This window comes from Sipha flava, unplaced genomic scaffold, assembly GCF_003268045.1.
Source record: "Sipha flava isolate LNK unplaced genomic scaffold, YSA_version1 67_pilon_pilon, whole genome shotgun sequence".
In the NCBI taxonomy this organism is placed as follows: domain Eukaryota; kingdom Metazoa; phylum Arthropoda; class Insecta; order Hemiptera; family Aphididae; genus Sipha; species Sipha flava.
The window spans coordinates 917,136-1,052,685 of NW_020273607.1; the positions used below are offsets into that span (position 1 = coordinate 917,136).

Consider the following 135,550-nt stretch of genomic DNA (forward strand, 5'->3'; position numbering starts at 1 on the left):
CACGTCCGAGCGCCGATCCGGTTCGCGGTGCGACTTGTGCGGCAAACGGTGCCGCGGCAGGCGGTGGTGCATGCACGGCGTACGAGAGGTCATCCACCGCGAACAAGTGCTATCCGACATACCGTCCGTCGGTCTCCGGTGGACGCGGATTGATTTTTATTATTTCCGGTTTTTTTTTTTTCTAAATATTTTTCGTTATTTTTTTTCGCTTTGTTTTCCAATTCTCTCTCCGTTTTTTTCTCATATTTTTTTCATATTTTTTTTCCAATTATTTTTTCAAAATTTCACTTAATTCTGACATTACGTTCATATGTGTGTTTGTGTGCATACAGTAGAATTATGTATTTTGACGTTTTCGTGTTACATACGGTGTATAGTTTCAATTTTACGTTTTTCACTAAACACTTGCGGTGATTATCATTGTCGTTGAAATCGTTTTTGAATTACACGTTTGAAACTTAAAACTGCATTTGCAACGTTCAAACTAAAATGCTGACTCAGATTTAACTACGAATGCGATTCGTAAGCTGTCACATCAGTACCGTGGAGTGAAAACTGTCTAAGGAGTATCGTTTTCGGTTTAAAATAATGTAAAACGTTTGTGTTTTATTCGAAAAATAAACGACCAGTGTTCCTACTTTTATCTCTTTATGTTTTATGTTTATGTGTGCAATTTCAATAAGACTGAAATTATGTTACAAAATAAGCATGTGAACTACTTTTCAAATGATAAACAGTTATCATTGCCAACGAATCGATGAAAATAACTGACGTCTTTGGTAAAAAATATAAAACAACATTTGGACATTTCATTTGATAACGGTTTCACGCTTTGTAGAAATTGAAATTTTCAGTGCAAAATATTGTGTAAGTATTTAAGAAGAATATTAATGAAAACCCAGATATCGTGATATAATATATCATATCAATCTAAATAATTGAGTTTTAATTTATTTTATCTACGATTTTTAATTTTCTTTTACATTTATAAAAGCTAAAATAAGAATCTCTTAATGTATCAAAATCAGTAATTAAGTAAATGTACTTAACTTGGAAGCATATATGATTATTCTAAGTAGTAGAAATATAAAACTTAAAAACACCATGACTCAAGAACTAAAAAAACTAACTAGGTCAATTCTGATAACATTTTTGAAATGTTTGACATTTTTAAAATAAATGTTTACTTAAGAATAAATTGAGGTATATATATTTTAATATCATAAATAATATATAATTATAAAATATAATAATTTTTAATAGTATTTAACAAAATAAAATAAAAAAAAAAAATGAATAAAAATAGAACCTAATTAATTTTGTTCAAAATACATATTCGAATATTTTTGATTAATAATACTCATATTAGGATTAAAAAGTAGTTCTATATTTTACGTTTACTAAACGCAATAAAATAATAATTTTATATTACTAACTTAATAATTGTTCAAAAAACGTTTATAGTAGTTTTGTACGTATAATGAGTCTTTCACAGCTATCATTATTCTTGTAAATGTAAAACTTAAATTAATAAATCAAGTATCTTTTTGTTACAATGATTTGTTTTACAATTTTACTTTCTCAATACGATAAAATAACTACCTCAAAGTTAGTCAAGATTAGTACACTATAAGATTAGTATTTACAAATATAAAAATAATTGTTTTCAGAATAAGATAACTTTTATTTTTAAATCTAAGTATAGGTAAGTAAGGTTCATCATGCATCAACATAATCTAATAAATAGTGCGGTAGGTATCTTGTTAAATATATCATGTATTATGACTTACCTATGTATACAACAAAAAAGTAAATAAATTACGTTTATATATATAACTAAGTAGGTACTTAACATAATTTATTATACAAACATTTATGTATTTAGTTATTTCATAACCAAATTATGTTCAAAGAATACATTTTCTTGATATTTTGTAAACCATTAATATTTAACCAAAATAGATAAAAGATAAATAGTTTATTTTAAATTAATTTATTATAAATAATTCAAAAAATTTAGGTCCGTTTGAAGAAATAATAGACTAATAAATATGAACTATTGTGAATGAATTAAATGTAGTATAAAACAATATAAATTCGTACAAATACGTATAAGACCACCAAATCAATGGTTTTAAATAAACCATTCCAATGAACATTTAATATTCATAAAATTCTCTTTCATTCCGTTGCGTACCATGTAACGGGGTGTACTCATGATTTTACCCAATCACATTTAAAATTTAAAAAACTGAACTCGAATTGAATAAAAACATTTTTGATGAATTTATCACGCAACCATGGACGTTAACGTTTAACGACCGTTTTACAATATTTCCCGTTGAATACGGCTATTACAGTCGCGTCTGTTTTCGAATAACAACTGATTGTTTTGAGTATTTATTACATTTAGAATGTTTGAACTACAGCAAATTCTTTTGTTCTCTACGTCGATTTGCGTAATTAGCTGTGGAAGTTACAATGACCGCAGTACTAGTTTTTTAGATGGCATAACGAACTCATTTAAGGATATGAGAGTACAAACCGTTTGGGCTGCTACGTGTTGGGACAAAAGTAAGAGTGCTTAAAATATTAAAATAAAAATCCATCCTTTTTCCGAATTCAAATCGTTCACGCTGCTGAAACTATTAATGCACAGTTGTTTACTGCTTATTACTATTTAACTCCTAAAAATTCTATAAAATACATAATATTGCTTCTCCGGAGAAAAAATTTCAATTGCGCATGAACACGATAAATCAAAAAACTACGAAGCAAAATGTTTTTGAAAATATTATTTTTATGCACTAACATACATTATTACGGGGCATCAAAATTACTATTATGTAATAAAAATAGAAATCACCGAGTTGTCTTGATTTATCTCATGATCCGTACTCTGACAAACGGTTTTATTTCATAATATGCGTAATTATTTTTGACTAGGTATCTTTTTGTAAAATCATACGTTGGTTATTCAATAAACTAGTCATTTTGCCTCTTAAAAGGGTTTTATCCATGTCAAACTACTTCCGGAGGACACAATTTATTTAATATTTATTATGGTACTAGTAAAAGATATTTAACTAAAATGCATCTGTTTTTACTAGTTAAGATGAGCGTAATTCTTAAATTATCATAAACAAATACATAAACGTATTAATCAATTATTGAATTTTTCTGATTAAATATCTATTTATTTTTTTTTCATCAATTTCATTAAAATGAAATCGTGATTATTTAGAATGTTATTTTTTACCCCAATTATATATAGGTACTAACAATGAATTGCTCGCTAGACTGTCAAGCAAAGATATATCGATCACTTTTGATGAACAAAACTTGGCGATTGCCCACCAGACGCATAAAACGTGGTATATATCTGGGATGCTGGTTGATTTGGCATGTGACGATGCTTCAAGTTTACTCAAACAGGTTTTTATTAAATATATAACATTTATTTAATAACCATTTAGTGACCAATTTTTTCATGATATATCATTAGTAATTAAAATTATTAGACATTTAATAAAATAATAACATTGAAATTTATAGTTGGATTTTTCTTTTTTACTTAACTTAAATGTTATTTTCAACGTTTCGATAGCAAAAATTATTTTCAAAAAAGATTTAGGTATTTATTACAAGTTCTGATAGTCTTAAAACTTTTTTTTACAACTCTATATATTTTATTATTTTAAGATTTTTGAATTATTGATCCCATATTTTACTTTTTTCAACTAGATTCGTTTCTCGATAAAAATATTTGAACATTAAAATCCACAAAGTCTATCAGACCTACTCAATTCAGTTCAATAACTTTGGAATCCATAGATAAGGAAATTCATTTCACGAAAAAAAAAATAGAAAATCGATAGGAATGACATGTTTTTACTCTAAAATACATTTTTCGCTTAGATTACTATCAGCTAAAATATCAATGGTAGCTTCAAGGGAAAATACTAGATGATACTTATTTCATACGCACTTTCAATTCATGTAGAATAATATTATCTTCGCGGATTCATATTGAAAAATAAAATGCTTAGATTTTCGATACACACTATAGTGTATAATAATTTCAAATGTGTGAGATATAACTAATAATCACTTGGAGCTCGATTGTTTTCATGGTACAGTGACGCGGGTGTGTAAAATATCACGTGTTGTGGGCATAGGCATACGCTGACCTATATTTCAGGGGATGCCTACTATACTTTTGGACCCTATCTTAACAAAATGTTTAGGTGTACTTGACAAATTATAATGTACACATAATTAAGTAAACATAACTTTAATTTTTATTTGATATTGTGGTATATTGGTCCCAATGAATGTGTTTTCCTTGAATCTCGTATATTTTTCTCAGACAGCATCAATTATTTATGAAATTAAGTCAATTGTAACTGTTATATTATCATAATGAATTTTTTCACACACATTTAGAAAATTTAGTTTTATTTTTTCTATTTAAAAACATAATTTATTTTTTACCAAATATTTTAAAATAAATGACGTTTAATTTAAGCAACATCAGTAAAAATATGGGCCCTTTACTCTTAGACATAAATTTTAGGGCTTCATCTACAACATTTTGTCTTACGCACGCCTATGATTGTGAAATCTTCACGATACCACTGTTAACAGTAATTACTATATTGTTCAATAAATTTAGGCATCACGCGAACGTTTGTTTAACCTTCAGAATGTCTGGTTTCTGTACAACCGCTACGGCAGTCCGAGCAATATTACAAGCACTTCGGAAGTTGCTCTGCAAGTGTTCAGAACGTACCTAGGTGAAGCGTACGTGTTGCCAGACTCCAGAGTTTATCTACTAGTAAAGGTTGACGGTGACTTCTGGGAAGTATGGGATGGTTTTCGGGTGAGTGTTTCCGAAGATATTCGAGTGTCGAGGGTTGGCATGATGACACCGAATCGAGTTGAAATCAAACACTCCGACAGGACAAATTTTCAGCGCGCAGTCCTTAAAGCGTCTACAGTGGTGAGTTTCTCGTAATGTTTTCTCGACAAAATTACCATTAAATTAAACAACCGATTATTGCGACACTGTTCACGTGGGTATGTACTCGTAACATTCACAATAACAATGCAAGCGGTTTTCTCTATTCTTCCATACGGCATCTACTATGGAACTTAATAAATAATACGCCTACCTATACGTATTTTATGTTCCCGGTTTAATTTATTGCTATATTTTCATAAAAATTAAAGATGAAAAAATGATATGAATTTAAATTTAAATTACAATAATTACACTGTGATTACACTTTAAATATATATAAATACGAGTAGAAGTGTAGTTATGGCATACCTTAAACCGCATCTCGCGTATTCGGATCGCTATAGAGACCAGTACGGTAAAGTCTTACCAAATCTTATATTAGTCGAGCTTAAAAAATGTATTGTTCATCTGCAGATTCTCGAACCGAAAGATTTTTTCGGGTTTGACAAACCTCCAAGAACTTTAAATCTAGACGTGTTCGCTTATATGCACTACACCGTCTCCGTAATACTAGCGGAACAGTTAAATTTCACGTTAGTATTAATTGCTACTAATTACGCTGCTCTTCATAAAAACGATGTTTTTTTATGCTTTAAGATTGAATTTGACTTTTTCTCCTGACTACGGATGGAATCACGGGAACGGAACGTACAGTGGCATGATAGGATTACTGCAACGCGAAGAAATTGATTTCACGGCTGCCGGTAGTCTCATGAGAGCGGATAGGATGGACGTAGGTGATATAACTGTTGGAACATTTGTAGCCAGGTATATATAAAGGTAGTATGTAACACTTACACCATTAAGGGTGGACCGAAATTTTGACATTTTTGATTGAGTACCCTCACGTTTCGTTCTCCGTAAACAATAAAAGAAATGTAGGTTAAATGTAATCATATCATGACTCCCGTGCTGCAAATACGTTGAAAAAAGTAAGTCAAGTTTTTTAGTAGAATTTCAAAACTAGCTTACAATTATATATAATATGTGTACAGGCGTATTACAATTTACGCTTGTTCCATTGCGTAACATTACGAACGTCTTAGTGACGCGTCGTTGTTTGACCAGTACAACAACGAATGATGATGAATATAATCATAACAATAATATAATATAATATAATATAATCATAACTGTGAATAATGCGCTTTTAGATTTATTTATTTATGAGAACAAAAAATATATTTTAAGACTACGTTTTTACCATTAAAAATATAGATGTATACTATCACGTATCGTATAAGTATGTATTAAGAGGGTAGGCAACAGAGTGCTGTAGTCCCGGACGACTAATTATGAGAGGACAGCTGATTTTTTAATATTTTCTACACTTCGTTTTTTCTTATACTTGTACAGTGAAAACTGAATAAAACGGAAAACTATCCAATACGGAATTTTTCTATGGTCTCGGCACGTTTCTATAATTTTATATAGACGCTGAACCTCAATAAAAAGGAACATTCTTAACACGGAAACTGAACCATTTTATAAGTCCCATGCAAGTAAAAACCTTGCATAAACTTAAAAAATGATTCACGCATGTGTACTATAAACCAAAAATAAGGAATAAAATATAGATTGGCGTATGTACAATGTACATCGTTTACAATAGTGATAAATAAAGAAGATAAAATTGTTCTATACATATTCGTGCAATATACTTACATACAATGCATATTATCGCATAAACGATACGAACTTTCTTCTTTGTAACTGTGAAACAGTCTTACACCAACAGTCGTACTGTTTACCTTTAATTTTATCTTCTGTTCATCATATTATATATTAAAATGCCAAAATATAACAGAAGAAAAAATAGCGGCAACCGTAACAAAACAAAAAAACTCTTCTTCATTTTTGGAAATTCTAAATATTTATATGTCATATTGAATTGCCTTAGTATGTAATATGTAATAAAAACCCTATATTCCAGTTTAAATTTAATGAATTTTAAAACCTATATTTTAGTTAAATTTTAATGAATTATATTATTTAAAACAATAATTTGAAAAAATATTCTTTGGTATTTATTTGAATTGAATAATCCGGAATTTTTCCGTTTTATTGAATAAAGCAGAAAACTTCTTAAAGCGGAATTTTTTGTTGGTCCCATGGGATTTCGCTTTAGACAGTTTTTACTGTATTTGATATAATGAGGCATTTTTTTTTTTTATTGTTGCTCCAAGGCGAAAAATTCCTTAATACGACTTTGCACATAGAAATAAAAACAGCCATGGCGTGATTATTATTTTCAAACATTATTATTTTTGCAGTACAATCGCAATTTATAGACAACCTCCTCTGTCTACCGTTAATAATATTTTTACACTGCCTTTCGCGCTCAACGTCTGGATAGTGATGGTGATCATGATGATTGCGTTCATCGTAGCCCTGTTATTTCTCATATGGACGTCGAACAGATTGCGAGGTGAAAAAACGACACTTTCTACTACATTGGATACAGTAACCCTGGTCCTTGGCGCTATTTGTCAACAAGGTACGTAACCATCAGAAATGAGTAACATATTTCAGTACAAGGAGTGCTGGTTTTTGAGTTTCAAATTTTTTTTTAGGGTTTTTATTTCTCAATTTATTCTTTAAACAAATCTTTTTTTAATGTTTTACTTTTACAATCTGTTGCGCATCGGAACAATACATGTCATAGATGATAGCATTAAAAAATGAAAGAAATGACAGATTGTGCCATTATTAGTTGAACTGCGATACGAGTATATAAATTAAATGAGAAAATTACTGTCATTTAAATTTTTTTGTAGGATTTCCAAGAATAGTGAAAGAAGAAAGTCAAACATTAATGGATTTTATTAATGAGTAAGATAATTATTAAAATGCTTGTAGTGAAGTTTACCTATTTCGATTATTAATAATATTTTAAGATCCGAGTGGAGGGTATGGTTGGAAATATAAAAAAAGAGCTTAGGAGATTAACCAGAATATTTTTGATTGGAACCTTTGAATTGGATTAGTATTGGAAATATCGGCAGCACCCCAGGTGGTATCCAGACTGGAGACCTTAGGTCCATATGGGTCTTAAAATTTATTTAGTACTACACGAAGTTTAATATGGTTTAATGTAATTATAGAATGGAGAAATCAGAGTCGGGCGTTGAATATTCGGGTTTTGTTAATTATTTGTGGCAGCCAAGTAAACCAACAGCCAATGAGTATACGAAGATTGCACACTTGTTGGACAAAAGGGAGAAGTTGATTGTTGTGATAGTGATGAACTATAAAGGACATTCTATACAAACAGAAAAGTTGAAATGGATAGATTTAAATTCGTTCATTTTTACACCACATATGTCATATGTCACATTTTCAAGTGATCGAGATAGTCTTGTAGATGAGATTGATGTTCATTATTAGTTAAAATAGCTTGTCATTGGAAAACACCATTGTGTGATTTGTGGTAGATTGGTCCATTGTAAGAGATTCAAAAATAGAGGAGCAATAGCGACACCTTTTGGTATGCCAGCGTTTAATTCGGTAAGAGAGATTAGATATTAGATTAAATAGGTGGAGTCTATATTTACAAAGACAAAGCGGTCTCCAAGATGTGACTTAAGGAGCAAGTAGTAATGGCTAGGAGAGAGCTGTTTTAATTTGAATAACTGACCTGTATGTCATACTTTATCGAACGCTTGGGAAACGTCAAAGAAGACACCGGCATAGTATTGTTTATCTTCTAAGGCGAATGAGATTTGGTCAACCAAAGGATGAACCAATTAAAGTTAACTGAAATTTACCCATTAGTAATTTATTAAAGGTAAAATAAAATACATTTAATACATTTTAAACAAAGAATCGTTTAATATATTTCCTAAGAATTTATCATTATTATATGCAAGCAGCGACGATACGACGTGTCCTTAACTGCATCCACCCGTTTGCTTACGTTATTTTAAAAACTGATATATACGATTTTTTGCAGGTCAATCGACCAATATTCGATCTTTGGCTGAGCGAGTAACTATATTCGTTCTGTTCCTGGCCACGGTATTCTTGTTCACGTCTTACGCGGCCAACATTGTCGTTTTGCTACAATCCACCAGCAAAACAATCAAGAGCATCAGCGACTTGGCAAATAAACCAATAACGTTTAGCGTGCAGGACACTAAACACATTTATGTATATTTCAATGTACATAAAAAATAATTATTACAATAATGATACTATAGAAATGAAACGTAGAGTGGTATTTCAAGTTTCATTATACCTTGAATAATGACAACAACATAATAATTACATAAATTATTTATGTCTAGTTTCCGCTAAAACATACTCGTACTTATATATGCCACCAAAAGATATTTTACATAATATTTAATAATTTGCTTTTATTTTCAATTAAATTCATTTTTCGTAGTATGTAATTTTTTTTATACATTCCAGTTTTATAATAAACATTTTGACGTTAAAAATATAAAATATCATTCAAAATGATTAATCAAGATCAAATTAATTAAGAATTATTATCGTGGCGTATAGATAGAGTACAGTATTCTACACATATATTATGAAAACCATGCAAGGTATTCTATTAAGCATCAATACTATACTATTTTTGCTTATGAATATGGTTACTAAAAATTTTAATACCGTATATTTGAAAATATTAAGAGTATAATAAATTTAAATATTCAATAATTACCTTAAGTGAAAAAAAATAAAAAAAATTATTATTTCAATACTTAATATAACATACTTTTTTGATCATACTATAGGTTTTCTTTTATTATTACTTTTGTTGCTTTTATCCAAAATATATTATAGCTTGACAATTATGTGTTTTTCTGAAAATACAGTTATTAAAAGTTATTTATGTTGCAAAACATAATAAATTAGGGAGCATGATTAATGACGCTTCGGTGAAAATTCCGATGGGTGGAGGTTGGAAGAAAACGATAAGTTAATGGAAAGTATGAAAAATTAAATCCCGAAGAGCAGAAAAATGATATCCCTCAATGAAAAGAAGGAGCTAATTTTGTCAATTGGAAGAAATCTAGTCCGAAAAAAGGGAGTTAACAAAGATATTTGGGAATGAAGCTAAGATTTTGGGTGAGTGACTGAGGAAATTAAGAAGATAGTAGGTAGACTGAAAACTAGAGAAGAAAAGGGCATGTCATAGATTTGGGAACTATATTGGGAATTGTGGAATATAGTTGAAAAATCAGAGAGAGATGCAATGACTGAGTCTAAAATAGGAAGAGATTTTGAGACATATTTCAAGGAATTTTTGATTCTTGAAAAATCTGAAAACAGTGGGATTCATCAGAGAGATTAGGAGTATATAGTTATATATAGTTATTAATCGCAAGTTTCACGTTTACATTCATTTTTTTTTTTTTTTGTAAAACACATTATTATTCCATGTATTCATATTGATTGTAAAAAAAAAAAAAACTTGTAATATTTTCAGTGTAATTATATTTATAGGAAACAATGGATGAAAATATTAAAAAAATATACACTGAAAAGATGAAACCGCAAATGAAAAAAGCATTTACGAATCCAGAGATAGGAATCGAACGAGTTCGTAATGAATTTCACTCATTTTTGGTAAATCATTGATTAAAACTATAAATACATTGAGTATAAAATAAAACTAAGAGTTATTAATTTTTTTTTAGGGAGAAATTACATTGGCATATCAGATAATAGCTAGAAAATGGAAAGAAAATGAAAAATGTAGTTTATCTGAATTAGAATTATTTAAAATACCACTACTAACTTTATACATAGTGAAAAAGTCAGGATATAAGGACGTATTCAAACAAAAGTATGTATTTAAATTTTAATTTATTTGGTTATATTGTTTATGAAAAACTTGTATGTTGAAACAGAAACAAACAGTTCCGAAAGATTAAATATTCTAACTAAATTTCAACCCACCATATGTATTTTCTATTAAATTATTTACAAAAATATGATTATAACATTAGAGGAGAGTCATTACTTAAAACATTTTGTAAAAAGATAAAATAAATAATTGTTTAGTTTTTCTTAATAACGTTTTAAAGACACTTACGACGTTCACAACATAAGTTTAAAAAAATGCCTTGTACACTATTTATAAATTTTATGATTTTACAATTTATTGTCATTTTATTACTCCTCTAGAATCATTCAACAACATGAAATTGGCTTAAAACATCGAATATCCAAGAATACACTGCCGCAGAAACAAAAGTGTGATTCGGCCAACTCGGTCGTACTACATTTTGACAGCGTATCTATGAAAGAAATCTATCCGGCATTATTATTTCTCAGTTACGGCATAAGCATTTCTATGTTATTATTTTTAGTAGAGCACATTTGTAAATTTCACGCGAATAAGCAGAAAAGGAACGCGAATGAAAACATTCAACAACGAGTATTTCGACATTACTTCTGACCATCGCAATAGGCATTACTCTACTTACTTTGTATTATTTTTTATATTTTTATAAGTTAATCATAACTAACTTCAATAATTAAAGATTTATAATTTAACTTTGGAAAAACTCTTCACATTAAAAGTTCCATAAAATAGAAATACCTACGTTACAAATGTACACGTAATAACGCGAGGCTTAAGTATTCATACATTGTAATATTAACTATTTCGTTAAAATATTTTTTCTAAAGTAAAAAACCCTGTAGTATTTGATTGTAATAAGAAATAAAATATAAGACCAAGTTGAAAAGCTAATAAGAACATGACGATTATACAATATAATTTATTAGACATATAATCTTATACTATAATTAATAATATATAATAAGTAGTATTGAATATAAGTAATGTATCGATTGACAAATTAAAAAATGTAAAATTAAATTAATTCGTTAAATTCAACTAACTTAAATATTTTATACTCGACGTATAATTAGAATAAAATATTTTCACGCTCTACACAAAACGTATGAGTAAACAAAATTCGTGTCATAATAATATTGTCACGTCACGGAATATCAGGCTTTTGTTCAATAATAAATGTCAAGCACCGTCGATCATCCATCCCTTTTTTATTACGATTGTACTGTTATCACGGTTATACCCAAAAAAAACAAAAAAAAAAAAAATGGAATATATTGTAACAATAACCTAAGCTAACAAGTAACGATTGAAAAATCATGGGAAACAAACCTAAAAAATACCTAGTATCATTGATTATAGAATAGTCTATTCTATTACCAACGCTTTTATTTAAATCAAAATATATAAAGGATTTGGATAATTTTGTTAATTTTAAAATGTGTTATATTTTTACCTTGTACCACCCACCCCCAAAAAAAAAATCCTGTGTGCGCTACTGCCAAGCATTGATCCTTGAGACACGCTGGCTATTATGGGTTCAAGAGTAGAAGAGTTGTCATTAAGTATAACAAAGAAACGTAAGAAAGAAACGCTCAAATTTATATCATAAATTATTTATTTATTATTATTATTTTTTATTTATTTACATTATAATATATTATCAAATATATAATTTGGTGTGTTAATAATTTTGAGTTTTTACAGCAATCCTTGATGCCTTCCTTGGTCTAATACAATCAATTTAAATATAAAATTTTGTTTTTATTTTATTTTATTATTTTTTTTTTCGTGTTGTAAAGACAACGGTTTAAATTTGAACGTGTCATTTTTTGATGTTCGGTTAAAATAATTCAAAATTGCGCGGAACGCCCGTCGTTATCACCGACAGATATAATGCTCAGCTGCATTCGACGCTAACATCATATCGAACTCCAGAAAAATGTAAGCAAATCGATATTGGTTCATGTACCTACTCTGAATTCATAAACGTTATCAGTAAACACTGATGTTAGGGACGACTTGACAAAAATATTTTTATCTGATAATTATGTTGTTTACAGTTTTCAATTTAATTTTAATAATTCACGAAATTCAATTAAATAATTGAAAAATGATTATTTACATTACACAATTAGCAGTTCCAGTTTAATTACTTGCCTGTCGTAATTGCGCTTCAACTGAAAATTTCGAAGAACGATACCTTATAGCTTACAACTAAAGTAATTCAGTTTCTATGCAGTATAGTACTATATTTTTTCTGATGACATATTATTTTTATTTAGAACATGGCTACGGACAAAGTAACGCTAACGGATGCATTGTCAAATGTAGATGTACTTGATGAGCTTACTCTGCCTGATGAACAACCATGTATAGAAGCACAGCCATGTTCAATTCTTTATCAGGCAGACTTCGATACAAATTTTGAAGATCGAAACGGATTCGTTACAGGAATAGCAAAATATATTGAAGAAGCTACTGTTCATGCTAGTCTTGTGAGATATTTAATATATATTTATATATATATTACTTACAGTTAACTTATTTTTATGTTTCCTTCAGAATGAATTGTTGGAGGAAGGTCAAGTGCATGCAGTTATGCTTTATACATGGCGTTGTTGTTCTAGAGCAATTCCACAGCCAAAATCAAATGAGCAACCTAATCGAGCAGAGATTTATGAAAAAACCGTTGAGGTCTTAGGACCAGAAGTTAATAAATTATTACAGTTTATGCATTTTCAGGTAATCAAATGATATAATAGATAAATATTATAAAAGCAATATAAATACATATCATTAAGTATTCAGTAACATAATCTAACTTAATCTTGAATTATCTGATAAAAATGTTATTCGCTTATTTTTTGAGTAAAAAATTTAAGTATTTTTTTTTAATATATAAACTTTTAATTGTAACGTAAAGCAGTCAAAACTCAAAGTTGTACATGGTAAATTTAAATTTCTCAATCATTTTAAATACTTAAAACCAACAAATTATTTTATTTTATGAAAAGATTGTAAAACTGCATGTAGGGATTAACTTTTTTAAAAAAAGGTTTTTTAATTTTTAAGTCATGAAAGTATTGTAATTTAATTAATTTAATTGTTTAGAGGAAAGCTATTGAACGATTTTGTGGAGAGGTTAAACGCTTGTGTCATGCTGAAAAACGAAAGGATTTTGTATCTGAAGCATACTTATTAACCCTTGGAAAATTTATCAATATGTTTGCTGTTCTTGATGAATTAAAAAATATGAAATCTAGTGTGAAAAATGATTATTCAAGCTACCGCCGAGCTGCACAATTTTTAAAAGTGATGGCTGATTCTCATACATTACAAGAATCCCAAAATTTATCCATGTTTTTAGCTACACAAAATAAAATTAGAGATACCGTTAAAGAAAACTTAGAAAAAATTCCTGCTTATGAAGATCTTTTGTCTGATGTTGTCAATTTATGTGTCCAAATGTTTGAATCTAAAATGTACCTTACTCCATCGGAAAAACATATGCTTGTTAAGGTAAATGTTACTAATTTCTGATGATTTTTTTACTGTGCATTTTTGAAAACTGATTTAATTAAATTATTAAGTTTAGTTTATATTTATTAAATTAACATCATTATCTATTTTGTTAGTTAAAATATTTTTTTTTAGGTCATGGGTTTTGGATTGTTTCTTATGGACAATGAATTGTGTAATATTAACAAATTAGATCAGAAGAAAAAACTTAATTTGGGAAAAATTGACAGAATTTTTAAGGTTTAAAATTATTTTATTTGTGTAATTATTTATTCTTAAATTTTTGTTTATTTTATATTTTAGAATCTGGAAGTTGTACCCTTATTTGGAGATATGCAAATAGCACCGTTTAATTATATAAAACGATCTAAACATTTTGAGCCTGGGCGTTGGCCGTTATCCAGTTCTCCACAAATTAGTCCACAAGCTGACCTCATGGTTCATTTACCTCAAATCAGAGAAGATCATGTGAAGTATATTAGTGAATTGGCTCGATACAGTAACGAAGTAACAACAACTTATAAAGAAACTAGAACTGATACCGAAAACAAAGATACAGCTGAATTAGCATTACGAGGCTTACAATTATTATCTGAATGGACTAGTGTTGTCACTGAACTTTATTCTTGGAAATTACTTCACCCTACTGATCACCATCAAAACAAAGAATGTCCTGTTGAAGCTGAAGAATATGAAAGAGCTACGCGATATAATTATACAGATGAAGAAAAATTTGCTCTCATTGAAGTGATAGCAATGATAAAAGGATTACAAGTTCTCATGGCTCGAATGGAAACTGTTTTTACTGACACTATTCGTCGTAATATCTATGCTGAGTTACAAGATTTTGTTCAATTAACATTAAGAGAACCGTTGAGAAAGGCTATTAAAAACAAAAAAGATCTCATCAGAAGTATACTCGTTTCAGTTCGAGAAACATGCGCTGATTGGCAGAGAGGTGTAGAACCTTCAGCAGATCCAGCTTTAAAAGGGAAAAAGGATCCAGATGTTGGGTTTGGAATTAAAGTACCTCGAAGGAATGTTGGTAAGTTACTATATTATCTAACAATAAACTCATTTTTCAATTTGTTAATTTTTGTCTTTAGGACCATCATCTACTCAACTTTACATGGTTAGAACAATGTTAGAATCATTAATTGCAGATAAATCTGGTGGTAAACGTACTTTAAGAAAAGATATTGATGGACAATACTTAATGCAAATTGATCAATTTCATAAGACTTCATTTTTCTGGAGTTATCTTCTTGGATTCAGTCGTATGTATACATAATTTATTTAATATTATATATTTAGTTATTTATTTGTAAAATAACAACAATTTTGAGATTTGTTAAAAGTTATTGGCTATAAATATTCAATGTTAAACCAATTGCTTTCAACCACTTAAACCACCATAATTTTCTTTCGACAATGACCGAATCATTTCATTGCTAGATAAGAAATGAAGAACCCCTTAAAATTTTACATTGTTAAAACAACCAATATTAGTACATTGTAACAATTAATTGGTTACCAAATTTTTTTGAAAGAACTTATATATATATAATTAACCTAAATTTTAGATTAATTGTATTAGTCATATAATTTGCCCAAACCTCCCACTTGTAAAATTTTAATTGTGTTTGTATGATACATATATTTTGGAATATACCTAATTTGATTCCTATGCAAGTAATATGAAGAAATATTAGCCAGCGATCTAAATCTGAAAAAATTAATTAAGGCAAGTAAAATTATGGGTCTAGCAATAAATGCAGAAAAGACAAAATACATGGTAGTCACAAGAGGACCAGAAGATAGCTCCAATCTTAAAGCAGGAAATAATGAATTCAAACAAGTTAAAGAATTTAAGTACCTAGGAGTAACTCTTAACAACAAAAAAATTATGCATGAAGAAGTAAATGTGAGACAATGCAGTAAATCGATGTTATTTCGCAATGGAGACCCTCTTTAAATCAAAAACACTATCAAAAAAAATCAAAGAAAAACTTCATATAAGCTACATAAGACCAGTACTGACTTATGCATGTGCCACATGGTCCACAACCAAAGGTGACGAAGAGAAACTAAAAAAATTCAAAAGGAAAATCCTAAGAAGAATATATGGTCCAGTATTTAATACCGAAACACAACAATGGGAATTGAGATTGAATGCCCAATTAGAATATTTATACAAAAAGGAAAATATTGTGCAATTTATTAAAAGTATAAGAATGCAATGGGCCGGTTAACCGGACAAGTGTAGCGAGCAGACGAATGCTTAAAAAAAGGAGTAATGACTTGAACTTAGCGAGGAGGAAACCAAGGGGAAGACTACGAAGAAGATGGAAAGACAGTATAAATGAGATATGGAATACGGTAACCCATGATGGGGCGGATTGGTGAGTAATAGTGTATGATAGAGAGAAATGGGAGGAGGTAGTTTTGGCGGTAAAGATCCTCGATGGATCGTAAAGCCGGAAAAAAAAAAAATTAGCCAACGATCAAATTTTGATCTAAAAATTTAATGGTTACATTAATATTACCTTAATCTGCTTAGCCATTTAGTCTCATTCCAGATTAATAAACCTTGTAAATCCATCTGTAATCCATTTGTGTTTATTTTTAATCCTACTGAATTTATGAAACAAATAAATTATTTAAATCATTATCATATTTATTGAAGTAGTAAGCACAATATTTATACTCTTATATTTAATAATTATGCATTGAATTATTTTTAGAATCCTTACAACAGTGTTGTGATCTTTCACAATTATGGTACCGAGAGTTTTATTTGGAAATGACAATGGCAAGACGTATTCAAAAATGTACTGTCAAACATCAGCACAATGAAGAATGCAGTGATTTAATTACAATGGAAAAAAGAATTCAGTTTCCTATAGAAATGTCAATGCCTTGGATCTTGACTGATCATATTTTGAAAACAAAAGAACCGTCTATGATGGAATATGTACTGTATCCATTAGATTTATACAATGATAGTGCTCATTATGCTTTAACTGTATTCCGCAAACAGTTTCTTTATGATGAAGTTGAGGCTGAAGTTAATTTGTGTTTTGATCAATTTGTCTACAAATTAAGTGAACAAATTTTTGCCCACTATAAACAATTAGCTTCAAGTATATTATTAGACAAGAGATTCCGCGTTGAATGTGTGGCAATGGGAACATACCTTATTTTATATCCAAGAGCAAATAGATATGAAACTTTGTTGAAACAACGGCATGTGCAATTATTAGGACGTAGTGTAGATTTAAATAAACTTATCACTCAACGAGTTAATGCAGATATGTTAAAGTCTCTGGAATTAGCTATTGCCAAATTTGAGGGTGGTGATATTACTGGTATTGTGGTATGTATTTATTTTTTTTGTTTTTCTTATATTATGGCATATTATTTTTGTTATATTAATATATTAAATTGTTTAGGAGTTGGAAGGTATTATGCAAGTGAATAGATTATGCCATAAATTATTAAATAAACTTTTAGCTTTGGATGAATTTGATGCTATGTTCCGTGAAGCTAACCACAATGTACTAGCTCCATATGGTCGTATCACTCTTCATGTGTTTTGGGAATTGAATTATGATTTCTTACCTAACTATTGTTATAATGCTGCTACTAATCGTTTTGTCAAATGTCGAGGTATTAGCTTTACACAACCTGTACAAAGAGATAAACCCCCTCAAATGGGACACCAATATTTGTGGGGTAGCAAACAATTGAATCTTGCATATACTACAATTTATGGACAGTACACTGGTAACATGCGAATATTTCTATTTCTGTCGTATACTTTGAAATTAATGCTATTTTAATTTAGGATTTGTTGGGGCTCCGCATTTTCGTACCATGTGCAAAATGTTAGGCTATCAAGGAATTGCTGTTGTTATGGAAGAGTTGTTAAAAATAGTCAAGTCATTGATTCAAGGGAATCTTTTACAATTTGCAAAAACATTGATGGAAGCAATGCCCAGACAGTGCAAATTGCCGCGATATGATTATGGATCGCCTGGTGTCTTAGGCTACTACCATGCTCAACTCAATGATATAGTACAATATCCTGATGCAAAAACTGAATTGTTTCATAATTTCCGAGAATTAGGCAATACAATTCTGTTTTGCTTATTAATGGAACAAGCATTGTCTCAAGAAGAAGTGTGTGATCTTCTACATGCTGCACCATTCCAAAACATATTACCGAGACCTTTCACTAAGGAAGGGGAAAAGACCGAAAGTAAACAAAAAAGATTAGAAGCAAAGTATGCAGCATTGCAAATTGTTCCTAATATTGAGCGTTTTGGAACAGCTAAAGTTAGTAGTATAAAATAAATCAAACAATTATTTTATTTACATATCAATTTTAATTTTAGCAAGTTGCAATAGCTCGTGATGGAGACCTATTAACACGTGAACGTTTATGTTGTGGTTTATCAATATTTGAAGTAGTGCTATCAAGACTTCGTGGTATGTTAGATGATCCTGTATGGGTTGGTCCACCGCCGCAGAATGGTGTAATGAACATAGATGAGTGTACAGAATTTCATAGATTATGGTCAGCTCTGCAATTCGTATACTGTATACCGGTTGGTGATACAGAATTTACTGTTGAGTAAGTGAATGCAAAAGTTTGACCTCATATGCTTCCATATACTTTCATCAAATAATAATGTTTCAGAGAACTTTTTGGTGAAGGTCTTCATTGGGCTGGCTGCACTATGATTGTTCTTCTTGGCCAGCAAAGAAGATTTGAAGCGCTTGATTTTTGTTATCATATACTTCGGGTCCAGAGAGTAGACAGCAAAGATGATAATGTCAAAGGAATTGTATGTATTATGTATACCAATGATTATACTATATTTTATTTATATTTTATTTTGCAGCACTTAAAGCGCATGGTTGATAGAATACGTCGTTTTCAAGTACTAAATTCACAGATATTTGCCACGCTGAACAAATATTTAAAAGCTAACGATACTGATGCCAGTGCAGTAGAACATGTAAGGTGCTTTCCTCCACCTGTACATCCATCTCACCCTTCATCTCACTATTATCGACCTGATCAAACTGGGTCACGATAAACTCTTGACTCCTGTTTAACACATTTTAAATTCATATATTATATGCCAATACTAATGGTCTACCTAAAAATGATGTTAATTTATTTTATATTTATAATTATTGAATTTTAACTAAGAATTTTAATTTAATTTTTAATATTAGAATAACATTACAATGTAGTAATACCCACATTTTGTTTATGATCAATTAGAAATATACTTTAGCAATAATTTTATGTACAATAATTAATTCAATATAATTTTAGTTATTATATTTATTTAATCATCAAGTAATCCACAAAGTTTTTTACATGCATTCCGTTTTATAATTGAAATAAAAATAAAAGTTTACCAAATGAAAAGAAAATATGTTTTGAATTAAAAAAGGTAATGGAGTTACAAAAAATATTTATTTTTTTTGTTGATTCACTTGTAATTTATTAACCCATTCTTAATTTATATTATTATTTATAATAACTTATAATTATTGGTTTTAATTTTTGTAGCATTCAAAAATATATACAGAGAAGAAAATATATATTTTACTGCAAAAAAAAAAAAGAAAAATCATTAAACCAATACATCAATAAATAAAAAGTATAATTGATTGTCTATATATATTTATATTACATGTTGACCTAAATAATAAAATTAAAGAAAATAATTTTTTTATCAGTTTAGATTATGTATGATAATATCATAAAATTCAAGAAATCACATTCAATTTTAACTTATGAGTTATGGATTTTTGCCTTACCCTGTTAGTATATTTCTCTTTGAATAATTTTTTATATTTTATTATCGATAACAGAATACCCATTTTCTTAAAATTTGACATAGTCAACTTTATTATATAGTAACATTTTATTGTTCATATAATTCAGTTTATCAAGCTGTAACATTTTTTTTTTTTATAAATTACAAATTCATTTTTTTATAATTAAGTAAATTCAACAATATATAATTCACAGTTGTTGCTTATAGCAGTGCTTCTCGAACTAGGGGACCATGAAATATTTGTTTTGTTCAAACTATTTTTTTTAGGTTTCAATTTATTAGCATTTATGTAAACTTAAAATTTTTCAAAAGTTAAGCATTAATTTACAAAATATATTTTAATAACTTTTATTATTAAAAAAATATTTAATGATTTTAATTAAGGGAGCATTGACAGTTTTACATTAATTTTAGAGCCGTATAGCAAAAAAGTTTGAGAATCACTATCTTACAGTACAAGTACTAAAATACATTGATAAGTATCAATACAGTTATTTTAACACTATATCAAATATTCACTTTCTTTAACAAAAACTATGATAAAGGAAACATATAAATAAAAAAATTATGTAAATCATTTTTTTTTTAAATCAATCTAATAATATAAATTGCATTAGTCTTTACAATATTTAAATATTATTATATACAATACACCACAAGAACATTTTTACACATTTATTCTAAACCTGAAAAGAAGTCTGTAGCATTAACGACATTTGAAGATGGTAAATTAAATTCTTTTGGATTGATTTTCTTAAAATGTTTTTTTACATCAAAATCTTCAAAAAATGCAATATTCCAAAATTTAACAATATTACTGAAATAAGATGTTGAAGCTATATAATGGCCATTATCTGATATATCCAAAAGGTCAACAGACATTTCCTGATGGTGACCAACAATACCAAGATGACAGTTGGGGAATAAATTTGTAGCCCTAAATATAATAATAATTTTTTCATAATTTCAATTAATAAAAAAATGTTACAAATGCAATATACCTGATTTTTCCGTTGTCTAAAGCACTTATTATTATGTTTTCTGTAACTGGAACTAATCGGTTGACTGCTGCACCCTTATCAACACATGGAAATTCATCATTGAACGCACTATAGTCTCCTGTATTGAATGTTATTAGTGATCCTTCACCAGTACCACATACTACTTTGGTTTTTCTTTTCATTGTTACACAACTGGTTAGTAATGATTTATAAGGTTCGGACTGAAATAAAATTATATTAATAGCTTTGTTTTCAATTTATAAAAAAAAAAATTAGATCACTATTTTATTATTTAAAAATCACAATACCTGGATAACCATTTTTTTTGATGATATATCAATAATGGTCAATGTCCCATCACCTGATGCACAAGCTAATGTTGGTTGATTGCTTCTATTGTCAATAGTTATCATAGAATTAATTGCCTCATCGGTTTTTTTCAATGAAAAACTACATCCGTTTGCGCGTATATCCCAAACTAAAAACCAAGAAAAATATTTGGTAGTTATTGATTAATGCTTAATAAATTGTACTATTACCATTAACAACACCATCTTCATCACTAGTGGCAAATGTATTTACATTAATAAAAGAAAGTGCAGTTACAAAACTCCTATTAAAAAAAAATGATTTATACTAATAATTTATAGAAAATAATCATGTTTAAAAATTACTTACCCAGCTCTATGAGCTTTTTCAAAGTATACTTTCATTTTTCCGGTTTCTGTATCAGACACAGAAACGTTATTATCCCTACAAGCTGAATATATGCTGTCACCAGATTCATCAAATTCTAATACCATTACTTTTTTTAAATGAACATTGTCATTTGTTCTAAGATGTTCATTTTTTTCATTTGAATATTTATGCCTATAAATTGGACAACAAATATTTTAAAATACATAGAGATAATTTATATTTTATAAGAAAGTGCATACATAGCGATATCACCATTTGAAAGACCAAGAGCAATGACATTTACGTTTGGGTGGAAAGAGATTCCACCAATTAAAGCATTACCAACGGACAAATTAGGTGGATGGTTTCTATTTTTTTCCGAACGAGCAGAAATAAAAGCAGCAACCACATCGTCATCTTCTTCTTCTTCATCGTCATCATTATTATCATCATCATTCTCATCATCTCTTTCAACCTCTTCTTCTTCGTCACCACCAACATCATCATCATCATCATCATTATCATCATCGTCATTCATATCTTCATCACCTTCCAAGAGTTCATCAGGAAAGTCATCATCAGATGAATCGTCATGACCATTTAGTACTTCATCTACATCATCACTGTCGTCTGACATAGATATGTCGTCGTAACTATGTGCATTTGTCCAACTGTTCAAACTGTTCAAACTACAATTATCTATAAAAAAAAGTGTAAATGAAACAAAGAAAATTTGCCTAAAAATAGTTTGGTTTTTAATAAATCAAATTCATTTTTAAGAAAATAGAAGATAAAATAAGGAACGAATATGTGAGAGGTAGTATTGGTGTAATGTCAATAGTGGACAAGATAAGAAAAATAGACTGAGATGGTTTGCGCATTTGATGAAGCGAGAGGAATTAAAAGCAGTAAGAATGATTATGAAAATAAAAGTTGAAGTGACAAGAGGAAGACCAAAAAGAGATGGTTGGATATGATTAAGAATAAATGAGGGCTATTGGTGTGTACGTAGGGGATGTAGAAAATTGAGACAAGTGGAGGTTTAGAACAAGTGTGGCGATCCCAAATAGTTAGAACAAAAGTGAAGGAAAAGAAAAAGAAGAATAAATTAAATTGATGTAAAAATATTTGTATTAAATGTATGTATACAATAATTCATTAAACTATATAGAGCAATTGATAAACTTTCCAAATAAATTCATTCATTACCTATACTGGTATCTGATGATGATTCATTATCGGAAACAGACTGATTATCTTCATCACTTTGTTCCTCAACTACTACATCGACATCCGATACTGATGATTCTTCAGAAGGTTTTTGCAACTCGGGTAAACACATTTCACCTAAAACGCAATATTGGATAAAGGAAAAAAAAATGAAAATGAAAAAGTAGTGATTCATATTTTTAATTTTCAATAGTTTTAATGGCCATGCGTTAAAAATCTATAAAACTCACCCTGTTGCAATTCAACAACAATAATCTACGATTTCGGTATGAGAAAATAATGCGTAAAATACGTGTTCGTATTACCGTCGATAACGTCTCGATACACTTAAATATACTATATAATCGATACAGTGGATGTTGTGGTACAACAATAATAGTAATAATAATAGAATAACATAAGAATAAGTAATATTATTAAAAAAATAAAAATACAGACAATCGCTACAGCCCAGATAGAAAACTGCGGCGAATGATTAACATGAACATAGAACTTGTTTGGAATCTAACATTTAGTTTTTATCAAAAATATGAAGTTCAGAACGATAATAACAATATAGCATATAAGTGATTACCGACCCGACTATGATCACGTCTCTTATATTACGTCATGTACGCGAGACGACCTGTTATTGTAGCCAGTTTTTTTTCTACACCTGTTCTCGTCAAATTTTTTGAATTCAACGTTATCATTACCAAATATTCTAGGCTTTAGACACGGAACAAAATCGGTTCTGTGTATAATATGTTTTGTATAGGGACGTGATATCGAAAGGAAAATATTTTATTAGATTTTTAAAAAATTTTAAGTAAATTACAAAATTATTATATTTATACCATTAAAAATTAAAAGTTAATAATGAAAAAAACAAAAGAAAAATGGTTACTTGGCTCCTGAAAGAGTTTTGATTTAGGTAGATGATGAAAAAATCCAAGTTCTAAAAAGAAACAGAAATAATTTTAGGATAATGAGAGTAATTATATAAAGATTTATTATTCATTTAAATATTTAAACATGATTTATAAATAGTAGGATATAAAGCTTTAATTTAAATATTTTATTAGATTTTTATAATATTTTAAGTGAGTTACAAAATTACAAATTTATACCATTAAAAATTAAAATGTGTTCCCTAGATCCTGATGGATATTTCATTTAAGTAAATTAATAAAAAAAAAATCCAGTTCTAAAAAGAAACATAAATATATATCTAATAGTTTATTATTATTCATTAATTTGAATCGTATGATTCAAATGTTTTAAGAAATTTTATGTAAATTAATTGAATTTGATTTTTATACCATTAAATATTTAAAGTGTATAATTTAAAAAAAAAATTAAAATGGTTACTTAGCTTCCGAATGTATCCTTATGAAGGTTGAAACGCAAAAAAATCCATGTTCTGAAATAAAACATAAAAATAAATTAATTAAAATTGGAATATTATGAAATAAAATTAGATTAATTAATTTAAATTGATATATATATATATTTGATAATTATGAACGCTATTTATTATAGTTTATTATTATTCGTTAATTTGAATCATATGATTCAAATGTTTTAAGATATTTATGTAAATTATTTTATTCCATTATATATTCAAGGTATGAAATTCAAAAAAAATTAAATGTGGTTACCCTGCTCCCGAAGAATCCTTGGTTTAAGTTGGACCAAAAAAAAAAAAAATCCAAGATCTGAAAATAAATATAAAAAACAATTCAATTGAACACAACCTAAAAAACCAATAAATACCTGTCATAAAATTAGACAACAAATATATCCAATACCACATAAAGAACAATCCATTAAACAAATACCTAAAACAAATGACAAAAAGAAAGCTGAAGAACAAAACAAACCTGTAACTAACAGTAAAAATCATATTCTTATTTAGAAGCAAAAAATCAATACTATTTAACACATTATAATAAACAACCCGAAAAAAGAAACGATGAAATACCACTGATAAAAATAAACAACAAATTTATTCAACACCACAAATTGGACAATTCATTAAATGAATACTTAGCACATACCACATAAACCGAAGAACAAATACAGACCTATAACACAACTTAAAAAACCAAAAAATATCTTTCATAAAAATAGACAACAAATATATGCAATACCACATGAAAAACAATCCATCGAACAAATACCTAAAACAAATCACAAAAAAAAAGGTGAAGAACAAAACAAATCTATAACAAACAGTAAAAACAATTCCCTAATTCGAAACCAAAACAGTTGAACAGCTGATCATCACTACCTTAAAACAACCAAACAAGAGCTTGGGACCCCAGGATCGCTAGGACCCGTAAACACGTACGAATGTGTTCCTCTGGGGGACAATAAATACTTAAACAAATCATAAAAGGCGAAGAACAAAAACAGAACTGTAACAAAGAGTATAAACGATTTCCTAATTAAACGCCAAAAGATTTTAATACTAACTAAAAACAACAAAAAAAAAAAAAAAAAAAAATCTAGAATTATTACGCATAAAAATAGACAACCAATATATCCAAGACCACAACATGAACAATCCATTATACAAATACCTAACACAAACTACAAAAGCCGAAGAACAAAAGCAGACCAACAACAAACAGTAAAAACAATTCCCTAATTCGAAGCCAAAACAGTTGAACAGCTGATCATCACTACCTACAAATAACCAAACAAGAGCTCAAGACCCCGGGTTCGCTAAGATCCGTAAACACGTAAACTACATAATATAATATATCACAGTGCCAGTCAAAATAATATAATATGCATTATTTTCAATTTACAATGAGTAAATATAATGAGTAATGATGAAAAATACATATTTTTATTTATAAAGGATGTCACCCTAAAATTCCAAAAAAATTTGCCGCCCTATGCGGTTGCACAGGTCGCATGTGTCTTCCGCTGACCCTGAATATAACTACGTATAAATATAACAATGTATTAATATTTGAATTATTTCAAATATCAAAAAAAATATTGATTATAATAAAAAAAAATAAACACTAATGTAATTCAATTTATAAATTTAGAGTATCAACAATTTAAATAAATATTGAATGGAAAAATATATTTAAGTAATAGAAATATATTATTTACACAACCGAGAATACTTAATTATTATAAGTTTTAAAAAGGTAATGGATTAAATATAAAAAAATAAAATAGTAGCTATAAAAACATGAATATAATTTATTTAAATATAATTACAATTGTTATTTAAAAAAAAAAAAACGACGTACCTGTATTTGTGGAAGAAAGTAAGTTCTTATATATTTATCTCTCGTAAGTTCTTTTCACTCTGGATCGGCTCCTAGACTTTGGCTATTTACTGTAATAAAATAAACAACAACAATACTTAAATAATCAAGTATGATTTAAGATTTAAAAAAAAATTTATTAAAATTAAATATCAAAATTAAAATATTTAACAAACCCACATAGAATATAACAATTAAAATTAGATATAGATTATCTGCCTCATTATTGCTAATCGTTGTGGTTTACCGCCAAAAAAAATTATTTAAATGTAAATAATTTTTATATACGAGTACAACAATTTATTTTATTTATAAAATACATTAACCAATGAAATACCAAGATCTGTTAAATTTGCAATATTTTGTAGACATTCTCATTTATGTTTCTGTTTCAAAACAATTTTTACTGAAACTATTAGGCTATAGCGCTTGTTAGAATATTACTATGTACAAATATAACAACGTATTGTAATTTGAAACACGGATAAAATATTTAAAATTTACAATATCTTATAACAATTAATAATATTTATAAATATTTCTTAATCCCGACAAAAAAAGTATGCCAAAAAAGGATTTGTGTCCTGGTTTCAATCCAAGTTATGGAAAGAAACATAAAAAGAAATAAATTTAAATTTGAATATTTTGAAATAAAATTTGGTTGATTATTTTAAATTTATTTATATTTTATAATGATGAACGCGATTTAATAAGAATATATTATTATTAGTTAATTTGAAGTCTATGATTTAAATGTTTTAAGTATTCTATGTAAATTAAATGAATTTGATTTTTATTTCATTATATATTAAAGGTATAAAATGCAAAAAAAAAAATTAAAAGTACTTACCCGACTTCTAAATTAATCTTGGCTTAGACTGATAGAAAAAAAAAAAAATCCAAGTTATGAAAAGAATAATAAAAATAAATTTATTCAAATTTGAATATTTGAAATAAAATTGGATTGATTAATTTAAATTTAAATATATTTTATAAATATGAATGCGATTGATTAAGAGTTTATTATTATTAGACTAATAATATTAGTTAAGTTGAATCATATGATTTAAATGTTTTAAGATATTTTATGTAAATTAAATGAATTTGATTTTTATAACATTATATATAAAAAAGTATAAAATGCAAAAAAAATTAAGTGTTTACCCGGCTCCTAAAACGTATTTTTTTTTTTAAATATGGATTAAATATTGAAAATATAGTATATTTTATAACGTAAAAGTCATATTTATAAATATTTTTTATTCGCGATAAAAGAAATATGCCAAAAAAAGTTTCCTTGTACCTGGAGGACGGGGAATATATAAATGATGTCATAATTTTAAACATTATTTATGTACTAAAAAAACATAAATAAATGTTATTAAAAACATTATACTTTAAATTGTTAATAAAAATGAATACTTTAATAACAAAAGAAAAAATGAAAAGGGGTCTAAAGATTACTCATGCAGACGAAACACAAAAATATATTTAATAATAAAAAAAAAAACAAATACCAATTTAAATAAATTGAAATTTAATTTATAAATTTAGAGTGTCAATAATTAAAATAAATATAGAAAGGAGAAAAATTGATTTAAGTAATGGAAAAATATTATTTAAATAACAGAGAATACTTAATTATTTTAAGTTTAATAAGTTAATGGATTAAGTATAAAAAAATTAATTCGAAGCTTAAAAAGATAAATTTAATCAATTTTGTTATAATTGCAGTTATATTCAAACTAAAAACGATGTACCGTTATTCCTGGGATTAAGTAAATAAGTGATTATCACTCATAAGTTTGTTGTACTCTGAATCGGATTCTAGATTTCAGCTGTTTACTATAATATAGAAAATAAATACAATATTTTAATAATTAATTACACTTTAATAATTAAAGAAAAATAAATAATAATTTATTTTTTTATTTTATTAGTATTAATATATACAATGGGCAGGAATTTTAAAAAATATAATTTGTAAGAATGATAATATTTAATAAACGTGAATAGAATAAGACAAGTAATATTAGACATGGATTATCAACCTCATCGTTGTTTCCGTCGCGGTGTGGTTAATCCGTGTGTCACGGAATATTATTTGAATGTAGAAGTTTTTATTTAGATACAACAATTTATTTTAATAATAAAAAAAATATTAACCGACCTAATACTAAGGTCTATTGTAGGTTTAATAGTTCCTATTCACCCTTACTTGAATGTCGTTTCTATTTATTTATTTTTAAATATTTCTAACTATTTTTCTTTAGCGTGTGCGAGAATAGAAGGATCAATATAGCGATTTATTTTTTATTCATAACATGAATGCACTGTTTCTCATTCAAATTTTTTTGAAAATCCTGATGCTTCACGTTAATATATCTAAGCAAGTTGTTACGCTTTGTGTTGCCAACGTCTTAATTTGAAACAATTCGGCGGTTAGTAAATGATTCGATACTATTCATTCGATACCAGTATTTTATTATCTATACGAGTAAAGTATCAAAACCATAGTATCGATACAAAAAGTACTTGTATCGAAAGAAAAGTATCGATACTTTATCGGTATCGGCAGTATCGCAACGTCTCTAGTTCTGTAGTATCAAGAATATTATAGTCTACCCAGGTAGAATCAATATTACATTCAAATTTAAATAATGTGGTGGTAAATAATATAAACCTAATAAAACATTACTTTGGAGATTAGTAAACTTGAATGAACAATATTTTATATTTAAAAATAGGTAATAGGTACATTAGTGTACCCTATTATTGTAAATTAAACATTCTATAAAAAACCACGTAATGAATGTTCATATATTTTATTGTTATTAGTATTGAAAATTCTTGTCTCTTTTGTCTTTACCGTTGTTTTTTTATTAAAATAGTAAAATATTTTAAAGACTTATTTTCAAAAATGGTTGTGAACAGCCTCCTGCCGTCCTTTTCGAAAAAAAATAACAATAGTATATTCATTTTGTGCGACCGTTTTGTCTGTATTAACATTTCTTGATATAGATATTTTATTCCACCATATTTAGGGTTCTGTATTTGGCTAGGGTTTTGTTGGGACGTTCTAAGAATTCTAAGATGGAGTGTATAAAAATACTTAATTTGGTAATAACAATTGTAATTCTTTGTTGTAAATCAAATATTTGTTTATTTATTAGGTTACATAAAAAAAAAAATATTTTTAATTTATTGCAGAGTACTTGAATGGCCATAATTTTCAGAAGATTTTGCTTTTTTCAACAGTTATTTGTTCCCTTAAACATATTTGTATAACTTTGCTCAAGTCATGTTATAATTAATTTGAACACTGTAAATTCGACCCCATAGTCTCTGGGAGCAGGCGATTTCGTTCATTAGTCCACTGGATAGACATTAACTAAGAACTCTTACCCATATGTTTAGACGTACAAGGTCAAAAAATAAATTTTTAATTTCGATATACTGTATTATTGGATTAAAAAACTGATTGCACTCTATTCCCCTATAGATAATACATGAGGCATAGGGTAAGAAAAGTACATATCGATAAATATATATACTAATCAATTCTATAAAATCATTGATTTTAGTATATACTATTCTCAAGTCAATGATGTATAATATCTCATATTATAAGTTCCTAGTTTGTAATTAATATTAGATACTTATCAACTATGGTGATAAAAATACATTACTAAGTTACATTTTAATATTTGTGATTTAAAATAAATTTTTATTATATTTTTGATAATATTTTATTGATTGAAAGTTTTTCCATTGATTCCCATGTTGTGTGATTCAACTGCATTAAATGCTATTGAAATTCTAAAATAAAAAAAATAAAAATTACTTATGAAATATATAGATAAATATATATAAGTAGATACATATTGTAAAAGAATATGACATTTAATATTTATTTTTATTATTTAATTTTTTTTTCATAAAATATAGCAATGGTCCTATTTTCACAATTATTATACACATATAATTTTACATAATACATGATGCTGAAACCCATGTTTATGTGCTATGTTTATAACGCTTCTAACAACTTCAGAATAACTTGGGCATTACTGTATACTAGCATAATTGCAGTGGCGGAACTAGGGGGAAGAAGACAGGGATTCACTTCTAAGCGTTCAATTGATTAATACCTAGTTTAATATTTTTAACTGTGTTATTGATAATATGTTTAAAAATCAATAGGTATGACTGTATGCTAATTATTAAAAAAAAAATGGTAGGGAAGGGTATTTGATTTTTGGTCTATGATAGAGCATAATTTTACATTTTTCCTAGGCATAAAAATTCCTAGTTCGCCTTACTCGTAATAATGCTCATTATTCTAGGTACATAATCCACATAAAAGTAATAGCATATTATAGAGACAAACTGAATCTAAACTTATAAAGTATGATGGAACAATTAAAATTGTTAGTTAAATCATAAATATTTTTTGCTTAAATTTTCAGTTTTTTGTTGATCAGGCTTACAATATTATTATTTTAATTGAAGAACCGCAACTTAATGTATTTATCTTTGGATTTGTAATCATGACTATATTTCTAACAACCTTCTATAGATATATTACATATATCATTTGGACAAAGTAAGAAGTCAAAACCTAATAAAATAGACAATATTAAGACTCTTATACTATTTTAGAATTTTTCTATAAGTGCTTACAGGATGTGTTTATGTAGATATGTTCATATTTTATACTACAGCTATACATTATTTACAAAGTTTTATTAACTTTAGAAAAAACGTTAATATCTTCTAGAAGGATTACTAGGTAGTATTTAAATTGATCAAACTTATTTTTGTAGGTTAGATAATTTGCTTACCTGTCTTCATTGACTTTTAAATATTTTTCTAGCAATGGAAATAATGTAGCCGAGTGAAGTTTATTATCAACATCATTTATTCCATCTACACTCCATATTGTTACAAGTGCTGCTGGTTCTTCCGAATCAGCAAAGATAATAGGCTGATCTCCATTAACAAACACCAAAATATTCTAAAAATAATAATTTTCTTTAATATTTTATCTTGAGAAAAAAATTTAATTATTTAGAAAGTATATGCTGTTTTATTACTTTAAAATTAATAAATAATAATATACTTACAGATTTTGGTTTTTTAAAAGTTTTAGCTAGAGATTCTACGCTTTGTTCTAATAATTTTTCATCAATATCAGAAGAAGGAACATTTGTATTAATTTTTACAATGGTCATTTTTAAAATTATTTGTACCAAAGGACTAAAATATTATTTCTCTGTTGGGTAACAAATTAAACTGAAACTAAACAAATTAAATATCAATAGTATATAAATTGATAGCTAGAGTTAAATTTATATGTATATTTTAATTTTATATAATTGATCATATAATTAATCTCATATAATCTTATATTAAGAATATTTACACAAAAAAAGGTTTTTTTTTTTTTGTTTAATCGTTGCTCAATATATATTATCATGTTTTTAAAGGTCAATAATTTAAACCACTCGAGAAAATTTTTTTGTAAATTAACATTTAATATATTATAAAATATAAACTATTACACAACATAAATCCACTAAATGTGTAATTTTTTTATGTACCTATAAAAAAATTAATTTATACATAATTTTTATACAGTATAATGTCTAAATTAATAAATTAGATATAGTAAAAATATTTCAATACTTAAAACATTCACGATAATAAACTAACAATTTTTTAAGCAAAATAAAAATAAAATATTTATTATATCAAAATATATAATATACAAACTACAAAGTGAATTCACAATTTATATATCCACAATTTCAACAAGTCATAAAATCTAGTATCAAATACTATAATTTTTAACATTGTATTGTAAACAAGAATGTAAAATATATTTAATATATAATTATTAAAACTTGAATCTTAACTACAAAATTAATAAAAATCAGAAAAATAAGAATAATAGTTTATATAACTTAATATGAATATGCATACATAATAATACTTTATGGTAAAATTATAATTTTAACAATAAATAATGAAATGTATACGAAACTATGAAAACTGTATTATATTGAGTATACATCTTGCACATAATGGTACAAGATAATGCTTGAATAGGTTACTAGTTAATAACTTACTGAAACAATTATTTTAATGAAAAATAAATTCTCTAATCCTAATATAACCCTTTCACGACGAACACACACATTTGTGTAGGTTAGCGTGTGTCTAATTAAAAACGAATATAAAATCATACAATTTTAAAAAACCAACCACACATTTGTGTAGGTTCGTTAATACCAATTACTAAAATCAATTAATCAGGCAGGACTAAAGATAGTATAGATTTATATACACAATTGTGTGTGCTAGTTGTAAAACATATTAAAACATATTAAAACAAAAATTAAGGCTTGTCGTGAAAGGACTAAAGAGTAATAAAGAACTTTTTTAAATTATTAATTTTACTCTGATACAAAAAGTTTTCATAATTTTTTTAGTCTCTATAATCAATGTACTGAAACATGACTTATACATTAAACTTTAATCTTTTTTAAACTAATTGTTGATCACAAAATATAAATATATATATTAAATATAAAGTACCGTGTTATTGCTTGTAACCCAAAATTCAGTGCATAATACTTTATTAATAACAAATAATAAGATAAATACCTAATAACCACCAAATATTTTTAATTACTCTATAACATAGTAGAGCATATTTGAGTATTAATTAAATAGTTATAACTGATTATCAGTAATAATCAGGAATCGGTGCACAAGCAATTTTTACAAATTCATCATAGTTCACTTTACCATTTGGATAAACATTGGCTTCCCGAAAAATTTGTTCAACTAAAGAATATTAAAATTTTAGTAAACAAAAAGTTTTTTATTTTATAAATAATATATATACCCACCTTCTTTGCTATTTAAATTTTCTCCCCATCCTTGCAGCAAATGTTTCAGATGTTTACTATGTATAGTTCCACTATGCTGGCGATCATTAGCTTTAAATGCTGCTAAAATTTCATCAGGTAGTTTTTCTACACGACAGTGGTTATGCATTACTTTCAAAAACTCTGGAAAATGTAATTTTCCATCTAAAAATAAAAGTAAAGTAATTAATATACATATGTAATTTAAATAAAATAATTAATGTAATTATATCACAATAAATTATAAAATATGATGGTCAATAAATATAAAATACAGTTTACTTCATAGCTCCAATTCGACAGAAAGAATAAAATTGATTTAAATAATAAAAATTATACAATATTTTAAGTAACACGAAACATAATTTAAATTATCAATGATTTCAAAGTATAAAGATAAAATCATAATTTTTAAATATTTCTTCTTTAATTTTAAATATTTTCTGCAGTAAACTCATAAATAATATATTATCTGATTTTAAATCCATCCAATTAATTTGCACTTACTATTTTCTGAGAAATATTTCTTTAACTCAGTTATTGTTGGGCTCATCCCTAAAGATCGCATAATTATGCTAAGCTCTTCTAATTTATTGATTGTACCTTCTCGGGCGAACAAATAAAAACATTCTCTGAACTCTAAAAAAGAAAAATATATAGGTGAACACATACATTAATACAATTATTATGAATAAGGGTGTTTCAGTCAACTATAATATGTATATTTTAAATACCATACCATCAATATCATCTTCTTTAAAATGATGAGCCATTATTAAGATTTCAATGTATTAAAATAATTTCAGTTGAAAGTTATAATTATATTTGTTGGGCTGTATGATACAGTTTTTATACTATATGGTACTAATATTATTACTATAAGAGCTAATGTCTACTGCTGTAGAATTTTTTAGTATAATATTACTTATGAATTATTATTTTAACATAACTGTAAATAGTTACCTATATAAGAAAATGTTGATAGTAAATTTTAATCACAAAACCTGTAGAGATAAGGCAGCTACCAAGGTGTACAATTGCCATTTTCTATCATACAAAATCAAAAGCAGAAACTACTTATTAGCTTTATTAAGTTAGGATCAAGGTACTTGGTATTTGTAGTGATTTCAATAATATGTAATCATCATTTTTAACACCATCAATATTCAATAACCTGATAATCATAATTTTTGCGTTAACTAGGCACAATTTTTTTTATTTATTTTTTATCAAAATCTTTGTTTATTAAACATTACAGTGTTTTACTTATTTTACTTATAATTAGTTCTTTGGATTCGCATGAAGTTAAAGGAGGAGGACAATAATAAATTATTGGTTAGATTAGAAAGCTTTAACTTAAGATGAAGGAATTGCACAAATAAAATGTTTATAATAGGTAATTATTGAATTATTGATTTGTTCTACTACATAATATATTATAATAAGTGTTCTCATGATTATACGATACCTATATGCCTTATAGTATAAGGCATATACTATAAGGCTTATACTATGCACGTAAATTAAGAGGAGTGATCTCACCCTCCCCCCACCAAAAAAAAAGATCGATTCTAGTAACCATGAATTAAGATATACAATAATTGATTAAATATATAGTGTGATCACGATTCAAGGTAACACTAAATATATTAGGTGGATGATCTTGTATTGAAGTGAATATTTTATAGGGCATAGGGGGTACTTAAATACACATTTATTCATGATTTTCAAATTTTTAACACTTATGATGTGCGCATGTGCAATACAACTTACATTTTTTTAAACGGAAACACTTCTTCTTTTTTACATATTCGGATAGATTACTTTTTTAAACATTTTTTTTTCTTATAAGTTTCTTTCTATTTACAAAATTGAGTTCAAGCTATCAAGTTAGAGTAAGTCAAAATTTGAATTTAGGCATAATTCTTGAATATCCATTTATAACCACTGTAAATAATAAAATAAGAATGAAATAACTATAAATATAATTTTTAGTTTACGATATATTTTTGAATTTTGTCAACTGTATTAATTAAATGTAAGGTAAAAAAATAGTTATAATGATGATAGTAATATTTATATTAAATACAAAATGAAATGTATTACTGTAATTTATCTTATGACTTGATCAAAATGTTTGCCATAATGTTCTAAACACGATTCAAGTCACCTCAAAAATTCAGTCGAAGTTGCCACCTTGATTTGGTCCTCACTTAAAATATCACAAACTACCTTTATTTTGTTTTTTAAGTCCTGAAGGTTGACAGATGGATCTGCATAAACCACAGTCTTCAAATATCCCCATAAAAAAAAATCTAATGGCGTTAAATTTGGGGATCGTGCAGGCCAAGGAACGACGCCATAAGTACCAATCCAGGGATTCGGAAACATTTGACCTAATTTTCGTGTAACAATAACTGCATTGTGAGCTGGTGCTCCATTTTGCTGGAAAAACATACGTCCTCGTGTTTCTAATGAAACATCTTACAACAGTCTTGATAGCTCGTCGATTAAAAAATTAAGATATCGTCTACCATTAAGCGTTCCATCATAAAAGAACGGCCCTACTAGCTTTCCACCAACTAACCCGCACCATACATTAATTCACCAAACCGTTTAAAAATTGGTTTCACGTGACCAGTGTGGATTTGTGTCATCCCAGTATCGATAATTTTGTTTATTCATAACGCCATTGTTAGTAAATTTTGATCCATCACTCCAAAGAATATGATTGATTATTAAAGGGTTATTATAAAATTTAATAATGAACCATGCTATAAATTCTAACCAATGAATTGAATCTCCTACACGCAAGTGTTGAACAAAATCGACTTTATATGGGTGCATTTTATGTTTTTTTTTTAGGAATTTTTTGGACATAACCATTTGAAACTCCAATTTTGCAAGCAACATATCTAATTGACGAACATGGATTAGCTCTTATGTATGTTAGTACCTGTAACTCTGTATTGTCATCAAACATATTTGATCTACGCCTTTGTTGGTTGATTTTCCTGCCAGGAAATCTTCTTTCCTGAATTAACCTTTGTAAAAGTTGTACAACATAACTATAAGGTGGATGGTATCTTTATGGGTATCATTCGGCATATATCCAAGCAGCTAGGCGTGCATTACGCTGACATTCGCCATAAATTTAAATTAACTCAACTTTTTCAGTGTTATTCATATTTAAACAATTATAATTTATAGAAGCACTTTATGACCAGACATACATGAATAACGCACACACTTTGGTTCGGGTCTAGTTAAAGAATAAAATTTAAATTATATTTTTCATCAAACTATCTTCATACCTTCAAAATCACATTAACTGATTATGTTATCGTAATTTGGGGTATTGTAAAATAAAATAAAATTCCACTGTAAAATAGTTAAAATTTTAATCGTATTATAGCAGTTTACTAATCAAAAATTATTGCATAATCTAGATATTCATTCTGGTGACCTACAGTATTATTAAATTATTATTTGTAAACAGATAAAATAAGTCAAACATTTATCTGACACTTATTTTATTATTTACAGTGGTAATAAATGGATATACACGAATTATGCCCGTATTCAAATTTTGACTCTTACTCTAACTCGGTCAATTTTGTAAATAGAAAGAAACTTATAAGACAAAAAATGTTTAAAAAGGTAATCTATCCGAATATGTAAAAAAAAAGAAGTGTTTCCGTTTAAAAAAATGTAAGTTGTATTGCGCATGCGCACATCATAAGCGTTAAAAATTTTGAAAATCACGAATGAATGTGTATTTAAGTACCCCCTATGGCCTCTAAAATATTCACTTCAATACAAGATCATCCACCTAATATATTTAGTGTTACCTTGAATCGTGATCACACTATATATTTAATCAATGGCTGTATATAAAATTTTATTTCACATTATTTAGGTCCTAATCATTTTAAAGAAAACTTATCGTCCTCCAAAAAAAAATAAGCACCTATTACATTACAGCCTTATAAAGATATTCCGGGGTACCCGGAAATTACCCAATAGCAGAATACTCAATGTAATAATTGAGACTTAAAGACAAATATTCGAGGGGAGTTTTAAATTTTTAATTCTTTCGGACGTATAAGTACCAACATTTAAATTTGTATAAGTCGATTAAACATAAGTTAATGTATAAAATATGATATTATTTAGTTTATCGAAGCTGTGAAAATTATTATATAACATTATACCCATGTCTTAAAACGCCCTGCATGTTTATATAACCATCATATTTAACATAAAATAAATTCATATTCATTACGTCACTAATTTTTTAATTTGCTGATTATTATTTTTTTTTATATTCTATTACACAATAAAACGATATGAAATTATAAAATATGAATATCATATTAATAAGTTACAATATTTTCCAACTTATATCGCGTAACGTTCACATTTTATTCAGTTTCAAATATTAATATTGATTATACTCATTCAGCAACATGCCAACTTTTAACGTTATAACTAATTTACCAAAACATAAAATCCCATCAACTTTTCTCTCTGATGCATCGAAATTAGTTAGCAAAATATTAAATGTACCTGAACTAGTAAGTATTATACCTACTTACATACTTTTATTTATGGATAGGTTAAACAAAATAGTTTAAAACACATTAAGAAACATTAAACATTACCCATTAAAAAAAATAAAAATAAAAATTCTTAGAAGGTAAATAATGAAAGCATAATTTAGTTTAAACTATTTTATATTAATTATTATAAACTTGTAGTACACTGATTATTTAACTACCAGTATGAAAGTGTTCAATTAGTTATTTACATTTATATTTGTATTTAATAAAAGTTTCTATATGTATTAATAATATATGAATAGTAGTAATTAATACTAATGCTTATAGGTAGATACTTATTCTTTATACATTTTCTCAAATATTAAGTTATGATTTGTTTCATATTTTTATTACAAATAGAAATTTATTACCAACTAATTATAAGGTTTTATATGTGATTATTCCAATACCTACTCATATTTATGAAATAAAAGTCCCTAGTGATATGATTAATTTGTTAATAATAAACAATTTTACTTTTTACAATTATTATAAATGTGAAAAATATTTAGTAGGTATACTATTATGGAAATTAGGCAATTATCTGCAATAAGTAGTGGCGCTGAATGAAATTGAAATTGATTGTTTAATTAATTATATTTACCCACCCCTTCCAATTTACCACCCATTCAAATACCAAAATATTTTTTTCAAGCATCTTTAATAATTAAAGATGTTAGGTATATAATATTTAATTATTAATATACTATTTTTAATATAAAATACTTGTCAAGTAATATATAAAAAAATGAATAATGATCATTTTCATTTTTTTTTACATTCCAATTTTATAGGCACTTCAGTTCAACTACCTGGAATACGTGTTCGTTGCCACTGTCAATAAGCTCTAACAATGATCTTTTTTTAATGTTTTCTTGTTTTACATGTTTTAATGATAGTAATTTGTAACTATGAATTGTAACTATCAGTGGCTTTTCGCAAAATAAAATGTTTTACTTCATTATTTTTAATCTTCGCAATCTTTGAATTAATAATTAAAACTAAACTCAATTTTTATTTAAACAGTATATTGCCGTTAACATCAAGGCTGGACAACAGATGTTTTGGCATGATAATGAATCATTATGTGGGCTTGGAAGTCTAGCAGGAACTGGAATCTATGGAACTGAAGAAAATAAGTACTATTCTTCAGTGTTATATGATTTTCTTGAAAAAGAACTTGGCATACCACAGGACAGGTAAAATCAGTTCCAAACTAATAAAATCATTACCTATTTTATTTTACTAATGGTATATAATTAAAATTATACTTATAAAAATATATGAATTAAAATTAATATTACTAGGATTGGAAATAATAATAATATACTTATTACTTGTAAAGTTTATAAGATACTACCCTTCATATAACTGTCGACTAGCTAATCGTAGGTATTCATTGATTATAATTAATTTTCGATTACTATAGTTTTTTTTTTTTTTAAAATAACTTTGATTTTCACGAAGACAAGTAGCATATTTTCGATAATTTGGGGTGAAATTAAGTTCAAGAAGCTAATATTATTTCTTGATAATGAGCAACGTAATTTTATAATATTAAATTGATATACTTTTAAAAGTTTCTCTCTTAATGTTTTACCATACATTAATTCAATTTTAAATAATGATAATTTGACTTAACTTATTTTTTACAAATATTTGTATTTAAAGTTAGTTTTTTACAATATTTTGTCACCAAATATTATTTAACATTAAATTTTTTTTAATCATATCTGTTGATCAATGTGCTTCAGTAAATTGTTCAAGCTCTATAGTTCTCAAAATGAACAGAATAGTTTTTGGTTTTAATTATCTTTTCAAAAAATAAAATAGAGCATTTAAATATGATTTAACAATTTAATAATTATAACTTATTTTTGTTACATTTGTACTTGATATTTTTATAAATGTTCTTTTGTGATTGTAGATTATACATATCATTTGTGGAACAAAACCCAAGCAACGTGGGAATACGTGGAACAACATTACAAGATATAATTCAATAAATATATATTTTTATAATTATATACTTTAATTAATAATTTTAGTGGAAAAATAAAAAATTTGATATTCCATGTAATTTTTATTTTTATTATACCTACTTATAATAGTTTATAAATTACTTATATTATTAATACTTATTGACTAGGTACCTAACATATAAGTTAAAACCTTTATTCTGTATACTATTTATCTTTGCACATAATTAATAAAAAAGGTCTTTTATTTTAAAACTATAATATTCTATTTTCGAAAATCAATTACACTGTCAGTGGGAGTAGAAATACTGAGAAACTACTGTCTATGTGTCAAATTCGTTCTTTGTTCTTCGTTTTTGTCTTTGTCTCGCACAACGGACGACATAGATAGGTATAAGTGTTGAGGGTGTATACACGAAGTGAATTGATAAATATAGATACATATTTTAAATTTATTTAAATAGATTACAATGAAAATAACGGTAAGTCAATGCGTGTCAGTGGTAATTGACGGACTGACGTTGACGTGTATTCGGCACATTTCGAAAATGGTCACAACAGACCCGTCGTTATTATTTGATATATTATATCGTTATTATTTCTGATCTAAAGCGAAAATCGTATTACTGCTCTTTAATAAAGAAATTATAAATTGGGTTTGTAATATGCAGTAATCATTCGCAGTCACAGCGAGCTGTTGGAGCTAGTTACACGATAATAGTAAGGATGCATAACAGTAATTATCGTCTATTGTCAATATTCAATATCTAACTTTGCCGCTTCAATATGCCGGTTCGGTAATCAAGGGAAACATATCGAATAGACCCGGACCAAATTCCACAATTTTTTTCAATACTGTTCCAGAGATATATCTTTTTTTTTATAATCATTGAATCAAAGGCGTATTTTAGAGGGGAGGGACGAAGGGGGCGATCGCCCCCCTTGAATCTGTATTTGAGGAATCGAATTATGTTATACGAATATGTGAGATACACATTATACATTTTTTTATTTTATAACGAAATCAAATTACGCGTGCCTGTGAATACTGAATTGGGCTTTTTGTTGGGTCCATACTTAGTGAAAAATCAAATAAAACACAAGCAGTTCCGGGTTAAAGGGAGGGAGGCAAAGGGGGCAGCTGCCCCAGGCGGCAATTTTTTGACGGCGTCAACAAAAGTTTAAAAATTTTCTAATGTATAAACTAGTTTTAGGAAGAATTATTAATTTATTATTGAAAAATATTAATAACAATTATATAATATTATAATAATTATTTTATATTATATTAAACCGTTGAGTTATTTCGTTATTCGGCGTTTAGCATATTAAGGGAAACCCATATTATTATTATTTAGCGCTCGGACCTATGCATTTTTATTTTCGTTACACTGACATAACATTTTGTTCATTGTACTTCTTATATAACTCTATGTGTGTAATATAATTTATAACCATCAGATAATTAAATTTGATAATAATAGTTTTAAATAATTTATTTACACACTACCAAACAATTGTTTTTCTTATATCTCTTTCTCTCTCTCTCTCTCGTCTCGTGGTCATAGTTGTCGTCATTGTCGAGTTCGATTCATGAATCACGATTGACTGGAAAACAAACGTGCCTAATATTTTATTTTCAATCAATATGAGTGGAAAGCGCATACAAATGTATATATTGAAATAAACGAGTTATTTGGGTTTTTTTTTTCTTAATGTGGAAGGAATTGACGATGATATTTTACGAGAAAAATCAAAGCAAATAGCAAATATTTATAGTGCTTATAACCGGAACTTCAGAATGAGATTATATAATTTGAAACAATAATGAAGTATTTATCAGAAGATGAAAAATTATCTATGCACAATTTTCTTTAATTATTTACAGTATTAAAGTTAAACGATTCATTTCCTATTGTGGAAATTGCTTTAAAACTTTTTATATTTAAACCATGTTCAAATGCTAGCGGAGAAAGATCCTTCTCAGTTTTAAAAAGAGTCAAGAACTACCAGAAAACATAATTATCTAATGAAAATATGTCATAGTTGTCTCTAATATCTATTGTAAATATTTCCCTAAAAAGTATAGGTTGGAATGATATTATTAAAGAGTTTGCTGCACAGAAAGCTAAAAAATAGTTGTAAATGTTTTATATTGAATCAGGGACACCCGGATGGGGACCAGTGAGGGCCATTGCTCCCCTGAGATTTTCGCGTCACTTACAAAATTGGAAGTCATTTTACATAAAGCTGATCTTGGGTATTCAGTGACTATTCTACAATCCTTGTATCTAATAAGTATCTAACATTTTTTTAATCAACAAATGATGATTCAATTAATTTATTTGATTCAAACAAAAGGAGATTGTCATTACTTTTTGAATAAAATAATAAAATATGATGCGAATTCAATCAAATAAAGTTGTTATTTGTTTAAACTTTATTATATTTTTTCTTATAAATATTAAAACTAATAACTAATAATGTAATTTTATATAAACTTAAATGAGTTCTGATTTTTAAAAAATTATTAATGATAGTAATACAAAATATGAGTAGATGAAATATGTAGCAGTAAATCTTCCTATAAGTATTTAGGTACTTACAATTTTTTTGCCCCTCCTGAGCTACATTTCTGTGGGCGTCCCTATATTGAATACATTTGTATTAAAATGTTTATATTTAATACCTACTAAGGTCTATAAATTTAAAAACTACTGGTGTTACAATATGTTTATAAATATAAATTAATTAAACAATCTTAACTATGTAGTTACTTTTTGTATATATACAATGTATATTATACATGTACTATACGTACATATACATATTTTGGCTTGTGGAAGGAGTTGAAGGGTGGAATTTTAAAATCTGACCCATGCGTCAAATGTGTTAATTCGGCACTGAACAAAAGTGTAACTTTCAAAACACAGACATGTGTTAAAATATGTCTTTTGTCATTTTAGACAGGTGTCATTAGTGTAGAAGAAATGTCAAGGAAATTTTTGATTTTTATTTTTTAGTTCATAGATGAGTAATAATAAAATGGTATTAATAAAATTAAATATTTGGGCACAGCTATATTAAAAAAAAAAATATAATTTATAGAGCTAAAATGCATTTTGTTTTCTTCATAACTAAGTACATTATCTACAATATTTAATATTTATACATATGTCATATACTTATAGTGTATTCAATAATTATACTTTTGAATAAAAAACTATAAATGGTTTCAATCAATATCCATAATTGCAAGATATAAATGAAAAAATTATGATTATCTTATCTCTATTTAAGTCGCTGAGGTTAATTTTAGTTTTTGCATTGACATTTGTTGTGTAACTATAATTATGTTAAAATATTGTACAAGCAGAATCAGTTTTTTTTTTCAATAAAAGAGCTTTTAAGCAGAATAAGTTCTTTGTAATTTTATTTAAACTAACAGTTCTAAAATTGTCAATTATTTTTATAAATTATACACATAAAAATTTCATTTATACGATATCAAAATGCCAATCTTACAAATCGATTCTAATTTATCAAAATCTAATGTTCCAAAAGATTTTAGAGTTAAGACTTGTGAACTTATGGCAGATATATTTAAGTCACCAATTAATGTAAGCTATTCAAATTCAACTTATGATGTAATTTTATGTATAATAACTATATTGTAGTTACTTTAACAAATATTAAAAATTAATTACATATTAAAAATTAAAATTTAGTAGTTGTATAATTTATACAAGGCACATTTTGTCAATAAATATTTGACATTAGTAAATAGTGATAGTTGAGTAATAAAATATATCATTAAAAAAATATATTAGATATTTAAAATATAATTTTAATCCAAAAATAGTTTTTATTCATAGTTTTGTGTTGTTCATATGAATATGGAGCAAGATATGTATTGGTATGGTTTAGTCAGTCCATGTATTCTAGGAACACTAAAAATAATTGATAGTTCTGGAATAATAAGTCCCAAACAAAACATTGGACATGCTGAAATACTTGTAAAACACATCAGTGATAATTTAAAAATACCAAATAATAAGTATAAAACAGTTAAGTTGTTAATTATAAAAATAATATTAAACAAATTTATTTTATTTCAGCATATCAATATCATTTGTTGAACAAGATGCAGAAAATGTTACAATATTTAATACCACTGTATCAAACTTTTTACAAAATAAAAATTCTATTTTACAATAATAATACATAAATATTTTATTAAAATTATTTAAAAAAAGTCTATAGCTCTAGAGCGTTTTGTAACATTAATATTTAACAAGTTATCAGTAAGATTTTTAGGTACTTCATACGATTTTTTCTGATGGGTTGGTGTAGATCTTTTAATATCACCTTTTAATCCTGAAATGGAAGGTGATCTAGATGGAGTTGTACGGGGTGATGGACTATAGGATGCTCTTAAAGCAGCATCTCTGCTTCTATCACTACTCAAACGATTACATACTAATTTTTGAGCAGCTGGTGACATAGAATTTAATCGATCCAATGGACTATTTATCAAATGAGATGGGGAAGGTCTAAAATATAAAAATTAATTCAATTAAATATTGGATCATAAATTAATCAAAAAGAAACACTTACGTTGATAGTTGTTTTCTGGCTGTCTCTAAGGCTTTAATTTTTTTGTTCCTATGACCTTCGCTAGCTTTTTCTGCAAGTGCATGAGCTAATCTTTCACGTTTGGGCTGTTCAGGTATTTTGAAAATCGGACCAGAATTGTGAGGAGTTAATGGAGTTTCACTACCATCTAAACGAAATGGTGTACCTTCAATTTCTCCCCAAGTCATCAAAGGACTTTGATTAACACCAGGTGCAGGGGATGGAGTCTTAACAAAACCATATCCATTTATTTTAGGAGTAGAAGATGTTAATTCTTTGCCATCAACTCCAATTTTGCCATCTAACTGTTTAGTTTGCATGTGTGCTAAACTACATAATTGTTGTTTATTGTGTTGTTCATCAAATGGGTTTAATCGAAGTCTAGTGTTAGAGTGATCAATTTTTTGTCGTTTAGACGCCATATTTATAAGTTCTTTGTTAGTCAACTTAACTCCATCAGGAACATACATTATATAATTTTTATTTTTAAATGTCCATGAATCTAAATGAAATGGTCGATCAGTATTAGCAGCTTGATTTTCAATTGAAGGTACTTCAAGTTTATCAACCATTTCTAAAGCTTTTACTTCACCATCAAATAACCATGAATTCTAAAAAATTAAATATAATATTTAAATTTGTTTTCATTACAAGCATTTATTAACCAACCTTTTTTTGGAACTGAATTTCTGCTTCTTTAATGATTTCATTAAAACTATGATTATCTTCACTTGTAGTATTGCTTAAAAATGTGTCTAACCCAATATTATCTAAAATATCATTAAAAATAATAATTATAGACAAATTAACAGTACATATTTTTCCACATTCTAAATATACTTATTATTTAAAGTTACTGATTATTATAATTGTATTATATCTACTAACCAGTATTTTTAGAATTAGAATCATCATGTTTCCCACTTTCTAAATCTGATGGATCAACAGTTCTACTACTCAATGGTCCTTTAATTGGTTGTGGTGTTTCAAATGTATCTGGGCTAGCATCTGTTGATAAAACATGTCTTGATTAAAAAATTATTATTCATTTTATATTATTTGTTACCAATATTATCAAACTTGGAATTTTCAAGTAACCGTATAAGATGAATAATATACATCAAATATTTAAATGACATAAATAAAAGGTATACTAAACAATTAAAAAAAACAATATTTAATGTTTTAATTCTGAATAAAACTCAGAAAGTTTGGTTTTACTATGATTTTTTTTTTATCTCTGTACACAATTTCCATGATGATTTCTGATGATGATTACTATAATGAATGAATATGACATACTAGTTTTCAAAAACTTCTAATTTTTGTTTTCATCAGAACTCAAGGAAAAAAGTTTTAAAAGAAAAAATAAATAATAATCATAAGAACATAAAATGTTTACTGAACACTTATATCTCATACTATATGGTATGATTTTCAAAAGATTTTTTAAGATATTTATAGAAAATTACAATTTCTTTTTTAAGCTTTCTTTTGGAAATTAAAATGTCAATAATATAATTTTGTTAATTTAATTCAAAATAGTAAAGTTAAAAAATTATTTATAAGCAACAAAATCAAATACTGGCAAAATCGGATAACTATTAAAGGTATTATATATTTTTTCTAATTATTTTAATAAAGTTAAAAGCACTTGACATTTTCAGCTAACCCAAATTTTAGATACTTTTTTTTTTTCAAATATAATATACTTTTTTAAGAAATTTAGTTATTTTATAAGATCAACCATGATGAAAAATATAAAATGATCAACCCAACTTTTTTTCACTCAGAATTAATTTTCAAGAGCACTGATATATTGGTTTCAAGTTTAAAAAATCAATACAGCAATACCATTCACCCATCCATATAACTTAGTCAAACTAGAAGCTTCCTTATTTTTTATATTGACTTAATAAATAAAATGTATAAAATAACAGAATCAAATTCATAAATTACCAGGTCGTTCAGTAAGCATTCGTTTACTCAAACTATACTTTTCAAATATCTCTCTTAATTTTTTTGTATCGTTTTGCTGAACTGCATCTAAGTAATCTTTTTGTGCTTTCCATTTTTCTAGGTCGGGAAAAAAATCTCTTTCAATTATTTTACCTATATTCTGAAAGAAACAAATAAAAAAAATATATTCATATTAATTAGAAGTAATTATTTTTTCAAGAAATATAAATTAATACATATTCTACAAGGTTATGAAAATAAAAAACTTAAGAGCACAATTACAATTAAATTGAATATATTTTACTAAGAAAACTATTTGATAGATAAATTTAATAAAATGTTAATATTTTCTTAGGTTGTTCTAACAAAGTCTATATATATATATATATATATATATAAATACATATATTATATTAGGCTTTCATACATATAAACATCAGCAGTATAATCTGAATGTATTGCTATTAATATACTCTACGCTATACATTTTAAATATATACATTTTACTGTATACATTTTTTAGCAATATATTGAATTAAAAGTAGATATTTTACTTATATACCTTTAACGTATAACAGAAAATTCTTAAACATAGAAAATTGTATTTCATTGTAATTACCTCTAAATATTCTTCTTCGGGCAAAACAGTTTGTTGTTTTTCTGAAGCCATTGCAAAATAATTGAAAATATGAACTAGATTCTGAACAAATTTTTTTCAACACTGAATAATCTATATTAATACATCATACAATACAGATAGTATACAAGATTCAAGAAACCAAAAGTAAATAACTATTTGATAAGGAATATTGTTTGAGATTATAGAGAAAGTAATATCGACCAGCTGTAAATTTTGAACACTTATGACGTCTCTGTATTGGCAGTGACACCATTAATAAAAACAAAAAAGTCGTTTGAAACCGAAATACGATGTTTGAATTTAAAACTAAAGGCGGATATTATGTTGAAATTTAAATGTTTAGTCACAGATATGTACAATAAACAGTCATCAGTGTATGTTGAAATACATCAAAAATCGTAGTGAATGTTGTCAAAATAGCCTGTATGTGGTCATGCACCGGGATTGTAGAAATTTACAACTAGAATTTGGTAAATGTTAACCACACTTAAAGCACGATATATATTATAAGATATTTTCGATAATATTAAGATTGAGGCCGGTTTCACACTTATACAGTTTGATTCGGTTCGGTACGTATTCAATTCATTTACGGTAGCCGCCGAAAACAAATATAAATTCACATACACTTGGTTCGTATTAGATGTGATTTCATAAATGAACCAGGAATTATTGAATATGTAGTCACTCAATCAGTGGCGTATATAGGAGGGCCTAGTGGGCTACAGCCCCCCTAAATGTTTTAAAAAACTTAAAAATTATTTTAAACGTATGTTATATTTTAATGGTGCTTTATGCTTATTTAGAATTGCGTCCAACGTCAAAATGTTTTGGGACATTCTGTAAATGAAATGTAGATACTGTGTCTACTAAAAGTACCTACTGTGTCTTGTTAGTAATTCTTAGATAGCAGCAGTAATTTAACTCTGCCCATAGTAGCTCCTCCCGAAAATATTTTCTGTATACGCCACTGCAAAGCGTGTATTTACTCATTTAATGAAACCACGAACTAAGGGTTATATATATCTTAGTCTGTGATTAAAACCACTGTTCATAGATGGGTATTTATAATCTATGATTACAACCGAACAATTGTTAGCAACAATCCAAACATTGTTAATCTAGCCAATATTCTAAGGATCAACCATGACGGAGGAACGTCTTAATAGATTAGCTTTAGTAAATATCGATAAAAAAGAAAATCCAAGGGCGTATTTGAGTTGAGGCCATGGGGGAGGGGGGTGAAACTAATTTTTCTTCAATACAAAATTAAAAATAATTCACAGTTCATTACCTACACCATATGTTCTTGTTATAATGATAACATATTATAATGATAGACTAATTATTTATATTCTAAATTATTTATATATTACATTTTTTAAATAAATCAATGTATTATATTCAAAAAAAATACGAGCCATGGGGGGGGGGCGAATTCTCCTATCGCTTCCCCTTCAAATACAACAATTTTCAAAAACATCAACTAAGCGACTACAATTATCAGACTGGATTAAATAAAAATGTATTTTATTGCTCATTATTTTTATTTTTCGTACATTTAAAGCTTAATTTAAATAAGAGATAAAAAAGCTACTATTTTATTTTTTAACCAAATGTGCCTGTTACAACTGAGTAATTATTTATTTTCAAGCTTTCCCCCATTGTAAAATTCTGCGTATGCCACTGTTCACAATGTTAAGTATTTGTAAACAGGTTCGAAGAGAGGAAGGGCATCAGAGGCTGTAGCCCAGAGACCCGGGCTTTAAAAAAGGTCTAGGACCTGACCAAGTTCACGTCTCGGTCATGGTGTTGAGCTATTTATGGATCACCAACATGAATCGTGCTAATAACCTACCCAAATAATTATAATGTATGCTGTTTTGTTAAAACAAGTATACAATAAAGCAAACACTACAACATGGATCTAAAACGTAGACAAATAACATTTTCAAGTAAGACCCATAGGATTTAAATAATTATTTTCAATTAGTTTGAGAATAACCATGACTGCGATTACATTATCTCTTTGGTATACACATTTTAAAAGACATTGGATGTCAGTAGCAAGTTTAATACCTTGTGTGAGAAGAGCCTGAATTAATTTATTTCTGGGGCCCTTGATTTCTTTCCACGGATCTGTTTGTAAAAATAGACACCATTCACGAAAGTATTTGGTAAAGTTTGACAATCAACGGTGGTTGTCAACACTCACCGTTAAGAGGTTGTACACCTTAACATATATTATAAACCATATATTAAAATTTTTATTCATAATCATAAAAATACAAATAAAATTTAAAATATTATTTATGTAATATGACAAAAGTTAATGACACAATTTATTTGCATAAAAATAATGATGACATGGTATTATTTAGTATTACTGGTAATTAACAAAATAAAAAAAAAATTTATATAATTCATATACATTTTAAACCATAAAATTGGGGTCTAAATAATTTTGAGTTTTAAATACTAATGGTACATAGTTAGGATCAACAAGACTCTTAATGTCATCATTTACTTGAACACTTCGAATAGGAGTAACCAAGTGATCTAATGGATGAGGAGCTTCTACAAGAACATTTTTCACCATGTCGACAATACAATCACAACAAAAATCAGAACTTTTACCGATAGCTGGGCAGTCATTACAATTCCATCTAGTTCCAATAATAGGAGATGACCGACATACACAACATTTAAAATTTTGATGAACAATATTATGATTTTTTTCAGAGAGTTTGTCTTTTAAAACTTCCTCTAAAATAAATAATTTGCTCTTAGTACTCATTTCAATATTTTTGTGACAGTTGAAATTGTTTCGATTAGCATTATAAACATCCACATCTTTTATTAATGTAGTAGATGGTATAAATGTAGTTGGCTTCAATAATGCACCAGTATTCTTATGACTTAGAAATACAGTTTTTTTATTCAAATTTTTTGAACTAGCATTAATTGATTTTATTGAGCCTACTTTTTTCATTTTCATATTATACTTCTGAACCCTACTACAAACTTGTCGCAAATTTCTTGTGCCCAAGGCTTCAGCTATTTTTCTGTATCTATTGCTTTCATTTCTTTCTGGTGGATATTCTACTAATAATTCTTCAAGACGCAGTTGTTCTTCAACACTCCAAGGTTTTTTAAATGTTTCTGGTTTTTCTACTTCATTTGAATTAACTGTTTGTACTTCTTGTTTTTCAGAAACATTTTTATGTCTTAAATTAATATCGCATACCTGTTTTGATTGCTCAGTTTCTGTTTCATTGTTGGTTTTATAAATTGACCAGTCAATATCTGGTATCTTTTGAACGTTAACTGTTTTCAATGTACCAATGTCATCATGTTTTAAAATTTTTTTTAATGCTAAGGATGGATTTTTGGAAAAATAATCTTTTAATACTGCAAGTTTTTCAATGTTCTGAATTGTTGTACACCTTTGCATTTCAAGAATAGCTAATGATTTTAATAGGTTTTTATAGTCCATATTATTTTTTAATAAATAAAAATCTGTTTCAAAATAAAATTCAGTTGCTTCCAATTCTTTTGATTCGGAAACACTGGACAAGTTGATGTTTTCTTCCATTGTGTGTACTAACTGAAAAACAGTCTATGTTAATGTTTTTACCAAAATCAAAGAAAAAGATAGATACATTAAATCTTACGAAAAAATTATTTACCGAGCTGTCAATAATAAATATTTCAATGTCCTAACATTTGTAGTTGTTGGTTTACATTGAATGTGTTATTATAGAATTTCTTCTATGAATGGATGTAATTTTTGAACTTTTTTCATTTAGAATTGGAAAGTTGTGGTTCCGTTCGAGGAAATGTAAACATTCAAAACCGTAAACAATAAGCAGTCGACGAATCGAAATATCCAAAAGCACCAGAGGCAAGAATACTAAATAAGCATTATCGAATTAATAAGCACTAAGTAGTCACTCTATAGTAAGTACTAAATACTCTCGGTTGCATTATCACAGATCAGGTTATTATCAAAACAATCGTTTGATAATGTACCCGATGAAATATGCAATTCTTCCATGAGTCAAGTACCCACCTGCCAACTCAACTATATATCCCCATTAATGGGCATCCTGTATCCTAAAAGAAGAAAAATTCCATTTTCAATGCTCTGATACTTTCATTTCCCCATTCGTTCGTTCTCGTTTCTGTCGTTCTGCGATAGCGTTCGTCCCTTGTGTACTGTTATTTTTATTATTATTATTATATATATTTTTTTTTTTTGTATTGTGTAACTAAACAGTTTTCGTCGTTAATCAAAGGATTATTTGATATTTCGTTACAATAGTACTTATAGCGCGTTTTTTACCATTTGTTCGGTGCTAAATGGAATTGTTGTATTGTTAATTCATTATCGTTGACATACGCGCTAAAAGTTCTCGTCCGCACCAGAGCAGCATATTTGCGTCGGTTATCACTATTCAATAATATTTATAACCGTCCGACGAATTTACTTTGGCGGTTCATTGTGCGGACTTCCCAACAATTGGGATCCCATTGCCATCTCGAGTTTCTTCCCCTCTTATTAATCATATTTCGCCCTGCCAGGCGCGTCATTTGTTTTCTTCTTTTCATGTCCGTGCTCGCGTAAAAACCACGATCGGACGTTCTGTTTTATCCATTCCCAAATCTCTGTCACCATGTCCGAACTGGTGAACAACAACAGCGGTCAGCCCGACACGTCTGTATCAAATCTAGTCGACTCCCAAGAAAGAAGTAAGTGTTAATAGACACATTCGTATTTTTACCACCAAAATAAGTGTTGTATATTATCATTTTGATTATAAGATATGCTAGTTGTGTGTTCTATAAATAGGAAATTGAAAATATTAAAAATATCGACTTTGTAACTAACTTAAATCTCAGTTAAATATACTTAGTAAATTGTTTAGGCATACTCAAATAATATATATCTGTTTAACTTGAGGATCAATATATTAACATATTAAATTATTAAATTACTGTTTTTTGTATAGAATTCAATATTTTGTATACACTACATAATTATTTTTGCTATACAATTATGGAACAAGAAAGCGATTACTTAGATAAACAATAAATTAAAAGTACAGATTTTTTCAAAAAAATATAAATGTATATATAGGTAGGTATTAGTAATTTAGTATTGATACAAGAAACTATAAAATGTATTATTATTTTGGTTGTTTATTTATATAGATTTAATTCATAGGTAGGTATTTTTTTCTTTAATGTTAATATAGATGTATTTTTAAATCTGTGCAAATTTAGTTATTAGTTGAATTTGCTAAAAATACTGGTAATAAAATGTCCACCCTTTGTATATTTGTGAATTTGTTGTTAAATATGAATTCTTATCATTGTATTAATTTTGTTATCAAAATTGCATTTTTTAAATAGGTAAAGTACCTACCTATTAATATTTTTTTTGGAAATTTTAAAATATTGAATGCATTTAATTAGTTTTCATCTTTATTTTTTTTTCTATAAATGTAACTGTAGGATTAATGATAATAAAAAAATTGTATTGATTTGTTGAACACTGAATGTACTGTATTAATATTATATATCTCAGATTATCATTTTGTTTAATATTAGATTAGTTTAGTATGTAATTCTATTTAGGTGTCCTTTATTTTCTTATAAACAATACATTTTTATAATTTGAACAATAATAAAGGCATATTTTAATTGGTTACTAACATTTTTGGAACAAATATTTGTTATTTATTCTTATTTGAATACCTAGATATATTAGTTGTTCATAATTAACTAATTATATTATTTCAAATTCATCTATCTACTTAGTTACCTATGTCTATAAGATTTAACTTTCAGTCTTATACCAATTCAATTGAAACATTTAGTAAAAATATTACTGATTGAATATACTTATCATAGTTTTAACATAATTATTTAATCTACATCATTATATGTATATATATATATATATATATATATATATATATTATATTATATTTAATTTATTCTAATTATAAGTTAATCTAATATTAGAAATTTAGATGCTTTAAGAAACATATTGTAAATTATATATCGTACTAAAAATTTGTCTGCATTGGATTTTATATTTTTATTTATTCAAATCTGTTCTATATAATCCTTATTTATATGCCATAATTAGTAACTATTTTTTAAAATTAAAATATTTTAAAAATAAATGTCCTTAAAAGAAATCATTATCTTACTTTTGATTTAATTGTAAAAGTATTCCTACTTATCTACATAATTACATACTGTAAATACTATAATATAGATATACATACTATATACCTTATATATTTTGCAATAGCTTTATTATTATTCTCTATAAGTAGATATTGCAATTGCATGATTTAGGAACAGACAATTTAAATAATTTAAGTAAGGCATAAGATTTTTTTCAACATGAAGACTGATGTAATGCATTGTATGTATGTAGTATTGGGAAAAAGGCTAATAAAGTAAAGGTATCCACATTGTACCTTAATTGTATTGTGATTTGTTAGGTAACAAGTCCATTGATAGTATGTTATACCTGAAATAATCAATACAAATCTTTTAGGAATATTCAAGTTTTCAATTAAAATTTGTTTAATATATTACAGTTGACGGGCTTGATAGTCATTTTATAGAGTTCAAATGATATTAAGATAATATTATCATATATTGCTTATAGATTGTGGGAATAATCCTCTAATTGTTTATTATTAGAAAATAATGTTCGAAATTTCCAAATAATTTTTATTAGAGAAAATAATTCAGTTAGCATTTGGATCTTGGATGTTATTCAATGTTTTATTTTGTTACAATATTTTTATGAATTTCTTAATGTAATTTTAATTTATGATTATGGTGTTTTAAATAACTAAAATAAATTAATTAATATCATGGATAGTAAATTAAATAATAGTCGTAAACGACACTCTGGTATTCAAGGTCCTATGTTAAAAAAAGTTTTAAAAACCATGCCTTATTTTAAAGAAAATATTCCAGAGCAACCTTTAAATAATACTGGTGTATTTACTAATGGCCTTAAAAATATTTTAGGTGTGTATTAAGTAAATGTAGAATACAATTTAGTATGATTTTCAATCATTAATAACTATTATTATTATTTCATTACTAGTATTTATTCTAATAATCAAATGAGTAAAATATAAATTATAATTTTTAGGTGTAACCATTAATGAAATGGAAAATGGCACTTCTAGTGAAGAAAAAGTTAAAGTAGTGAGATTCAAACAGCCTACACAAAGATATACCAAAGATGCATTGTTGGAATTACAAAACTTAAGCAGTTCCAAAGTGCGCCCAAAATTTTTAGATAACTTCCCTGATTTGGATTTAGAACTTGCTTGTAAAACAAGAAAGTAAGTTTTTAGTAATTCATTTATTAGATGAATTCTTTAAAGTATGAAATTTATACTAATTTATAATATTAAAAATATATTGGATAAACATTTTAACAATTATTTGTTTACAGGGGAAGTAGACCTGTAGCTAATAGTAAACCAGCTACTAATACAAAAACTGTAGCATTTGATTTACCACCTTGGCAAAACCAACCAACTGAAAATGGTGATGCCAAAATTGAGGTTAGTTTTATAATTAATAAAAAAAAAAGTTGTGTGCAAATTAATGAATAATATTTTAAGCAATTATTTCCCTTTACCCTTTACCATTATTTTATATAATTATTTATAAGAAGAAAAAGTGAGATATATTCCCTCTCTCACGCTAAAATAGTTAAGTTACGTAGTTTTTATTACAAATAAATATTAAAATACATAAGTAATAGTATTTTAAACTAACATTTATTTTATTTTAGAATTTTTATGATTCAATTTTATATTTAACATATTTGATATTGTAAATTGTGTTGGTTTTTGATTATATTTGATATATTGGTTGATATATATAAGTTTTTTATCTTAATGTATAAATATTTCATGCATTTATTTATATTCATATGTTAAAACATATAAAAAAAACCTCAAGACGCAAAAGATCGTTTGAAAAAAGATCAAGATATAGTTCTTAGTCCTCAAAGACGTAGTTTCAATTCAGGATGTTTTGTTACTATGAATGCTGCTAGTGGACCAAAACGTTCAAATAGTCCATTGAATACTTCTGTCAAACCGTATGTTGAAAGGTAAGGTTCTTTTTTTTTTTTTTGCTTTTTAATTTTTTATTATAAAATATATATTTAGGGAACCCATTCGAGAACCTCGAAGAGTTGGCAGTGGTCGATTGATGAGTCGAGATTCTTGGGACACTGGTTATCGTCAGCCAGAAAATGGAATTGGAAATAATTTTAATTTTGGTAAAGGGGGCTTTCGTGAATCCTCTTCTCATAGCTCAATGTTTGTATTTATATTATTATTTATATTTTTATTTTTTGATTATTTATCTATTCTTTTTAGAGAATCTCGTAGAAAAGATTTTGAGTTTGACAGAGTAGAAACGGATCGCTACAGAAATTATGATCGATTTAAAGGCTCTAGTAATTATGATAGACGTCGAAATGAATCTTATCGAACACAAGAGGAACCAGAATGGATGACTGGTATTTTTTTACACTTTATAATTATTTAAAAATATTTACTTTGAGTGTATGCATTTTGATATTAAAATACATTTTCAATTAATATATATTTAGTTATGTTATTATTAATACTTATTTTTTTGTTTAAAAGATGGCCCTACATCACAACATGATACTATTGAGTTGAGAGGTTTTGAAGATCCACCTACCGATAAAGCAAAGAAGAAGAAAACTAAACCAGGTAAGTTAAATCCTTTAAAGTTATATAATTTATGTTAAATATTTAAATTAATTTACATAATAAATATTTAGCTGCCCGTACCAAAAAAAATTCAATTGATTCAACATCTACAGAATCGGCATCTACTGCTAAGGGTACAAGTGATATTAAGACAAAGAAAACTAAAAAAGAAAAGGAAGAAGATAAAAAGAAAAAATCAACTGCTGACAAACCTAAAGTAATTTTGTTTTTTAACTATCAATATGCATATGCGTATTAATTACTTTTCATTACAGAATGAGTCGGAAGATCAAACTAAAAAAGATGCTGAATCAATTACTGGAAATGAATTTATTCAAGCTTATGACGCTGAACATAAAACAAACGACAATGTTTTCAACGATTTTAATATTGATGATTTCTTAAAACCAGATTACTTAAATGATATAATGCATATTGAAGGAGAAACTGATGGGAATGCAGCTGGTTCACGATTCCGTCAATGGTTTACTACACATGAAAGCAGTCGTGCTTCGTCTGCTTCAACTGAAATGTTAAACTCAGGAACTAACAGTATGATATAATAATTGTTAACTATTTATATAATTTTATAGTTTTGTATTATGTTTACTTATAGAAGGAACAACAGAAAATGAAGAAGACCCTAGGCAGTTAACATCAATGCTAATGGGAATGGTTAAAAATAACAGTCAAAATGAATTAAAAAATATAACAAATGCGTATGACTCTATCACATCAAGTGAGAATAATAAACTTCCTCCTGCTATAATGGATGTGATTAAAGCTAGTGCACCTCAGTTGTCTGATCCTAAAGCTGCCATACGTGATTTAGGTAATTTTATTTAATAAGTTAATTATTAAGATATTTGGTTTTTATTTGATTTATCTTTTATTAGAAGTTAATGGTAAAGTTCAAAGCCTTGAAGAAATTGAATCTAGGTTGCGTATGTCTAGTTCACAACAAAATGGGTTTTTACCACCACCCAACAATGTTAACAATGTTCAATTCCACGAAGAAATGAAACTCAAGAAACTGCAAAACATGAAAGTAATTAATTTAAATTAAGCACATATTTTATATATAAATTTAAATAATCCTACGCTAATTTTTGTATGAGTTTGAACTTAATGTTGAATTCTATAATATTTAGATACCTCTAAATGAGCATGAAAATTCAAGCAATGATGGACATCTAACAAACAACTCTCAAACAAATTATTCTATTTTGCAGGTAATTTATATTGATTGTTTAATATATCTTTAAAGGGGTTAATTCCTTTTTAAAAATATTGCCCCTCCATTGGAATATTCTGACTTTCATAGATATTTTTGGATCCTTTAGTTTTAAACAATTATTAATATATATTTTAGTATACAGTTAAATTAAAAATTGATGATTGTTAATGTATGCGTTGATGTTCATGTTAGGTGGTAAATAATTAAGTAAAATTGATTGCAGATGCTGAATAATGCGCAAGGTCCTCAAAATTATATGATGAACCAAGGACAGAATACTGTCGGTGTGTAATTTTTCACTTTAAAGATTTTATTTGTGATTTCTCAAATATTTGATTAAATCTAGAAGAATTATAAATGTTGACATATAACCTATTTTTATAGGTCCATATGGTCCTTCAAACAATAATTATCGTAGTCAACAATCCAACATGCAGGTTCCTAATGATCTTGTTATGAAACTGATGGAAGCACAACAGGTTAATAATTTTATTAATGTTTATAAAAAAAATTACTGGACATATAAATTGTATCAGTGTTATATTAAATTATTTTTATAAATTTATATATTTGGAAATTGGTTAGATGTTGTTTATAAGCTACCACTACATGTAAAATTTGATTTGATTTTTCAGTTTTCTAATTTTTGTTAAAGTTACAATTGATTTTGAAAATATTTTTAATAAAATACTGAAAAGTAAAATAAATTTAAATGTTGTTTGTTTGTGTTTTATTTTTAAAACATAATTATTATAGTTAATTAGTATATATAATTTCTTAATAAATTATTATAAATAAACCTAGGGATATTCTGAAATTATGTGAAAGATCTTTACTAATTTATTGTTGAAAACATTTTTAATTTTAACAATGATTATTATTTTTAGTATAACATTATTAATATTAATTTAGATTCAAAAACAACATGAAAATATGGTTGCAAAAGCTATGGCTGCTCAACAACAGTCTAAACAACAGATGTATAAACTTCCTGTGGAATTACAAAATATGGTAAATTTCTATACACCAACTAAAGATATTTTACAAAGCCGTGAAGCTCAAGAAATGCTTATGGGTATGTATAAATTTGTTTAATATGAAATCTAACATAATGGCTATAATATTATAATTCCTAATTAGGAATAAAACGTGGTGAAGTAATGCTACATCATTTGGTTGAACAATGGAAAAAAACTAGTCCAAATCAGTCTCGTTATCGTGAAACTCTTATTTGTCTTATGAAAGTGTTTCAACATTCAAATAGTATGTACCTATAACTTAAGATATAATTATAAAACTGAGTTCATATTTTTACTTATTGTTTTAGATACTCAAAGAATGGTCAATCAACAGGATTTGGTTTACCAACAACAAGCAGCATTATATCAAAGTCAAATTCTTAAAAGACAGTTGCTTGATCAAACCCATAAAAGAATGGATAATGTACGTGTGGAGTAAAAAAAAAAAATGTAAACATTTTTGTTTATATATTTTTTTTTTTCTAGATTCATAACGCGTATGGGGGAGAAGGTCCGATAGACTTAGGCTCATCTCAATCCCAGTCTCAACCACGAATTGGCCTTACTCCTACATCAGTATTACGTAAAATGACTTCAACCTCTGAACCTTTACTAGATAAACACCACATACCTGACGAAAGATCTGGTAAAATAAAATATTCTATTATTTTATTTATTTTTAATTTAAATTTTACCTGCAATATAATTTTTTATTAAATATTTAGCTAACCAGCATGCTCTTCAGCATCAAATAAATACTTTACAACAACAAATCCAACAACAACAGTTTATGCAACAACAACAGCAGCAGCAGCAACAACAACGACCTGTTAACACAACTATCCAACAAATATTAAGTGGTAACTATCCCAGGTATCACGGAACTCAACAACATCAACAACCGCCTAATAATTTAAATGGGCGTGGTGAGTTTTTTCAGTTATCATTTAAGATAATAGATACTGACCAATTTTTCTCCAAAAAACTATACCATTTTTTTTTTTGTTTTGTTTGTTATAAATTGGACTAAATTTATTATGATAGGTTTATGTTTTAATGAAAAAAACTAAAACTAAATTATAAATTTATGTTTCCTCCAAGTATTAGGGTTAACTAATGTTTTCACTATTATTTATTTTTTTCATATTTGTTGTCTTACTTAATTTTCTTCAACTTTTATCTACAGATTTTTATTAAATATTATTCTGTTCATTTATAAAGGTATGAACTACGGATCTGGGGATAAAAGTCGCATGAACCGTGTACAGTCTCCAGTGAGCAACCAACTTGCTCGTTGGTTTTCTCCAGAACTCTTAGCACAAGCCCGTGCTGGCCGTTTGCCAAACATGCCAGTCATGTCACAAAATGTGAATATGCTCAGTGTCGAAGATATTGAAAAGTTCCAAGTTGGTGGTCGTTCTTAATCAATTCAAATAAGTGGCAATTTACGTAAAGTGTTTAAATCGAAAGTCTAAAAAAAAAATTAAATTGTTATTCCTTATAAATATTTATATAACCCTCCCCCCCTTACTAGGTCTCATTATTTTCTTTCTTTTCTCTTTTTATTGTTTTAATATGAGGTTTTCAGTTTACTTTCATCTAAATGTTTTTGTGACTGATGTCTTTAAATTATATTCTCCTCCGAGCAATTCAGAAACTTCTTTTCTTTTTGCATGTTTAAACTAAAATTAACTATTATTTTTTGATAAATTTAAATTTTATTCTTATGAACATGAAACGCATACATATTTTATATTATAATTTCTTTAAGATTTTGAACCTTTGTGTACAAAAATTCATTATTATATCTTTAGAAAACGTGTATATAAAGTACGAAGAAATATTTTCTCTTGTACCATTTGTCTGTGATGTTAGAAGTTGTATATGAAATGTAAGTTCGATAAGTATTTGTATTACTAGAAATAATAAAAAAAAAAAAGCCATTAATGGCAGAAGAAAAATGTTGTAATTACATACATAATATACCTACATTTTATATATATGTGTGTATATATCTATTGTTCTCTCAGTGTCCAATAGAAAAACAACTTTCCTTGATACATGTATATTAGCCACTGTATTAATAAATATATATTTAGGTACATACTATTAGGGATTTGCATAAAATCCAAATATCCTGATATTCAAATCTAGATTTGAATCAAATTCTTGATCCAGATTTGCCAAGTATCTATAAGTTTTTAATTTCTAGTAAAATTAATTATTTTGTTTTATTGTAATTAAAATGTAACTATAAATATTATGTTTTTATAAATTACAGTTAACTTATCATGACTTCAACAGTTTTTGTAATTTACTATTAAATTGTTAAGTTTATTTTATACTTGCAGTGATATTATTGACTGAATACTCAATTAACTTAACTTTACTGCATAAACTTAATTAAATTTATGTGAATATATAAACGAGACATTAAACAGCAAAAATCTGGATATGTAAATCCCCCAATACATACTATACATGCATATTACATATTAAACAAACTATTTATAATATTTATTTTTTATTTGATTAGATAACTTCTATACAAATTACACGTTATGTAAAAAGTACAATATGAAATCCAACAATTCAATTGCTATTAACAGAAATTAAATCAGTATTGGATATGTAGTGGGTTATATATAAATACTTCTTTGTAACAAAAGATAAACATAATAAATCATTTAACTTCATTGTTATTACTTAGATGAAGAAAAAAAAAAGATTAAAACATAACAGATAAAAATTAATAAATAGTATTTGTAAGTGCATAAAACATAGTCCATCTCGTGGGGTAACCATCATTACAATTAATAACTACTATTAACTATTAAAACCTACACCATTATAATTCATTCGTATACAGATAAAAATGTCTGTGTCTCAATTTGGTTTTCAAACAATAAATAGTAAAAAAAAAAAATTAATTAAACTAAATAGTTAAATAATTTTTTTTTTTGGTTCTTAAACATCACAATTTACAAGAAAATTCTTAACAGTTATATAATTCATATTTAATATTGATTTAACAAGTTTACACTTTCACCTAGTTATAAATTAATTCGATGGTGCCGGCTGTAAAGTGATGTTGACATTTTTTTGATCATCGGCAAAAGCTTGTTTACATGTAGTGGTAGTTGAAGTGTTTGTGGTCCTCGAAGTACCGAGTGCAAAACATGGTTCACACACTCTCACAGGTTCATATAGCTGTTCAGCTGGCAATGGAACCAGATTTCGTGAACAATCTGCGCAGAATATTTTGCCACAACTCCTATAAAAGAAAAATATATTTATAAATATACAAGTATTGACTCGATGAATGAGAAAATTTTTAATTTTATGTTTAATTAATATAATATTAAAAAAAATGTGTAGCTTTTAATAACTCACCTACAGTGATGCTTCCGTCTTCCCAGCCAGAATTTGTTGTCGCACGACATACACTGGGTAACCGCGTGGTCCGGCACCCACAGGGTTGGTTGAGCGTCGAATGGCTCTACAGGTTCCCACGACAATGTCGTCTCGCCTCCTGTGCTGCTACACACGGACACCTTCAAAAAATTACTCCACCCTCATTCTAATACATTACTAGATAAAAGTATCAGATCACCCAAATCAAGGTTGCTAATACTTTTAAATTTTAAATGAATTACGCACATCATCATCGATTTTGTCTGCCAGTGATAGACCATTCATGTCAAGCGTAGCAGTTGCTTCAACACCGTTACAACGATGACTAGCTTGGCGCAACAATACTAGCCGGGTGACATGCAATTCATTTTGAAGCGCTGCTTCTCTAGCCTAAAACCGACAATTGTAATAATGACAAAATTGTTAATCTAAGTCATTGAAAACCAATGTATTTTACCTTATATTCTAAATTTAACTGTTGAAGTCTATTTTGCATATCGTCTACTAGTGGTAGCAGCCCATCAACAGTATTTAAGACATTATTAGTTGAATTTAAATGCCGTTCTAAATCAAAAACAATAAATATTATTTAAGGAAAATTTTAAATATAAAATATAGTAGTATCATTAGATACTCAGATACAAAATAAAGTATCTAAAAGTCCAGCAATAACTAAACAACAATGTCTGTTATTACTAAAAATGGATAACTATAAATAATTATTAAAAATATGGTTCAACAAAATAAAAACTGATAAAAAATATTAATTTCCTAGCTTTATGTTTATGAAAAACAATATATTCCTCCATAGTAAAAAAAATATTCTAATAATTCTAAGTTTACCTATTCCATTTTCTTCAGCAATAATGCTTGAGCTAGAATTTGTATCTGAAGATTTATCATCTCTGTCATCTAATGATATTACATCTTCAGTTTTTGAGAATTCCATGCAAGGACTTTCATTATTAAAGACAATTGGTTGACCATTGCTAACCATAGGATCAATTACCCCTTCCATTACCAATCTAAAATTAAAATTTACACATATATTAATATTTTGGGTTATGTTTCGTTTAATATTTCAGTTGGATATTTTTTGTTATAGTAGGTATGGTTAAAATTATCAACCTTTTTAGTTGTATGTAGTATTTCTTAATATATATCATTTTGGTTTTGATCAGTATTTTAATGAAAATATAATGAAACTGTGTAATTTGAACCATGAATAAAAGGAAAACTAAACAATTCAGAATTTGTCTATGGTCCTAGCATGTTTCTTTAATTTTATAGAACCTTCTTAATACAGAAACTGATTGATTTTAAAGGTCCCCTTATGTAAGTAAAACTTTTACTAGAAAAATTACACAAATCATGTTATGTTGATATCAGTATGTAGGTACATCATAAAACAATAATTGAGATAAAACTGTACTACATATATCAGTAAGGTAATTTGTATTTTTTGTTATCGAATCAGTAATGAACTTATCCCGTACAGCTGTGAAACATCAGCATTGAGATAAAAAATCTACATCAGTTTACTATTGACCATAAGATGATAATTTTCTTTGAATGGTTTTTTCAATCAAACAACAACAAGAAATAGCAGCAAGTGACGAAACAAGAAACTCCATGATTTTTGGAAAAGCTAAATGTTCAAATTTAATTTCCAACCTTCATACATAATTATGTAATTTGTATAAACTTTTAATAAATTTATATTTATAGTCTATAATAAAAAAAAAAAAAAATATAAGTTAAAATAAGTTATATAAAGTATTAAATTAAGTTTTTGATTAGCCTCTAACTTAGAAATATAAATTATAAATTTTATACACTAATTTTGTAATATGAAAAATTTATATAGATTGATAATCCAGAATTTTTCCATTTTATTTGATAAAGCTTTTGCTTTAAAAACAGCTTGAAGCAAAATTTTTGGGTGGTTTAATGCTATAAGACAGTTTTCACTGTATACTTACGTAGAGTTACATAATTCAGGAGATTTTGTTAACTGAGGTCCTTCGGTAAATGGTCCAACATATAAATCTCTCCAAAGATTCATATCCCTTACATTACAACTAACCCATAATATCTGAAATTAAATGTTAAATTAATTACAAACATTACCTTAATGAAAATTTTTTTAAATAAATTACATTGTCCTGTTGAGACGAGTATAAATGATTTTTACATTCAACTGATGCAGCCAAATATTTCCATACAGAAAATGTAGCAGTGCCAATTCCTGTGCGTTTTCTTTCAGCACCGCTATTACACAAAAATGTACCAAAAAGATTTGCATATGTGTGTTGTGCCAATTTTACTAAATAAGATTTGGAAAATTCAAAAGCACATGGGTACTGTGCCATCACATTATGCACGCAGTCCAACCATTGAATGAATACTGGACAACGTTCATTTGGATCATCACCTTGACCACGATCATTAAATTTATGCCCGAAATCTAACCATTCTCTTTGGCACAAGACTCGAAAGCCATCAATCGTCCGATAATATGGGTCCAACATAAGTTCAGCTAAAGAAACTATTTGAGGAGTACGATCCCAACCATCTGAACAATGAACAAGAACTGGTTGTATTTCAAGTTCAATAGTTGCTGCAACGGTGTTTGCAGCATGAAGAAGACCACTTATATTATGTAACCATCGTGTGTTTTCCAATAAACTATACCAGCTATATAAAACATCCATTAAATAATAATTAATGATACAACATAATATATTATTATAAATAAGAAAGTTTTGATTATATTTGAACAGTACATACTTGGGGAGATCTGGAGGGGAAGCACATAATTGACGAAGCAAGTGAAAACTCTTCCGTACTGCATGAATATTTGCCAAGTTCATAAATCGAATTTCACATCCAGGATAATATTCAGGACATTCACATCCTCCACCACGAGCACGATTGGCTACAGCTGATGGATATGATCGAGCATCAATAACAACTAATTTCTATCAAATTGCGAACAAAAATTACAAATAATGTATAGATAATTATTTAACAATATTTTTGTATTTACTTTAGATTTTTTAGATTTATTTTGGCATGATTCAGCAATTGCTTTTAATAAGTCTTCATCCTCTTGGGATCGCCATCCAAGCCAACCTACTTCAGGTTGAGAACATCTTGCTAAAATAGCTCCATTACCCTTGTGTCTAAATATATTAATTAAATGCAAAACACAATAATTAAATATAATTTTAATAACAGTTAAAATCAATGATTTTACCTCCAAACAATGACAGGAACTCGTTTTGAACTACGAAATTTGGCTGCAGTTTCCAATGTTTGATCAGTAATACTGGAAGGAACCAATAATCGATTTGGATAAGTGGCACATAATTTGTAGTCCCAATTTACTTTTGAGATACGCCATTTAGAGTTATCACTTAACACACTTATATTAAGTCTTTCAATCTGTAAAACAGTTTTAATATTATATTGTGAAAAACATTCAATGCATTATTTAAAAATTATTTATTTTAACCTCTTTCATAAAATAGTCATCATCACCATCGTGTCCTAAGTTTAATGAAATGTCTTCATTGCATTGATCTTCAATAGCCCAAGCATGAAAAGCAAACGCAAAAACATCTTGAACATTTTTAGGTGGTATTATTGCTCGGGTTAAACGTTTGTACCACTCCAAACATAAATCATTTGTAGTAAAAGTACACCTATAATAAAGCACACAATGATACAATTTAATATAGTAAAAAATTCAATACAGATATTATAAAATGATTCCTTAATAGAAAAAATAAATAAATTCTTATAAATATTTATTAACAATCAATAAATGGAAATGTTGAGTATTTTAGATTTTGTAAAATAAAGGATTATTACTATGAGTATTTTTTTTAACAATTCTATTTATAATTTATAAATTTAAAAATGATTTTGGATACAATATACTTATTAGATTATTTTTAATTAAAGAGATAAGCTTATATAAAAAAACCCTTAGAAGTGTTTAATATCAATGCAATGTAATGAAAATATAATTCAAGGTTATAATTAACAACAATAAAATGAACTCTAATTAAAACATGTTAAATTTACATAATATTATTATTTTTGAACCACCTCACTATTATTTTTAATTATTAAAACACAGATTTACTTATTTTTTTATAGGCATAAATATTATTTGTAATTTTAAAAATAAACTTATTCCTATGATTTTTAAATTTTTTAACTTTTAAGCAAAACCAAAAAATATTTAGTATTGATTAGATCTAGATATTAATTAATAATAGCATAAGGCTTTGTATAATAGTTAATATTTCATATATCATTATTCATCTTCCACATATTATATTTTTAGATACACATTTTTTTAAAAATTTACTTAATACTAACCTGCATGTACGTGCATCTTTGCAACTAATTATCAAATAAAATAGATCTTTTATTTCGACCATTTCAATTAGGCCAAGTGGTATGTTGCTATCTTGATAGCCTCTTCTACGTTTTGAACCACCATCTGATACTTTTAGGTAAAAACGATAATTGGACAGTGCTAATACAGTATTATTCGAACCTCGACCTAAGTATTCAACGGATTCACCAGCTAAGGGAACAAAAGGCACTGTTGGTGGTTCTAGGGTTGGAGGTCCTTCATCGGTTTCTAAGTCTCGTTTAGGATATAATTCAGAAGCTCGTACATGGCACATCGACTGAATTACAGTTGATGAGCTACCTGATGAATCAGATAACTCCATCTAGAAAATGTTAAAAATTATATTAATAAAAACTAAATGTTTATTTAATTATATTTAATTATATACCACATAATAAAATAAATTTATTCTGTGAATATATTATAAAGTACTCATGGGTAAAATAAATGTGATTAAGATGCAGGACTGTCTTTTGTTTACTTCAAATTCATAAAAATGTATATAAAGTTCATAATACAAAGCCAAAAAAAAAAAAAAAACAGAACATATAAAAAAAATATAAGTAATAAAAGAGTACTATTAGTAGTATTATTAGTAATATAATAATTTTATTTATTTATTTGTATGCTAATAAATTAAATACATTAAAATTATATTGAAATATCTCAGTACTCGGTTATTTATTCTAGGAAAAAAAAGAATTAACAAATAATATGGGTACCTTATATCAATCTATAATCAATACTTTTATTATTAACTAATTAATAATCAGCTAAGTCAAATCATAATCAAATTTTCATGTTGATAATCAGAATAAAAGTTAAATATATTGAAATAAAATTATATAAATTAGTTTAATAATTCATAAATTAAAAATAAAAAAAATGATATAATACCATTAAAATAACAAAATAATATTAGGTATATAGTATTGAAAAAGATGAAAATGAAAGCTGAGCATACGATTTGCAGAAGAATTATTAATAATACCAAGCATTTGATAATATTGGAACAATATAATTTTTTTATAATCTAAATCGAATACCATAAGAAAAATATTGTCAGTATATTATACATAATACACTATGATTAAGGTCATAATTTCAAAATAAAATTGAGTTAAGCACTTGGTAAAAGTCAACAACAGACAATGTTAACCATAGAGTAGTACTATTCGCATTGTCTTTATTTAAAAAAAAATAAATATTTTAACATAACTGGACAGTCAAAGGAAAGAAAAAAAACAAATAGTTCTGTGTTTACAATACATTATATTCATGGACAATAAGAAAACAGATTGTAGAAAAAAACAATCGGACATTAATTCATAATGAACCTCGATTATTACTGCATACCGGTGATAACATGTATAAATATTAAACTTTTGATTGTGAAATTCTTGGTACACACACACACTACATTCTCTGATTATTAATTGAGAACTATTCAATATTATTATATTTTATCATGTCCACAATCAGCTGTGTGTACGGAAAACAGACATTTGTAAGACATAGACTATACCTACACACACACGTTCCTAATCAATCCCAAAGTGCAATGATAAATGTTGTTACCAAACTTGCAGTTGCAGCCATTGCATGTATTCTGAATGTGCTAGGCGGCCAGTTACACAGTCCTATTTTACAGTCGATGAGTCCAATGGCACAAGAGGTGATCGAGACGACAACCTAGCCGATGAAAAAAGTAACATTGTCGAGCTCACACAGCATTCGCAAATCATTCCCGTGTAGCGGAAAACCCGTGTCACGAACCCAGATGGGAAGGCGGTGATGGGAGGGGTGGGGGCGTAACGAAGGACGTTTACCCTTAAACGGGTTTTCCGGGGCCGAGGCGAGAGACGACGACCTTGCCGTGCGCTGCCTCGGAATGCAGTCCCCCGGAATGGACGACGAAGTGTACACTCACTTTAGACGCACCGGATCAATAACAAACGATTCAAGATTGCATCGCAAGTGCGGGTGAAGTCGGTTCGGGAAAACGCGTTCGGCGATCCTTCCAAACTGAAACACCGGCACCGGTGACTGACTGCTGCACGTCGTGGCCCGAAGCTCGGTTCACGGGAAACACGCGCGAGAACGGTGACGGACGGACGGCATAGCGCGAAAAACACAAAAAATATAGTAAAAACAAACGAACGAGAAACGCGCTACGGTTTCGCACCAACGTACGGATGTGGAGGGGGAAGGGGGCTCGATGTGACCGTCGTGTCACGGATTACGTTGTTTACACGAATATCGATTTGTCAATTACACTTGATTGTTGTTATTATTTTTATAATTGTTGCGCAGACACGTACATAATAATGATGATAATCGTTCGCTCATAGGGAATCACTATTGCGCTACGGTGATTAAGTTCAGAGCTTTCGAGCCAAGGAGATGTTCGGGGAAAACGAACGCGCGACACAGTGAGAGATGATATGATTACGGTGTATTCGTATGTAAAAACGTAAACACGACGAATTAACACGAGAAGGGCTCGCGGAACAATGCGATAAGTAGAGAAAAAAAAATAATAAAGAAAAAAATAAAAGAAAACTATATAGTATACATTTATAGCGTGCGTGTGGAGTGCGGGATATGGTATTTATGTATATATATAGTGCAGTTTCTGAGGACAGAATTCGGACGAACATATGATGGCAGTGCATCCGCGGCCGAGCAAAACTGGTTCCGAGCGTTGGCTACGCTGCACCGTGATAACCTTAAATATTCTTCTGCGATATCAGTGATAACGGTTTTCAAATCTTGAGTATAGTTCTGTTTTACACGTTCGCCGCAATTCTCGTCTCGCATCGCAAAGCCGATCACCTCTTCGTCGTAGTGTACGTCAAGTTCAGCTCGCACAAAGGTCTCCTAATAAACGATGTGCACCCAAGTATAGTCATCACAAGACTATCATTTCGTCACTGTTATGCCGCGCAACGATTACTTGGATTACAATTATTGTTTCACTTGAATATTTGTGAATCCGATAAAATACACATTGCCAAGTAATTTATTACGTTCGCCTAGTTGTATTGCATGTGTATAAAAGCACTTGCACTTGCACCATCTTAAATATCTCCTTAGCAATAAAATCAATAATGACCGTACTATTTCTTCGCTTAACCTAGGTAAACTTATATCATATGCGATAATGGACATCACGCATAATTTAGACGGTGGAGTCTTGAAGGAGTTATCACGGAATGGCATTGGAACCGACAAGCCACATAAAGGATGTAGAGTTTACGTTAATTATACTGGTACATTATCAGACGGTACAGTTTTTGACAAGACAAAAGATTCACCGTTTCAATTTACAATTGGAAAAGGTTAGGAATTATATTTGGATTACATTTTACAGGTTTCTTTAATAATTCTGATATTTTTGTTTTCTCTTAGATATGACTATTAAAGGATTTGAATTGGCTGTAACCACAATGAATTTAGATGAGATCTCAATATTTAGGTGCCATCCAGATTATGCTTATGGCTCTGATGGTTTTGAAAAAATCATCCCACCCAACTCATGGCTCACATTTGAAATACATTTAATTAAATGGTCATGGGAAGATATCAGTCGTCGGAAAGATGGAAGTATTACTAGACAAATAATAGAACCTGGAATAAATCATGCTACACCTAGTAGTATTTCATTAGTAAATATTCACTTAGAACAAGAACAAAATGGCTGTGTTGTTGATGAAAAAGATGTAGAATTTAGATTAGGAGAAGGCAAAGCTTTTGGTATTTGTCCTGGTATAGAAATAGCGTTAACTAAATTTAAATTGAAAGAGAAGTCAAGACTATTTATTCACGGAAAGCACTCTTTAGAATTTAAAGATGATGAAATTAATGAAGTGTATGTCATTAAGCTTAATTTTTTTGAAAAGGTAAAAATGAATATTATAAATAATTTGCAATTGTTCGTATATATATGTAATATGCACATAGATTGGATTGGATTTAATGTTTATTTTTTTATATTATGTTGCAGTTTGAAGACAGTTGGTCGTTAACAAGTGAAGATCGTATTGAACAAGCTAAATTTTTTAAGCAAAAGGGGACGGATTATTACAAATTGGACAATTATAAATTAGCCCTTAAATTTTACAAGAAAATGATTGACTACTTAAATGATGATGTTTCAAGTATTTATTTTTCTTTAATTTGTATTCCAAATAGTTTTATATAATTATGAAGTATTGTTAATATTATTGATAAATTTCAGTAAATGAAGATCAAATGAGAGAAATCAAATGTCTTACAGTTGTATCTTACTTAAATTCTGCTTTATGTAATCTAAAATCAAATAGACATACTCAAGCTAAAAATGATTGTGAAAGTGCCTTACGTTTAGAACCTACAAATATCAAAGCTATTTTTAGAAAAGGAGAAGTACGTATATCTTTGGTAAAATGTAGATCGTATGCAAAAAATATTGGTTGTATAATGTTTTAATAATCTATTAACAATAATTTTATTAAATATTAAACTCTTTATATTTAAATTATTTGGAAGGATCTATTGTTAAAAATAAAAAATTTAAATTTATGTTGTAAAAAAGTCTAGTATCACTTAAACATTTCTTTTATAAAGTTAACTGTAAGCTGTTTTGATAAGATGAAAAATCAGTTTTGTTGAAGCATAAGAAGTTTCAAATTACGATAATATATTATTTAAACAACTGTATTAATTTTACTTGTGACAGTAAATTATTTTTATTTTTTTTTCTTTTATAGTGAATTTTATAATTTTTAAAAACTTTAAAATTGTAGGTAAGAAATTATGTTAGACAGGATCCAAGTGTTTTCTCTTAATTTTGCTTGCCAAATTATTTGCATAATTTTGAAAATAATAAATATATTTATTAGGTGATTTCGAGGGAAGATTGATTCTATTTTTTTTTATTAAAAATGTCATAGTCTTATATAACCATCTGAAATGTCATTTAATAAAGAATGAAAATTGACATATGTTTTCAAACATATTCAGCTATCTATTTTTATCTATAAAAATCAATTCTTCAATTAAATGTTTATTAATATTTATGAAAATAATTTTTACTCATTGAAAAAACTTTAAATAATTTTAGCATCATTGTTAATTTAATTTTAATTTTATTTAACTGATTATTCAATATTGTTTTATAAAAACTAATACAATGTATAAATGTAAACAACTTTAATAGTTATAAATTACATGTAGTATACTTTTTTAATTTTTAAAATATACATTTTACTGCTTGTATATAATCAAGTCAAATATAAATTACAATTTTAATCAATATTTTATGAATTGATATTTTCCTTGTTTTTAATAGTTATTGTAGTGATATTTTCATTGATCATTGAATGAGGTCTCTGTAGAGTATAGATTTCTAATATTCGTACATTCTTTTAATTATTTAATTTTTATAGGCTTTGATCGGCTTACATGAATTAGTTGCTGCTAAACAATGTTTTGAAATGGTATTACAATATGAACCAAATAACCGTGCAGCTACAGCAAAAATAAATGAATGTGTTAATAAATTAAAATCTCAAAAGAAAATAGAAAAATCGGTTTACTCAAATATGTTTGAAAAATTTGCTAAGAGAGATAGTAAGTTATAATTTTTTTCTTTTTAATAATTAAAATTATTTTATTAATAATGATAATTTAGCTCAAAAAGAAGAAGAATTTTTAAGTCAACAACCTGATGTTATGAACACACTTGGTGAGTGGGGCGATGATGAACGAGAACGTGCTCCTACTGAATTTGAAAAAGAGAATCCTAATATACTGATGTTAAACACAACTGGTGATTTTAAAAATATGTAAAATATACTTTTTCCACAAAGTACTATTGTATTTATTTTTTTTATTATATAAGTGTACATAGATAAAACTCACCAATAAATCATTGTATAACTAATATATTTATTTAAAGTTACAATTTTAAGATAGGTTAATGTATTCCTTACATTTGTTTATTTTTTATTGTTAGTTTTTGGATACATTTTCATATTTCGTATGATTTTGATAATAATAATTTTACTGTAAAAAAAAAAAGAAACTTATAGTGTAGTATAATTATTGAAAATTGTTTTATCGGTAGTTTCACTTCGTATTCAAAAGCAATATATTTTGTTAGGAGCATCAATAATGTTGTTAAATAGTTTTCATTTTCATTCAGTAACCAATGCCAAAACTATGAGAATACGGAGAATGTTTGATTCCAAATGAGTGTGCTGGTTGCAAATCAATTTGAACCTGAAACATTATTATTAAAATTTGTTAAAATTAATACATTTTTAATTTACTAGTTGAGCCATGACTAAATTTCAAAAATGCCAAAAGCAAATTATGAATGTTTTGTCTACTATTTATAACTATTGTAAAATGCTCAAGGCCAAAATACGTGTATTTAATCTATTGAAAAAATAATATTTCGTCAGCTAAAGATTTTGTTTGTGCAATTAATTATTCAATTTATAGTCATTTAACTGATATTAACAAGTTCAATTTTTTTCATAATATTATTTATTTTGAATTTTCCCACAGAGTTGTGTACAGAATTTTTTTTTCCTTCCAAGTAAATTATTATTATCTTGATCATTCATTAGTTATAAATTTATTTTTTTCTTTAATTAATTTGTGTTTGTAGCTGTTACATTATTTACTAGCTTATAACTATTCTGAATTATATTACTTAACTACTTTTCTATTATAATTTGTGCTCTCTATTATGTGAAAAAAAAAACATAAGGCAGGGTGTGTTTTTTAAATTATTGTAATCTAGTCAAATGATGCGAATATTGGATATTTTATTATTTTGCCAAAAGTGCATATTCATATTATATGGTGTTCATATTATAGTCACTGACCTAGTCTTGTTCGTATATTATTCCTTCATATGGAGAATGTCGTATACCAAAAGAATATGATGGTACTGATGTTTTTAACATAGTCACCTAAAATATATCATTTGAAACTTGTTATATTAGTATAACAATATTATATTTAACATGTGACTTGTGATATTTTCTTTTTTGTATTATTAAAACATCTGTATATTATATATGTTATGAATAAATGATTAATTTATAACAATATAACCTGTTATATAAAAATTATATTCAAAATTGTATTGTAATTTTTCATTGAAAAATATTATCTACAAATGATTAGTAAAATTGTATGCTCGTTGCAGTACTGAATTCAGATTTTCTTTAAAATGATTGTGTTAAGATTTTTTGTTTTGGGCGAGTCAACTGTAGAAAAAAATAATTTTTTATTTATTTTTATATTTATTTATAGGGTACTTTTCAAAAAAGCTTATATTTGAAAATATTATGAGTGTACATATTACCATTGACAATTTATGGTGGACCAAAGTCTAACTAGGCACACCCAAGGCCGGATTAAACACCTATTGGGTCCCGGGGCTAAAATTTTACATGGGCCCTTTTGACAAAACATACTTTACAAAGCTGCTCGCTACGCTCACAAAACGATAAATTTTTTTAACTATTTCACAAATTGTCAATTGTGTTACGGTCATACATAGATGTAGGTCCTTACGATTTTTACTGCATAGATGGGACCACATAAATCGTAATAATAGAGATCGGGAAATGATTACAAATAATATAATAATCTCAACAATAGAAAGGAACTATTAATTTAATTAGAGGATAACACGATGTTACGGACATACATACATGTAGGTCCTTACAACTACCAATACATAAGGGGATCACATAAATAGTAGAAATCGGTGAACAATATAGAAAGGAATGATTAAGACACGAATATGAGCTGTCAGGTTACATTTCAAAGTAATATAATAAATGCAATTAATAAAAGAGCATAACAAAATGCGAGAAATATGCGAATAGTAATATTATTGAGGTCAACCATTTAAATTACAATTTAGTACCTCAGGGTAGTAACAATAATTGGAAATAACTTATTACATAGAAAAGCGCGGCCAATTCCCACAAGACCTAAGTATATAAGGGGGTTGGGAATAGACCAATATTCAGATGTGGTTTATACATGTATTAGCGAGCACCTCCATGCCAGATCATTTGTTAAATTAATTATTTGTACTTAGAGAAATTTCAAATAAACAGTTTAACTTAGTTGAGTATTTTATTTGGAATATATTCTAAATCACCACCATCTTTACGATTGAACTGACGGCACGCAACAATTGCATTATAAAATTATAAAATTAATAGGTATATACAATTTGTGTCTATAAAACTACTAATTTTAGTATGATAAAAAATGTGATTAGCTTAAAATTGTTTGGGCCCCTTTTATTTGGGTACAAGAAAAAGCCTTAGGGCTACCACCCCAGCTAGACTCCCCCCCTTTAATCCGGCCTTTGGCACACCTCTGATTTTTAAGAAGAGATTAAGAAAGAAATTCGTCTTATATTTTATGTACTGACGTATTTCCGGAGGGGGGTATCCTAGGTTTCAATCTCCACCCAGAAAAAAGAAAAGGTTCAAAAGTCATAAATGACTTGATACAAACGTATAGAGAAAAAAACATTAATTCATTACATGTGGTTGTAAATAACTTCATTCGTATTTATTCTTTCATAAAATCAATTATTTTTAGAAAAATTTAAAAGCTCACCATAAAAAATATTGAAAATACTCCACTGATTGTATGTCTCTGATATAAGCTATCATAATTCCCTTTCAAGTGTAGTAAGCATGATTAGTATTTGAGATTTGGAGTCGTTAAACAGATGCCTATTGAATGTTTATTCTTATATGGTTTGTATGTAGGTAATATGTGGTGTAACCATTAATTATTTTTGGAGACTATATACAATCTAAGTGGAGATGAATCAATTAAATAGTTGAAAAAATTCAAATTGAAGTCTTTTAAGAATACCTTTTCATTTCATATCAACACAGGCGTAATACAATTTAAATTTCGTTAATAACGTGGTTCCTTTATTTTTTGTAAAATCGTTTAAATTAAGCACTGGACTTCAGTGTTACTATATATGAAGTGTAGTATTGGTGTCATTGGTGTCATTTAGAGCAGCGGTCGCCAACATTTTAGACCTCACGGGTCACTAAATACATACTCTTAATTCTACGAACTACTTTTAGCTTAAAATAGCTTTTTACATAAATACCGTTAAATAAATCGATGAGGTATTTTTTTTTCGGTCATATTTAAATTGTTATTTTCAATGTTTGCTGCAAATGGATCTATTTTCCACATAATATCGTGTCTAAGGTTTTCTTTTTTTGGGAAATAATGACAAAAAGATTCTAACGTTCAAATTTTTCTTAATTAGGACCACCTAAATTTTCTTGCGGACCACCGGTTGGCGACCGCTGATTTAGAGTACAGATTAGTAAAGAACAATACTTGTAATCTTAGAAGTAAATTTAAAGAGATTATACTTTATGGACTGACAGTGCGAGTCAAAGGGTTAGGCGAAAGGTGTGACTTCACCAAACATTGTTTGCTAAGTACTATAATGATTTATAATTATAATAATAAAAATTAAAAATAAGGAAAAAACTGTAAAAGCCAAAGAATATTAAATTTATTGCAGTATATTTCAGTGTTAGAGAAATTTAGTTGCGATTTTCATGACCAAGCTTTTTGAACTCTTGGTAAATTGATGAATAGTGATTATGGAAAAATTAGTTGGGGGGGGGGGTAACTAATATGAAGGTATGGTTTTTGTTGTCTAAAAATTGTATTGACCAAAGTTGTAGTCATTATAATTTTCACTACAACTTCTGATACTGGTGGGTTGATTGATTACTTGCTACACTGGTTATAGTGTTCCACCAATTCGCGGTGATTGGTCAAAGTTGGAGTCCAAACGTAATCAGATATAGTATTTCATTGAGAAAATCACGTAAAAGCAAGTGTTTTTTTCTTTTATTACCTATTGACCATGAACCGTAAAAATGCATCCATAAATAAGTCGATAGTTTATGAGAAGTATACATATATATATATATATAAGCTATATATTAATAGATAAAAACCACATGGGTTTCAATACTGCTTTAAAAATAGTGTAGGTGTCCTATATAATAATAACAATAATAAACTACTTATTACATTTTACTAAAATGCATTTTTTTTTTTTTTATTACAGCTACTAGTATTAAAATAAAAATGAAAAAATATATCTTGAATCTTGAAACTTTCACCCTATAGCAAAGATATGTTTTTTTCGTATTGTGAAATATTTTCGTATTGTATAAAAATTTATGTATTTATACAAAAAAACTCAAAAACTATTATGTTTTTCTATACATAATGAGTAAAGAGTATTTAAATGTAAATTAACATAAACATATTTGGAGGTGCTAATTTCGAAAATGGGGGGTGCCAAGCACCCCCCCCAAATTGCGCCTATGCCTGGAAGCCTTATCGGAAATCCGTCAATGATGCCTACCGACTGCGGAATACTGCGACGCAAATACCATAAATACTAGTTTGTTGTACGATTTCTATTGGTTCTCTTCGCTGCGCACTAGTATTGACGAAATCTAAAAATTAAGGTGTTGTGACGACTTGTGACATTTAAATAATGACGCTGAATACATATTTAAGGCGGTGTATTTATACCACCTAGAATTGGGGGTGAGTGTAGGTGATCCAGTCTGGGTCTATTTAAGTATGAACAACTTGTAGGTACTAAGTAGCCAATAGGTATTAGGTATCTACTTAATATCAATATGATAATACTTTGATCATTGATCGCCAAGTAATTAAAGAAACAAATAGAATATATATTTTGACCTTGGACCTAAATTAAAATAATATTATTCAGGGTATCTAGGTATGGGTGGGTGGGTTAGTGGTTTAAATTTGTGTTTACACCATCTACTAAAAAGTAGTTCGATGCCACAGCCAACTACTAAAGGTAAATATGAAGTCCGAGTGTTCTATATAGGCTTAAGAAGAATAAATGTATTAGACGACTAATCGTGCATGGATATATTTACGCACGGATCGTTTTCTACCTAGATCCAAGTTTTCGTCAATGGTTCAACCCATCAACCCGGGATCAATAAAATTACAATTCTTACCTACATTTACATTATCGGACTGCACTTCAGTAAAAAAGGTATTATTTGTTTTATGTTTTTGTAATTAATCAATGATATTGTATTTTTATTTTTTAGTGACTAATCATTTGAATCAGGATACAATGGAATTCTGGTATTTTTTTGACAGAAAATATATCGTGATTCAAACGATTAGTCTTTAAAAATGCAATATCATAATACATTTTTATTTTCCATAAAAACATTAGCTATTATTTACACTTTTGAATTGAATTAAAAAAAAATCCGAAAGGAATTCAATCATCAACTGTTTTTAAGACTCACGTGCAATTCAAACAAAATAAGCACAATTCATCCCGATCACATAAGGATTTGATTGTATAACAATGTATAGGCATACGCGTGCGCAGGCACTACTAGCAGGGTAGTCATACATAACACATTAACATTTAATATTAACAACACATTTAGATGGGTAACTTCATTTAACTTAATAGTTACATTTTTCCATTATTCTTATACGTGTAGATACTGTTTACTGTTTCTATTTCGAAGAGGTTGAACATAATATGGTTATTTATAATTGTGATAATATTGAATGATTTTGGTGAGGGAGGGAAGGTTCACAGAGCCGCTAAGTGCCTATCTTGACTACCCCGTGCGCACGCTTAAGTGTATAGGTTTATCATCACCTCGGTGCGCGCGTCGCATCATCCCTGAAGACTGACTAACCTTTTCGGGGGAATAAGCTCCGGGCCCAGGTCTAGGAGAACTGTCGCCTGGCATGTTATACCGAGCGCTGACCGTGTACGCTGGTGATTTCGGTTTAATACTGTCTGCGCTTACGTCGTTGTAAGCGCCGGGGCCAGGGTTTAGCAGCCGCCCGTCCGGGAACTCCTTGGTGCGGCCCGAGATGCTGAACGACGGGGCCGCCTTGAAGTGTCCCTCCTTGGCTGCGCCCATCACCGTCGGTATGTTGTACACGTTGGGTGCGGGGTTCGGGTTCGGCTTGTCCACTTGCGTCTTCAGCCCGAACGTGTACTGGGGCGAGTGTTCGTGGATCACTTTTTCCGCTTTCTCCGGGTTGTAGTCGCCCGGTGCCGGGAAGTTATCCGGTCTCACTTCCTTGGGCCTTGAGTGCAGCGTGGCAGCCGGCGGCGTGTCCTTGCCTGCGCAACAAACAAACCACGAGAATATAACGTATAGTGTCGAACCGAACGTGAATATATGTTTATACATAACAGTATAATAAGAATAATATAAAGACAAAACAATAATATTATATTTTTTTTTTTTTTATTTAAAAGACAAAAATATATACAATCTGTATTATACTATACAATAAGTAATACGGTTCATATTTACAAAAACGGCTTGATGGAAGGGGTTGTCCAAACAACACTACTTCAATTCTAGACTTTTATTATTATTATTATTATTATTTTTTTTTTTTTTATTGGTTGAGGAGGTTAAGGGTTGTTAAGGAGAGTGAGGGAGGAGAGATTGGAAATTAGTGGATTAGGGTGGCTGACTGTGTTGTTGTGAAATAATTTATAGTAGTGGGAGGCTAGGGTATTTATGTTTGGGATTTTGAGGTCAGAGTGGAGTGTTAGGTTGCTAACATACCAGTAGGCGTTGGCGAGGAGGCGAACGCAAATTGATTGGAAGGATTGGAATTTTTGAATGTTGGATTTTTTGGAGGTACCCCATAGTTGTATTCCGTAAGTCATCGAAGGGCGAGGAATTAGATTATAGATTACGAGTTTTATGTTGAGAGAGAGATTTGATGTAAGGTGTTTCATTTTGTGGAGTTTTAAATTTAGTGATTTCCTTTTTGTTTTTATGTGATATGCCCAAGTGAGTTTACTGTAGAGGTGGACTCCGAGGTAACCGGTGGCTTGTGTTTTGAGAATCGTGTCGTTGTTGAGGATTATGGAGGACAATGATCTGGACGTAGAGTAAAGGTTATGTGGGTAGATTTATTTGGATTTATTTTGATTCTCCCCAAATTGAACCAGTTTTGTAGTTCATTAAGATGGGTTTGTAGATTATAAGATGCTATGGTTAGGTCAACATTAGTTGAGATTATGCCTATGTCATCTGTGAAGGTAGCAAGAGTGGTATTCTCGGAGTGAGGAATGTGGGAAGTAAATATGTTATAAAGTGTAGGTGCTAGAATACTTCCCTGGGGGACGCCTGCTTTTATGTAGTGGATTTGTGAGAGTTCGTCCTCGCAATGAACAACGAAGGACCGGTTATGTAGAAAAGGTTTTATTATTAAGAACAGGGGGGCTGGTAAAAATCATAATTTATACAAGAGGCCTTCGTGCCAGACGTAGTCAAACGCTTGGGCTACGTTGAGAAAGACACCAGTGGAGTACTGTTTATTTCCAAGAGTTTGTGAAATTATGTCGATTATTCTGTGGACTTGATGGAGTGACGAATGTTTATTTTTGAAACCGAATTGAGTGTGGGGGATTATATTTTGTCTTGTTAATATAGGGTTTAATCGCTTTAGTATAATCTTTTCTAGGATTGTTGAGAAAGAAGGTAAAAGGCTGATAGGTCGATATGAAGAAGTTAGATCATGAGGCTTATTAGGTTTTGGAATTAGAATAATTATAGAGTGTTTTCATGAATGAGGAATGTGGGAGAGACGAAGAATTGAGTTGTAGATGAAGGTTAAAATAAGAATAGCTTTCTTGGGCAATTGTTTTATTATTCGATTTGTTATTAGGTCGTGATCTAGTGATTTATTGTTTGATAATTTATTGATAATACATTTAACTTCGCTGGGGGAGGAATGTTTTGTGGGTAAGGACATAGGAAGGCAGTTGGTTAGAGCTTTGTCAATATAAGATGTGTGATCGATGTTGTTTACATCGGGGTGAGGAGTAAAATTGTTTTCTAGAATAGAGGCAAAAAGGTTTGATTTTTCTAAGTTGGTCTTAGCAAGGGATCTGTCAAGATATCTAATTGGTGGTATTGATTTTTTTTATTTAGAATTCTTTTAGTAGCTTTCCAAATAGAATTGTTTGAGTTGGTTAAAGAGTGTCTATATTGTTGGTACATTTCTGTGTTCTGAATGCGTGGGAGGTTTTTAAGGGAGCACGCAATGTTGTTATAGTGACTTTTGTCACTGGGGAGATGAGTATGGTGCCAGCGGTTTCTGGTTCGACATATTAAAGGTTAATTGAGACTCAACCATTTGTTTAAATTAATAAGAGCAAAAGTATAAAATACATTTTACTTTAAATCAAAGTATTGGATTTTTAGTCATCATACTTTAAATCATTAATATTTTGATAGTTCAGTATTCAGTTCTCAGCATTCATTTGAAGTTTGAAATAGTCCAATTACGAAGTAATCAAGTTTTCTAATTTATTATAACCTATATTCATGTATACAATGTACAAGGTAATAGGGTTTATGTGAATAGCGATTAATTGTTATTATTCTAACCTTTTGAGCTTAGTCCAGTAATGTTGTATTGACCTGGTCCGGGTCCTGCGCTGTCATTTTTTTCATTGTGCCTAAAAATGGAACGAGTTATAATATTAAGAATAGGCATATTCATATTAATGCATATAAATAGTAAGTTATATTAAATTATAAATAAATTAAAATACTAAAGTTGTATTTATTTGATTTTTTGATTTTAAATGTTGAACTTATTCACTAATCATGTTTTCTTCTACTTCAAAATATTAGTACATATTTGTTGATGTAGTTTTTATAATTTTTAAAATTTTTTTTTTAAAAGTGTGTGATTATGAGACGTAAAACTTATAAAAACAAAAATATAACATACCTAGCACCAAAACTGAAGGCTGGGGCGCGTCCACGTTTAGATTCCGGTACTAAATTTCCTGTAAAAAAATAAAATAAAAAATATTTGAAAAAAAAATATTAAACTTATTATTCACTAATATAATTTATACACACATTTTACAAAATTTAAAATAATAAAATAGACTTGACAATTTAAAAGTAGCTGTACCGTATATTATAGCTTTTTAATTTTCACTTAAATAATAATTATACTCAATTCAGTTCTCAATTATTTATTTAATTACAATAAATAAGCTCTTAACAATACGTCATGAACTTTATAAATTACATAATTAATAACAATACATGTGGCTAAAATTATTTTGTAATGCATGTAAAATAATGATGCTTTGTGCGTATTAACTTATAAGAAAAATGATACAGGTAAATAATATTATTTTATTTTTACATATTATATTCTGAGTTGTGTTTATTAAGTGTAACGTATTTATTTTTTTAATTATTCGATTATGGATAATAATCTAGAATAGGTCAAATTAATTACTATGTGATTTATGATATAAAAAATGAGTAAGTTATACTTTTAATTCGTAATATTTTAAGATAATTTATATGAACAATTTTTGTAGGATTTAAAGACGTCAAATTAAGTATAACATTAAGAGTAACATTTCATTATCATTTGCGTTCAGCAATAGTTCATTAATATTTTATTGTAGATTATAACATATTGGTAGTCGGCTCTTTTTAGTGTTTTGGGTATCTATTCAGAATCTTATTTTCAAATTTCAGTTTGTGTATCCTTTCAGGTATAATAAATATAAAGGATTATTTAAATGTATTATATAATAAAAAAATATATAATAAGTATGAAATAATGAAGAAATTTTATTAGTTTATAATATTCATATCAATTAATCTGAATAAAATGAACAAAAGCCATTAATTTCCCACAGTTTGTATTAAAAATTACTATCATACATGATGTTACATCATTGATATATATATATATATAATATAAGTATGTAATGTATGTACCTACTGTGAGCTCATAACCATATAAAAATGAAAAACCATCCTACAAGGATATTTCAATGATGATTAATCATTTATTATTAACCTATAATTTCAGGATTACTTATAAATCATAAATTGATAATAAAACATCATGTATTGTTGATAATAAGTATTACTTTTAATATTATACTTTAAGTAGAAAAAATGTACTAATTAAATTTTTTATGGCATATCTAAGTATTTATATTCATATTAATTAAAATATTTGTAGGTAAATATTTATATTTATTTTAAAATACGTAAATTGTAATATTTTTCTATCAACAACATTTCACTAAGCTATTACTAAAGTTTTTTGAAATCGACTAGTTTATGCAGTTGAAAAAAATTAAGTAATCATCTTTAAAATATATTTTGCATGATAAATTTAATAATTATTAATTCTTATAATATTATATAGATTCAGAAATAATTCAAGTATGATTAAAATTATTTTGTTTTAACACCTTCCCCCATGGATCCGCCACTGTTAACATTTGATGGATATCACAATATAAGAGTACTTACTACTTATTTAAGTTTAAATTTTTATAACTCACCGACGAGTGTTGGTAGTGCTACTGCAGCTGGTCCAGGACCGGAAAATTCAGCAGCTATTGGACCACGTCTTTTAGTTGGTGTCCATTGGCTCTGTTTTATTCCACCCATTTTAAATTGAATAGTTATTTTCTAGTATGGTACCTTGAAACATAAAAATTATATTTGATAATTTTTTTTTTTTAATGATAATTACATTAAATAGCAACATACATGAGTACTAAATATGTATTTAGTACTCACAATCCATCTGTAATAAAATTTCAAGTTTATTTTACTACTATGTAACAGTGATTCCCAACGTGGGCGATATGAAATTATTTAGTTTTTAGGGGGGGCGTTTTACTTAAGGGGACGCTAAGGGGAGCGATTCAACACCTGTTGTGTTACAAGCAGCTTAAAATAACTGTTTTAATTATAACAAAATATTTTTATTTTATTTTTTTTCAATCAAATATATTTTTAACAAAATATAAACATTAATATAAATTCATTGAGCGAGAAGAACTTCTCTAATTTATTGTGGTTCACCCTAATGTTGCTTGCTGGATTTATTGACGTTTCTGGTGACTTTCTCAAGGTTTTTTTTTAGGGTCACGAAAAAATGCTACCTATGTTATTATACGTGGTTATATATAATACACCTTTACTTAAATACGCACACCACAAAGAAGAATGGAATAATGTTTTATTAAATATTATTTATATTTGTATATACTTTTATAATATATTTTTTCGCGGTCGTTTACAAACTGTGAAAAAAATATGTATTATTGCGTGACATAATATTCCTGACAAATCAATTTTTAATCTATACTTCAACTAGCACAGTCGAGAAAAAAATTAATTTAACTTGTATCGTTTTCCAGAAAATGATGTGTAAACACGAAACTCTGTCAAATTAGTAATATAAATTTTATATATATATATATATATAAAATTTGTCTGTTTATTGTATTACATATGTGTAGTCTTGTATTTTATAACCATTTAAACTATCATTTAGATGAATATATTACATGATAGGCATGAATCTCTTTTAGAGACTACATATACGTAAACAATAGAATTTGATTCCAAAACAGTAAAATAATAAATTGTGAAAAAAAAATCGCAAATTTTGTGCTCTCTAAAAAAAATTCACATACGAATAATATCCAAAAAAATGTGACCTATGACTTCTGCGGGCATAACGATTAAATTTTATAATCAACAACTAGGTAATAAGTTTATTCCAAATTTAAAATAATTTATAAATCAATTTATGCTCACTAAAAATTTAAACAATTTTTCGAAACATTATTTTGATAACTTAAAAAGTATTTTCTTCGTAAGAATATTCGCAATATGAAATATAATTGTTATGTTTATTAAACCAATCGTCTTAGTTGTTCCTAACGAGTAAAAAACATTTCATAAATGTATTACCATGCGTTAAAACAAAAATCCGAACTACATTTTTCTTATATGAATACAATTTGGGAAATACAATTTATTCGCTTTGTAAGCTAAGTTTATGAATTACTATTATCTATTGAAATAATATGAAGTTTATATGTTTTTAATTTTTTTGTTTCTCTCATACTGTAACGTTGAGCAATTTTTTTTAAAATTTAAAATTATTTTGTTAAAATTATACATGAAATAATTTAAAAAGATTTAACCTATATCTTGAATGACCTTTAACTTTGTTTAACGACGAAAAAACTTCGAACTTTGGTCTTTTGACAAGCAGTTTCTTTTATATCTATACGTATCTCATCTATGTGTATAATATAAATAGGTGCGTGTGTGTGTGTGTGGAACGTTAAGGTCCGTACCATCCGGTTAAATATCACTGATAATAGTCACGCGATTTATGTTCGAAGTACGTTCGAAGACTCGTTGCGTTTAAACCAAATATTATCATGCCGTTTCATTGCAATTTTTGTGCAAGACAAGTGTGTATACCACATATATATAAACTATGACTACAATATACCTTGTAAATAGTCAACACTTAATAAAATTACAGAACATCAATATTTTACCATTTTACGTAATTTATCTGACTATATATATACAGGGCCGCATTTAAGGGGGGATACGGTTACAATCACCCTGAGCTTCAACATTTTAGGGGTGCCAAATTTTTAAAATGGTCGAAAATTTGTTCACTGAAGTATATTTATTGAATATATTAAATTCAGAGCTTATTTGATACGTGAATTAAGTGTTTGTGTTGTTCGAATTTAGTTCTATAATATTTTATTTTTTAATATAATGAGTAAATATGAAAAGGTTGATATACATTTTTGTTCACGTGTTTCTTAAAGACTATTTTTTATTTAGTTAATACGATTACGTACAAAATGTATACAATGAGTAGGTAGGTTTGATATAATTTGATGAATTATGATGAAAGATAGATAAGGGAAAGCACCCAATAGTGGCACCCGGCTCATGGATGTATGTTGAATAAAAATGTATATAATTATACTTGTATTTTCTTACAAAGTAAAAGATCTTTGCGTCAGTTCCTTTTTAACCTTCGTTGTGAGTTGTCACTTGTAAGAAAGTGTGTTTGGGTATGAGGAGAGTTCTGTAAGGTTATTGAATACATTGAAAACTATGTGCATAATATGAATGTTATGCACTAAGTAGGTAATTAATTTAATAAGACAAAACGTACAACTATTTTAATTCAAGTGATTTTGGTTGAAAAAATACTCATGGATTTCTTCAAAATGACCGTATATACATAAAGGTACTAGTACACGAGAGGATTTAAATGAATTATGTTTACAGTTTAATGATGACGGAATAGGCATAGGAAAATGTCTCGTGAATTAAGTGAATACCAAATGTTCATCAAGTAGGTATGTGCAAGTCTAATGGAATAGACATTCATTACTATACTATGACACGCAAACTAATATTTAGATTACGAAGTTGTAGAGAAATACTCAAATAATACATTATATAATTTATGACATTCTTGTGTAGTCCTATAAGTTACCCAAAAATTTATTTGTAACTTCTATATCGACATTTAAGGTATGTAAATACAAGATATAGCAAGTAAACTTAATTTAGTACTCATGACGAAGTATTGATATTAAAATTTAAAATACATAGCAAGGTTGAAGAAATGGAAGTAATTTTCGATTATTCGAAGTAGCTGATATTGAATAACGATTTCGGAAGGTTACGTGGGTGATATTAGATTAAAATATGATCTTGAACTATTTAAACCCACCAATATCAAAATTTCTACATTTATAAAAAAAAATTTACATAAATTGAATTAATTTTATTACTTATTTGTTTAAAATAAAACCACTAGATTATATAATAAAAATTTAGAAATAATAAGTACATATCATATTTGTATTAAAAAATGTTGTACATTTCAAGGGGAGTTTCCAGTTTCCGCTAAAATAATATTGACCGTTTTTGCCATAGCCCTTTTCCGCCAAAAACGAAAAAGGTATGATTCTCGTTTCCGCCAAAAGCCATTTCCACCAAAAAAGTTTGGAAACTATTGGTTTTAATTTTTAACCAATATTGAATATATGTTATGGTATGTGTAAAAGAAATTTGTAATGTATATGTCGTAGGCATATAGTCAAATCATACTGATTATAGGGTGTACAATATACTCGTATTATGATCTACGTCTATCACATCTAATTAGTTATTACCTGTATATATTTATGATTTCATTTTTAAAATAATAGTAATAATGAACATGAAATTAAACATATTATTTCATATATCAACGTGTTTTACATATTAATAAATAATACATTGATTTTTTTATGTATAAAATAGCAATAAATAACTGATAGAAAATAAATTTAAATTTTTAAAATAATACAAAATGATTTTTTATTATTTGCCTGCCATTAAATAGGTATTTAATCATATTTCTAGTCATTTAATTAAATTACTAGGCATTTAACTTTATTTGATTTGACTATATGCTTATGACATATACACTGATACACTGATAATCATCGATAATAACGGTTAATAATAACGGTACACTGTTCGATATACTATATCATAGTTTATTTATAATTCGCACACAATAATTATCTGACAAATGTTAAACTCCAAAAAAAACAAAAAAAATATTAAATCGTATAAAAACAACAGATGATGCAATTACAAAAAAAAAAAATTCCAATGAAATTAGTAGGTACGCTTTTGTACCTATGGTTTGTATAAAACTGTTTATTTTAACTATACGAATTTTTAAGACCTGACTTATATATACTTACGAATGTATTTTTTTTAATTTACCTATTGTAATTCTTTAAAACTTGAAATATACTCATGCTAAAATTTATTTTTTTGACATTTTTAAGTATTTAAAAATTACGATATGTGTTTTTCAAAACTCTATCGAGACAATATTTGACCTATCCTTGTTTTTTACTTTATAAATAGTTAAATAGAATGGATATATTATAATATGAAATGATGTAATAGTTTAAAAACTCTAATATATTTGTACCTATATTCGACTAATATATTATTATAAAATAATAAGAATACTTAATTTCTTCTTTTTTAGATTCTGTAATATGTTATATATCTTTTATTATCTATTTATTTATCTATTAGGATCAACTGTACATGAAATTGTAATTTCCTTAACTTTTTGAATCTTTGTATCAAATTAAGCAAAACTTTAATGTATCATCATATATCAGTTTGAAATCGTAGTCATTGGATCTAAATCCAGAAAGAGTTTTTTTCAGTCCTGTTATCAAATCAATTGCAGTTAGTAATTTCATGTTTTTCAGAATCCAAATACTTATTTATTGCGTTGCTGTAACATTTGGCGCAAATCGCTATATCAGAATTGTATTACCGGCATGCAACATAGTTAATAAAAAAAAGTATAGGACCGTGGTTTTACCAATGAAATAACAGAATATTTTGTGGGGCATGTCTTACCATTCACAGAAATTATACAACAACAAATTTCATATAAATATGGAAAAAAGTATAATTAAAAATATAATTTTTTAGAAAAAGTTAGGAAACCATAATTCAAGGAATTAAACAGAACATATCTGCTAAACTACCTGATTGTAGGTACGGCATGTAGGCTGTATCCATACGCAGGTCTATGACCATTATATATGAATCAATGAAACGTCATGGTTATATATTTTATGAAATTGAGAAATTAGTAAAAATGTATACCAAAATGTATATGTGTTTCTATGCGTTGAGTGTAAGAACGTCTTTATTTATACTTTTTTTATCAGATAAATAGATAATAATAATCAGTACTTTTACACATGATGCATAGAAAGTTTCTAAGTGCTCGTCATTACATATGTAATGAATTACACGGATACACGTGTTCTTATCTGAAACGGGATTAAAGTCCGTGTAAATAAAATACACGTGTATTTGTAAATACCCGTTCATCCACATTACCCGTGTACCTAAATACCCGTCATTATCCGTCTAAGTACCCGACATTACCCGTGTATTTTATTCTCCATGTTTTCGTATTGTAATAATTAAAATTTCCTATTAATAAATATTAAATTTCTTTATAGCAATTGTATTATGAATTTTATTATTATTTATTAAAAAAACCTGCATAAATTATATTTAATGCAAAATGTAATGGATTACGAAGTAAGACTAATAATGAACTAACATGAACATGGCTAACACGAACAAAATTAATTTCCAACAATAAATTTTAAGGTAGTATTTATAGATAAGATATCGATGATAATCGAGATTATCTACGAGTTTATCACCAAACAATATTTACAGTTGCTGAAAACCCCATGGCCCGAGAAAACCGCGGACGCAACTCAGATATGTCGTGACAAAACCGTGGATGCAACTCGGACAAAATATAATTTAGGGACGCAATTCGTATGCGCCGAAGCGATGACATATATAGAAAACATTTTATATAAATTGTGATAGAATAAGTCAAAATATTAAGTAATTTTAAATAGGTATAATAAAGTATTCAAGTTAAAATAATTTTTACAAGAGTGAAATATCCACTTAGTTTAAAAAAAATTGCCAATCTCTGTGAAAGCCAACCAAGATTCATACCAATATTTGAATAATTATATAATATACCTTTAATTACCTTGAATTAATAACTAAACAGGTGTCTGATATTTACTTATCGGGTAGTACATACGAGATGGTATTAAGTACACGGGCAACGGGTATTAAATACACGGGTAACGGGTATTAAATACACGTGTATCAGTAAAAAATACCCGTGTATTGAAAACACCGATATTAACAGATTTAATACATGTGTTCACGTAACGCGGGTACACGTGTACTCTAATAATCGTGTATGACTACGACCCCTATTAGAAACACATCACTAGTACATGTATTTACTAATGTAAAAGTATTTTACTAATATTTCAATTTCATAAAATATGTGACTCATGACTAGGGAACGGATTTATATGTAAATACATATTTTTATTAAAACGAGATATTTAAGATTTGATAAGAAATGTTTATGATTTAAATCACTCCTATTAAAATGATGATACTTTTATTTTACATATTTTTACATATTTTTACATATTTTTACATATTTCACTAATTTTTAAATATTTTTAATCATATTTTTATCATTTCATTATTCATACGTCTTTTTCGTATGAAAATACAAGAAATTATTTCAAAATTAGATCCAGAAACTTCTATCGCTATTGGAAAAGCTCAAAATATTATGCTAAACGAAACATTGAAAATAATTTAATTTTAATTAAAAAATAATTTAACAAAATTATTAATAAAAAATATGTCCCCAAATGATAGTATGCAAATTGTTGAATCAGCGATTAAAACTCGTAAGCGGACCAATAGATGTTGTAAAAAAGAAAATTCATGCTGAAAAAATTCCAGGCAATATTGATTTTAAAACAATCAATGACATAATGAGTGGCAGACACCCTTCTAAAAATCTGGAATTATCGCCTTCTGATAGTACGCACTTGAAATATGCTTTTATACATCGGTTGATATGAAACGATAATTTCGCCGTTTTAAAAATATTTTGATACCTAATAGGCGACATTTAACATTTGATAATTTAAAAGATATTGTAATAATTCAATGCAACAAATCATTTTGATAATTTAATAATAATAATCACTTTTTTCCCCCCACATATTTGGATGTTTTTAGCACATATTTTATAAATTATACTTACATATATATGTAAATATTTCTGTATTTTTATTACATATAAATCCGTTCCCTACTCATGACCATCGACTGATATATATATATATATAATTAAAGTATAAATATAAGTATAGTATAGTATAATCTGTATACCTAATGAATATTTATAGAGGGTTATAAGTAAAAACTTTTTTCTAATAACTAATAAATTATTTTCTGTAGGTCGGCACAAATAGACAATGATGGTGATATAACCCCTAACCCTCTCCACTTGAGAACGCCACTACTTGTAAATACAATACGAATAGGCTTTCTTTAAACATAAATTGAATTTCTGCATGGACACTATACAAGACAGACAAACGAATATTATGTAAATATCTAAATGCCTACTCTAAAAATAAACAGTTACTATATAGCTACACTACAGATTACTGTAGTTTCTAAGTTAAATCAAAAATATATGCTCAATGTATTTGTATATAAATATACGAAGAAATTTATTAAAAAAAAAAAAAAAAAATAGAATTTGACTAAATTTAATATTCTGTATAATTATATGGATTAAAATATTTTATATATTATTAAACATAAATTGCCTTTGAAATTATAAGATTATTTTATTTTTTTATGTATACATATATTTTTATATACATAAGATACGTTTATTTTTATCATTATTTATTTTTTATTATACTGTTATGAATATAATCACCTGTAGGGTATAGGTACTATTAGTGTAATATACGCAAACTCGAACGTCATTACACTATATATGACATCAATTAACGAACAAGTATTGTAAGTACTTACAATACATACTCTTTGTTAAGCACATTAGCTAATCATTTCGGCTTTATTTTCAGATAACAAATTAATAATTTTTAATCTTTCAAAGTAGTCATTAGATACGTTAGTGTAAAATTGGATCAATAATAAAAAATAAGTAGGATTGTAAACATATAATGTTCAAAAAATCTATTTTATTCTAATAAAAATGAATACATTTCTATAGTCACAGGGCGAGAGGATGAAAATCCATTTATTGAACTTGCCTGGTAAACTGTAGAAATCGTTCGACTGTATATAATAGGTAAGCCTCCGTGCCAATTATAATGTATTTTTTATATTTGATATATGAGTCAGTGTCGTACAAGCTCAATTGGGACATTTAAATTACGGGGGCGTGCAGGTTAAGGTTGTAACGGTGGTGCGAAGGTGTTTGCTGTGGTCGTGTAGAAGGACCGGAGAACTATATTCAGGGCGATGTGGAATGGGAAGAGAGAGATTATGGGGGAAGTAGCGTTTTTCTTTTATATCGGAAACGCGTTCGCAATAATTTTTAATATATATTTACACACACAAACACATACACGGTTTAGGTATATGAAATGTGTGTGGGTTGGAACATACAAGTGGGCCGTCTTGAACACGCGTTTTCCTTGATATAACCATTTTTGGTCAAACCCTCAATATTCTTATTTTTATTATTAGTATTATTATTAATATTATTTTTATTATTATTATTATTATTATTATTATTATTTTTATTATTATTACTGTTGTGGACCCTAATCGGTCAAAGATTTTTTCGGTAACAATATACCTGTATACATACTTATTTATATCATTATAATATTATTTTCCATACATTACAATAGTTAATATCTTCAATAATATTATCATGTAACGAGGACCTTGATGCTACAGTTTTTTTTTTTTTTTTTTTTGTAGTGCCTACATAACAATATTGATTTATTCTATTATGATGAGTGCGTATTCAACGCCAATCAATATTATTTGTTGATTTACGTCGTATAAGCGTATATGTACATACTTGGGTTACCTACTTTCAAATAATATTTAGAATATTCGTCTTTCCGTATACCGTACATTTACCAATTCATCAGCTAAGGCTACTCTTGCTCTCTACTGAAAATATTAATACAGCGTTTAAAATAAACAGCTATTGGATCTTTGATAAATCTTAAAAAGATAAATTGTATATATAATCCCAATTCATTATTTTATTAACAATAAATGGAGTTCTGTAGAGATGTATGCCTAAAATACTATTATATATATACCAAGCCGCTTTCTCTCAACGCTTTAACTACAGTAATTTATGTAAACATGTAGATTTATATTATTTTAAGTATAAAAAAAAAATCACTAATCAATTTGAAATAATAATGTAAGTCTAACACAACAATTTTTATAAAATTAAAAATGAATGAGTAGTAAAATATAACACTGTGAAAATTATACATACTTTTCTCAAATATATTATTAAAATTTGCTAAAAATTATCAAGATTTCAAAAATATTGTTCTATAAAAGATACAATTAATATTAAAGGTACTATATTTGTGCCTTTTAATGAAGTATGCAATTATTGTAACTATATTTTTTCTTCTTCTCCTTCGCCTTTCTCCCAAATATTTAGGTTAATTATCATAACTATACAATTATTTATAATTTCAATTCGTCCTAAGTATGGATTAAAATATATTCATATAATTGACGTATTTTTAAATTTTTCGTTTATGTACACCGACTTAATATGATAGTATAATATTCTCTTACATAATTTTGCAAAATGATAAAAAATAATATTTTTAATCGTTTTTATTAAATTTTTTAATCGATTATTTTTATCTGCACCGATATTGAATAAAATCTTACGATTATCACATGGTAGTACTTAAATCGAATTTGCATAATTTATTTCTGTGCGCGTCATAAGTACTTGTACTCGAAGAACTTAAGTTTGTCAATAGCTTGTTTGATTACAGCTAATAGGATTAATTTACAAGTGCACAAGTGGGAGTAATTACAAAATCAATCAGCATATTATAACAATATATTTTTAGGCCGTTTTGTGCCCGTATATTTAACCCTAGAAAAATATTTAATGCCTACCTTGTCGACTGACGATATTATTTACTATTAACCGCAGTACATGTTCGTTGTACATACTAGCAAAAAAAAGGAGAATTTGCCCTCGGTGGCTACATTTTAGAATATTTCACAGGTTGGATTCATATACAGATTTGTTTTAAACATTTTTTGATTTTTGTAATGATCGGTATTGTTGCGAGGATAGGGAAGGGGTTGGTTATGAGGCAGCAAAATATATGTTCCTCCAACGGCATGATATCTTAACACGGCGCTGAATGCCTACTAGGTTTATACACTACATTCAGTGCATGACTGCAACGTTTTGACAGTGGGAAAGTTGGAATAAATACGTCCACGCAGGTACGTAGATATTAAAATGTAGCAACCATTCACGTATTTGCTTTGTTTATTTATCCACGACAATACTATGGTATATGATTTTATAATAATAATAATAATAATTATGTACGCTTACTTGTTTGCAACGGATGGACGATGAAGTCCGTGTGATAAAGTGGTTGTTGGTCGGACCGGAGCACTGGAGTAACTGAATAGGAAACGATAAACGTTTGCGAAGCTCTTACCAGCGCGCGCGGATATTGTGTGTACATGTATAGTTTTACCGTGTGCATGTGCGAAACGTTCGCGGTCGTCGTTCGTAATGTGGCCCACGCCCGTTCGGGTCCCACGCACAACGGTCGTTGAGAGAATGAGGTTCTCTCCGCGCGCCATTGTTCGTTTCGTATCTTTATTATTGCTAAATTTGGTTAAGCCGAAACGCAAAACACGATAACGTTAAGTTACCTGTACACGGCTCCGCGTTTCGCTCCGGTGGTTTTTCATGATTACCATTGTCGCGACAGTGATCTGCTGCACTTCGGCGCGCACAGCGTGTGTTCCGTATACCCAAAGTACCAGTTACCTAGGAAAACATGACGAGACTGGACACTGGTCCTGGTTGGTACCACGCGGACAAGGATGGTCCCCGTAGCGTGTTGTACAAAGCTCGCCGCTATTGAGTGCGGCGAAATTGTATGTTAATAATGTAAATGCGCAAAACTCGTTCTGCGAGACGACGGAATTATCCATTTGCTGCAGCGACAAAAAGCCCAAGGGTACGTTTCGGATTTTGTTCGGCAAGACGGTACACGAAATCCGTAAAAACAATCGCTGTTCATCCTTGTGTTTTCTCAAAAATGTACTCACCGACGAAAAGGATCACACTAACGATCGGGTCGTCTCGTTGCTTTTAAAATAATACGGCGGCAAAAATCTTACGTATACGACCGCTCGTCGGGGGACAAAAGAAAATTGATCGACTTTCACTGGTTCTCGTCGTCTCATGGGGTTCCTTATTCTATTATTTATTTAATTATAATTGATAAAATGAGACAATTTATAATCTAAAGCCACCGTATTCTATATAAATTAAAAACAAGAGTTATACTCTGTATAATTTCATGCGGTATGGTGCTTTCGACTGCAGTATATTATTATTACCTTAATTGTAGCACGAAACTCGTACAACTTTCGAATTAATTTTTTGCAATATTTTAGTTTTTTTGTCCATTTGAAAAATTGTTGGGCTACTCCTACTTTATTCTAGTTGAGACACCAAACATATACAGGTAATAGGAACATAAAAATATAAAATATTGAATAACTACTCATTTTTTTTTTAATTTTAATTGTATAAATCTATTCCTTTATTTCCTTTTTTCTTTCTTCTTCGGGTAGCTGTATTTCCTTTATTACTCACAAAATATGGTTTTCCCCAATAACGATAGTCCGTAAATATTCCAGACCATTCTCGTATACCAACTAAATAATATAAAAATTATAAATACTAAATATTAAAATACACAATTTATTTTGACGTCGTTGTGCTTTGATTACGTTCAGTTCTCCCCAAATCCCCCCCCCCCCCAATATCCACCTGTGGGCCTGAGCCTCCTCCTGAGTCAACTCAGTGAATTATAGTTATCAGTATTAATATGATAAATCTAATTGAAGAAAAAAAGTAAAAACAAATAAAATAATTTTTAAAAATAATTGATCGAGTAAAACTTATCAATACTTAGAGAAAGTTCATAAAATAGGTAGTTGTTTTATACAAGTATAATTAGAGATTTTTTTTATTTTTATCGGATTTTCGATAAAACTATTTAAAAATGCCTCAAATTTTATAAACGAACTTTGGAACATTTGATTTTACATTATTGTCATTGTGGTAATTACAAACAATTTCATTTACAATATCGCCGTATAATGTGGACTGAAAATGTTTAGTAATTTATCAGCGTATTAGAGTAAATTAATTTGATGGACCTAATGCCTACCCGTTGAGTATTTTATTGACTTGGATTTTAAAAATGAATAAGCTGTATTTCACAGATAATGGTTCACAACTTTATGCTTTTTCTCCTCCGGACACTGACTCATTGAATAGTGAATACGTCATCTGCAGATGTGTAATGCATATCACATATGACGGTATCCAGTTATAATGATAGTATAACAATAACTTGTAGTACTCTATAGGTATAACATTACATAATACTTAATAGTAATAGGTACCTTGAAAATCGCCTATGAACTATTATGATATACAAGCATCTGGTCCAAAATTGTACCTAATGACAAGTAGTTAAAATAATACTGACCGAATGTTTATGTGCGGCTCTTTGGAAAAGAGTATAGTTTTAGAAAGCACTTTTTTCCCGACATTATAAACAAAAAACACGCGAACCGCATTCGCAATGATGCGTAGAAAAGATAACCTCTCCTTTTTTGGTATTGTTTAACTGATTAAAACCAATGTGAATCCATTACAGTGGGTTTTTAAAAGTTTTAAACTCTAATTTTTTTTTATTGGTCCATTTATGTTTTTTAGTTGTCAATGCATATTTATAGCTAACGTTTTGAAAACATTAAAATTAATATAATCATAATATAAGGTTGATAATACAAAATCAGAATAAATTGCATTAAAACATAAATTCTTAGAGCATGATTATTGATACATAGAAAATATACATTTATATTAATAATATTAAAATAAACGTGGTAAATTTTTAGAATACACTTTGACCATCATTCAAAACACAAACCATATAGTCATACACCTATATTAATGTTATCATAATAATTATTATGATACAATAGCTATAAGGTACCTTAATTTTTGTCATATATATTTATTGATATGAACAATGTAATTATTATGCTATATTATTGTAGAATCGTTTAGATAATGTAAAGTAGAAAATTATGTCGACCGAAAAACAATATTTTATGTTGTAGGGATAAATATATAGATACACATATATGTCAATAAATACCTATTATATTACGAATTATTATGGTGATACATGTCAACGAATTTATTTATTTTTTTATGCACGATTTTTATTTTATATTCATTTGTCACAATTATCAACTGTTATTATTTAGCAATGTGTCAATTCGTTTAAAAATTTCTCTCACCAAAATTGGGCATCGGATCCAAAAAAGGTACGTCGTCCGTCTCCTGACTACATCTAACAACACCAGATACGTTTAGAGCAAATGCTCCTGCTAAAGATTGAATAGTAAAATAAGAGGGACATATGAATGCATGATTACTTAAAATAAACGGACTCAGTTATACAGTGGCGTGTCAATGGGGGGGGGGGGGTCAGACCCCCCATGAACCAGAGATGGTAAATTAACTTTTATATAAAACACGGTCTTTTCTTTAACATTTTTATATTTTAGAATTTTGACTTGGAAATCATATTAATAGTTTGTATAAAGACTATAAACGTATTATACACATTCTGCACCAGTGGCGTAGCCAAGGGGGGCTAAGGGGGCTATAGCCTCCCCCATGGGCCATGTTTATATGTATTTTAATCAAAGGCTTATTGATGTTATGCCACTTGAAGGACTTATTCCGGCCAATTTAAATATGTATGACGATAAAAATATTATAAAAGCTGCTAAAATATATGTCCAAGATCTCAATGATGATACCTCATCTACAATCAGAGCTGACCTGTTCATATGGAGGCAACAATAGAGTCAAAATACTATTCCAAAACCGAATTCTGCTCTTGATTCACTCTCTCATCGCACCAATCTTCGATCTAACATTAAAATACTTTTACAATTATTCGCCACGTTACCAGTTACCTCTTTTACTCCGGAAAGAACGTTTTCAGCACTTAATCGCTAAAAATTTTTTTTAAGAAGCACCATATCGGAAAACAGACTGAATGGGTTAGCTATGGCTAATATAAATAAAAAAGAGCAATTCAATGAAAGTGAAATAATAACTGAATTTACTAGAAATTCGCCTAAGAGAATGCAGCTGTCAGAGTGGAGCAAGTGACTGAACACTGAAACCAAAATTATTATTATTATTATAAATTATACATTAATAAATATTTTTAAAACTATACTGAAATGCTTGAATTACGTTTAGAAACTTGGTGGTAGATAGTGGGGGGTTAAGGGTGAATTCTCATATTCTCTCTTACCTTACTTATCCAAAAAAAGTGATTAGCCTCCCCCCCCATTTAAAAATCCTGGCTACGCCACTGCGCTGCACACACACACACATACATAAATTATAATATTTTGATCATATTTAGATTTTACTTTGATAATTTTTTCTTGGGAACATATTATTTAGGTTTTCTTTAATAGTTGATTTTAAATTGGTCTGGTCCCGATAACTGAGATAAAAACGATATCATTGTCCGTATTCAAAGTTTATTCTGGGTATACCTATTGCATTTGCGGCTTGCCGATCATTTAACACAAGCACGTTATTGTGTATAACTAATATTTATTAGTTAATAGTTGGTTAGGTCGTTGCCCGATGGTGTCTCACTGTTTTACTTACTACTCGTTTATTCGTTTATATATTTGACATTTGTATTCCATTAAATTTGTTTTATTTTAATTTGACATCATTCTAAGACGTCTAAACATTCCATTATGGTAAGACATTTTTAAAATTTAATTTTTAGTATACCTAAGTAATTAGACAGAAAATATTCTAATATCTAATATTTATGTTCCTATATTAGTTCCTAAATTGTTATTATTATTTATTATTATAGGCAAATTCTCTAACAAATAAGTAGACTAGAAAAATTAATTATTTTTTTTAACCTGAGTTAAAAAAACTAATGTCAACCACACTTAAAAATACCGACATCAATAGAATTAATAGTTAAAATGATAGCGATAAGATTAAATATACATAAATTTGCTGACCCCCCCCCCTTATAAAAAGTTCCTGGCTACGCCACTGCAGTCATGGTCCGTTTGTAAGTAGCTACGTTATAGGTTTTGAAAAAATTGTTGGAGTACTCAGACAATTAGTCTCACCACAATTCAAGCATTTAATTCTTTCTAAAAATGATGCACACATACCATGAGGGTAAAATAAAAATAAATGTTCTTATTAAAATTTTTATCTATATTTTATTATTTCACATATTCTTTAAAATTAATTATATTTTTTAACCAGGAAATAGATTTTGGCCGATCGGCATTATTAAAGCAATATAATATGTTTAATATGTACTTCGAATTTTGACGGACCCATAGGCGCAACTAAGGGAGGGCTTGGGTGGGCTAAGCCCACCCAGTTTTGTCCGTAGCCTATTCAGTTTCACTACAAAATAAAACATCAACTCTTGGTTTTTCTAAAAATGTAATTTTTGGTGTAATTAAGACATTTGAAACTCTAAGATCTGAAGATGAATTTAAGAAAGTATGGGAATAAATAAAAATATTATGCTGAAGAAAATGACGTAATTACTAACTCCATTAACTGGTGTATATATGTTGTGATTTTGATAATTTGTTTTATGTTTTTTTAACCTAAATAATACATACAAAATATAGGATCAAAGAATCGCAGAAGAGAGTCAAGTAGCCTTCATGACTATGTATTAACAGCTACCACGGCGGCAGAAAATGATTTACATTCGTCATTAGTAAATTATGTAGAAAATTATTGGAAAACTTTTACATATTTTTTTACTATGGATAGTGTTATTTTCAATCTTAAATATAAGTTTTCTGATTAAAGCTTGGCTATGGCGAGTTCAGTTGTAGTTCATTTTGTAAATTACAACCGATTCAATGAAGTTTATTGATCATTATAAGGTAATTTGGTAATACCATGTATATAAATACATTTTAATTGTATGAGAGATTAATGATAACTAATTAATTAATTATAATAATTATAATTATAGGAATTACTACATACTTCAAAGAGTAGCTTAAAAGCAGAAATTAGAGTGGCATTTAACCTTTAAATAGTAAAAAAAAAGATTTCAATACAAATGATGTCAAAGAAGTCGAAAAGCGTTAGTTAGATAAAGTGGCTTTATCTATTCTTATAAGTTCAGACACCTGTGAAAGGTCGTTCTCTTCAATGAGACGAATAAAACATTGGCTTAGAGCTTCCATGACCCATGATCGATTTACAAATTTATCTATTTTAAATATAAAGAGAGATGTAACCAACAAATTAGACGAAAATTAAATTGTAAATAAATTTGTTGAAAAAAATATTGTTAATTTAATTAGGCTTTATAAAAAAAATTTAATAGCTATGATCTGTATATTTCATTGATTATATATGTGTATCCTTATTATTCGTGTTTATTTAGGTAGCTAGTCTGTAAGTAATAAGTGACTAGGTAAGTGACAACATTTTACTTCGAAATAAACTATTAACGATTATGGGTTAGGTCGTAAGGACTTCTAATTTATATAAATATAAATGTTTATGTTGATAATCAATATTGGGGGTGTGGGGACGAAGCCCCCACGGGTCGCTGGAGTCATTAAAATTCAGCCCACCCAGAAATTGAACTCTAGTTGGGCCTATGGACGGACCATGAGAATTTTTCAGATTCTTAATATGTCCATTGGAAAATATTAATTATAATGATCTCTAGCTGATGTGCATTATATAACATTAGGTAATGAACGGCGCAATACGGCTATAGCAAATAAGAATAGTCATTTAGTTGTGATTACGCCCTGTTGTTGTGTGTAAACATTGATTAAAAATCCGTGCATTGTTATAAATGCTCATTCAATTAAAAAAAAAAATGTTTTGGTCCCAAACGTGATAGTGTAGTACATATTGTCTTTTGTGCAGAGGAAATCGATCTCTGCCGCTGCTCCGAAAACTCATTAGGTTCAATAAACACAATGATAAAAATCATTTCTATGCACAACGCACTGTAATATACGTATAACAACAAACAACACCTTACACCACATCCTTAGTACTTATAAACATAAAACGTATTTTAACAATACCACATTCGTAATATTTATACACAGGTATCTACTTAAAAAACACATTTCAATATTACGCGTAAGTGCGCAACGTATAAAGCAAAGGAAGAATTGTGTAACACAATAAAGACAATAGCCAACATTATAATAATTATTATTATTATTTTTTTTAATTTCTTTCGTAGACATTTTTTTCATATATATATATGTATATATATGTATTAGAATTACCTATACTAAATTAATATCTTACAACTACCGAATAATATCGTTTCTCATAACATCACAGATTTTCATTAGGTATACTTTAATTATATAAAACAAAAACTTACACTATGAAAGAAAATGGCAGGCAGGTACCTAAAAAAAAAAAAATCATAAAAATATACAACCATCCGGTCTTGATGATTTAATTAAACATACTTATTTTTAAATGCGATTTATAACGTAAAAAAAAGCACAGTTATCAAAATATAGTAATTAACAGAGGGCGTATTTTTACAATCAACAACCTATAAAGTGGACCGATTGATGTGCAAACAATATGATATTTTCTTCTAAAAGGTTTAAAAATTATCTTAATCGGCAAAATTCGAATTAAATACATTTTTGAATTTTAGTTATCTTTAAATTTATAACTTTGATAAATACAATAAAATACATTTAAAAGCCAAATAATTAGAAAGGCATAATTTAACAGAAAAGTTTATAATCACATTAAATTGTGTATATTATTATTTTAATTAAATTGTGCTGTAAATGTGGTGTTTTAAAATCAAAGATCAAAGAGAAATCAAAGTGTTTTTAAAATGTTTGTGGATTTAAATTGAATTATATTTAAACTGTTAAAAATTGAACTGATTCTCAGTATTAAAACTTTTCCAAAAATTTAAATGTAATATATCAATTGGAATTTACACATTTTAAACAAATCATACTAAATGTAGAGAGAGTATTAATTTATGTTTTCAATAAAATGATATATTTCATCAAGAAATGTCAACAATTACTTATATGTTATTTATGTAATATAAGGTAGGTAGATATTGTAAATTGAAAATTAATATACAATGTTTAAAATGTGCATAAATACACATATGTCTGTATGTATGTTTCTTTATTGTTAACTAAAGTATACACCATAAAAATATAATTTCTCAAATAAAAAAATAAAAGTAACATCATTTTATGCCAGATAGTAATTTAAATACATACACAAAAATAATGACTATAATTGAAGAGTTAGATTACACCTACTCAATTAAAGATGTTTCAGCTTAGTAAAGATAATGTTGAACAATAGTATTCATAATATAAATGGTAAATCAATGAGCACTTGACTAAACAATACATAGACAGCCAATGGGTAATGTATAATAGATGTTACCTATAATATTGTTACGATAAACAAACAAAAAATAAGTATATTATTAATATCCGTAATAAAGTACAATAATATTCAGTTACTAGATTACTAAAATCAACAATGACGGATATGAATTTGTATAATTTCAGTCTAAAAATAATTAAATTAAATTCCTCTTAGATTGATCAAAATAACTTATAACTAATATAGACAATAATAAAAAAATTGTCATAGTTACATATTTCTTTTTATCATTTATTTAAATGTATTACAACTACATCACAAGGTTGCCATTTTTAATTTTATATTTACTACCTATAAAATGTAAATCAAACAGTACTTGGAATATCTTTTTAATTTACACAGAAAACGATAATTCTTTAATATTAACTAATCGCTCCATACCTATAATTTTGTTAAAGCTAAACAAAATTACACAAAACATGATAAGAAATAATAATACCTACTACACAGTAATAATGATAAATTACAGTGTGATTGTGATAAATTTAAAACTACATATTAAATAAAATAATTTTTGTTTTATAGACGTATTTTGTTAGTACATGCACAATGCAATATATTGTTCTGTTGTTAATTCAAATATAATGCAATCACTAATGAAATATGTACCAAATAGAAATTAAGTAACAAAGAAAAAAATATAAGGATAATATTATAATATATTGAATAAATGAGGTCCGTATTAAGGTACACAAGTTACAATTTAAAATTGTTAGAAATATATGAGCTGCTTTAAAGAATATTTAATAACATCAGTAGGGCTCTAATTAATGAACATGAAGTGTACATTTTATTTTGTTTACTCAATACTGTTTTTTTTTTGATATTTATTTTACCCATCATAAATGTGATGATTTATATTTCACTTTTTAAATTAATTCTTATTGAATAATAATAGTAAAATTAATTGCACTCGTCACATCAATATAGTTATTGCCCAGTTATATATTATAATATTTAGTTCATTAAAAAATGACAGTATATTGTTGTGTTTTTTGGATATTACATAGAGTAAGGAGATGCCTACATACAATTAGATTATTAAATAACGGTTAATCAACAAAAACGAGTTGATATAAAATTTAAAAGAAGTAATTTTATGTTTTATTTCTGTTTTTTTGAAAATTAGTCTTTATTTAATTTAGTAACCAACTATTTTTCAGTTTTGCTAGACAAAAATTGAATGTTAATTGTTATGAATCTAAGTATAAATATAGTTATAATGTCACGGTAACAATTAAAAGTGTAATAATATTATTAGTCAAACAAATATTTATTATAGTAAATGGACAGCAATGTGTTGGATTTTTCAGCATTAAACAAGTAAAAACAATATAATATAGTTTTAAAACAATCAGAAAATAAAATAATATATATAAACAAAAAAAAAAAAAGGTATAAACAAAAATAATTAAAATAGGTAGGTAGTACTTAGTATTCCATGGTAGGTATATAATATCAGAAAAATAAAAGTACAACCGTCAGTAGATCATTATAACAAAGAAAAGTTTAATTTAAATATGGATTATGAGTTATGATTGAGTTATGATGGTATGTGAAGTATTTTAATTAAATAAGGGAACTAACTCAGACCCAAACACCCAATATGAGCGAATGCCTATGTAGAAATCATCAAATACTAAAGGAAATAAATATTGAGCAACAAGAATATTTCTATTATAATTTAAATTGTTGTTAGTTTAGTATTTTATAAACATAATTACAATGCTTCTCTAGAAGCGTTGTAAGTATAATACTATAATACCTTCGAAACTCATGACACAAGATAAAAGTAATCTAAAATCCATAAATTTTTATTTCATTTTTTTTTTTGTTTTTTGCAAAATTCATTGCTGCACCCTATTAAATCAGTACAAAATAGTTATTGTCGTTTTTTTTTTTTTTTTAAACAATATTACTGGACGCTAAGATGTAATTGACAACGCTAATATTGCTGTTCTGTCTGTATGAGAGAAATTGTGTCGCTGCCGTAGCTTATTAATCAAAATCACAATAACGTGTACGCTCAATGTTTGAACAATTCAAAGATGTCAATCATACTACTATAGACGCCAGTGACCAAGCCCAATATGCCAAATGCAATGATGATCATATTTTTCCACAGACGCCAGTATCCTTTGCCCAATCCTGGCTCTTCCCAGGTTGTTACCAGATCAATACAGCTTGGCAAGATTAAACCCAAAAATGATAAACACAGTGCTCCCACAAGCGATATGACTGGGCCTAATTCAGGTACAGCGATTGCAATGCCAACTATAGATAAAAAAAACCAAACTCTATTATACTAAATTGTACTACTAATATAAAAATGTGAATAGATGCACATTTTAATTTAACCATATATATGTCATTATTACAAAGGTTTACCTGTACACACAACCAAGATCACTCTGAGCAAATATTCAAAAAAATCTGGGTGTGAAGTGAACCGGTGCTTAGTTCCTTTCCAGATGATTTCAAAAGGTACGTAAAATTGAAGACTGTATGTGAAGAAAATAGCAACAGCTATCATGACTTTAACAGATTGTGCTAATCTAAAAAATTAAGGCAAAATATTATTCATTAATTTAATATAAAACCATAAGTTATAGGTACAATTTTAATTATTATTTTGCAGTGGTTAAAGAAATTGCAACTCAATAAGGCATTTGTTCCACATACCTATGAAAGATCCCACAATAAATACATAGTTATATTAAATTTATATATTAAAATACAATTTCTATTGAAAATATAGTTTTTAATTTTTTTCACATATATATTCAACAAAAAATTTAAAGTAAGGAGAGCTATAGAAAGTATATAATTTGTATACACATATTAAAACATTTTATAATGGTTTACAGGATTACCATCATTATTAAGATACTTAATTATGCTTTTAAAATATTAATATAATATAAAAATTAAATTATTTTGGCTGTATAACCATTTTTTTTTTTTTTTTATGGCAAATGAGAATAAACTAGACCTTCTAAAAAACGAGCAGACTTTTGGGTCACGTTATATATAATACATATTATCAGAAAGGAAAACGGTACTTAACTATATTTCTCAAATAATCAAGTAAAATAAAATTTAACCAAAATTCTTATAAACAAAATATTAATTTTTAGTATATAACTTTTTTTAAAGCATTGCATTTGAGGAGAGGGTTAGAATATCTTAACCACCTATAATTACACCTGTAATATCATTATCTTTAGAATATAGTTTTATAGTTAAAGGTAACTCACAATTCATCAGTAGGTAGATTCAGTGTAATGCTTCCTTTAGTTTCTTTTCCATACTTAAGATAACCAAATAGACCAACAGTAGAATACAAAACAACAACTATGGCCATACCAAAGTTGAGTACGCTGGGACAACCAATAAAGTGCTGTGGAGTTTTCATATTGTTTTCTAATGGCATCACCTATAAATCAGATATAAATTTATAGTATTTATCGGTATATGAATACAGTTATAATAAAAAGTAATATACTAAGCCACTAAGGTGTTTTTGTTCACTTTACTTATCTTATGTAATAAGTAATAAGTAATATAAAATATAAAAATAAAAATTACATCAAACTTAAAACATCAATTGAGTGACATATTTAAATAATTTTTATTAAATAATAAAAATATTTCATTATTATTAAGGAATAGAAAAAATACTAAACGATAAATGTTCTTCTAAACTAAACTTACAACGCCAATTCCTTCCAATGCAAAGATTGCAGTGCCAAAAAATAATGGCCATTTATGCCAATCAGCTATGTAATCTACAGTTTTAGTTGAAGGCATATCTTGGAACATATACCAGAAGGTGATACTCATGCAAATGCCAACCAAAAAGTTTGCAATCATTGAAAATGGAGCTAGATACTTGAGATTACGTATTAAATTCATGGCGATTATAAAAGGCATCAATATCAACATGTACCATCTGATATTCATTTCAGCTTCAAAATATGAATCTACAACCTATAAATAAAAAAAATTTTCAATTGAAATGAGTTGATAAGTAAAAGCAATATCATCACCATAGAACATAAAAAATTATTAATATATATATATAAAAAAAAAAAAAAACACAAATATTTCGAAACATTTTTATATCTATTTACTATATTTAACTTTTTATTTTATAAAGAATATATTGTGCAATATCTTCAAAATAATAAATTTAATTAATATTTTATTTATAATCTAATAAAAACAATTTATTAATTAAATTACTATAATTACTATAAAACACGAAAATAAGTTAATATTATTATTAATTGTATGTAAATATTAAATGTCATATATAATATACTATTTACAACATTTAAAGTGTTATAACTAGCATGAATAGATCCACTTTAGTAATCAACTATAGAATATATATATAATTTACTAATTCAATTTGTAAAAATTAAATAGAAAAAAGAAGCTAATTATTAAAATTATATGTAAAAGACAAAATAGCTTTAAAGTTCAACTATGACAAAAGAATAATATTTATTTTTTCTGTAATAATAAGAAATAAAGTGGATAAATAAAACTATAAGAACCATTTTTGATAAAAACTACATACATAATATATTAAGTTATTTAAAATCGTAAGTACTATGATCAACTTAAAATGTTTATATATGTTACGATTAAATTTATACAATTTCTAGATCATTACTATGGTAAAAAATTTTAAAAATATAATATTTTTTTTTATTAAAAATAATTAATATCTAAAAAAAAAGTGTTTTAAGGTTCATATAAAAGAACTAAAGAATATATAATGATAAATCCGTTTTAAAAATAAATAATTATTTAAATGTTATTCATTATCAATTAATATAAAATATAATCCATTATTTACATAATATTTAAATAATCCGTTATTATTATTACCTGTTTTAAATTTTGCGAAACAAATACAATATAAACGCAACAGCAACCAAGCAAATCTATAGTTAGGAACGTGTTAACAAGGCCTCTGAAAATTTTATAAAAATATCTTATATATTAATAAAAATAAATTAAATATAATATAGTTGTATAGTGATACATGACAGAAAAATGATAATATTTTATTTATAGAAGATAATATAATTTTATACCTGAATAGCCCAGAAAATTTTTGGAAGGCTGGAGGTCCAGCAAGGAAGGCAACTTCGGCAACATCAGCAAATCCCAATGCTGGTACTTGCATTCTACGACACAATTTGTGAGAGGATCTTACCTAAAAATACAAGCATACATAGTCATACGTAGGTAAAATGAATTATTTAAAAAAAGTATAAAGTATCAATTAATCAATTATAGAAATTCATTAAATTATAACATTTTTGTTTGAAAAAAAACTTTTTAACATTACACATTTTGATTATAATTAAAATTTCTAAGTGTAAGTTTAAAAAAGATAAACTAATAGTACATTTTTTAAACATTGGAAATTTTTTTATAATAATTTGGAGTATGAATATAATCTTTTGTAATATTTAAGATTTTGATAATTTAACTAATTTATTACTTGTGTTCATTTCTTTAGATGTATAGTATAGAGATTTAAACCCTAATATAAAAATGAATAAACAAATAGTTTATGTATAGAAATAAATAAATAAAAAGAAAAGCTTGGCCTAGAGTATTATTATTTAGTTATTGAGTATTCACCATTTAATTTTAATTTTTGATTATTTTATTATTTTAACCCTATTGAAATTTTATCATAACAAGTCAATATCAAATCTTACCAGTATGTGAACACAATATGTACAGACAAATCCAATAATAGCGGTTGCCACCAATCCAAATATCAGTCCAGCATTCATGAAAGCTAAAGGCATGGCCAATATGCCTGAGCCTAGACTGCCTTTCAATAGATGTATGAATGTTTCCATGTCGCTGAAATATTTTTAAGGTTTTTTTTTTTTTAAATTCATTATGTTCAAAATAATGCCTATTAATAATTTGTTTTAATTACGTGGTTGGATGTTGGACCACTCGATGATCGAACGGATCGTAGCCACCGAGCTCGGCATCCTTGCTGGTACTGGGTACCAGGGGAAGCGTCGAACCATTGGTTTGTGTCACAGGTACTCCGTTTGATGAACATTTGTACCTATAAAGATGTAACATTTAAAAAAGTCCAAAATGAGTAGAAAAATATTTTTGAGTTACCTAAATTTTTTTAATAAATCTATTTCTGATCTCAAGATAAACACACAGACTTAAAATATACAATCACTTGTAAGTACGTACATCATTTAAAAAGTAAATACTAATTAATTTTTAAACGTTATAATATTCAATAAAAAAAATACATAATAATTGTGGAATTTATAAATTATAAATTTTATAAATATTTATTAGGTTACCTATTTTATAACATAAAGGTATGCAATACTCAGATAATTAAATGATAAGAAAAAAAATGATTGATAAGCTGTAAGTAATAAAAAGTTATTTATTTTTATAATACATTCCCACCGAAATTATTCATTTTTAATACAATTTTTTTTACATACATTACTTTTATATTCAATTCAAGATGACAATGATCTTTCTAGTTTCTTAACGCGTAGAATACTGTAAGTTATAATTAAAATTATGATGAATAAAATTTAATCGTTACTAATAATATTGTATTTGTATTTTACCGTATGATAGGTTTTGGCTCACTAATCTAAATATTTACGAAGGCTAAACAAATTACAAATTATATCGTTAAAATTAACTGTCATTCTGAGATTAAGTCGATCCGATCATTTAAAGTTATTTATACAGGAGCAAAGTGTATTCATTTAAGCGTTAAGCAACGGATACAATATGCAAAGAGTTTTAATATTTATTATTATTGTTTCAAAACAGTATTCTTACAAAAGGTATAAAATCATATAAAACATAAAGGTATAAATACCTACATGTATTATGTGTAACCATGGGTTCCATAGATAATTTTTTAGGAGGGGGCAAACTTTAAATATTTCTTAAATTTAAGTTAAATAAAGGTTTAATACTATTTTAACGTATAAATATAAATAAGTTATTATTTATATAATTAATATTTTCATGGTATAAAATAATTAATTAAAATATATTATAAATACTGGAAAAAAATATAATTAAATGTATTATTCGGTATTGGAAAATAAAAATTGTAAATTTCTCCTTTTCATTCTAAATAAATTAATGACATCTCGGATGAAATTATTTTCGTTCAAGTTTACCCTTTCACGATGAACCCATATGCTATTCGATAAGTATCCGTAAATTACTTAGGTTAAGGAATTTCAAACAAATTATCTTGGATCGATATTTATCGACGGACGAAGTATAATCCTCAATACGATAACACTTGTGTATTTTATACTAAATATTTATAATAATATTGATAATAATGATATTTTAAATAAATTAATAAATTCGTATTATTTTATATAATATAATATAATGATAATAATAATTTAAAAAATTACTATTTCATATTACTTTTCTAGGGGGGAAGGTGACCCATCTTACCCCCAATGGGCGCCTATGCGTGTAACTGAAAACACGAAAGGCATAATTTATTAAATTAATTGTACGAGTAACACATGTGTTGAAATACTTAAATTCATAAAAATTCGTATAGAAATGTCTTAAGCAATTCAAATACTGAATAAAAGTAGAACTTGTTTTATTTACTACAGTTATTAATAATTAACAAAAAGTTACGAACAAAAGATGATTTAGGTAATTAAGTTATTACCACACGAATAAAACGAATAAATAAAAAAAAATACGGACGTCTAACGAAAGTAACTATTTTGATGGAAACATCGGTAAAATAATAATTCAGATTGCAAATTTTTATTAATTAATTAGAAATACGAGAGTATGTTTTTACTTAGTGTATTAATTTCTGTGTTGTCAACAAAAAGATAAAAATTGTTTTTTAAACTCATTAATGATGTAATTATTCATACAACAAATAATGTAATTGAGTGGTAATGAATTAAGATATAATTTAACAATCATATTGTACACTTCAATAAAATGTAATTTGGTGGCCGACGAAATATGATATCGATAGGTATAATCAAATAATTATGAATATAGTTTGAATTTGATAATCGCGAATAACCGTATTACTTTTTAATACTTTTATACTCTACGTTTTGTGAGGGATCATTTATATCATTAAACAGAACTAAATTTATCAATTACCTACATAAGATAATTTGGGTTCGTTCCGTTTAAAAACAACATAAGGTACAGAGGATATCAATATATGTGAAAAAAAATTCAGAGGCGCAAATCTAGGGATACAGGGGAGAATTGCCCCTTTAATTTAGTAGGCGAGAGAGCAATTGATCAATAACTACTAGATTGTCAATTTTTAGACATAATAATAAGTATACTTTTAGCAATACTTAAGCAATACACTTATATTATGTAATTTATATTGCGAGCGCAACTATCAAATTTTTTGTTTTCGTAGATCAGGTTTTAACACTTTTGATTAGTTCCCCATAATTCTAAGTAATTTATGTCTCTGGGAAAATTACACAATTTACTTAATGGGAAAATATTTTTTGTGTTTTTTTTTTCTCACTTTTTGATCGAATACTTTAAAAGAGTAAATGTAAGTATTGTGTGCTACATTACGGCTCAATTTTGCGTACACTTCATATTACATGTTTTTACATAATACGAATACATTTTATACATCATAGGTAAGTAGATATAATGTATAATATGTTAAAGCATATAAATTTAATTATATTAATTACTTAGCAGTTCGACTGCTGAGTCAATTGGACTCTATATTAATTGTATCCAGGGATGATACTAGGATTTGCGGAGTCCTGGGCAAAGTAAATAACAGTCTATGTGTGATCTTCTGAATACTATAAGTACACAAAAAAAATTCGTTGCGAATGACGTCTAAAAATAACCATCCCGCATCCAATTCACGGGATTAATAATTACTTTCAACAATTAAAACTGTTTTATAGAACAATAAATTATTTCGAATTATGATTTTAATAAATAAAATTTTAGAAATTCAATAAAATCTCTAAACAGTATAAATCATTTCAAAACTGTGGTGCCTTAATTATAATTTTAAAACCGCGGGCTCGGAGCAACTGCCCTGATTGCTCCCCCCCTTCACGCCGACCCTGACTGTACCTAGCTTTTCAATGAAGCGCTTGTGAATTGCGCCCTCATTAAATAGGTAGTAAAAATACTATAGTAAATTGCGCCTTGGATTTTTTGGGGTCTAAAATGGGTATAGTAAATTGCGCCCATAGTATCTACTATCTAAGGAACCTCATATTTATATTTTTATGGATAAAATATTTAAGCTACAATCTGAAATTTATATAAAAATTAATAGTATAAATACCTATAATACCTATTACCTAAATAAGAACCTAACCTTATAGGTTCATGCATTTTATTTGTTCCTACATTTCAAAATACCAAATCAAAAAAAAAATTTCAAAAAATCGAAAAAATTATTCAACAATACAATGAAAACACTATTACGAGGGCTGAATATGTGAAGACGATGTCTCAGAACTATGCAGATAACTTGTAATCGTATTTTTTATTATTTACATTTTTAACCTAACAAAAAATATTTAAAAAACTATAATTAATACCATAATATAAAAAAATAAATATTAATTTTCTTATTTTTATTAATTAATTTATTCATTTCAAGTAAACCAAAAAAATAGGACAGTGATAGTCGCCTCCTCGTAGTGTCCTCTGGGTAATGCTACCATATATAATTATCATAAAAATAATATTTTTATTGGGTACAATTTACAATAGAGAAATTTTTACCTGAAAAATACGGGACGCAATTTACAATTATTTCCCTTCGTTGGGCGCAATTTACGTTTCCTATCAATGAAGTAATTATATTAAAACGATTTTATATGTTTTTAAAGTACTAATTTAATATGAACAATAGATAAATACATTTTTTTACAAGAAATATATTTTTTACTGACAATATCAAATTATATTCAGAAATTTAATTATGCATTATAATATCACTAATCATTATGTTTTCCAATAAGCGAGTAATAGTAACCGCAACACTGGACATAATATTACTTATCCCTCTTAAATTATTACATTTTCATATTAATTATTAAAACGTACTTGACCAATACAAGATCTGCAACATCTGTTCGTATCGATCCTTTTTTGTTGTTATCCAGTTCAGTAATAATCGGCCGCATGGACCCCTGAAAAATTAAACAGTATGATTAATTTAAATTTAATACAATAAGAAATACAATAAAAATTAAATTGCTCATTTTAAAACGGATTAATATGCATTTTGCATAAAATATTTTTGTCGAAAAAAATTTTCAGAAAATAAAAGAAGAATAATTATTTCACAAATAAATTAAGAAATAATATTATTAATTTTAAAATAACATATACTATTAAAATAACTGAGTAAAAACGTAGAAATACAATTAAATACACAAAACGCTTAAACGTGTTATTACCAAGTATAACTAGAAAAAAAAAAAATGGAAAAATTTATATAATATTAAGACTTAACGCGATGTAAAAATGAAAATGATGAACAATTTAATTATTATTGTATAAGACTACAACAACTATTGTGATTAATAATCTAATTAATCTAATTAAGCGAAGTATTTTTTTTACACTATAGTTATGAGGCTATATGAGCTTATAATTTAATAACCTTTTTCTCAACACTTTTGAGTTAAAATAAACTAAATAATAGTAAGTATTTAAAATTACAACGGGACGGATAACAATAGTTTTGGCATGAAATTTTCTGTAATTTTCATGCTAATATATATGTTATGGAAACAACACAAGTTCGAACATTTATTAGACATGCGATAGTTATGATGAATATCTACATAAACCGACAAATTAAAGATATTTTAAGTTAAAAGTTATTTTAGGTACTTTCAATTAGTATTACAAACATGTCTGGTACCGTGTTAAATCAAACAAATTATTCAAAAGGTTAAACTATATAAAAGCTAAACAAAATAATGTGCAAAGCCTTTGACAACGAAATCGTTCGGTTTGATAAAAGGTTTTACATACGATAAACAAGTAACAGAATTCAAAAACAATTTATTATTGTCTATTTTAACACAGTAAAATATTTAATTATACACCAAGAACAAAAAACAAAAACACTTTAATAATACAGCCAAAGTATATAAATTAAAATTAAAAATTAAAATTAAATAAATTGCGAAAATACCCTATAGCGCTTCATATTAAAACGACACGAGCGGCCAACCGACGATCACTACTGACTACAGACTACAAAGGACAATGTTATAATATTTATATTACATTTTATCGAAAACCGTGCATAACATTATTTATTTTAAGTTTTATAATATCGAATTACAAATCGTTTTTTACTATTCCTAAACAAGAAACACTTAAGATAATAATTATTTAATTTCCTATTTTATTTATTTAAGTAGGTATGTATTTGACTCATTCATAGTATAATTTTATGATAAAATCGTTAATCTTAGAATTTCATTATCTTTATCAGAAATAATTAACGCTCTTCAAAATATAATCAATACATTAATAATATCAATGTTAATATGCAACAAACTTGAGTGATATTCAAATAATATATATGCTAAATTTAAACAACACATAGGTGTTTCAAAAATACTGTTGTTAAACTATAGAATAGGTAACATACATTTACTGTAGTTCTCAACATGTGTGTTATTGTAATGTGTGTCACCAAAAAATTGTCATCGTCATATTTTAAACTTATCAATAACTCTTAGTGCTTAAAGCGACTAATGGTATTAGTAATCAGGGCCGGTGTTAAGGGGAGGGGGTGACATATTTCCTAACCTATGAATGACCTATTTATATAGTTGGCAATAATCAACATATTAAGTAGTATTGGTATTGTAGACTTTTGTTTTAGAAAATAGTCTGCAAATTTGTATATTTATAACCCACCCCATCTATTAATATTTTCTGCTAGCGCCGGTCCTGTTAGTAATTGGTTTAAATGTATCATAATTTATTATGATTTAAATTAAGGTGATGTAAAAAAGTGAAGAACCACTAAGCTATACAAGTTTCTTGGAGTCGACTGATTATAATGCTAGTTGATTTCATTTTTTTTTTCTCAAAAGAAAATATTATTTATTCAATAAATATTATAACATGCAATGGACATTTGAACTTATACAGTTATAGGAATCATATAAATATAAATGTCAAACATTAATCAAAATTTAGACTAATCAATATCTAACAATAATTTAAAAAGATACGACGAGATATGCTAATTTCTGTGAATTATAGAAAATGGGTGAGCCAATATTATCAAATGGATTTCTTTAAATTTGACAGCAATGATAAATCGTAGTTTTCCAAAAAAAAAGGCTCGAGCTATGTTTAGCCTATTATACTTATATACATTTAATACTCATAAAATAATTGTAAAAACTCGGCGATGTATAACATATATTTTAAATATATTATCCACAGCTAAATTATTTTATTACATTAAAAGTTTAATAATCAAAAATACTAATTAGTTTGGTTAATAAAGTAAACCTATAAATATATTTGAATCTTGTTCGAAATATATTGTAATTCAAAGTTTGAAAATGTATAAGCGAAAATGATTATTGTAGATTTTTGAAGCAATGAATACACAATCTTAAAACTTAAAATTTTTAAAAACAATTTATATTATTGTATAGGTACTATTTACTGAACTCCTCTGTTTCTTTGTCAGCTTTATTCCGGACTTAACAAGTTATATTTATTCATTTTTACGTTGGATTATTTATTTTTTTCGATCAACAAAACAAAACATATTTTTTCTTATCAATAATAAAAATGTACATTCTGGTTAAGTGTTGTCAGACAATTTAAGTAAATTATGTGGGTATTGTTTATATTTGTATAATGTTTTCGTTTGGTGTTGTAAAAATATAAGATTTATATTAACATTATAAATGCACATTTATTTTAATTATTGGTGATTGAAAGACTGTTTATGTGACATCAACGACTTTATATTTGAACTTGCTGCGCCAAGGTCAGCACAGAGAGTTTTATGTGTGTCTGGTCATCTATAAATTGTTTCACACAGTTGATCCATGGGTAATGGTTATCAATTTTTATCTATTTGTTTTTTAAATAAACGAGAATTGGCGTTCAATATTTTATTATACAATTGATTTGCTCTTGACTTATGTGTGACCCATTTAAGGACCATCTACATATCTCTGGAGCTATAGTGATACGTTTTCTTTATAATGCAAAAGTCATAACGATGACAAAAATTCGTCGAAGACGATTGCAAAAATTAATAACAATTACGAGGGAACATGTTCCGAGAATTGAAATTAATTATGATTATCGTTTGTGAAAATAAAATGCACGATGCCGTTTTTAATTAAAACTAATGGTTCTATTAATTAGTGTATTAGTGTCACTGGAGTGCGTTATAATAACACGTAATTATCATGTTCTTTGTTTTGAATAAAAATTAAGAACATAAATTATTTTGTTTTTATTCTTATAATATATATTGACCAAGTGTTACATTATTATTACTATAATTTATTGTTCCGTTAAACTTTTAATTTATAATGGATACACCAAAATAAAAAATAAATTTTACTCTACTAAATTTATTGCTTTAGTATGCTTATATGGTCTAGTTATTTCAATTAACTAGATTTTTATCTTATGATAATAAATCATATGAAAAATTAGATAGTTGGTGAATATACAAATTCTGAACACACCTGTATAAATAAAATATTTGAGCAAGTAAAAGTAATGTTATATTTTGTATGCATAAAATTACATTTTAAATAATTAAAATTAAAGTTATTTTGAACTCATTTTAAATAAAATATACTTATTATTATATAACTATACGTATTTTTAAAATGAATGTTTAACAAAGAATATTCGTGGTGGTATTAATTTAAAGATCATAAACAATTTGTATATATTCTGCAATGTCGTAATTTTACTGTTCTTAATGCAGGTTACAAAACCCGACCAGGGAACCATAAACCTTCACAGGCCACACAATTAAAGTAACAAATGTATGCATCCTGAGGTATGAATGATAAGACTAATAATCCGTTGTGTTCACAATCATTTTATATTATTATTATATAGTTAACGTTATCATTTATTCTATAAAAGTGAAATTATAGGGAGACTTAGAAAATTATTTATTATTTATAGTAATTCTAACAACTATATTATCTAAAAATAATTGAAAATATTAGGTATGTATAAAAAAAACGCTGAGTATTAGTAATTATACTATACCATAAACGGTATTTTTCCAAACTAATATACAGTTGCGTTTACAAATTATTAATTGGTCGTTTATTTGATCAAGTGTACCTAGGCGTTAATATAAAAAACTGAAACAGATACTCCCTCAAAGAATTCACTAACGTGGCAATTTCAAATGTAACTATAACTTCAGAGTTAATTTCTGATTCTACGCAGAACATGCAAAGAGTATGACTATCAAATCAGCATTTTAATGTAAATTTTAAATAAAAAAAGTGTACGAATAGGTTTTATAATATCATCAAATATTGACCATGTTTTTAATTAAATTTATAAATCGGGATAACATACTTCTTTCTTTTTTTTTTTTTTTGAGAAATATTCATTTAAACAAAGATCAAAAATATTTATAACAATTTAAAAATTGAGTATATTTTAAGTCAATTGATATCCATAAAAACTTCAACTTAAATATATAATAACAATAAACTACAATTAATTGTATACAATTAATGTCAAAAACAAAGACATTTCCATCATACTATAAATCATATAAATAATCTCTACGTAAATAGATAAAATATTAAAATATTAAACCCAAAGGCAAATTTTTATAAAATTATTTTCTGAATAGTTTTGTTTTGAGAAATAGCTTTAAAATCTAGGTACTATAGTTAAATGAAGTCTGATCAATGATAATATGTAATTTTTATATATACTAATTAAGAAACAACTTGAAATGAAAAAAAATTTGTTCATTTTAAATATCAATATATTATAATACAATGAACAATTCATGAAGAAAAATATTAATATCACACAATATTTAACGATATCCTTTTTATTTAGTTAAAAATAGATAGCTAAATATATATTATATATATATATAAATTAATATTTTTTTTTTAAATAATTATGATAAAATGTATATATAAATATGTTGTAACAAAATTTAAATTTAATATTTTTTTTACTTCGAAATGTTACATAAATATGAATGAATATGTTAATATCAAACGACGACTGGCTTCGGTCAAATTACGTGATTCAATAAAACAATAAGTAAGTTGATTCCTTACGTCAACAGTTTTACTTATTTATTAAAAATCTAAACTTAACATTTATTAATATAAAAAATTGAATTTTAACTCGTTTGAAAATTAGTGAATATTACAGATCACAATTATTACATTCACCAAAACATGACTATATACTAGTAAATAATAAATTATTAAAAGTATGTCAAAAATGGAACCAATAATTTATAAAGATTTAAAGTAAACATAATATGTGTGTTATTATTATTTTTTTTTAGATCACAAATAGAATCATAAAAATATATATGCATAATAATGATAAGTGCACATATTAAAAATAAGAGCCCTAAAAAAAAAAATTTTTAACTACTTTTTAACACAGCTTTTTTTATTTCAAGCGTATTAAATATAATTAACGGATATGCAAACATGTAAACACATATGATAAGTAAGAAATAAAAATCGTATTAACTGGACCGACAAGTTAAAATTTTACTTTTTTATTTGCAAATTGAATATAAACTATGTTATTTTTTATACTAAGGATTGATTATTATAGGATAAACTCATTAGTTAGTTTTCATTCTAATTCTCAACCATAAATTAAATAAACAATTAAATACACTCATGCTATTTTGTTATTTAGTATGCTTTTGGAAATTTAGTGACAATATAAAATCACATTTTTTGGCAGAATTCGAGGCGATCGAGAATCTCATTAGAACTTTTTGTTTCATTCTAACAGCAATCATTAACTATCCAACACTCCAACTAAAATCTGTATTTATACAATACTTGTAGTCTAAGTATGAGGCTATTGGCACATTTCAAGTGCAACGTCCGTATTGTTTATACGCGTCAATGTAAAATAAACACCTAGAATAATAACATTAATAACAATAATAACAATAATGAGATGTGATACAATCAATCATACCATAAAAAATAATAACAGCTGCAGAATGAAATAGCAAACGATTGAGATACGTCTTAATGTGACAGTAATTTTTTTAGGGAGTTCAACTTCAACAGCGTTTAGATTTATCAACCACAGTTACTGAACGACAGCCATAGGTAGTACAAAAATATAGTTGATCTAATATCATTTTACTCGTGTAAATAATCAGTATTTAACAGGTCACTCTGATAAAGATTTCAACCTGTTAAAGATATATTATTTTCAATTTTTTTCCAGAAAAAATGTAAGAAACTCCGACGAGACAGTAGTTTATGGCAAACCTCTTAGCTGCATAATATCATACGATGTAATCGCATATACGATATGAGTATATAGATATATGTTAAAAGCTATAAACTTCCATTTTATATATTTGGATATAATACGTATACACATACGACATTTTAGAGCGAATCGAACTGTCTCAAAGATCGTTCTGTACAAGTAAAAAAACTGCAGAAATGCGTGAAGAAAATTTGTAAGCAAACAAGCACATAAATGTGATAACAATATGCATGTGTATGATATGAACACGGTGCAGAAGATACTGCAGTCTGCGCGTGTAGTGAATTGTGTATTTTTAAACGCGTTTATCGATAAAACTGTGTAACTTATGATCGTCGGCCGTCGTTAATATTACAGGGTCCATATGCGTACATGTGATTGCGTGTGTGTGTATACGCCTACACGAACTTTCGGTTAATTTTATTTTCAACCCAAGAACAATAGAAACAAGTATCGGTTGACAAAGACCAAGTCATACGGTGCAATGCTTAAAAGGTTACAAAGGTCAACAACAAAATACTCTTCTTTCTCGCTCACTGATTTTCAACAGATACACGGTTTTAATGAAAATGATGATGTCGAGTCTTGCTTAGATTACTTCAGCCCTTAACTACTTACTGAAACCGTTAAGTATTTTAAATGTACGAATTACGCGCAATGACGAAAATACTTCAAGTCTTTCTGCATTGCATAGATAATAAATATATTATGTATACACAAGGTTATAACGTGTAAAACGATTGTTTGAAATACAATTTAAGCGATGTCAAATGTAGAATATTGTTCTAAATATAAACCATAAGATTATTTTACTCTAAACCGATTGTGAATTTTCATTACCATGGACACTTGTTTAAAATATTTTATTTTTAAAACGATTATCGGTGACGGCTGATGGCCATTTTTGTTGAAAAAAATACAACGTGCAGTATTTAGCACTCCAATTCATTACAGAGATCAAAAATGTTATAAACGGATAACACAAATTGCAAAAAGAGTAGTTTAGATTTGTGGTTTTAATGTGCGTGAGCGCTGGCGGGTAGTCACTAGAATATTAGATAGTCACGGACAGAATAATAACACACACAACTAAGGCGAACAAAAAATTTCTACACACGCATGAACAAAAAAAAACAAAACTTTAAAATTGTTAAATACGACTCGTCACTGATGCGTGCGGACTAGTATCTAATACCAATGCCTGGGGCCAAGATATGTATGTGTATACGACTGACTGGTCTGAATACATAACGTATTGGTTCTCTTTTATTTTTTACTTATTTTAATTTTATTTTTTTAAAAAATTTTCTCTGTTTACAGTGTAAACAATCTTAATCCTTGTCTAACGTACGCTCATATTTTCTGTGGCAAATCCTCCACCATTGCATGAATTACGATACGATAATGTTGATGATGATATCAGTGTAGAAGGAAACACACGAGTAAAGGAGATGGCGGTAACTAAGGATTGTACTATGTGTAGCAGTACATAATACGAATGCCGGCTAAAGAGAAATATATATATGTATAGAGAGAGAGAGAGAGATTAGAAAGGAAAGAGAAGAGGCTTTTGGCAGGCACGCAGGCCGGTTTTTTTACCGCGTACACACACACACACACACACACACACGCACGCACGCACACACAAACAAGCTAGCCGTACATGCCTGTACGTAAAATGAGAAATGGCATACGCGAATATCACGCTTAATGCACGTGCTCGTCGCCTTCACCGAAACAGGTAGAGTATATACGAAACTGATTGCAATTCAGCACCCGTAGACCAGGAACGTCGTGTTCAAACTGTACACATCATAATATTGCATACACCACGATTGTATTGTGTACGTACCTACCTTTTTTCGTTACACACGAATTTCGCACAGAATCAATCTATAGTCAGCACGGTGGTAGAAAGGTAAGGGCACAGACAAACCCTATTGAATATTTAATGAGTATAAAATTACTTTCAGAACACATAATACAAGCATTTCGAGATTTTGCAAACGTAATTACATTTTTTCTGGATTTATTAAACTTTTCTCGAAGAAATCGGTTGTCACACCCTTGGTACCAAGTTTGGTACGTAAAGTAGTTGATGACATTAAGTTTTAAACTGCAATATAACATCATCGTTTTATACTTGTGATTTACGATAAAATAATTCGATTGATCAAATATTATTATTTATTTATTTTTTTTTTTTTTTAATCACGGAACCAAAACTATGTATGCATGCGTGCGTGCAACTCGATCGTATTTAATAAAATTATATGAGGAAAAAAAATGAAATATCTTGATCAAAAACGATTAATATTGTACGGTTTATCAAAAGCATTTATGCTGGAATCTAATATATATATGTTAATCATTTCGTGTTACAGTTTTTAATTTCCAGATATTCAATCTACATGATAAATTCTAGTAGAACGCGCAGCTGTTGTTATCGCGACACATGTGCGTGTTTTTGGCAGATATAAACTGCGTTTAAACTGTACGAGAGAGAGAGCGCGGAGGTTATGCGGCGCCGACCGGCTTGTAGGTTTCGGACGTCCGTTTACGGGTGATCCGACTGGTATTGATCTGGAAAACGAATGGGGACCAGAGGCGGTGTAGAGCCGGCGCATACACGCCGACCTCGCCAATAACAGAACTCATTGTCCGAAATAAAAATAAAAGAACTAGCGGTCGGTATTGTTGCGAAAAAAAAATATCAATATCAATAAAATAATATTTCATTTAAGCACCATAGCGATTACAATTTGCATAATATAAATCTTTTAAATAAATACGTACGTATGAACTGCCTACCATTCGGTAGTATATAATATTAGCGACTAGGCTGCATGCACGTAATTCCTCTCGTTCGACGGTAAGTATGTAGGTGGTATAGAGACGGCTAAGGAACTATGTCAAACACAAGCGTTGAAAATAAAAAAAACTGTAATATTCTCTCATAATATTATAAGGACAACGAGTGCGCGTATTCATATCGTTCGCGAGCAAATATATATTCAACGGGAGTACGTGTCATCCGTGTACAATGCAATCATCATTCGAAAAACACTCTTCGTTTTGCCCCGTCGGTTAACAAACACATAGTAATAGTAGTTGTGATAGCAATAATAAAAAATATATAATGTAACAACCGTCGATAGGATATCAAAACGTTTTTGTTTTTATACGTCAAAAAAATCGATTCTCTTGTTCTCGTTCATAAACGTTTGTAATAATAATAGGTGTGTGTATGCTCGCGATGCATGTTGGACTGATCCAATCGCGATGAGTCCGAGCTGATTTACAGTTCGAGAATCTGTTTAAATAATATATATATATATATATATATATTTACTAAATAATTTATCAACTAGTAATCATTTTTATTGTATAAAAGGCCCATGGTTTGCGGTCAAGGTAGCCAATTGCCGTTGTATTTTATCTGTATATTAAACGTTTTGTGATACCTAATTTATTCGTTTGATAATAAAGTAAACAAATATCAATTACAACGTTTAACAATTAATTGTATTTGTTATTGAATGCACGTAATTATATTTATGTATTTCGAAGTCTACACAAATATAATATGAGAAGATTCATGTGAACTAAAAAAAATAAAAATATAAATATAGTAATGCTTCTAAAAATGATTTCCCCATTATTAAACTTTAAAATAAACTTTAAACTTTATTTAAGATAACACTCCGAAAAATTGAATATATTTTGGTCAATCATTTGAAATTTTCTGAACAAAAATATTGAAAACATAAATTTTGTTCATTTAAATATTCGAAATATCAATTTCAAATTATTTGATATTATTTCATTTGATTGAATTTAATGAATAGATTATTTAGATGTTTCAAAATATCTTATAATAACGTACATGTGTACGGAGCATTAAGTTACAAGTTTATTTAAGATGAATTTAATGAAATTTGTGAGTTTGACTTACTTTTGTATAATACATATGATAATATTAATTTTATAACACATACCGCCAAATTGATAAATTTTCATATCCCATCAGGATAAATGATCAAAAAAATAAAAAATAAAAATATAAATAAAATTGTTTTGAGGTAAAAATAATGTTTAAAATAATAAATAAGTACAATGAAATGTGTAAATATTTTTATAGTTAATGATACTGTTATTAAAAAAGGTTAGAAAATGCAGATTATAAATTATTATACATACGTTGTTTTGAATGAAATGTTCTAAAAATGCAATTCTTAGATATACGAGAAATATTCTTAGATGAACTGAAGTTGAATGAGAGGTTGTCATCCCTTTATAAATGATTCTTGGGATACATACAATATGTAAACGGCGTCGTAGAATATTAAAAATAGTTACGTGTACCTTCGGTATATGAAACTTATAATGTATCGTGTAAAGAATACGATATCAATTCTTAAACTACTAACCACACTCGATCGAGGATCCTGGTACGACCGGCGCCCTGCGGGGAAATAGCGCATATACGACAAACAATTGGATTTATGAAATATAGTAGGTTTTTTTATTTTTCAACTTACAAGGTCATTCCGATCCCGAGCAATGTACGGCGTTAGTCCTATCTATATACACTCATACAAATCCTAATTATTCGACATCAAGTGGACAATCGATCAAACACCCCCAGGGCATTAGTAATTTTTTTTCTTCTAAACTAGGATCGACGGCAGCTTTTAAATTGTAGAGGACTTCCGGAAATATCAACTGTGATAGTGAAGGTATGCAGTAGCTTGCATGTTTATACAATACACTCGCACATAGAATCAATATTTGGTGGCGGTGGCGGTGGCGGCGATAGTGACGTTGGCGAAGCTAGGCGAATGACGCACGTTAGTGACATGGCGGGCAGGATAAATAAATGAATAAAAAAAAGAGCCCCAAGACTCGAGTAAGGCCAAAGTTCGATGGACATATCGATCGTGGAAAATCATGTACATCATACACAAAATTATGTAGGATGGTTATATATGGTGTAACATTATTTAAATTATTCGTATTCTATACTTATAGCGCGAGGAGAAAAGGAAAAACCTACGTTCATAATACCCGCAAACACCATATATATATAAATTTTATTATCGTTTTTTAACTCGTGAATTCAGAGTTGGTGTTAGGGAGGTGTAGGGTGTTCAATACTTCTCACCTATGAATAATCTATTTATATGGTCGACAATTATAAACAAATTAAGTAATATAAAGTATTGTTGAATTTTGTTTAAGAAAGTAGTCGTTAAATTTTTATATTTATAACCTCCTCCCTCATCCCATCAATATTTGCTAGCGCCGGCTCTGTGAGGATTACACGTTAAAACATGTGTATAACTAGACGGTGCGTGGATGTACACTTTGTAGACGAAGTACTAATATAGGCATATTTAATATTACATATTTTACGAGATCGGTCGGCACATAGGTATAACCATAATACACTTAAAAAAGATTTCCCACTGGCTAATACCTTACTCATCCGTACATGACACATGCTATCGATTTGAGCACAGTGACGAATAAAAAAATATATATTTATAAGAAACAAATTAGTGAAAACCTTCTTTCCCGACCCTCGGTTCATACACCAAGCAATTTTGCGAGAAAAATTATAGTTAATTCGTCACATTAAATTTGATGTAACAAAGTTAAAAGTAGGTATACCAGATCACCAAAAACAGCACTACATGTGTCTACTAAAATTGAAAACAATCAGTCACTAAGTACAAAATACATCAATATCCAGCAAAATCACAACTAATCGAATTTCATTAATCCAACATGCATATTGCATATGTATATGATAAGGTATGTTATCGTGATCATCGAGTAGTATTTACGCGATCAACAAGAATATATATTATAAACTTTTGACAGACATTTCTGTCTCACGGGAATACTTATAGTCATCATTCATTTTTTTTTGCACGTGATTATTATTCACGAAAATATTATTTCTGTACATGAATCAATATCGACATGATCGAAATAAATAAAGGACAACAACAATTAATGGTCTTTCGAAAACTTTATACAAATAAAAAAAAACCCATCCATTGAAAAGTACAAATTTATGTAAAAGATATATTTCCTCGTTTTTTCCCGAATCAACTATAAACTTTTATACAAATATATGCTAATTTTAAATCGTACACCGCGTGTGACGTGGTTTATTGTATGGCAGCGTTATAATTGAACTTAATAATAATTTTTAAGTCGATGAATGTGTGTTCGCGTCCTACGTGCGTTTTATACAACATATTTAATTTTGTTATAATACTTGTTGAATAACCTACACAGTCACCCCGAAGATTTATTTAATAAAAATACGATTGTTGTTTTTACATATGTGGACATTTGAGAGAGTAAATTATGGAATAAAAGTTTGAACAAATCTAGAAAATGTCGTCAAAAAGTAAAATACCTGTATACTATTGGATAGTTATTTTACACGTACAAAAATGTGCATAGAATCGGGTAGGCTCATAGAGAAGAGGTAAAGAATATATATATTAAGAATATAAGACATTTTCGTTGATATCGACGTTTGGTGACTTTAAAACCCCTTCGACATCATAATTCTTCGTAGATGGCACGTAGAAAAATAAATTGTACATGGATATAAATTAAACAAATGCAATATATACAATAATATATTAACTGAAAAATGATTCAAAATATTCATAAAATATTATTTGTTCGATTGCAATTGTTAATATAAACGAAAAACGTAAAAACTCATTCATTTAGCAGAGCTATTTATTTTTATATTTCCCACAGGTGTTACAAATACAAAGGAAAATAAATAATATGAATTTATGCAAACACAACATACATAATGGAACAATCCGGTTGTATTAATAAAAATAGTAGAACAAATTAAAGTGTACAAAATATATTAAATTATTAATTATATTAAAATGAAAGTGTTTCTGGTGAGGCGTTTAAGCATTCAAAGTTTTTGAATATTTTGGGTGATTTTTGTCGGTTCGTCATGCGTTTTGGTTAACATTTGTTTTCGTTGCGGTAAAATAACATTTCAACATCCGTAAATTTTCCACGTATTTTATGTTCTACAATAAAATGTATTATATCAAAGTTGAAAAAGCTCCCTTAGTTCAAGCCACGACACATTCTCTTAAATATTATGTATTTATATTCATCGTCATTTATATATTCTAATTCTCCTTCAATGACCTTAAATTGGTAGAGTACATCGTAGACGACGATTAGTGGCACAACTTGACCTTTATAATATTATCGGACATTCCATAGATTTTCATTTGTATTTTTATCTATATACATAATCGGATACAAATTATGCCCTTTTTTCAGCTGTATTGCAATATATAATATAATTAGGTTTAATGTCACGTTCAGAGAATTATAATTTCGTTGAAATGATAATACGACAATTTCCATTTAACATATTATAATCAAGCACAATTACTAGATTACGTTTTGAAAATCCTATCGGTCGTTTACTTCATAACCTTACCGAATAGTTGAATAGAGCTACCCGGATTCAGTTAAAGAGACATTTTTGATTTCATCGGTTTTCATCAAACATGTACAAGATCGTCTATCAAAATAATTGTCAATTACGAAATTATTTGATATACACACATAGTATTATGTTTGCACATTGTATTTATACATTTATAAATACATGCAAAACGGACGTTTAAAAATATGGATATTATAAGTAAATATTGCATTGGATTTATAATATATTTTCAAAAACATACAATTATAATTTATACAAAAATATGAATCCCTTATATTTTAAAATCTCTAACGAAATAATGTAATCCATTCAAAAGACATTGATAGAGGTAAAATATGTTGCCATGGAAATCGACAAAAAACAAGACGCTACAACCTGCCTTTAAAACCTGCCTAATACATATTATAACTCATAAATCATAATTATGAATAAGTTTAATTTAGAATGAACACTGTCACAAAGATATTTTATTTATTTATTTATTTATTTATGTGCTAAATCCTGGTAATAAAGACTAACATTTGGGAACCAACCAATTAAAATAAATACGTGAAAAATTTGTAATAATATTTTACATACATATACTCGTATACCTATAGAACTAAGGAAATTCAATTTATCATATATTTAGTGAAATAAATAAGTAAATTTTTCACTTATACAATACTATTAACCAGAGTATATTATATGGTAAAATTTAGGTTTTTATTTTAAACATTATCAGTGTAATACATTTGATAATAAGGGTCTAATTTTAATAGTTTTTTAACTTTTATCATTAGAATTGGTCTTTTATTTCATATTAATGACTGATCTAAGAAAAAATAAATTCAGTAAATATTTACCATAAGAATTTATAATTACATTATTTTAATTTATATTTAATGACAGAACCTGTAATGACCGTTGACTTATCAAATTAAGACTTTTAACATTTAACAAAATAAATGATAATCCATTTCAAAATATAAATATAAAAAATGTACGTAATGTAACATAATCTTGTGGTGTAACAGTAAATGAACGATTAGTTCTTATTAAAATGTTTTCATAGAATTTATTATTATTTTATAAAAAAAAAAATCAAATTAAATACATAATTAAAGTGTACTTAATCAATCAAAATATAAATTAATAATTTGGCAGGAAATATTTTCTAAAATCGAAAAAATTTTCATTTTATAATATACCATATATGAGCCTTCATTAATTCGTTTTGTTAAATATTTAAAAATATATAAAACTTAACATGTAGGTACCTATTTTCTTAATGTACCGTGTCCTAGTTTTAAATTATTTTTTTTAGAAAGTATAAACATTTTAAGTAATTTATCGAGAAAGTACAGTGTCCCTCGTCATTGCGATATCTCCTGAAATAATGAAGATTTAATCTGAATCAAAAGAAAGAAGACAAATAGCTTATTTTAATATTTTGTATTGATATTCTTTTTTAAGTTACTAGAAAAAATAAAAATTAATAGGATAATGAAAATAAAAAGTAGATATGCAAAATTTTCAGAATTTCAAATTTTTTGAAAAAATGTAAATAAGAGTTTTATACCAAACCATTAATATGGGTTTAAAATATAAATATTTGTAACCCTTACCCCTGTGAACTATATAAAATAAAATATATATGATCATCATCCTCATTGGCTTAAGAGATATTGCAACGGGTTATTTTCGTGTGACGATTTATACAAAAGTAAAGGCGTTAATAGGATCACTCAAAAAATTCGTGACCGGAACATAGGTAAACATGCTGAAGTAAACGAAAGCACAGATTCCATTGCTGTAAACAATATTGTTAAATATATTCTTACGTCACGTGTCGACGTTGTTTCATTGATAAATATACAGATACTCGTTAATATTACTTTATAAAACTAATTTAAAAGCAATGTTATCAAAATGATGATCGAAAAAATTAATAAATATTTTTATGGAAAAATTATAATAAAAAGATAAAATAGTAAGATTATTAAAAATATTTTGGAACAGACTCTCAAGATGTATGTAATATAAGCAACGAAATTATAAGCCATGTACCTACATTTAATTATTTTCTGTAATTGTTTTACGAAAAAAAGAAGGAATAAGAAAAAATAGTAAAAAAAGAAAAAGGTAGAAAGGTATCCGGAGGATAGGAACAAAGCTATTATTATCCCATTATACAAGAAAGAGGAGACAAATTAGAGTGTAATAACTACAGAGGAATCGCCCTACTAAATTCAGTGTAAAAGGTGTTTGAAAAAATTTTATTGAAGTGATTGCAACCTATAACAGAGGAGTGCATCGGAGATTATCAATGTGAATTTCGGAAAGGTAAATAAACGATTGACTAGCTGTCAGTAATCGGATGAATTATAGAAAAGAAATATGAATTTCGACAAAATATATGGCAAGTACTTGTGGATTTTAAAAAAGCTTACGACAGCATACACCGAGAAATATTTTATAATGTAATGGCTGATGTCTGTTCCCAGAAAAATTAATAGCATTTAAATAAATATAATATATATATATATATATATATAATATTAAATAAATTTAATAAAAGTACAAAGTACCAGGTAAGGGTAGGCCAGACCACATCTGAAAAGTTTCAAGTAATTACAGGTCTTAAACAAAGGAACTTTTTCCCTTGCTGTTCAATATAGCGCTAGAAAAGGTAATAATAAGTGTAAAACATAATGGATATGGACTAGAGGTCGGTGCATCGAAGTTGGATGCATTAGGGTTTGTGGATGACTTAAACCCAATTGGCAACAGCAAAGAAACTGTAGTGAATAATGCAGCCACATTAATTGGCAAAGCTAAAACAGTGGGTCTAATAGTAAATTAAGGAAAACCAAGATAATGGAGTTATTGGGAAACGACCATGAAATATTTGCAATGGGAGGACTGGTTTTTTAAAAAGTAGACAACTTTAAATACCTTAGAGCTACCATCAAGAATAATAATGACTGGAGCGTAGAAATAGTAAACCGCATACATAAAGCGGAAAAGGCTTATTATGCTTTATTTAAGTTTTCAAATCCAAATTAGGAAATATTATATTTATTTTTATAAATAAAATTAAGACTGTGTATGACTGTAGTTAGATTAATGCTGACGTATGGCTGCGAGGTGTGGACGATAACAGCGCAAATGGAGAAGAGGTTACTCTCTTTTGAGAATAAGGTATTAAGAAAGATTTGTGGTACATTATATGATGACGAATCGGGGTGCTGGCGATGAAGGGAAAACGCCGAAATCCGAGAAATTACACAAAACACGAATATAACCAACTACATAAAGACACAATGATTGCAATGGTTTGGACACTCAATGCGAAGGGATGAAGCAAAGGCTGTGAAGGCAACCATAGAATACCAACTAAGTGAGAAAAACCAAAGGGTGGACCAAAGAAACGATGGTTCGACGGGGCAAGTCAGGATTTAAGAACACTAGAAGTAGAATATTGGAAAGATATTATATAGGATAGACAAAGATGGAAGACTTTGACGGTGGCGGCGAAGACTTTTGGAGAATCATAAAGCCAAGAAGAAGAGAGATATTTGTTTACCAATATGTAACTTAAACATAAACAAGGCATTATTTACGGCGGACGAAACAAATAATCACGGGACCTTTTATTTTAAATAATAGTTTTATCGCATATTGGGCATTCTTAACTGGAGCACGTCTAATTTGATAAAAGACTAGGTTAGCAGTTTATAAGAGTATCGATAAATACAGGTTTTTAAGTCTTTTTTTACTAGAGGGTTCTTTTGAAAAAGTTGTTTCAAATAGTAATAATATACACTATAATTGAATTCGGTGGCAAACGTAATATTAGAAAATAAACTAAATAAACTCTACCTTAAAGTATGAACTAAAGTCCACTGTGCACAATAATGTGTCATTACAAAATGTATAAAGATTCGACGCCGTTTAGTGATAACATAAATTATAACAAATGACAATGAATTCTACTAACTTACCGAGTGTGACAACGTTTGAGTTGGTTCGGTGTTTTATTTCGAATAATAAGTATACAACAAAACTTCGTATAATATCAGTTTGTATCAGTTTATTAGAATACCCATTATAATATTTGGTATTTGATTGACGATTTGAAATCATAGACCATGTGGTCGTGTTTCGTGTATACATACTGGAATGCAAATGTATGCGGATATTATGAGAAATATTAGAAAGAAAAAAACAATAATAAAAACAACCGCAAGACAATATACATAATACATACATTTACACCGGTCATTCACAGCAAGCCGTTATTTCTAATAGACTCTTGCGCGAATGGATTGTTGTATGCTTCGTGATTAATTTTTTGTGGTTAAAGCCAACGTTTAGTCTAGACACCCATGCTGATAATAAATCAGATAAAATAATGTATACAAATGGTAGATTCTAGTGTAAATCTTTTAAAACGGGTAGATTAGGTACGAATGACACTATAAATGTATCTGAGATGTATGTTAATTGATATTCAACCATGTAATTATGTCTAATATGAACCAAAAGTATGAGATGTTTTATAGTAATGATAATTTGGTTGTTAGCAAATATATACAATGATAAAAAGGAAAATATTTGTATAAATGTAGTTAATCGTTGTGATAATTATTGGAAAATATCGAAAAACCGTAAAAATCATACGATAGTATGATAGTATGTTCTGTACTTGGATAATTTATAAACATTTATTCATAGAATTTATTGTATAATATTATACGCAGTATCGCATTTATAATAACATACACATATAATAATATAATTACAATATCATAATTATAAAATTATAATATATATAAACAATAAGAACAATTTCGAACATATAGGTATACTTAGATACTCGCATAACTAAAATTATAAAATTAGTTCACATTAATGTCTTTACAATAATATAGAATATTTGTGTTGATATTTTCATTTTTCTTTTTAATGACAACAAGATTCACACTACTGTATTCCCAACCCCTTCCACCAATGTCCACAAATATTTTGAACGGCTAGCGTCCGAGATGCCAGATGCTAAATATACATCGCGTCTGTAGGTGTAGGATGTGAGAAAAAAACTGTTTGACATTCAAGAATTACTTGGATATTCTTATTTATTTTTAAGCCTAACACAACCTTACCCGATTTAGAAAAATTAAGAAAAATTAAAATTATCGGTGCCAGTAAAATAACATCGATAGGAAAAATCGACGCTAAAAATATTTAGATTTTCAATCCAGTCATAATTCTTGTATCGTGTTTCTACTCACAACCATAAAATAAAATACTGCACTAGTTACATATTTAAAACAAACGTAGATGGTACGTGACCAGACTGACTGCAGTGTTTTTCGATTTACATCTTCTAACCCCGACAGGTTATTCAATGTTTAACAAACCTTGACGTTCCTTAAACAGTAATTAGGTACCGGATATGACGAAAGAGAAAAATTTAGTGGTGGTTCGATTAAGAAAATGCAAAATATTACTGTCTTTTTTTACAAAAAATTGTATTAACAAATATACGCTTTCATTGGAATATTTTATGTTTATATATAAATTTAATATTCTACATTTTTTTCGGGCGTGTGAGTTTAAAAAAAAATAATGTTTTGAAGTATCTGAAAATATTACTTAAAAATATTGTTAAAGAAAATAAACCATAATTAATTACATTTTTTTGTTTCGAAATATTTTTAAAAATGTATAGCTCATACAGATTTAAGAGCTTTTACAAATATTATTTTCAAACACAATAATTATTATGGAAAGTATTAAGGAAATTTTGGTTTCTGACTAAATTGTATATAATATATTATTTTTATAATATACATTTTTTAGCAAGAAAACTATATTTTTTATTTCATTTTTAAACTTATATCTAATATTAAATGAATATGTAAATAATAATATCAGAATAATATCAGACTACGAACACGTAAACAATAAATGTTCAATTGTTATGAAATTTATTCAATTCTCAGGTTACTATATAAATCGATCACGGCTGTCCATAAAACTTTTCTGTTGATTTGGCCAACAACTACTAAAATAGAACAAAATGTTTGTTCAACGATGACAAGGGGAGTGTTCATGATGTTTTAAAATGAATATTGAAACATTTTTACGAAACTTCTAATTAACCGCTATTTTTGTACACGGTTCAAACACACAAATTATAATCATAATTATCCGTTAAAATATCAAATTCAAAATTAAGAATTATTTATACCCACTGTAATAGTGCATTATTCTCCAAATAATGAATAAATAACACAAATTACAGCACAAAAGAATATTAGCCAAATACACATTATTATACAAATTATTTACATAAAAAGTCACTGATTTTATTTCTTGTATATAATTAAATGGAGATAAGAAATTTTCTTAAAACAAAATTTAAAAAATTAAGTATTCAAATTATAGGTAAACCACATAATATAACGAAATTAATTTTATTTGCAGAAATAGCTAGGTTTGTGCATAAAAAATTAACTGGATTGTTATTTTATCGAAAAAAATGTTTCACGTTCAATGTTGTACCAATACAAATATTAGAAAAAAAATCTTTTTTTTTTTAGTTTACTATAGTAAAGAATGTACTGGCGTTATATTATATTGTATATTTACTAACCAATAATTATTCTAAGAACCCGGAAGTATACATTTCAATCGACAATTATTGGAATATTGATAAAACACAGTATTTAAATAATTTATACAGTATATTTGAAGCATGCGAATAACGCGGGACACAAAGAACATAATATTTATTGCAATCGATTAAAAATACAAGTATTGTTTCATTTAATTAACTGTACCTAAAATGTGTAATAATTATTTTATTTCATACGACGAGTTCAATTTCATATAAATAAAAATTTGCTTTCGCTATCACATCGAAAAACTTAAGATATACAATTTATAATAACGCTTTGCCATCCCTAAAATGTCAGTATCCTGGGTTAGGTTACATAGCTGTACATTTATTACGTTCGTACGTATTCCGTCTATGATTGCCTCCTCTTTCCCCCAATTGGGAGTAAGGATAGGTTTATAATTTTTCCATATTCTGATTGTCAGAAAACGTACGTTAACGAAGTGAATCTCAAATGAGAGAAAACATGGGAACCAAACAGAATGGTCGATTGTTTGGCGTTTGGTGTCCGGTATTTAATGGGAATAAGGGACACTGCGGGGGTTTACGTATACATATATGATTTGGGAAAAACCCGTTTCTGTGCGGAAGGTTCTTGTTAACTTCAGGAATTTAACTTGAAGACCAAATTGATAAAGCCTCGCCATAACATAGAATGAATCTATAAAAAAATAATACGTACACAACATTCTTGAAGAGTTAGTTAAGTATTTATAGATCCTGCATAAATAGCTGTAAGAACCTTTTTAGTACATAACCGTGTAAATACCGACCTTATAAATCGATTTTAAATTTTCATATTTATGACAGCTAAATCAAGCGTTTTCTTAATCGAACATTCGATAACTTCAAAAGTAAGATTACACAAGATTTTTTTATTTCGTGATCGTTATTCTTATTTCAGACTCGTAGCAGTCATGATCGTTAATGACTCGATGATGGTATGTATGGTAATTAAACGGTATATAAGACACTGAGGGCTTGTTTTACAATAGTAGTTTAAACTCTTATCGAAGTTTAAACCTGGTTTAAATTTAAAAGACCGTATTACAATCGAGTATCAATGGTTTAAACCGAAGTTTAACTACTGATTGTTAAACCATCAATATCGGCGAGTTAAACTTGGTTTAGAAATTGATCTACGATTTCATTGATTGTTAATTAATGTCGATAACAAACAGTAGTATTATGATAAACAAGATACACTGTGTTTACTCTTCAATGTTTATTTGAAAATTTAATTTTTTTATGTTCTTATGTTATGAACATAATTACACAATTTAATTTGCAACGTTATGTTCATTGTAATAATAATGGAAACTATTACTGTTAACAATTTGTTGTTTGAAAAATAATTATTATCATTAATTATTCAGTGATAATAAATTATAAGTTATCACATCAAAACGCCAGATTACCTAGCTTATCGATTAATTTTACAGAGATACCAATCGTATTACAAAAATAAATGCTTTAACCATAGTATAACTGAACTGAACCAAATCGACGATTATAATACTGGCAATAAGTTAACCTAGGAATTAGTAAATAACCGAGGTTCAGCTAAACTCGAGTTTACTACTGCTATTGTAAAATAGGCCCTGAGTACGCATTTGTGTGAAGAATAAACCACAAAAAACGTTCGCCATCTGCTATTCCGGACTTACCCAAATCGAAGATAATATATTTTGAGAAAATCTGTGCAAATTGTCGCTCGCCGCGCGCGCGGTAAGAACAAAAAAATGTAGATTGGATTAATATCAAGAGTGGGTGACTGACTATACTTCATACTATTTACACTGAACCAACGAAGTTCATCCCACAACTATGCGTTTTACTTAAAGTGCAAGCTGCCAGAGCGTTTGTGTTAATTTTTAATTGCAGTAAATAATAATAAAAGTTATAATAACAGTAATAATTTAGCAATATGACAATCGAAAGTTTATTAAATGTATTATTATTATTTTTGTTCATTATCATTAATTATGTATGGAAAAAATCAAATCAAAAATATAGCAGTATAATGCAATTGAATATTTGGCGTTGCCCTATTGGAAACACGCTGAATGGATAGAAGCGTACAAAAACACAAACACACACACACATTCACACACACACACTTAGGCACGAGCGCACAATTTTAGCGTCTATACATCTAATGTCATTATCGTGGCATGCCAACAAACAAGCAATAGCATGCATACAATTGGAAGAAGAACATAATAACAAAATCATATTTGGTATATATATAGAGACACATATTCGCAAGCGTGTTGAATTCGGGTAAGAAAATACGTATAAGGTTGGTATTTTTTTTTCTATTAGATTTCCAAAGCATACATACGCACACCGGCAGTTTTCTGTCATCATTGTCGAAAGTCTGTAGGATTATATCTTCGGCCGAGACAGGTATACCCACCCCGACCTGAAAATGGGCAAGCGTGTCAAGAAAAAGAGCCGTATACCACCAAAATAAATAACAATAATGTATACAATACTTATATATAAAAGTAGAAATGATTAAGAGAAAAACAACTGTCAAACGAATAACGTACGAAAACATTTGGCATGTTTTTATACTATCATACTTATTGTTATATGGGTGTAATGCATCGAACGCGTAACATTTTTTTTCTCCTAAAACAACGCTACCACTCTCGTTACGTAATACAGTAACACGTATAAATACGATAAAAATTGTATAGCTCATGACATTGCTAAAAGGAACCCTTTTTTTGAGTAAACCGAGCAGCGATATCAGATCCCGTCTGCGCATGTGGCCGGCACGTGAGCGACGGTGGTATCACACACACGCACACATCGACCCCGTCGCGGCCGTTCCACAGCGACGGCGAGAAAGCGAAAAATCCTGCAGGAAATCGAGTAAAACGGTCTGATGGACGTGTTACAGGAGCGCGCAGGCGGCGGCAGTCAGTTGGCGAATTTGGTAATACAAAGCGGTACGCAAATATTTAGGATTTGTTTCGTAGCGTCTCAGACTAGGTGACCGGGGCAACGTAACACGAGGCCTACGCCAAAGAACACGTACGCTTATAAGGGCGATAATGATGTTGGTCGAAGTAGTAAAATATTAAAAAAAAAAAAAAAAACAATAGTGTCTTACCGTAGATTTTAGCGGCAGTCCTGCGACGTCTCCGGCGCCGGCGAAATGATGCGACATAACGGTGCGTTGGCGGTCTGCGACAACTCTGTTGTTCGTCGTCGCGATCGTTGTCTCGGTGTTCAACGGCTGCTACGGTCGTGCGGCGGTCGTACGGTGGCGATCGTTTGGGTGCCGTGGCTACTAACTACGACGAGTAGCGGTGTGGACGCGAATTATGACCGTAGAACACGGCGGGGAAAAAAAACGCTCGTCCGAGGAAAACGTCGTTGCGTGTGCAGGAACGAGCGTGTGAAATCAACGAAGAATTCTCCGAGGACGAGGGGGGGGG

The 135,550-nt window shown here is 27.8% G+C and overlaps 15 protein-coding genes across 25 annotated transcripts; 6 read left to right on the forward strand and 9 right to left on the reverse strand.

Annotated features, from left to right (window-relative positions):
* Nucleotides 1-2,395: 2,395 nt before the first annotated feature.
* On the forward strand, nucleotides 2,396-11,447 carry LOC112691899 (glutamate receptor U1-like). Its single transcript, XM_025566332.1, has 10 exons — nucleotides 2,396-2,574; nucleotides 3,275-3,435; nucleotides 4,676-5,002; nucleotides 5,438-5,556; nucleotides 5,621-5,791; nucleotides 7,297-7,520; nucleotides 8,976-9,184; nucleotides 10,481-10,603; nucleotides 10,675-10,823; nucleotides 11,165-11,447. The coding sequence occupies exons 1-10, from the start codon at nucleotides 2,415-2,417 to the stop codon at nucleotides 11,436-11,438; spliced, it is 1,917 nt and encodes a 638-aa protein (XP_025422117.1). The 5' UTR covers nucleotides 2,396-2,414; the 3' UTR covers nucleotides 11,439-11,447.
* A 1,452-nt stretch (nucleotides 11,448-12,899) lies between these two features.
* Nucleotides 12,900-19,737, forward strand: LOC112691842 (cytoplasmic FMR1-interacting protein). Its single transcript, XM_025566256.1, has 13 exons — nucleotides 12,900-13,063; nucleotides 13,127-13,339; nucleotides 13,407-13,586; nucleotides 13,956-14,363; nucleotides 14,499-14,603; nucleotides 14,667-15,408; nucleotides 15,470-15,640; nucleotides 17,108-17,739; nucleotides 17,816-18,149; nucleotides 18,211-18,701; nucleotides 18,761-18,999; nucleotides 19,066-19,213; nucleotides 19,271-19,737. Exons 2-13 carry the CDS (start codon nucleotides 13,130-13,132, stop codon nucleotides 19,466-19,468), a joined length of 3,858 nt encoding a protein of 1,285 aa, XP_025422041.1. The 5' UTR covers nucleotides 12,900-13,063; nucleotides 13,127-13,129; the 3' UTR covers nucleotides 19,469-19,737.
* A 1,116-nt stretch (nucleotides 19,738-20,853) lies between these two features.
* LOC112691849 (WD repeat-containing protein 55 homolog) lies at nucleotides 20,854-23,640 on the reverse strand. Its single transcript, XM_025566268.1, has 8 exons — nucleotides 23,364-23,640; nucleotides 23,113-23,250; nucleotides 22,164-22,602; nucleotides 21,904-22,095; nucleotides 21,765-21,838; nucleotides 21,534-21,703; nucleotides 21,226-21,446; nucleotides 20,854-21,161 (listed from the first exon to the last, which is right to left on the reverse strand). Exons 2-8 carry the CDS (start codon nucleotides 23,243-23,245, stop codon nucleotides 20,900-20,902), a joined length of 1,491 nt encoding a protein of 496 aa, XP_025422053.1. The 5' UTR covers nucleotides 23,246-23,250; nucleotides 23,364-23,640; the 3' UTR covers nucleotides 20,854-20,899.
* Nucleotides 23,641-29,840: 6,200 nt separating this feature from the next.
* On the reverse strand, nucleotides 29,841-31,746 carry LOC112691870 (D-dopachrome decarboxylase-like). Its single transcript, XM_025566297.1, has 3 exons — nucleotides 31,532-31,746; nucleotides 31,250-31,422; nucleotides 29,841-30,224 (listed from the first exon to the last, which is right to left on the reverse strand). The coding sequence occupies exons 1-3, from the start codon at nucleotides 31,637-31,639 to the stop codon at nucleotides 30,155-30,157; spliced, it is 351 nt and encodes a 116-aa protein (XP_025422082.1). The 5' UTR covers nucleotides 31,640-31,746; the 3' UTR covers nucleotides 29,841-30,154.
* Nucleotides 31,747-32,417: 671 nt separating this feature from the next.
* LOC112691872 (calmodulin) lies at nucleotides 32,418-34,296 on the reverse strand. Its single transcript, XM_025566300.1, has 4 exons — nucleotides 34,080-34,296; nucleotides 33,848-33,979; nucleotides 33,323-33,505; nucleotides 32,418-33,257 (listed from the first exon to the last, which is right to left on the reverse strand). Exons 1-4 carry the CDS (start codon nucleotides 34,111-34,113, stop codon nucleotides 33,157-33,159), a joined length of 450 nt encoding a protein of 149 aa, XP_025422085.1. The 5' UTR covers nucleotides 34,114-34,296; the 3' UTR covers nucleotides 32,418-33,156.
* Nucleotides 34,297-35,506: 1,210 nt separating this feature from the next.
* On the reverse strand, nucleotides 35,507-35,797 carry LOC112691923. Its single transcript, XM_025566377.1, has one exon. The coding sequence runs from the start codon at nucleotides 35,795-35,797 to the stop codon at nucleotides 35,507-35,509; it is 291 nt and encodes a 96-aa protein (XP_025422162.1).
* Nucleotides 35,798-37,722: 1,925 nt separating this feature from the next.
* On the forward strand, nucleotides 37,723-40,007 carry LOC112691891 (macrophage migration inhibitory factor-like). Its single transcript, XM_025566323.1, has 3 exons — nucleotides 37,723-37,917; nucleotides 38,968-39,140; nucleotides 39,869-40,007. Exons 1-3 carry the CDS (start codon nucleotides 37,810-37,812, stop codon nucleotides 39,945-39,947), a joined length of 360 nt encoding a protein of 119 aa, XP_025422108.1. The 5' UTR covers nucleotides 37,723-37,809; the 3' UTR covers nucleotides 39,948-40,007.
* Nucleotides 40,008-43,309: 3,302 nt separating this feature from the next.
* On the forward strand, nucleotides 43,310-44,141 carry LOC112691854 (D-dopachrome decarboxylase-A-like). Its single transcript, XM_025566273.1, has 3 exons — nucleotides 43,310-43,540; nucleotides 43,796-43,977; nucleotides 44,039-44,141. The coding sequence occupies exons 1-3, from the start codon at nucleotides 43,433-43,435 to the stop codon at nucleotides 44,136-44,138; spliced, it is 390 nt and encodes a 129-aa protein (XP_025422058.1). The 5' UTR covers nucleotides 43,310-43,432; the 3' UTR covers nucleotides 44,139-44,141.
* LOC112691853 (splicing factor ESS-2 homolog) lies at nucleotides 44,141-47,301 on the reverse strand. Its single transcript, XM_025566272.1, has 6 exons — nucleotides 47,134-47,301; nucleotides 46,515-46,674; nucleotides 45,444-45,563; nucleotides 45,225-45,325; nucleotides 44,538-45,166; nucleotides 44,141-44,473 (listed from the first exon to the last, which is right to left on the reverse strand). The coding sequence occupies exons 1-6, from the start codon at nucleotides 47,182-47,184 to the stop codon at nucleotides 44,167-44,169; spliced, it is 1,368 nt and encodes a 455-aa protein (XP_025422057.1). The 5' UTR covers nucleotides 47,185-47,301; the 3' UTR covers nucleotides 44,141-44,166.
* A 2,254-nt stretch (nucleotides 47,302-49,555) lies between these two features.
* On the reverse strand, nucleotides 49,556-51,148 carry LOC112691831 (ZZ-type zinc finger-containing protein 3). Of its 3 annotated transcripts, none has more exons than XM_025566239.1 (2): nucleotides 50,844-51,148; nucleotides 49,556-50,757 (listed from the first exon to the last, which is right to left on the reverse strand). In XM_025566239.1, exon 2 carries the CDS (start codon nucleotides 50,747-50,749, stop codon nucleotides 49,589-49,591), a length of 1,161 nt encoding a protein of 386 aa, XP_025422024.1. In that variant the 5' UTR covers nucleotides 50,750-50,757; nucleotides 50,844-51,148; the 3' UTR covers nucleotides 49,556-49,588. The 3 variants fall into 3 exon arrangements, with proteins under 3 accessions (XP_025422024.1, XP_025422022.1, XP_025422023.1); XM_025566237.1 differs by having other exon boundaries at nucleotides 49,556-50,761; XM_025566238.1 differs by having other exon boundaries at nucleotides 49,556-50,773.
* A 164-nt stretch (nucleotides 51,149-51,312) lies between these two features.
* LOC112691827 (bromodomain-containing protein DDB_G0280777) lies at nucleotides 51,313-59,778 on the forward strand. Of its 2 annotated transcripts, none has more exons than XM_025566230.1 (20): nucleotides 51,313-51,906; nucleotides 54,344-54,539; nucleotides 54,653-54,764; nucleotides 55,155-55,321; nucleotides 55,380-55,532; nucleotides 55,593-55,735; nucleotides 55,866-55,955; nucleotides 56,027-56,172; nucleotides 56,231-56,507; nucleotides 56,572-56,787; nucleotides 56,852-57,003; nucleotides 57,107-57,187; nucleotides 57,416-57,476; nucleotides 57,577-57,671; nucleotides 58,105-58,267; nucleotides 58,333-58,455; nucleotides 58,520-58,635; nucleotides 58,698-58,857; nucleotides 58,937-59,137; nucleotides 59,433-59,635. In XM_025566230.1, exons 1-20 carry the CDS (start codon nucleotides 51,831-51,833, stop codon nucleotides 59,633-59,635), a joined length of 2,931 nt encoding a protein of 976 aa, XP_025422015.1. In that variant the 5' UTR covers nucleotides 51,313-51,830. The 2 variants fall into 2 exon arrangements, with proteins under 2 accessions (XP_025422015.1, XP_025422014.1); XM_025566229.1 differs by lacking the exon at nucleotides 51,313-51,906 and adding an exon at nucleotides 54,032-54,216 and having other exon boundaries at nucleotides 59,433-59,778.
* A 1,254-nt stretch (nucleotides 59,779-61,032) lies between these two features.
* Nucleotides 61,033-68,668, reverse strand: LOC112691828 (myotubularin-related protein 4). Of its 4 annotated transcripts, none has more exons than XM_025566232.1 (13): nucleotides 67,988-68,668; nucleotides 66,018-66,379; nucleotides 65,143-65,332; nucleotides 64,885-65,072; nucleotides 64,675-64,810; nucleotides 64,416-64,606; nucleotides 63,785-64,322; nucleotides 63,608-63,720; nucleotides 62,469-62,650; nucleotides 62,083-62,189; nucleotides 61,872-62,015; nucleotides 61,605-61,765; nucleotides 61,033-61,485 (listed from the first exon to the last, which is right to left on the reverse strand). In XM_025566232.1, the coding sequence occupies exons 2-13, from the start codon at nucleotides 66,377-66,379 to the stop codon at nucleotides 61,272-61,274; spliced, it is 2,526 nt and encodes an 841-aa protein (XP_025422017.1). In that variant the 5' UTR covers nucleotides 67,988-68,668; the 3' UTR covers nucleotides 61,033-61,271. The 4 variants fall into 4 exon arrangements, with proteins under 4 accessions (XP_025422017.1, XP_025422016.1, XP_025422019.1 ...); XM_025566231.1 differs by lacking the exon at nucleotides 67,988-68,668 and adding an exon at nucleotides 67,636-67,971; XM_025566234.1 differs by lacking the exon at nucleotides 67,988-68,668 and adding an exon at nucleotides 67,636-67,972 and having other exon boundaries at nucleotides 61,394-61,485; nucleotides 61,605-61,748.
* A 138-nt stretch (nucleotides 68,669-68,806) lies between these two features.
* On the forward strand, nucleotides 68,807-71,911 carry LOC112691830 (FK506-binding protein 59). The gene is made up of 7 exons (XM_025566235.1): nucleotides 68,807-69,074; nucleotides 69,198-69,398; nucleotides 69,469-69,959; nucleotides 70,064-70,217; nucleotides 70,298-70,464; nucleotides 71,487-71,670; nucleotides 71,732-71,911. The coding sequence occupies exons 2-7, from the start codon at nucleotides 69,221-69,223 to the stop codon at nucleotides 71,887-71,889; spliced, it is 1,332 nt and encodes a 443-aa protein (XP_025422020.1). The 5' UTR covers nucleotides 68,807-69,074; nucleotides 69,198-69,220; the 3' UTR covers nucleotides 71,890-71,911.
* A 53-nt stretch (nucleotides 71,912-71,964) lies between these two features.
* LOC112691832 (outer dense fiber protein 3) lies at nucleotides 71,965-93,265 on the reverse strand. Of its 2 annotated transcripts, none has more exons than XM_025566241.1 (6): nucleotides 93,091-93,265; nucleotides 82,529-82,670; nucleotides 80,932-80,989; nucleotides 80,583-80,653; nucleotides 77,967-78,289; nucleotides 71,965-72,321 (listed from the first exon to the last, which is right to left on the reverse strand). In XM_025566241.1, the coding sequence occupies exons 2-6, from the start codon at nucleotides 82,635-82,637 to the stop codon at nucleotides 72,241-72,243; spliced, it is 642 nt and encodes a 213-aa protein (XP_025422026.1). In that variant the 5' UTR covers nucleotides 82,638-82,670; nucleotides 93,091-93,265; the 3' UTR covers nucleotides 71,965-72,240. The 2 variants fall into 2 exon arrangements, with proteins under 2 accessions (XP_025422026.1, XP_025422025.1); XM_025566240.1 differs by having other exon boundaries at nucleotides 77,853-78,289; nucleotides 93,091-93,258.
* A 9,947-nt stretch (nucleotides 93,266-103,212) lies between these two features.
* LOC112691861 (proton-coupled amino acid transporter-like protein pathetic) lies at nucleotides 103,213-135,544 on the reverse strand. Of its 4 annotated transcripts, XM_025566282.1 has the most exons (11): nucleotides 135,223-135,544; nucleotides 134,443-134,523; nucleotides 111,475-111,560; nucleotides 107,297-107,434; nucleotides 107,067-107,217; nucleotides 106,431-106,552; nucleotides 106,222-106,306; nucleotides 105,037-105,312; nucleotides 104,580-104,758; nucleotides 103,711-103,877; nucleotides 103,213-103,596 (listed from the first exon to the last, which is right to left on the reverse strand). In XM_025566282.1, exons 1-11 carry the CDS (start codon nucleotides 135,277-135,279, stop codon nucleotides 103,349-103,351), a joined length of 1,590 nt encoding a protein of 529 aa, XP_025422067.1. In that variant the 5' UTR covers nucleotides 135,280-135,544; the 3' UTR covers nucleotides 103,213-103,348. The 4 variants fall into 4 exon arrangements, with proteins under 4 accessions (XP_025422067.1, XP_025422068.1, XP_025422069.1 ...); XM_025566283.1 differs by lacking the exon at nucleotides 134,443-134,523; XM_025566284.1 differs by lacking the exons at nucleotides 134,443-134,523; nucleotides 135,223-135,544 and adding an exon at nucleotides 120,712-121,154.
* Nucleotides 135,545-135,550: the final 6 nt, after the last annotated feature.

Bases quoted from the DNA above. Each gene is read 5' to 3' on its own strand.
- LOC112691899 (XM_025566332.1), top strand. From the start codon at position 2,415: ATGTTTGAACTACAGCAAATTCTTTTGTTCTCTACGTCGATTTGCGTA. The intron at 2,575-3,274 runs GTAAGAGTGCTT...AATTATATATAG, and splicing joins TGCTACGTGTTGGGACAAAA to GTACTAACAATGAATTGCTC. The intron at 5,557-5,620 runs GTTAGTATTAAT...TTATGCTTTAAG, and splicing joins GCGGAACAGTTAAATTTCAC to ATTGAATTTGACTTTTTCTC.
- LOC112691842 (XM_025566256.1), top strand. From the start codon at position 13,130: ATGGCTACGGACAAAGTAACGCTAACGGATGCATTGTCAAATGTAGAT. The intron at 17,740-17,815 runs GTATGTATTTAT...TAAATTGTTTAG, and splicing joins GTGATATTACTGGTATTGTG to GAGTTGGAAGGTATTATGCA. The intron at 18,702-18,760 runs GTTAGTAGTATA...TTTTAATTTTAG, and splicing joins AGCGTTTTGGAACAGCTAAA to CAAGTTGCAATAGCTCGTGA.
- LOC112691849 (XM_025566268.1), bottom strand. From the start codon at position 23,245: ATGTGTTTACCCGAGTTGCAAAAACCTTCTGAAGAATCATCAGTATCG. The intron at 22,603-23,112 runs GTAATGAATGAA...TTTTTTTTATAG, and splicing joins ATCATCAGATACCAGTATAG to ATAATTGTAGTTTGAACAGT. The intron at 21,839-21,903 runs GTAAGTAATTTT...TTTTTTTAATAG, and splicing joins GAAAAAGCTCATAGAGCTGG to GAGTTTTGTAACTGCACTTT.
- LOC112691870 (XM_025566297.1), bottom strand. From the start codon at position 31,639: ATGACCATTGTAAAAATTAATACAAATGTTCCTTCTTCTGATATTGAT. The intron at 31,423-31,531 runs GTAAGTATATTA...TATTATTTTTAG, and splicing joins CTTTTAAAAAACCAAAATCT to AATATTTTGGTGTTTGTTAA. The intron at 30,225-31,249 runs GTAAGCAAATTA...TTTTTATTTTAG, and splicing joins TTAAAAGTCAATGAAGACAG to AATTTCAATAGCATTTAATG.
- LOC112691872 (XM_025566300.1), bottom strand. From the start codon at position 34,113: ATGGCTCATCATTTTAAAGAAGATGATATTGATG. The intron at 33,980-34,079 runs GTATGGTATTTA...TTTCTTTTTTAG, and splicing joins TAAAGAAGATGATATTGATG to AGTTCAGAGAATGTTTTTAT. The intron at 33,258-33,322 runs GTGGGTATATAT...AATATTCTTTAG, and splicing joins AAATTTAAATAGCAAAGAAG to TTGAACAAATTTTTCGGGAA.
- LOC112691923 (XM_025566377.1), bottom strand. From the start codon at position 35,797: ATGTTTTTCCAGCAAAATGGAGCACCAGCTCACAATGCAGTTATTGTT.
- LOC112691891 (XM_025566323.1), top strand. From the start codon at position 37,810: ATGCCAACTTTTAACGTTATAACTAATTTACCAAAACATAAAATCCCA. The intron at 37,918-38,967 runs GTAAGTATTATA...TTATTTAAACAG, and splicing joins TATTAAATGTACCTGAACTA to TATATTGCCGTTAACATCAA. The intron at 39,141-39,868 runs GTAAAATCAGTT...TTGTGATTGTAG, and splicing joins CTTGGCATACCACAGGACAG to ATTATACATATCATTTGTGG.
- LOC112691854 (XM_025566273.1), top strand. From the start codon at position 43,433: ATGCCAATCTTACAAATCGATTCTAATTTATCAAAATCTAATGTTCCA. The intron at 43,541-43,795 runs GTAAGCTATTCA...TTTTATTCATAG, and splicing joins TATTTAAGTCACCAATTAAT to TTTTGTGTTGTTCATATGAA. The intron at 43,978-44,038 runs GTATAAAACAGT...ATTTTATTTCAG, and splicing joins TTAAAAATACCAAATAATAA to CATATCAATATCATTTGTTG.
- LOC112691853 (XM_025566272.1), bottom strand. From the start codon at position 47,184: ATGGCTTCAGAAAAACAACAAACTGTTTTGCCCGAAGAAGAATATTTA. The intron at 45,167-45,224 runs GTTGGTTAATAA...TTAATTTTTTAG, and splicing joins AAATTCAGTTCCAAAAAAAG to AATTCATGGTTATTTGATGG. The intron at 44,474-44,537 runs GTAAGTGTTTCT...TTTATATTTTAG, and splicing joins GCCAGAAAACAACTATCAAC to ACCTTCCCCATCTCATTTGA.
- LOC112691831 (XM_025566239.1), bottom strand. From the start codon at position 50,749: ATGGAAGAAAACATCAACTTGTCCAGTGTTTCCGAATCAAAAGAATTG.
- LOC112691827 (XM_025566229.1), top strand. From the start codon at position 54,057: ATGGATAGTAAATTAAATAATAGTCGTAAACGACACTCTGGTATTCAA. The intron at 55,956-56,026 runs GTAAGTTAAATC...ATAAATATTTAG, and splicing joins GAAGAAGAAAACTAAACCAG to CTGCCCGTACCAAAAAAAAT. The intron at 57,004-57,106 runs GTAATTAATTTA...TATAATATTTAG, and splicing joins AGAAACTGCAAAACATGAAA to ATACCTCTAAATGAGCATGA.
- LOC112691828 (XM_025566231.1), bottom strand. From the start codon at position 67,656: ATGGCTGCAACTGCAAGTTTG. The intron at 66,380-67,635 runs GTAACAACATTT...AACATTTTCTAG, and splicing joins TGGCTGCAACTGCAAGTTTG to ATGGAGTTATCTGATTCATC. The intron at 65,073-65,142 runs GTTAAAATAAAT...ACTGTTTTACAG, and splicing joins ATGACTATTTTATGAAAGAG to ATTGAAAGACTTAATATAAG.
- LOC112691830 (XM_025566235.1), top strand. From the start codon at position 69,221: ATGGACATCACGCATAATTTAGACGGTGGAGTCTTGAAGGAGTTATCA. The intron at 69,960-70,063 runs GTAAAAATGAAT...ATTATGTTGCAG, and splicing joins AGCTTAATTTTTTTGAAAAG to TTTGAAGACAGTTGGTCGTT. The intron at 70,465-71,486 runs GTACGTATATCT...TAATTTTTATAG, and splicing joins CTATTTTTAGAAAAGGAGAA to GCTTTGATCGGCTTACATGA.
- LOC112691832 (XM_025566240.1), bottom strand. From the start codon at position 82,637: ATGGGTGGAATAAAACAGAGCCAATGGACACCAACTAAAAGACGTGGT. The intron at 80,990-82,528 runs GTGAGTTATAAA...ATTTTTTTACAG, and splicing joins AGCACTACCAACACTCGTCG to GAAATTTAGTACCGGAATCT. The intron at 78,290-80,582 runs GTTAGAATAATA...TTTGTTGCGCAG, and splicing joins TACTGGACTAAGCTCAAAAG to GCAAGGACACGCCGCCGGCT.
- LOC112691861 (XM_025566282.1), bottom strand. From the start codon at position 135,279: ATGTCGCATCATTTCGCCGGCGCCGGAGACGTCGCAGGACTGCCGCTA. The intron at 134,524-135,222 runs GTAAGACACTAT...GCCCATTTTCAG, and splicing joins GACTGCCGCTAAAATCTACG to GTCGGGGTGGGTATACCTGT. The intron at 106,553-107,066 runs GTAAGATTTGAT...TTGTATTTTTAG, and splicing joins CATATTGTGTTCACATACTG to GTAAGATCCTCTCACAAATT.